The sequence below is a fragment of the Podarcis erhardii genome (genome assembly GCF_964252035.2).
Source record: "Podarcis erhardii genome assembly, chromosome: 16".
Taxonomy (NCBI): domain Eukaryota; kingdom Metazoa; phylum Chordata; class Lepidosauria; order Squamata; family Lacertidae; genus Podarcis; species Podarcis erhardii.
In genome coordinates, this window is record NC_138514.1 from 825,161 (window position 1) to 940,515 (window position 115,355).

The window sequence follows — 115,355 nt, forward strand, 5'->3', positions numbered from 1 at the left end:
CTGAACTGGTATTCAGACTGCAAGTTGCACTTTGGACTGAATTGTGCTCTTTTCTGAAATGTTGAATCAGGGTCCGAACCAAATACTGTGCTTGGTAAATAGCCCTCATGTAAACTACATACCCTGCACCCTCTTGGAGTGGTTACATAACCAGTTGTTGTCGCTGCTAAGCAGGAAAATACTAATTTATAATTTGCATGATTTTAAAAGTAATGACATCTTAAATTACTCCATACAGCCAGGGCAGGAAGAAAAACACATTAAAATGTTCGTTCTGTTTTATTAAAACAGTTATCCCCAATTACTTGTTTGGATCAAGCAATTGTACCATATAAATTTTGCTCAGAGAAAAAAAATTACCAGTACTCTTTCTACAGGAGCGCAATTCACACCTGAGAGTTATTAGTGGGAGTCCCATAGCTAAATGTACAAACAGTTCCAAAACCTTTTTCTTAATAAAACAAGAAAACACAGTTTTGATGATTGATTGGTTTGTTTTTTCCTTGAACCCACTGGGTGGATGCTTGGCAAGGAGAGAAAAATTATTACAACTTCATCCATCTGTAGCCTAAGTTAATACGAATAACTTGGATTTGCTTCAACAGGATCACATCCAAGCATTTTGATTTAGGCAGATTCTGGACCAAGTGACAGTTCCACAGATGCAAAGCAAGCAGCACCATCATGTGATTTAAAACAGGTTTACTTGGCAGTTCTGTTGAATTCAGTGGGCTTGCTCTCTTGTAAAAGTGGAGCCTAGGCCTGCAACCTTATAGACAAGGGAAATTTCTCTCCTCTAGCTCAGCCAGACACAAGAAATTACTTTTCCACACAGTATGAAAAATAATAATAGATGAGGCCCACTGCCATAAGACTGGCTTAGGGTTTTCAAAAGGAAACTGGGTAATCATGGTCTTGAGAGCTAAATGAAGTCTTCAAATACAGGAGCAGTTGGAGTTATCCATCACCTTTGTGAATCCTTCCTGGTAAGATTCCCAGAAGGATCTATCTGGCTGACCCTTTTAAGCTATAGGTGAGGCAGTTGAAAGTCAAGGGGTCCTTTGTGAAAAGGTCCCTCCGAAACAAGCTGCCCAAGTGAAAGGAGATGTTGAAGTCTTTGTGGATTCAAGCATTTCAGCAAGGCTTTCAAAGGAGAATGTTAGGGTGTGGATTGTCCTCATCATGGGTTTAGAGACACCACCTCCTATTAAGCACCTCTGCTCTGAGTCACATGCAGTAGAGCTTGCACAATAGATTCAAAACACTGAGGGGTTCAGAAACTTATTCAGGGACAGCCCCATGGAGGCCATGCTTTCCACAAAGTCACAAGCAGCCCTTTGTAAGGTTGTGTCAGAATGGATGGACCTAGCTGCCTCCTCCACAAGAGGTCCAGAGGGTGGCAATATGAGAACAGGCTTTTTCTGCAGTGGCTCCCCATTTGTGGGATGCTCTCCCCAGGGAGGTCTGCCTGGCACCTTCATTCTACATTTTCAGGCGCCAGGAAAAAACATTCCTCTCTAATCAGGCCTTTGGCTGACTGATATCTGATGCCCATTTAAAATGTGTTGTGGAAGTGGGTGATTATTGAATTCTTTTTTGTTTTTATTCAGTATTTTGTGTTTTTATACTGTGATTTTATGTTGCAGAAGCAGGCTTTTGGAGGAGCCCCAGAAGCTCTTGCCAACTCTTACAGAGCAATGCATTTCCAAGTTCCCTGCACAGCCAGTCAAGTGCATGGCATGTTAGAGCTCAGCTGCCTAAGATTAATGGCTGCCATTTCAATTTATTAACAGCAACATAGCTGGAATTTCTGAGGCTCCAATACTTTGGCCACCTCATGAGAAGAGAAGAATCCCTGGAAAAGACCCTGATGCTGGGAAAGATGGAGGGCACAAGGAGAAGGGGACGGCAGAGGATGAGATGGTTGGACAGTGTTCTTGATGCTACAAACATGAGTCTGACCAAACTGCGGGAGCCATGTTCAAATATATAAAAGGATGTCACATAGAGGAGGGAGAAAGGTTGTTTTCTGCTGCTTCAGAGAAGCGGACACGGAGCAATGGTTCCAAACTACAAGAAAGAAGATTCCACCTAAACATTAGGAAGAACTTCCTGACAGTAAGAGCTGTTCAACAGTGGAATTTGCTGCCAAGGAGTGTGGTGGAGTCTCCTTCTTTGGAGGTCTTTAAGCAGAGGCTTGACAACCATATGTCAGGAGTGCTCTAATGGTGTTTCCTGCTTGGCAGGGGGTTGGACTCGATGGCCCTTGTGGTCTCTTCCAACTCTATGATTCTATGATTCTACAGGAGTGCCTGGTGTGCTCTGGTCCATGGGGCCACGAAGAGTCGGACGCGACTAAACAACTAAACAACAACAAGCTGGAATTTCTAGCCCCAATGTTTTTGCTTCACATTAAATCTATAGATTCAAGAAAAGGCAAGGGCAAGCTGTAACACGCTGATCCTGTCCTGATCAGGTTTACTCAGGAGGTTGCATTGACTTCAATGAGGCTTCCCTGAAGGTTGTGTGCTTAGGAGTGTAGGGCGAGGGCCACCAATCCTATGCAAACTTAAGTGAGGAGTGAGCCCTATTGAAGTTGTATTTCAAAGTAAACACACAGAGGACTGAGTGTCCTGTGCTCAAGGCAGCCTTCCTCAACCTGGCACCCTCCAGGTGTTTTTTGACCAAATCTCCCATTGGCCATGCTGGTTGGGACTGGTGGGAGCCAAACAACACCTGGAGGGGGATTCTGGCTTCAGGGCTCTTCTCCCTGATGTTCCTGTCTAAGCATACCTACATGATAAGTAAAGTCCACTAAAAGAAACCAACAGGGTTTCAAATTAAGACTACAATGCTACACATACTTACTCTGTGGAATGCAGTGGAATTTGCTTCAGAGTAAAAATGCACAGAATCCCATGGCATGTGTGTTTCAAACACAATATAGGAAGCCTGTTGTATTTACACACATTTCACCTAGACCAAACAACTTTTTCTTTTAGCAAAGTTGTAGGGCAGATTGAAATGGAGCAGAGGAAGAAGTGGAGCACAATGCTTTGCAGCCACCTGACCTCTGCCTATTAAAAGCAGACAAGGATTTCCAGGAAATTATTGGCAAACTTGACAAGGTACTCACGTGTTTAAAGTACAAGTTAGTGCAAAGGAATACTTATTTTGAAAAACACAACAGAACGGTATTGGTCAAATGTACATTTTTGTAAGCAAACAAAAAGACAAATGGTCATCTGGTTCAATACTACTTCCATTCATTCAAATGAATTTTCATAGTTTCCAGCAAAGTCTACTTTTCCAGCATAAATCTCTTTTAATAATTATTTTGCATGTATTCACAAGGAAAAAGCAATGTGTAAGCCTCTTCTCTCCCTTTAAAAGAACAGGGAGTTAAGGTGCACAATCCTGAAACATCTCCCATCTTGAGCCTTGGGCTACATTTCAACATTATTAATTTGATTAATTTATTCTTTTGGGATGGGGGTCCACAGCTCAGCAGCAGAGCACATGCGGTGCATGCAGAAAGGACCAGGGCTGTGATGTGCATGCTGAGATCCTGGGGGGATGCAGAAAAAGTGCAGAACGTGGTATCAAGACGTGGTGCAATTCAGCTTCTTGAGAAATTCCACGTTTTAAATTTGGGGGCTGACAAGAGAAAAAGAGCAATATTTTGACAACTACAAAGTGTGTTGGCAATGCCTGTGTTGGCAATGCCTGCTAAAGAGCAAAACATGGCTGCAGTCTTGGGCACACGTGCTTGGGGAGTAGGCCTCACTTAGTAGGACTTACTTCCAAGCAAGCAAGCAATACTTGAGCAAGTTTTCTTCTATTCCTTGCTTTTCTTTAGCTCCCTTTGGACATTCCAAATAAATTGGCGTAGGGAGGGTCGAGCTGGCACATATTAGCTCTATCCACAATATCTCCATCCCAACAGGGGCACAGCTTCAGGCCAGGCTGGCAAGGAGAGGACAGCCTAGGGCAGCCTTTGCCCACCTGTTGCTGGACTAAAAACTTCTATCATCCCTGGCTATTGCCCATGCTGGACTGGTCTGATGGGGAGTTGCAGCCCAAGCATACCTGTCATGAATGGAATATGAAAATATAATGAGAATGCCTGGTGGCCAACATGCTTGCTGGCCTCCCCACACGCTGCTCAGAGGGTCAAAAGCAAAGCCTTTAAGCATCGCACAAAATGTCTTTAGACTTTTATGATGAGAAAAACCAGAATAAGTGATGCAGATAGTAAATAAATTATTTAAAAAATATGCAAACAGTATTCTTTTTTTGTGCAGTACACACACTTAATTCTCTGTATCCTTATTGCTTCATATATTAACCAGAATCTGTTCCAGGTTAATGTTGGCATTAAAAGGGGTGGGGGGAGTAATCTAGCTTGATACAAGTTATCACAGCCCACTCAAAAAACAAATAAATATCTTTTTGTGCTCCTGAAAAACCTGCCATATAAAAAGGGAGCATACCTGAGTATATTCTGACCACAGACGTTCACACTGTTTGAGAGTAGTCTTCGCATAGCGAAATCCTGTTTGATTTTTCCTTGCTAGATTTGCGTTTTGCTTTGCTTTCTGTTCTAGTCAGACACCCGGAACAATTTAGGGGGGGGGGGGGAAATGATCACAACCCCACCTCTTTGCAAAGGCAAACATTATTTAGATGACTACATTGTGACCTGGAAATATGGGAGAAGGAAGCGTTTAAAGAGGAGCTAGTCCTCACTCTGAGGACAGACTTTCCTTCTGTCCTGGACATTCAGAGCTAAGAAGTTCACTTAATGCAGCTATGTCACATCCAAACCATACATGTAAAGCACTGTAACCGTCATGGCACCCCTCCCCCCAGAGAATCCTGGGAGCTGTCATTTCCTAAGGGGTCTTCTAATAACTCTCAGCACCCTTGGCCAACTATAGTCCCCAGATTATCTGGAGGAAGCTATTAAAGTGTTCCAAGAGGCCTGTAAATGCATGGTGTGGCTGTGTTAGCAACCAGATTGTTTGTGTGTGACAGTCCTCATTTAGGAAGCCAGAGCCAAGGGCTGAATTTTAGAACACTAATTCTGTTGCACTGACTTTTATCACATTCTGTCTGGCCCTTTCTCTGTATTTCTCCATACTCCAGGCAACACAAGGAAGGCTGTTAAAAAATCTTAGCAATTAAATCTCCTAGGCTGCAGCGCAGTTGCACAAACGCCATGTAGGGCAGGCCTCCTGTAGCAAGTGGGTCTTGCTAGTCTTGGGCCTGATAAGCATCAGTGAGGCATTCACAGAAGGTCGGTGGTTCGAATCCCCGTGACGGGGTGAGCTCCCGTTGTTCGGTCCCAGCTCCTGCTCACCTAGCAGTTCAAAAGCACAGCAAAGTGCAAGTAGATAAATAGGTACCCCTCCGGTGGGAAGGTAAACGGTGTTTCCATGCGCCTAGTCATGCTGGCCACATGACCTGGAAAAACTGCGGACAAACGCCGGCTCCCTCGGCCAGTAAAGCGAGATAAGCGCCACAACCCCAGAGTCGTCCGTGACTGGACCAAACGGTCAGGGGTACCTTTACCTTTACCTATAGATGCATCAGAGTGCAGGGCAGGGTGGAGGAAAGAGCGGCGGCAAACATATTCTGCAGGCAATTGAAGTTCCTGGCCTTTCCAGGTAGGAGTAGAAAGATCTTGGCTGAAGTCCTGGAGATCCGCTGACAAATGATATATACATCGTTGAATTAGATGAGCTAAGACTGTTGTGGCACAAGACAGCATCCTGGTTTTAGATGCAACTGAGTTTTTGGTTGTGCCAGTTCTGGAAAAGTTCTTTATGGATTTCCTGTTGTTGTTTTTTACTATTATTATAATGGTCTCACACACCAGCTGAAAGCACACTGTGTAAATCCGCGGTGGGGAACCAGTGAACAGTCAGGTGTTGGTGAACTTCAACTCCCATCATTCTTGACCATTGACTGAATTGGCTGGGGCTGATGGGAGTTGGAATCCAACATCTACAGGGTCATAGGTTGCCTGTGCTGGTGTAAATATAGCTTTAGCCAGTTGAACACATTGCAGATCACCAGAATATCCCCATACCAGAGTTTGAAGAATCCCTGCCATAACCTTGCTTTATTTGCCCCCTGCCCCAACCTTCTGTGCAACTGCAGTTGATGCTGCTGTGTAGGAAAGGGCTATGGCTCAGTGCTGGATCAAATGCCTAGCATGCAGGAGGTCCCAGGTTCAACCCCTGGCATGTCGAGGTAGGGGTGAGAGAAATGCCCCTCTCTGAAATCCTGGATGGACAAGTTCTCTCAGGATAAGTCAGCTTCCTATGCTCCCTTCTGCAGGAAAAGCTCTCCAGGAACTCCACTTTGTTCCAACCCCTTGTACCTTGACACAAAGAGTGTTTGGCCTTCCCACATCAGCAGCATGGCTCACTGAAGATGAAGAGCATCTGTTACACACACAGGTTTCTGTGAGAGCTAGAGAGTTAGACATTCACATTGAAACTGACAGTCCAACACTGTTCCACAAGATTTCTTCAAAAGCCACAATTATAGAAAAACCCTCAAAGTCCTCTCCCACAGAAGTTAGGAGTGCTGCTTTCAACTCCTCTGCAGATCAAGCATGCAAGCCAGACCACCAGTGTGCTGCTACAAAAACAGTGGGGTGTACCTGGGCACATTGCCAGAAGAGGTCAAGATGACTCCAGTGAGTGACACACACACACACACACACACAGAGAGAGAGAGAGAGAGAGAGAGAGAGAGAGAGAACACCCATACCAGGTTTCTAGCTGATTGGCAAAGGTGGTCTCTCCTTTACTATATGGGAAGGCATCTGAGAAGGATCCACATCACACTGAAAATGTGCAAGGAATGACTCCAGGGCTGGAGGTTGCATCTCATGTGCTTCCCACATTTAAGGTCATCACATCACAGTGACTGCTCCAGCTCCTGCTTCCTAAGCATGTGCAAGCTAGCTAGCATTTGCCCCAACACATCCATGTGTCAGGACCAGGGAAGCGTCAACATGGTCTGTACATCGACAGGCGCTGCTTTGCAGTGCACAGTCACACATCCGAGGTCCGGATGCTCTCGTCATCCAGGTCAAAGGGAAATGGATGCTCTTTAAAGTTCTGGGGCTCCGACCTGTGCCGGAGACGCCCGCCCTGCGTGGCTCTAGCATTTCGCTGGGCAAACAGAGGGGAGAACTCTGAGTCCTTTGGCAGGCCAGCCTTCTGCTCTGCTGCAGGCTGCGGCTTCCCTTCCGACTGTGGCACTGGCATCCAAGGCAGCCAGCACGAGGCCGACGGGCTTTTGGCAGAGGCCTTGGGCTCCCCTCCCAGATGCTTCAGCCTCTCAATGGGAGGCATGGCTGAGCTGGGGCCTCCGCGCTTGTTCACCGAAGCAGATCTCACCAAGTCCTGCATGCGGTAGAGGGGTGTGGGGGAGAGAGGGAGAGAGAAAAGAGACACACCTTGCAGCTTATGCATGCCAAAGGGGGTGCCAGCACAGTGCCCATGGGTGCAATGGTGCCCCTGAAGTCTTCCCAGGGACCGATGAAGCCCCTGCGCTCCCTTGGTCATGTGGAATGCAGTGGTTTCCTCCCCCCCCGAAAGTGACACTGTTTCCTACTTCATCTCTATGTGCTTTTTATTTTTATTTTTTATTAAAGATTTTCTTGATTTACAAAAGTGTTTGCAATGTCTCTCTCTCATATTTTCCCCCTCCCCACGTAACATTTTTACAAATCAGTTTCATTTGTTGAGACATTAGGAAGAAAAGGGGGAAAGAGGTGGGGGGAAAGATAGGTGGGGTTGGGGTTGGGTGGCGATGTTTCTATTTTACTTACTATATATAGGGTTTGGTGTCAGTGTTGCTTGTGCAGGTTCTTTGCTGTTCGCTTGTGTTCCTTTGGTGAGAGAGGTTGGCCTAGGGTGTGGGTTATTTATTTGTGGTTGGCTGTGGTGGTCTTTGTTTTCATGTGTGAGTGGGGTGGGTGGGTGTTTTGGATCAGGTTAGCCAAATTGATTTGTATGCTGTTGGTGGATTTTTATCGTTCTCCTGTGGGGCTCTGTATGTGATAAAGGGGAGCCATACCGGGATGAAGGCGTCTTCTTCTATTTGTCCCCGTGTCAGTTTCAGTTTATTGGTTAATTTTTCTAGTACGGCTGTTTCCCATACTATCTGGTACCATTGGTCCATGTTTACTCCTGACAGGTCTCTCCAGTGTCTGGCTATGATGCTTCTGGCTGCTGAAAGTAGGTGGGTTATGAGTTCTTTGTGGTGTAAGTGGGCATTATTGTCTTGGAAGATGTTAGTAAGGCCAATTCTGGGGTGATTTCTAATACTTGCTTGATTGTTTTACTTATTTCTCATATGGTTGTTGTCCAGAATGGTTGGATTTTGGGGCACTCCTGCCACATGTGGAGGCATGTGCCTGTGGAGGTGCACCCTCTCCAGCATTTTGGTGAGGTTCCTGGGCGTATTAGCACTAGTTTTCTTGGTGTTAGGTACCACCTGTAGGTGATTTTTAGAGTGAGTTCTTTTCTTTTTGTTGATATGGATTTAAAGGGGGGTTTAGACCACATTTTGATCCACTGAGTGGGGTTAATCTCATAGCCTATGTCATCCTCCCAATCTCTATGTGCTTTTCAAGGTTCAGACTAATTCTACTGGATTCAACTTCCCCAATGACTAGTTGCTTAATATACATAATTTGTACAGGTTGAAGAATTCAACATTTCTTGGTGCAGAATATTAATATATTTCAGTGCAGAGCAAACTCATCCCAGGCCATAGTGAAGCTTTCCTGCAGTGAAATTGTTTTCCGTATGGTCAGAATGCCTGGCAGACATTTGAGTCAACCTTCTTCAGATTGCCTTAAAAATGGATCTGATCTTGTACAGATGCATTCACATGAACCCTTTGCTGCTGGTGAGGGAGATGGGAAAGGGTTTTGGTTCTGGTCAAAAATATAACCTAAACTAGGGATGGGTAGATTTCCATCTTCCCTCTTTGCTTTTTCCAACAACCCTGAGGTCCACTGCTCAGAAGCCAAAGGGAAAATAGTAGCTTAGAAAGAGGGGTGGACATTGACTTAGAATTAAAGAAAAGAGCCCCTCACAGTGCACATCATGAACTTGTTTTCAGTACCAGAACTGAGATCACAGCCCTTTCATATAAAAATCTAGTCCTGGTTCCCCACCACAACCCCTCAGCTTTCTTCATTTCAGCAACCTAATTTGGGAGGGAAATTGTTGCTATTGTTAAACAGTTGGGAGTCAGAAATCCCTGGCATCTCCAGGAAGGGCTGGGAGACACTCCCTGTCTGAAAGCCTGGAGAGCTGCTGCCAGTCAGTGTAGACCATCATGAGCTAGATGGATGAGTGGCTCTAACGAAGTATGAGACAAAAGCAGGCCTCAGCCAACTCCTACATGACAGCCAACAACATACTGTACAAGAAGCAAAAGCTAAAGCAAAAGAGAAACCACAAAGACAATAATGATCTTTTTCCTCACAGAAGAAGGAACCAGAGGCAGAACTGGAGAGCAGGATGGCTCCTCCCCCCGGAAGAGGAGGCAAAAGAGGAGGCAAAAGTCAGTCCTCAGGGAAAGTGCAGGCGACCTTGGAACGGACAGCTCACGGAAGAACCCCGACCAAACCTAAGAGGAGGCGTGTAGTGGTGATAGGGGATTCCCTACTGAGGGGAACAGAAGCAGTGATCTGTGGGCCTGACAAGATGTCTCGGGAAGTGTGCTGTCTCCCCGGGGCTAAGATCCAAGATGTAACTGAACGACTGCAAGGAATCATAAAACCCACTGACAAATACCCCTTCCTCTTGGTTCATGTGGGAACCAATGACACTGCAAGCAATAGCCTCCAGAAGATCAAAAGAGACTATGAGGCTCTGGGCAGGAAATTGAAGCAATTAAATGCACAAATTGTCATCTCATCTGTCCTCCCAGTTGAACGACGTGGCCCAGGGAGAGAGAGAAAAATAGTGGAAGTGAACAGCTGGCTTCGCAAATGGTGTAAACAGGAACGGTTTGGATTCTTAGATCACGGACTGCAGTTTCTTGAAGATGGACTTCTGGCAAGCGATGGGCTGCACCTCACAACGGTTGGGAGCAATGTTTTTGCCAAAAATCTCAGAAACCTCATTAGGAGGGCTTTAAACTGACTAATGTGGGGGAGGGAGACAGTGCTCCTGAAGGTAGGACTTTATCAAGTGATGAAGATGATCATCCAAATGTCATAGACCAAATGGAGCAAACAGCACGCAGACCTAGTGGTGGGAGGAAAAAATCCTTAAATAAGAGACACGGGGGAATGATTAATGGACTTCAATGACTGTACACTAATGCGCAAAGCATGGGAAATAAACAAGATGAGCTTGAGCTCTTGGTACAGCAAACTAAATATGACTAATAGGCATCACTGAAACCTGGTGGGATAAGTCCCATGACTGGAATGTAATAATGGAGGGATACAATCTATTTCAGAGAAACAGACCAGACAAGAAAGGAGGAGGAGTGGCGTTATATGTCAGGGATGTGTATACCTGTGAAGAGATCCAAGATTTAGAACCTCAAAGCCAAAGTGAGAGCAATTGGGTCAAAATTAAGGGAGAGAAGAATAACAGAGACCTCATTGTGGGAGTTTACTATAGATCCCCAAGCCAAACGGAGGACATAGATGATGCCTTCCTGGAACAGATGGCCAAGCATGCAAAAGGAAGGGAGATAGTAGTAATGGGGGACTTCAATTACCCAGATTTTTGCTGGATGTCAAACTCAGCCAAGAGCATAAGGTCAAACAGATTCCTCACTGGCCTTGCAGACAACTTCGTTGTCCAGAAAGTGGGAGAAGCAACAAGAGGAACAGCCATTTTAGATCTGGTCCTAACCAATGTTGATGACCTGGTTAGTGGGGTAGAAGTGGAAGGATCATTAGGCGCGAGTGATCATGCTCTTCTGAAGTTTACTATACAGCGGAAAGGAGCAGCCAAGCATACTAGGACTCAATTTCTTGACTTTAAGAAAGCCGACTTCATAAAACTTAGGGAAGTGCTGGGTGAGATCCCATGGACAGTAATATTAAAAGGAAAGGGAGTTCATGATGGCTGGGAGCTTGTTAAGAGAGAGATAGTAAAAGCACAACTTCAGGCAATACCAATGAGACGGAAACATGGAAGGTGCCTAAAGAAGCCGGGGTGGCTATCTAAAGAACTTTTAACTGAGTTAAGATTAAAAAAGGATGTGTACAAAAAATGGAAAAGGGGGGAAACCACCAAAGAGGAATTCAAACAAATAGCCAGCACGTGTAGACACAAAGTCAGAAAAGCTAAAGCACAGAATGAACTCAGGCTTGCTAGAGAGGTTAAAAGCAACAAAAACGGCTTTTATGGGTATGTTCGTAGCAAAAGGAAGAACAAAGAAACAGGGGTCACTCAGAGGAGAAGATGGTGAAATGCAAACAGGGGACACAGAAAGGGCTGAACTCCTCAATGCCTTCTTTGCCTCAGTCTTCTCTGATAAAGAAAACAATGCCCAACCTGAAGAATTTGAAGCAAATGATTCAGCAGAGGAAACACAGCCCAGAATAACTAAGGAGATAGTACAAGAATACTTGGCTAGTTTAGATGTATTCAAGTCTCCAGGGCCAGATGAACTGCATCCAAGAGTATTAAAAGAACTGGCAGATGTGATCTCAGAACCTCTGGCAGTCATCTTTGAGAATTCCTGGAGAACAGGCGAAGTCCCGGCAGACTGGAGGAGGGCAAATGTTGTCCCTATTTTCAAAAAGGGGAAAAGAGAGGACCCAAATAATTACCGCCCAGTCAGTCTGACATCAATACCAGGGAAGATTCTGGAGCAGATCATTAAGCAAACAGTTTGTGAGCACCTAGAAAGGAATGCTGTGATCACCAATAGTCAGCATGGATTTCTGAAAAATAAGTCATGTCAGACTAACCTGATCATTTTTTGACAGAATTACAAGCCTGGTAGATGAAGGGAACGCAGTGGATGTAGCCTACCTTGATTTCAGCAAGGCATTTGACAAGGTGCCCCATGATATTCTTGTAAAGAAGCTGGTAAAATGCGGACTTGACTATGCTACCACTCAGTGGATTTGTAACTGGCTGTCTGACCGAACCCAAAGGGTGCTCATCAATGGTTCCTCTTCATCCTGGAGAAGAGTGACTAGTGGGGTGCCACAGGGTTCTGTCTTGGGCCCGGTCTTATTCAACATCTTTATCAACGACTTGGATGATGGACTCAAGGGCATCCTGATGAAATTTGCAGATGACACCAAACTGGGAGGGGTGGCTAACACCCCAGAGGACAGGATCACACTTCAAAACGACCTTGACAGATTAGAGAACTGGGCCAAAACAAACAAGATGAATTTTAACAGGGAGAAATGTAAAGTATTGCACTTGGGCAAAAAAAATGAGAGGCACAAATACAAGATGGGTGACACCTGGCTTGAGAGCAGTACATGTGAAAAGGATCTAGGAGTCTTGGTTGACCACAAACTTGACATGAGCCAACAGTGTGACGCGGCAGCTAAAAAAGCCAATGCAATTCTGGGCTGCATCAATAGGAGTATAGCATCTAGATCAAGGGAAGTAATAGTGCCACTGTATTCTGCTCTGGTCAGACCTCACCTGGAGTACTGTGTCCAGTTCTGGGCACCACAGTTCAAGAAAGACACTAACAAACTGGAACGTGTCCAGAGGAGGGCAACCAAAATGGTCAAAGGCCTGGAAACGATGCCTTATGAGGAACGGCTAAGGGAGCTGGGCATGTTTAGCCTGGAGAAGAGGAGGTTAAGGTGTGATATGATAGCCATGTTCAAATATATAAAAGGATGTCACACAGAGGAGGGAGAAAGGTTGTTTTCTGCTGCTCCAGAGAAGCGGACACGGAGCAATGGTTCCAAACTACAAGAAAGAAGATTCCACCTAAACATTAGGAAGAACTTCCTGACAGTAAGAGCTGTTCGACAGTGGAATTTGCTGCCAAGGAGTGTGGTTGGCTTGACAACCATATGTCAGGAGTGCTCTGATGGTGTTTCCTGCTTGGCAGGGGGTTGGACTCGATGGCCCTTGTGGTCTCTTCCAACTCTATGATTCTATGATGAATTCTGCATATAAGTGCCACTGTATTCTGCTCTGGTCAGACCTCACCTGGAGTACTGTGTCCAGTTCTGGGCACCACAGTTCAAGAAGGACACTGGGCAACCAAAATGGTCAAAGGCCTGGAAACGATGCCTTATGAGGAACGGCTAAGGGAGCTGGGCATGTTTAGCCTGGAGAAGAGGAGGTTAAGGGGTGATATGATAGCCATGTTCAAATATATAAAAGGATGTCACATAGAGGAGGGAGAAAGGTTGTTTTCTGCTGCTCCAGAGAAGCGGACACGGAGCAATGGATCCAAACTACAAGACAGAAGATTCCACCTAAACATTAGGAAGAACTTCCTGACAGTAAGAGCTGTTTGACAGTGGAATTTGCTGACAAGGAGTGTGGTGGAGTCTCCTTCTTTGGAGGTCTTTAAGCAGAGGCTTGACCACCATATGTCAGGAGTGCTCTGATGGTGTTTCCTGCTTGGCAGGGGGTTGGACTCGATGGCCCTTGTGGTCTCTTCCAACTCTATGATTCTATGATGAATTCTGCATATAAGTGCCACTGTATTCTGCTCTGGTCAGACCTCACCTGGAGTACTGTGTCCAGTTCTGGGCACCACAGTTCAAGAAGGACACTGGGCAACCAAAATGGTCAAAGGCCTGGAAACGATGCCTTATGAGGAACGGCTAAGGGAGCTGGGCATGTTTAGCCTGGAGAAGAGGAGGTTAAGGGGTGATATGATAGCCATGTTCAAATATATAAAAGGATGTCACATAGAGGAGGGAGAAAGGTTGTTTTCTGCTGCTCCAGAGAAGCGGACACGGAGCCATGGTTCCAAACTACAAGAAAAAAGATTCCACCTAAACATTAGGAAGAACTTCCTGACAGTAAGAGCTGTTTGACAGTGGAATTTGCTGCCAAGGAGTGTGGTGGAGTCTCCTTCTTTGGAGGTCTTTAAGCAGAGGCTTGGCAACCATATGTCAGGAGTGCTCTGATGGTGTTTCCTGCTTGGCAGGGGGTTGGACTCGATGGCCCTTGTGGTCTCTTCCAACTCTATGATTCTAGGATTCTATGACTTGAAAGGCCCCGACTCTCAGGTGGGAAGAGTCAGCCTCCTCAATGCAGGTCCTCCAGTGCACTCTGGCTTCTCTGATCACAAGAGTCTCTACTTCTGCTTCTTCCCTCTGCAAAACAAGTTACTAGCCCTCATTGATTATGAAGGGCAAAATATTTGAAAGTGGTGCATCTAATAACGGAAACCAGAGGTGGATGAGGTAGAATATCTAGGACAGGGTGCAACAAGTGTGGCCACTGAGAAACAGGTTTTTTTTATTCTGTGCTTTGGATGGGCAGTGGTTATTCCCTGGTCCTTCCACCTGTGTTCTTAGCTAAAGTCTCCTTGCAGAGCCATCCCTCGAGGGGACTAAATAAAAGAAATGAGACTGAACTAAGTTATGTCAACTTGCAACTTGTTCCTATGTAAATAATAATAACCAGGTCCAAAAAACTCGGGGCCACTAGCGGCGCATTGGAAGATGGCCGACAATAACATCTCTCCGACCCACACAAGGTAATTAAGAGGCTGTAATGGGAGTATGCAGCCTCCCTGCCCCCACCAAGGGAATGGGGGGGACTGCCCTTGTCTGCTGTGCCCATAAATCACCCCCAGATTCGAGGGGGTGAGGGCACTAGGCGGAACGCCCTTGTGTGGACTTCGGCTCTCCTGGACGCTGTCTCTGATCGCGCCACTAGCTGCAACAACTTGAAAATAAACAATTAGGAAGAAGCAAATGCACATATTTCAAGTGAAGAATGGGGAGTAAAGACTGCTAATTGAAGGGACCTCTGTGAAAGAAGACGGGTCGGATAAACAGGAATATATCATGAGAAGACACATCAAGGCTCGGTATGTCGGCAGCGGGACTGGATGGGGGAGGGGAAAAAACTTTTCTTTCTTTCTTCTATGTGATTAACCAATAATCCCCCCCCCCACAAGTCAGAAATGCTGATTAAATGACCTAAGCTGGATGATTTAAGACTGTGTGAAAATAAATTCTAACCAAAAGCATGTTTTAAGGAGATCGAGAAAAGTACAAGAGCTTTGGGATGACGCAGTAAAAAACAGCGTCGCCATTTTGGCAAGTTCTGTCGAAAGATTTATGTCTGGGAGGAGGAATGGATCTGTTTTTATACTGCGGGCGAACCTCCTCAGAGGACTAAAGAAGGCGACAGATTTGTGAAGATTAATGATGGAAAGAGTGCTTTTATCTATGGAAGTGATGATATATGGAAACCATCTCGATATGGCTATTGGACGAACGGAAAAATTCACACAGGATTACAACTTGTTTTTACCTGCTTAAGGAGATTATCAGAAGAGGTTGCAAAGAGAAAGGAAAAATTATACAAAAATAACAAGATGAGATGTGGGAAACAGCAAGATAGGATTGGATAGAATTATGAACATTATTTGGACAGATTTGTGGACATTAATGCAGCAGGAAGATGATGATTGGACCCCCTTCGGAACTTGAAATATGGGTACCCCCAACAAAAATTTAAAAATTCGGCTTTGTAATTTGGAATTTATGTGATGTGATTTGATTTGATTTGTCGGTTAATAAAAATTATTTATATATTAAAAAATCAGGTCCACAAAACTGGACTGCATGGGATGGGGGTGGGTTATAAAGTTGCTCCAATTTCGACTTCCGGGTTGGCGCCATCGCCGAATGGCGGACTCCCTCCAAGCTCCGGAGGGAGCCTGCTCGGCAGGGGCTGGGTCCTACCGCGCCGGCGACGCGGGGACCCTCAAAAACCATGGGTGCTGAAACCCATGGGCATGGTGACTCGGCGGGCACCATTTGCGCCCCCCCCGACCATGCGAAGGAGCCTTTCTAAAGGCTGCGGAGCGGGTGACAGGGGGTGGTGGTGCTGTGAGTCCTCCGCTTCCCCTGCCGAGTGAAGCCGCATGCCATTTGGCGGAGAGCGCTGACTTCTTCCATTGAAAATTTGGACTTAAAAGAATAACCCGTGAGTAATTGGAACTTGGATTAAAAAGGGGAATTTTTTTAAAAAAAAAAAATTCGGAGCGAGCGGGAGAGGTGCAAAAAGGAAGTCAGCCTCCCCCCTGTTGTAGAGGAGCTAAAGCAAAGGATTTGACAACTAAGATCGAGAGCAACCTTTGTTTTTTGATAAAGTTATTAATTTCGCGATGGAAAATTATAAGCTGGGCTGGAGGAGAAAAGTGGAATGTGAATTAAAATGCAACCCCCCCCGGAAATCCCGGGAGCGATCCGTGAGAGCGCCGGGAGAGGAGAAATAGAGGTTTTGACAGCTGTCAAAGGAGCTGTCAAAGCGGAAGAACAAAAAGAGAACTTTGTTACGAGGACTTTGCTGGTTACATTTGTTATAAATTGGATACAAACTGTTTAAAACAAGGAATAATAAGTTACTTTGACTGTTGGGTGTGATCGGGAAGGAAACTGTGTTACTATAAATCCCTCTAGAGGAGCTGTGGGACACTACAAGTACTGCTGGTATGGAATTTGAATAGGACTTTTTATCTCCTGGGAAACTGCAGAAATGGAACACTATTTTGTCTACAGAGGTCTATATACTAAAGGAGACAATAGATTTATCTATTGAAGAATGGAAGGGACTTGACATAATGTTTTGTTCCTGAATAACAAAACCTCTGCAGAGGAATTTATAAGCTTTTTGGAATTAGAACATTTGTGCAGGAGAGCAGGAGAGCAGAAAAAAAAAAAAAGAGGAGGAGAGAGAACAACAAGAACAACAAGAATAATAAGAACTGGACAAAGTTGGAAGATAGACTCCTTCCAAGATTGGACATTCGAAACCAAAGATGATTAAAAGACGGCAAAGACTATTAAAAAGACGGCAAAGCGGCCCGGTGAAGGACTATGGCCTAGATGTGGGAGCTCCAGGATGACAGTAGATATTGATGGACATTGGGAACGCAACCGGGAAAGGGGGGAGGGAAATTTGGAATCCAAAGGGTGTTAAATTATATTTTATTCTTTTTTCTATTTTTTATGTTAATCTGTATTGCATACTAAAGAGGGGAACTCGTGGAAGGGAACAGGTCAATTTTACGGGATGGGAAAATATTTTTTAAATTGGGTTAATGATAATAATTTTAAAACTTGGGGTAAGAATTTGCTGAACCTATTTGAAAGAATTGGAATACAAGAGGGGGAGGGGAGGGGAAGTCCTGGGAAGATGCTAATGAAAATAAGGTTTTAAATTTGGATGTTTTCCTTTTTTTGTTGTATTTGAAAATCTTTAATAAATATTATTTAAAATAAATAAATAAAGTTGCTCCAATTTCTAGCCCCCAATTTCTGCTTAATTTCTAAGCCACAGAATTATGATTAATATCTCCCCCCCCCCAAGGAAAAGTTAAGCAAGTTTTGCCAAGTTGCTTGCAGCAGCTGTAGAGAGGCGGACAGATACATGTTCCCATTGCATAATGCTCATTAATTTCTCCGGTCTCACCCGCTTTCCATTCCCGGTTTCTGTGGGATCAAGCCAGAGACTAGTAAGCTGCCTCCAGGAAGTGAGATATTTCTCAAATGTTTGCCCAAGACATTAAAATGGATGATGTCTGCTTAAGAAAACAAGCACAAAAAACTAATTAATTCTGCATGCAAAGGATATGACCTACCCTAGGGCAGCTCTTTAGGGCATGCACAGCCCCACTGATCTCCTTGATCCAGCTGTGCATGTCCTCAGGGCTATAGGCCTGCAGAGAGAAAGAATAAAGACATCAGCCAAAAACAACACAGCCCACGAGACTCCCATCCCCAGAGCTGGATTATGCTGCACCATGACATTTCAGGCCATGAAGAGGGTCTGCGGGTGAACTGACCTAGTGATTGACAAGTGGATAGCCTCATCCCCCAGTCAGAGCTGCCTTGTGGGGCCGGTACCCCACTCCTGCCCTAGCCAAGTGGCTACCATGTTAAAGTTCCTTCCCATCGTGTTAAATGTGAAAAGAGGGGTGAAAAGCTGAATGTTCACATCATGAAGAAGAGACAGCAAGACCTAATCAGATTAGACTCTAATAGGTTCTGTGTAAGTTCCATGTTGGACCCAGGACTGCTGGAGATAAGCGCTAGACAATGGTTGATCTGTTTTGAAAAATATAAGGGCCCCTCCAATAGACCTGCTTATTGAGCATTCAATTGGACTTGCTTGCAAGAAGCTTATGTGGCAATTAGCCTGTTTCCTGTCTCTCTGGAGCAATCTTCTTATTTGTTTGCAGGGCAGTGATATGACAATGAGCATTTGCCCCACATTCATTCTGATTTGCTTGCAGCATGTTTACATTTCTTCCTGTTAGTCATTTGTTCATCCACACTTTTCAATGCATTTTCTCACCTCTCCCCAAACTACAAAATCAGTGTTTGTTTGGTTTTTAAGTGGGTTTGTTGAGCAGGGGTGACAAAGGCCTGTCTGCAAATGTAAATCCCTTCTGCAAAATAGAGAGTCTACACTACAGGCACACAAAGTTCACCTGTTGCCATGCAAACTTCCACAAGGGGACAGAAGTGAGACTTCAGAAATACATTTCTGCAAAGCACACATACACACACATCCCCCAAAAGCAACAAATCCCCAGGGCCTTTTTTTTTTAAAAAAAATAGGCTTTCTGAGAAAGGGAAGCAGTTGCCTTCCAGATGGGCAGCACAGTCTGAGAATGACAGCTCAGCTACATGACTAAGCCCCACTGAAGTCAACAGGATTTGCCCACACATAAATGACAGCTAGATCTCACCCCAAATATCAAGGGAAGGGAAAGTTCTTGTCATTGACTGCTGCTCATCACAGCAAGGGGTGAACAAACACGGAGTAGCAGGGGATGTTCTCATCCTGGCCTTGAAGAAAGACACTGGAGAAGCAGCGTGAGCTAGTGGTTATTTAATTATTTCATAAAATGTATACACCAGTTTACTGGGGGGACGACGACCTCAAAGCGGTCAGAGCGAGGGTTGCCAATGTGTCACCATGGGCAGCACAATGATACCCTTGCAATCTTCCCCTGGCACCCGCTAAGCCCCTGAGCCCCCACCTCCTGGCCTCTTGCCTGCTTTCCCTTTCCCTGAAAAATACATAGAGCTGAAAGTGGAAGTTGGAAGAATGTCACTTCCCCCCATTTCAGCTCTATATAAGAACCTCAGAAGAGACTTCTGGATCAGGCCATTGGCCCACTTGTCCACCATCCTGATCTCATAGTGGTCAACCAGATGCCTGTGGGAAACCTTCAAGCAGCACCTGAGTCGGAGAGCCCTGTCCCCTCCTGTGGTTTCCAGAAACATGATGGCCTCTGGCTGTGGAGGCGGAGCACAGACATTGTGGCGAGTTGCCCTGGATAGCCTTTTCCTCCATGCATTTGTCCAAGCCTCATTTAAAGCCCTGCAGTTGGTGGCCATCACTGCCTCCTGTGGCAGGGAGTTCCATAGTTTAACTCTTTCTTTTATCTGTCCTGAAACTTCCAACCTTCAGCTTCACTAGATGACCCTGAGCTATGAAGGAGGGAAAAATCTTTTTTCTATCCACTTTTTCCATGCATGCACCATTTTATAGTCTTGCAAACGAACCAGTTCATGCATGAGATTCACCGATACGATCATAGGTGGATGAATCACAGACAAATTACTACGTCCTTGTCTCAGCTCCTGAATTACCATTACCGAAATCTAGAAAATTTCCACTTCCTGCCTACCTTGGGAAACATCACGTGCCTATTTATGACCTTTAGGTCCTCAGCCCTATTTATGACCTTTAGGTCCTCAGCCCTCCCATCTCGACTCATGGAGATAACCACTCTATGGTGGTTCCACTCTCTCCGTCCAGTGAGGGTATTTAAGGACGAAACAAGGAGGCAATTGGTTCCTTGCATAGAGCCAAAGCTAATGCGGACAACGGAAATCAAGCTTAATACTACTAACTGTCCGAAGGAAGAAAAGAATTCTGTAAGCCTAGAATTACAAGATCCGAAGAAGAGGTTATCGAATATAAGACTGAGTTTTCTACCCAAAATATAAGGACAGTAGAGCCTAGAGAACAATATTTAAAGACGTCCAACAGCTTCTTACCTCATAGAAAGACATCAGTGCAACTCCCTGTTCCCTTTTCAAGTGACATCGAAGTAGATGAGGAATTTGGCGCCTCTGACATTTTCTATGTCAACAACACCTAAAGAATTCTATAGTCAAAACAAAAAAATTCCTTCCAGTAGCACCTTAAAGACCAACTAAGTCAGTTCTTGGTATGAGCTTTCGTGTGCATGCACACTTCTTCAGATACACGAACTGACTTAGTTGGTCTTTAAGGTGCTACTGGAAGGAATTTTTTTGTTTTGACTATGGCAGACCAACACGGCTACCTATCTGTTAAAGAATTCTATGTTGCTGACAGTCTGGAGAAATCCAGCACCCAATCTATATCTGGACCTTTGCCTAATGTTCCAAAAACTTATGAGAATGATCGACCTCTATGGTACTCCTGGCGAGACAGGATGGACAGAGCTTCCGAATTCGAAGCTGGCTCTTTGTTGGCCAGCGATTCCCATTTTATAGCACATGCCTCATTAATACTCCCACAGCCACAGATAGAATCAACAGTCCTTCAATCAACCCAGGAGGGAGAGAGGGATTGACAGCGAACTAAACACTGTGGGACCGCCCTCCCCACTTGGGGTGAGGTTGGTTGGGTTTTATCTTCTAGGGATAATTACCCTATCAAACTTTCACCTCTTCCCCATACCATTCTGACCCAGGAGTCCTGGCCCAGGGATGACTTGTTAGTGAGGGGATCTTACCCCTCTATTGGGGAGGCTAGTATGGGGTCTGGGATTCCCACTATTGAAGGGCTAGGGAAGAATGGTGGTGGTGCTAGATATCACTATTGGCGAAGGGTTTTGAGATGCAGTGATGCTCAAACCCCTTCCAATCTACGCCCCATCCCAAGGGACGAGGGTAGGGCGAGCAGGGATTACCCACCTCCGTCATTGGTGTTGTGCAATGCCAGGTCCATAGGCAATAAAACCGCTACCATGTGTGACTTTTTTGTCTCTCAGGGGATTGACCTGGCTTGTGTGACGGAGACCTGGGTACGGGAAGGTGAAGTAGTCTCCCTACATGAGATAACACCTCCAGGTTTCTCTGTCCTCCATCAATCGCGGACTGTGTGTCAGAGGGGAGGAGCATCGTTGTTAATCCGGGAGGATTGCTCTTTCAGGGCTCTGCCACCACCAGCAATCTCCGGCATTGAATGTGTTGGTCTTGTGGGGGCACCAGGGAGAGCTTGGCTGTCTGGCTGGTGTACCGACCATCCAGCGCACCAGCAGCCACCCTGTCAGACCTGCTGGAGGTGGCGGCGGGCTGGGTCTTGGAGTTCCCAAACCTATTGGTTTTGGGAGACTTCAACGTCCATGCCGATGCCGCCCCCTCCTCACAGGCTCTGGACCTAGTGACTTCCATGGCAACACTAGGGCTCTCCCAGTTTGTTTTGGGCCCCACTCATCAAGCAGGCCACATGCTGGATTTGATCTTTGGTGCTGGCATAGATGTGATCATGCTCCCCGCTGTGGAAGTGCCATGGTCTGATCACAACGCTCTGAAAGCCAAGATTGACTTCCCACTCCTCCCCTGCTCGGGTGGCGAGCCTATTTGGGCTCGCCCGCGAAGGCTGATGGATCCGGATAGATTCCGTCAGGACTTGCGGGACCCTGCTCCTCCTGGCGACTCATTAGATGACCTTGTCGAGGATTGGAATAACCGGCTCTTGGCGGCCATCGATGAGATCGTGCCTAAGCGCCCTATGCGACCCCGTTGAAACCGGGCCCCTTGGTTTACTGAGGAGCTCTGGAAAATGAAGCGGGATCTCAGACAGCTAGAGCGAGTATGGCAACGGACTCATGACGGAGCTTCAAGAGCATCTTATAGGGCGCTTATGAAAGCCTATGAGATGGCTATGAAAGCTGCTAAGAAATCTTACTTCGCAGCTTCCACTGCATCCACTAGCTCTCGCCCGGCACAACTTTTTAGAATAATTAGGTCAATAACGTACTTAGGAGGACAACCAAATTTAAGCACAAATTCGACCCACAGCTGTGAGGCACTTGCGAACTTTTTGCGGAGAACGTCCTGTTGCTCCACTGTGACCTCCCTGCCAATTTAGATACAGTGACAAAACTGGAGGCCCCTCGATTGTCTTCGGGTCCAGTGTTGGACCATTTCAATCGGATACTCCCTGCTGATGTGCATAGACTCCTCCAAGCTGGTAGGCCCACCACATGCCTCCTTGATCCGTGCCCATCTTGGCTGATTAGGGCATGTCCAGATGTCGCATGGACCCCCTGGTTGAAATTATCAATTTGTCCCTTGGCACGGGGATATTCCCAGGGGATCTGAAGGAAGCAGTGGTGTGTCCGCTCTTAAAGAAAACTTCACTAGATCCTTTAGATCTATCCAATTACTGCCCAGTTTCAAATCTTCCATATCTGGGTAAGGTAATTGAGAGAGCGGTTGCTGAATAGCTTGGTAGGTTTCTGGAGGAAACATCGGCTTTAGGTCCATTTCAGTCCGGATTCTATCCTGGTTTTGGGACCGAGACGGCTCTGGTCGCCCTAACAGATGATCTACGCAGACAACTGGATCGAGGCAGGTCGGGACTGCTGATTCTCTTAGATTTGTCAGCAGCTTTTGACATGGTCAATCATGATCTTCTGGACCACCGCCTCGCCAACGTGGGCATAGTCCGTAAATAGCTGTGCTCTTTTATAGGGGACAGAGGGTGGCACTAGGGAGGGAGATGTCGTTGTGCCACTCCTTGGTGTGTGGAGTGCCGCAGGGTGCAATCCTCTCCCCGATGCTTTTTAACATCGTTATGCACCCCCTTGCCCAGATTGTCCGGAGCTTTGGGCAGGGTTGTCACCAATATGCTGATGACACTCAGCTCTATCTGCTGATGGATGGCCATACCGACTTGACCCCGGACACACTGACCAGATGTTTGGAAGCTGTGGTTGGATGGTTTTGTGGGTGCCGATTGAAACTAAGTCCTTCGAAGACAGAGGTCCTCTGGCTGGGTCGGGATGGTATGGGGATGAGGGACCAACTCCCTTCTTTTGCGGGGCCCCAATTAGTGCCATTGCCTTCCGTTAAGAGTTTGGGTGTAATCCTTGACGCCTCCCTTTCCATGGAGGTGCAGGTTACAGCAACAGCCAAGGCGACATTTCCCCCCCTTTGCCGCATCAAGAAGTTGGTCCCTTACCTTTCACGCCCCGACCTGGCCACAGTGATCCATGTGGCGGTCACCTCCAGTCTTGACTACTGTAATTCGCTCTACGCGGGGCTGCCCTTGAAGCTGTCCCAGAAACTCCAGCGGGTGCAGAATGCTGCAGCAAGGCCCCTCACAGGGTCTCTGCCATGGGAGCATATTCACCCAGTGCTTTTTCAGCTGTACTGGCTCCCGGTGGAGTACAGGGTCAGATTTAAGGTGCTGGTTTTGACCTTTAAAGCCCTTCGCGGCCTAGGACCCTCGTACCTACGGGACCGCCTCTCCCGGTATGCCCCACGGAGGACCTTAAGGTCCATAAATAGCAACACCCTAGAGGTCCCTGGCCCTAAGGAAGTCAGATTAGCCTCAACCAGAGCCAGGGCCTGGTGGAACGCTGTGTCTCATGAGACCAGGGCCCTGTGGGATCTGATTTCTTTCCGCAGGGCCTGTAAGGCAGAGTTGTTCTGCCTGGCCTTTGGCTTGGAGTCAATTTGATTCCCTCCCCCTCTTTCTTTTTTCCTTTCTCCTCCTGTGAAAAGGCTGCATCTTAATGTTTTAATGTTGTATTTTAATCTTGGTTTTTAAATTGTATTTTAATCAACTTGTTTTTATTATTGATTGTTAGCAGCCTTGAGCCCGGTCTTGGTTGGGGAGGGTGGGGTATAAATAATAATAATAATAATAATAATAATAATAATAATAATAATAATTAGTTGCCTTCCAAGGCTCAGATTAACTCCACTAGCTCCAACTTCTGCCAATATCTCTGGGAAGAGTAAAGTGACCCAAGGGGGGCACCAAAAGTGCCTTTAGGCAGATAAAGGTTGGCAGCTCCCTGCATAAGAGTCTCAGACTCAAGGAGTCAGTCCCCGCTCAGCTAGGAAGCTCACTGGGGGTCCTTAGGCCCATCACTCTCTTGCAGCTTAAATCTAACTCACAGGGGATAAAATTAAGCAGGTGAGGAGAGAACCATGGATGCCACACTTGGAGGCACTTGGAGGAAAGGTGGGATACAGATTAAGTAAGTGTTTGTTCCTTTTACAGTACTGCTAAAGTACTACATCAGTGTAGCCGACATGCTGTCCTCTGGGTGTTATTGGACTACAATGCCCATGATCCCTGACCACCGATAATGCTGGCTGGGGCTGATGGGAGTTGTAGTCAACAGCATCCAGCAGGCACCATATTGGCTATCCCTCTACCACAGCGGCCAGCCCCACTTCCTGTTGTGAACAGGTGTCGTGGGAGATGCTATGGCAGCGGCAAAGAGGTGGAGGTACAAGACTCAGCAAGAGCAGAAGCTTCTTTGCTGTTTAGGCCGGCCAGCAAGCCAGACCTACTGCTTTACATCCTGCTTTTCCTCCAAGAAGCTCTGGGTTGTGTACTTTGAACAGAATCCAAGCATTCCTGTGGTTTGTTGGCTGCAGGAATCAACCTTTTCTTCCTGTTCCACTGAATTCCCAGAAGGCCTCTGTCCCTGGCACTTTCCCACCTTGTTGGCCCAGCTCAAGAATGGGGAACCTCAAGCATAAGCCCCAAATGTGGCCCTCCAAGGCTTTCTATCTGGCCCTTCGGACTCTCCCCAGGCCACACGCTTCCTTGCCCTGCTTCACACCCTGAGGGTCTTTACTAGGTTGGATACATCGATTGCATAGGGATTCTCCAGATTTAGGAAGGAGAAAGTGTGTGTGAACAGTAGTTGCAGGAGAATGTCACAATAAGTGGGGTTTTTAAAGGAGGCACAAGGGGTTCCATATTAAGCTGAGGTATGGATGGGCCCTGAATCAAACCGCTGGGCCCTATACTGCCTGCTCTGAATGGCAGCTGTTGTCTTGCTAACCAATATATTTTTAACTTGAGACCCCAGGGACGGAATCTGCCTACTTCTACAAACCAAACATATGATCTCTTGCTTCTGAACCAAAGTGCTGCCCAACATGATGTTGGCACGCTCTCATGCACAAGACCTTACCACACAGTTATGTGACTGATAAACAAAACTCAGCCAGGTGCAACTCCTTGACATGTGCATAGAACAGCAATCTGCTTTGCAAAAACCATTCTGAAAAACATATTTCCACCTGCCCCTATTATTCTGATCTTCTCTCATGGTTAGAGCATCTGCTTTGTATGCAGAAGGTCCTTGGCATCTCAGGTAGGGCTAGGAGAACTCTGAAGAGCTGCTGCCATTGACAGCACCGAGCAAAATGAAGCAACAGTATGACTAAGCGCAAGGTACCTTCCTATGTTCCAAATCTGAGTGAACTCTATCAAAACAAACTGAAAATATTCCACATATAGAGGCTGGTGGGGGCTGACACACAGCTCTGGTGCTGTCCAACATCTGATGCTCCTTGAGTTGTCAGAGACTTGAAGTGGCCACCTTCTCTACCCTTGGGGGCTAATCCAAATGCTAGGCTAGAACACCCCCACGACCCCTCACAAACAGCCGGGCAGAGGGGGAGCACATGTTTGCATATGGCTGGCTTCAGGCATAGACATGGCTGGGGACCCAGCAAGGGCCCACAGTCCACCAGGGACCCCCGGAGAAGAGCATGTTGGAGCCTCTCTAGACTGGCAGACTGGGAGGCTGTGGGAAGCCCTGTGCACAGAGTATCAGTCTGTTCGCAGAAGCTATGGCAGTTAAAATGTTACATAGCCAGGTTTTAGAGGGCCTTTCCAGACTGGCAGTGGTCCCTTGGCCCTTCCAGAATGGGCATGAGACAGCAACGCAATGCATGCAAAACACACACAGAGATCTGACTGGGCTGTGCTTTGATGCAGACATGTGGCTGCTGGTCACCAGTAATGGCACCCTGGAGTCATGCTGCCCATGTCCTCCTCGGAACACGCAGTTGTAGTCACCCATGGCTTTCTCCTGCTAGCAGCAGCCAATGATACATACATTGATATATTATGGGGAAAGGAGGCAGATGATGAAGTGAAGATGCCAGATTCGGGCAACATCCTGTATTTGCCTTAACATGAAGATGGATCCTGTTTGTTATTTTCCCTTGCATTACAGTTGCTTTGAGGGTGTGTCTGGAGGATAAGGCCACTAACCACAAAGCCTATGTTCTATCCCAGCAGCAGAGGAGGTGTCCCTCTGACTACCAGCTGAGGGGAATCACAAGCGGAAAGAGTGGCACTTAGGTCTTGCTGGCAAGCTTCCAATGGGCATCTGGCGGCCACTGCAGAACATAATGCTGGACTAGACAGGCCTTTGTAATGGTCTAGCAGGCTCTTCTTATGTCCATGGGACACCCATGTCCCAAGAGGAGCAGCTGGTCTCTATTTTCTCTGGAACTTGTCTCTGGAAAAACTACTGCCCACATTTCTGGACTTTGCAGGATACCTTGAGATGCTAAAATTCACCCAGAAGGATCGTAGCTCAGTGGAAGAGCATCTGTTTTGCATGCAGAAGGTTCCAGGTTCAATCCTGGCCATCTCTGGGTAGGGATGCCTGACATCCTAGAGAGCCACTGCCAATCAGTGTGGACAATAATGAGCTCCAGGGACCAATGAGTTTGACTCAGGATAAGGCTCTTATTCTATATTCCTAATGGTCTCAAAACTGAGGTGCTAAAATCTTCACTCCTGCCCTCCCCCCAAAATTTCTAAAATATCTTAATACTAATACTAAATGAGGTTAACATTGTTAATTATATTTGTGGTGGCAGGTATGGGATTATGCCCCAAGATCTGGTGATGGCCAATCAACCTTAAAAGGAAATCAAATTCACAGAGGATAAAGTTACAAATTGCTTTGAGTTGTGATGGCCATATGCCACAACATGCCAATGAATACCAGCCACCGGAGAACACAAGTGGAAGAGGGCTGCTGGTGGGCTTCCTTCCCATAAGCTACTTTAGGAAACAGGATGCCGATTGAGCATTGGCTTTGAGCTCTTCCTATGTTCGTAGGGCGGCATACAGGATTCTCCGCTATTTTATCCTCACAAATCTGTGAGACAAGTTAGGCCGAAAGAGAGCATCAGCCCAACCAACATCATCCCATGAGCCTCTTGGTTGAGTGGGGCTTTCAGCCCAGTCTCCTTGGCTAGTCTGACTCTCTTAACATGACTCCACAGGTGCACATACAGGGAGCAGCCTGCCCATGAATAGCAAGGAATAGTGCACTGCACAGCTTGAGGTATATGCTGGACTCTTGAGCACCCTGTGCAAAACCCCAACTCTGTCCACTTTCCTTGTTGCTGAAGGCTCTAAGCCAGGAAACAGGGAAGCTGTTGCCCTCTGGGTGTCATTGGACCACGAATCTCATAAGCCTTAGGCATTGTGGCCAAAGGGCAGAGATGGTGGGAGGGCCAGTTGTTCCCTATCTCTACTAGAAATGGCTGACCTGTGCAGTTCTCCAATGTACAGTTCTCCCATTCACGTCCGTGGGGATTGCACAAAGTAGCTTTCAGGTGGATTGTGTATTTAGGAAGCTTCCTCCCCAACGGTGCATAACACAGGAAACATAAATGGAGAAGTCTTCTTCAAAGAAGACCTAGACCAGCTCTACCACACACTGTACATGTGAACAATCCCCATCTTTATGGTTCTCTTTTGCACCTGCACAAATAACTTTCTCTATAAATATGATGGAATGGAGAAGTGAAATAGCTGCAAAAGCAGGCTGCCCTTGGTATGGAGGGCCCCAGAGGCCAAAAAGGAACTGTGTATAAAGTCTCAGCTCACTCAACCCTTTCTGCTTGAAAGGTTGTCAGCAAAGCATCCTGTTTGGCAGGGCAAGACCAGAGTTAACTGTTAAGGGCTAAATTTACTGTAGAGAAAAATAAACTTAAAAACAAACAGTCCTCCCAACTGGGAACCAATTCTGAAATTGCATAATGTGTGCTGATCACTTGAGGACCAGTATACACTGATGTAGGGACATGGGTGGCGCTGTGGGTTAAACCACAGAACCTAGGACTTGTTGATTGGAAGGTCGGTGGTTCGAATCCCCGTGAAAGGGTGAGCTTCCGTTGCTCGGTCCCTGCTCCTGCCAACCTAGCACTTCAAAAGCACGTCAAAGTGCAAGTAGATAAATAGGTACTGCTCTGGCGGGAAGGTAAATGGCGTTTCTGTGCGCTGCTCTGGTTCGCCAGAAGCGGCTTAGTCATGCTGGCCACATGACCCGGAAGCTGTACACCAGCTCCCTCGGCCAATAAAGCGAGATGAGCGCCGCAACCCCAGAGTCGGTCACAAGTGGACCTAATGGTCAGGGGTCCCTTTACCTTTACCTTTACACACTGATGTATATTTATCACTATAGAAATATTCTGGTTAGATAGTAGGCATGGATGGAATTGCCAATTTTGGCTTCTCTCAATTTTCTCATTTCCACATTGGTTTGTGGTATTTTTTAACCAGTCATGAAAATTCATCAGCATTTTAGTGCAAATTTATTCTAATATACACATTTATGTATGGAATTTCATTGAGTCAGTCTATCTATCATCTATCTATCTATCTATCATCTATCTATCTATCTATCTATCTATCTATCTATCTATCTATCTATCTATCGTATATATTCGTAACACAGACTTTCCAAATATGTATGTTATTTGTTGTATGTTATTTTCCCCAATACATGTATCTTTACGCAGAGGCAGTTTTAGGGGAGCGTGACCAGTACAGTACTGGGTGCTACATTGCAGGGACAAGACAACAATGCTCTAGAACAGAGTGCAAGAGGTAGGGGGGGCACTAAATTTTAGCACTGAACAGGGTGCTGCTGAAATTTGAGAGCCTAAAGTCCGTCACTGCTTTATGCACACTTTACTGTATTATATGAATTTTCCTACATGCTACTTGGCTGTAGAACTGCAATGCAAAATTTGAAGAAGTGTAAATTTTGAAGAATGCCTGTGTTTCAGTTCTCATACTGTTTTAGAAAAATGTAAATTTGCTAGGTTTACTTTTAAACATTAACTGAATCTAATTTCTCCCCCATCTCTACACAGAGGAGTCTTCTGAGGACTATGACTCATCAAATGCAGCACAGAGATGTTCTGGGGATGTTCTGGGGTGCAGGTAGACCCTGGTGTGATGGACAGACCATTGGGTCATCCTCCTGGAGGCTCTTCGCCAATCACAGCAGGGAGGAGAAACGGCCCATCAGGAGAGAGTGAGGAGGGTAAAGAGAGAAGCTGGCATTCTAACTGGCAGGGCCTGGTCCAGGGAAGTAGCTAAGGGTGTGTGGGGCAGAATTAACTGGTTTAATTTCCTCATGTGGAGCGAAGAGGGCTAGAGATGTTTTACAGGCAGAGTAAAAGCAGATAGCCATTCTAGGAAGAAATAGACTTAATAGAAGCAGTTCTGTTGTGGAGGTAAGAGTTCTTGTTTAAACCTGAAACAGTATTTCGGACAGAAAATAAGTATTATGCCTTTAACAGCAAAACCGTCAAGGTTTATCCTTCACGCTGTGTTTATTAATAATAATTAAAAGATCAATTCCATTGTGCCGCAACTTCAAGGATAAAGTTGTCACAGGAGCCTCTATAGCTGCAGATTTACATTATATGCTACCACATAAAGTTAAAACATGAATTATCGGTTGTTATAGACAGGGAGAGACCAAGGCTAAAAAACCCTAGACTTGGTCGTGTTTCCCCTTTCCCATTTGCTACATCTGTCGGTGCCTGAACAGCAGTCGGCCACATGTCAGCCAGGCTCTTTGGGCTGCTGGTACCGTATTTTTCGCTCCATAAGACGCACCTTTTCCCTCCTAAAAAGTAAGGGGAAATGTGTGTGCGTCTTATGGTGTGAATGCAGGGGGGGAGGCAGGCAGGAAAAGCCCCCAAGAGCTGCACACAAGCTCCGTACGGCTCTTGCGGGCTTTTCCCCAGGAGGGAGAAAGGACTCACGCGGCCAGTCAGTCCCTTCTCCCTCCTCATAGAAAAGCCCGCAGGAGCAGCGCACCCTTTAAAGAGCGCGCCGCTCTTGGGGGCTTTTCCCCGAGGAGAAAAGCCCCCAGGAGCTGCACGCTCCTGAAAGGGTGCTGCTTTAGCCGCGTGCAGCCTCTCCGGCCGGGAGAGGCTGCACGCGGCTAAAGCAGCCAGGACAGCGAGCGGAACCATCCCGCTGGTTGTCTTGGCTTCTGCCATAGCTGCGCACAGCTTCTTCCGGCCGGAGAGGCTGTGCACAGCTAAAGCAGCCAGGACAGAAGCTAAGCCAGCCAGCGGGATGGTTCCGCTCGCTGTCTTGGCTTCTGTCATAGCCACGCACAGCCTCTCCCGGAAGCCAGAGGAAGCCAGGACAGTGAGCGGGATCCTGTTGGCTTTGCTCTTTGGGGCTGGGGGGGAAACCCGGGCTTCCCCCGGCAGCCCGAGAAGCTCTGGGAGAAGCGGACAGGTTGCGCGCAGCCTGTCCGCTGCTCTTTGGGGCTGGGGAAATAATATTTTTTCTTGATTTCCCCCTCTAAAAACTAGGTGCGCCTTATGGTAAGGTGCATCTTATGGAGTGAAAAATACGGTAATTCTTAAGTCTCCCTGAAGAGGAAGTCAAAGAAAGCTGAGGAGATTCCAGAGCTCCTGGCCATCTTCCCCCATCCCAGCTTTATGCCAGCATTCTCCAACCTGGTGCCCTGCAGATGGTTTTGGACTGCAACTCCCATCAGGCCCAGTCAATGCAGCGGTCTGACCTGGAAGAAGGCAAAGGAGTCTTAAAGGGTCCCTGATGCCAGACTTCGTAAAGGATTTTCTCTCCAAGAAACCCCTAGGATGCTTCCCCAAAACTGCCCTACCTGCCAAGTCTCCACTGGTCAGTAAGGAGGGTATTTTACCTGGATATAGAAGGTCCTGTAGCTCGTTGTGATTTCAAAGAGATTGTCCCGCATTAGAAGATCACTAGAAAACACAGAAGGAAAAGCCGACCTGTTGACACCACACTTTTCTTCTTTAAGTCAGTTATTTTACAAAAGTGTTGCAGTATTCCTTTGGCAAGACATTAAATGGCTAATGCACCATGTCATGAGACAAAGGTTCTTAAGAGCAGGAGCAGTAAGGCAAGGACTACAAGGCCTACACAATCATTCATTAACTGCTACCTGTTAACAGCAAACTGCTGAATCATTATGACTCATTACAACCCTGGTAGATGAAGGGAATGCAGTGGATGTAGCCTACCTTGATTTCAGCAAGGCATTTGACAAGGTGCCCCATGATATTCTTCTAAAGAAGCTGGTAAAATGCGGTCTTGACTATGCTACCACTCAGTGGATTTGTAACTGGCTGACTGACCGAACCCAAAGGGTGCTCATCAATGGTTCCTCTTCATCCTGGAGAAGAGCGACTAGTGGGGTGCCACAGGGTTCTGTCTTGGGCCTGGTCTTATTCAACATCTTTATCAACGACTTGGATGATGGACTCAAGGGCATCCTGATCAAATTTGCAGATGACACCAAACTGGGAGGGGTGGCTAACACCCCAGAGGACAGGATCACACTTCAAAACGACCTTGACAGATTAGAGAACTGGGCCAAAACAAACAAGATGAATTTTAACAGGGAGAAAGGTAAAGTATTGCACTTGGGCAAAAAAAAATGAGAGGCACAAATACAAGATGGGTGACACCTGGCTTGAGAGCAGTACATGTGAAAAGGATCTAGGAGTCTTGGTTGACCGCAAACTTGACATGAGCCAACAGTGTGACGCGGCAGCTAAAAAAGCCAATGCAATTCTGGGCTGCATCAATAGGAGCGCACCTAGTTTTTAGAGGGGGAAATCAAGAAAAAATATTATTGCCCCAGCCCCAAAGAGCAGCGGACATGGCAAGCGATGGGCTGCACCTCACAACGGTTGGGCGGAATGTTTTTGCCAAAAATCTCAGAAACCTCATCAGGAGGGCTTTAAACTGACTAATGTGGGGGAGGGAGACAGTGCTCCTTAAGGTAGGAGTCTATCAATTGATGAAGATGATCATCCAAATGTCATAGACCGAATGGAGCAAACAGCACGCAGACCTAGTGATGGGAGGAAAAAATTCTTAAATAAGAGACACGGGGGAATGATTAATGGACTTCAATGTCTGTACACTAATGCACAAAGCATGGGAAATAAACAAATGAGCTTGAGCTCTTGGTACAGCAAACTAAATATGACATAATAGGCATCACTGAAACCTGGTGGGATAAGTCCCACGACTGGAATGTAATAATGGAGGGATACAATCTATTTCAGAGAAACAGACCAGACAAGAAAGGAGGAGGAGTGGCGTTATATGTCAGGGATGTGTATACCTGTGAAGAGATCCAAGATTTAGAACCTCAAAGCCAAAGTGAGAGCATTTGGGTCAAAATTAAGGGAGAGAAGAATAACAGGGACCTCATTGTGGGAGTTTACTATAGATCCCCAAGCCAAACGGAGGACATAGATGATGCCTTCCTAGAACAGATGGCCAAGCATGCAAAAGGAAGGGAGATAGTAGTAATGGGGGACTTCAATTACCCAGATATTTGCTGGATGTCAAACTCAGCCAAGAGCATAAGGTCAAACAGATTCCTCACTGGCCTTGCAGACAATTTCATTGTCCAGAAAGTGGGAGAAGCAACAAGAGGAACAGCCATTTTAGATCTGGTCCTAACTAATGTTGATGACCTGGTTAGTGGGGTAGAAGTGGAAGGATCATTAGGCGCGAGTGATCATGCTCTTCTGAAGTTTACTATACAGCGGAAAGGAGCAGCCAAGCATACTAGGACTCAATTTCTTGACTTTAAGAAAGCCGACTTCATAAAACTTAGGGAAGTGCTGGGTGAGATCCCATGGACAGTAATACTAAAAGGAAAGGGAGTTCATGATGGCTGGGAGTTTGTTAAGAGGGAGATAGTAAAAGCACAACTTCAGGCAATACCAATGAGATGGAAACATGGAAGGTGCCTAAAGAAGCCAGGATGGCTATCTAAAGAACTTTTAACTGAGTTAAGATTAAAAAAGGATGTGTACAAAAAATGGAAAAGGGGGGAAACCACCAAAGAGGAATTCAAACAAACAGCCAGCACGTGTAGACACAAAGTCAGAAAAGCTAAAGCACAGAATGAACTCAGGCTTGCTAGAGAGGTTAAAAGCAACAAAAAGGCTTTTATGGGTATGTTCGTAGCAAAAGGAAGAAGAAAGAAACAGTGGGGTCACTCAGAGGAGAAGATAGTGAAATGCAAACAGGGGACACAGAAAGGGCTGAACTCCTCAATGCCTTCTTTGCCTCAGTCTTCTCCAATAAAGAAAACAATGCCCGACCTGAAGAATTTGGAGCAAATGATTCAACAGAGGAAACACGGCCCAGAATAACTAAGGAGTTATGTATGCAACAACGGCAGCAAGGATACTCATCGCAAAAAACTGGAAAACTCAAGATCTACCCACACTGGAAGAGTGGCAGATGCAGCTGATGGACTATATGCAACTGGCCGAGATGACTGGCAGAATCCGTGATCTGGGAGAAGAGAAGATGGAGGAAGACTGGGAGAAATTCAAGATGTATCTACAAAAACATTGTAATTTGGTTGAATGTTAAGAAGGATGCTAGATTATAAAAAATCGGCCACCACTAAATTAGATTTAAATTTGATGATAAGTGAGACTAAAAGAAAATATAAATTTTTTTTAGAAGAAGTGCTAGATTATATTTGAATGAGTGGACATGAGATTGTAAACAAGTTGATAATTTGTTTGGAAAAAACTTTTAACGATGTAAATGGGAGCGGGAGACGCGAGGGAGTCCAAAGAAGTGATGAAATTATGTTTGTGACAGAAGTAAGATTGTTTATTGTTTGTGCATTTATATTTAAAAACTTTAATAAATATTTATAAAAAAAAAAAAGAATAACTAAGGAGTTAGTACAAGAATACTTGGCTAGTTTAGATGTATTCAAGTCTCCAGGGCCAGATGAACTGCATCCAAGAGTATTAAAAGAACTGGCAGATGTGATCTCAGAACCACTGGCAGTCATCTTTGAGAATTCCTGGAGAACAGGCGAAATCCCGGCAGACTGGAAGAGGGCAAATGTTGTCCCTATTTTCAAAAAGGGGAAAAGAGAGGACCCAAATAATTACCGCCCAGTCAGTCTGACATCAATACCAGGGAAGATTCTGGAGCAGATCATTAAGCAGTCTGTGGGCACCTAGAAAGGAATGCTGTGATCACCAATAGTCAGCATGGATTTCTGAAAAATAAGTCATGTCAGACTAACCTGATCTCGTTTTTTGACAGAATTACAAGCCTGGTAGATGAAGGGAACGCAGTGGATGTAGCCTACCTTGATTTCAGCAAGGCATTTGACAAGGTGCCCCATGATATTCTTGTAAAGAAGCTGGTAAAATGCGGTCTTGACTATGCTACCACTCAGTGGATTTGTAACTGGCTGACTGACCGAACAGAAAGGGTGCTCATCAATGGTTCCTCTTCATCCTGGAGAAGAGTGACTAGTGGGGTGCCACAGGGTTCTGTCTTGGGCCCAGTCTTATTCAACATCTTTATCAACGACTTGGATGATGGACTCAAGGGCATCCTGATCAAATTTGCAGATAACACCAAACTGGGAGGGGTGGCTAACACCCCAGAGGACAGGATCACACTTCAAAACGACCTTGACAGATTAGAGAACTGGGCCAAAACAAACAAGATGAATTTTAACAGGGAGAAATGTAAAGTATTGCACTTGGGCAAAAAAAATGAGAGGCACAAATACAAGATGGGTGACACCTGGCTTGAGAGCAGTACATGTGAAAAGGATCTAGGAGTCTTGGTTGACCACAAACTTGACATGAGCCAACAGTGTGACGCGGCAGCTAAAAAAGCCAATGCAATTCTGGGCTGCATCAATAGGAGTATTGCATCTAGATCAAGGGAAGTAATAGTGCCACTGTATTCTGCTCTGGTCAGACCTCACCTGGAGTACTGTGTCCAGTTCTGGGCACCACAGTTCAAGAAGGACACTGACAAACTGGAACGTGTCCAGAGGAGGGCAACCAAAATGGTCAAAGGCCTGGAAACGATGCCTTATGAGGAACAGCTAAGGGAGCTGGGCATGTTTAGCCTGGAGAAGAGGAGGTTAAGGGGTGATATGATAGCCATGTTCAAAGATATAAAAGGATGTCACATAGAGGAGGGAGAAAGGTTGTTTTCTGCTGCTCCAGAGAAGCGGACACGGAGCAATGGCTCCAAACCACCAGAAAGAAGATTCCACCTAAACATTAGGAAGAACTTCCTGACAGTAAGAGCTGTTCAACAGTGGAATTTGCTGCCAAGGAGTGTGGTGGAGTCTCCTTCTTTGGAGGTCTTTAAGCAGAGGCTTGACAACCGTATGTCAGGAGTGCTCTGATGGTGTTTCCTGCTTGGCAGGGGGTTGGACTCGATGGCCCTTGTGGTCTCTTCCAACTCTATGATTCTATGATTCTATGATCTACAGGATGACTCATTCTCTCTATAGATTTGCATCCTGTTTGCAGGCAGGCCCAGTGTAGTGCCTGTGCCTATGTGTCTTGTTGCAGACGGAGTGGCTCCAGGACTCCGGTTAATCAGTGACTATGACTGTGGCTCTGTGAAGAGGCAGATAGCTGCTATGAGCACTCTGTGTATGCTCTTTATCTATGCTGTTTCTGAACAAGTTTATTTTCTTAAGTAAAAGTTTTATTCGGTTTATGAAGAAGATTCTGTGTTGATTAATTTACCGCTGCGTGACACACCATGTAATAGGAATACACACATGCACACACATGCCAGCAAAAAACAACAGTTCTCCCACACTATTAAGTTATCTTCTGGAACACAAAATAAACCTGCAACCACCAGTGAGAGAACGGCTGCTTTGCCTGCAGAAATTCCAAGTTTCCCTTCCCAGCATGACCTACCCGGACCCTGAGATCATCTTCTGAGCCTCTTCATCATGTGCCTCCTCCTTGAGAGGTCTGGAGGGCGGCAACACAAGAACAGGCCTTTTCTGCAGTGGCTCCCATTTGTGGAATGCTCTTATACATCTTTAGGCACCAGTCAAAAACAACATTTAAATGTATTGGGGGCTTATTGGTTTGTTTTTTGTTCTTATTTTTATTATGTATCTTATGTTTTTATATTGTAATTTTATTTTGTGAACTGTATACAAATTTGAAGAAGACGGAATGAGAGAGACTTGGTTTAGGTCCATGGTGTGTGAGAGAGGGTTTAAACTTCTATTCCCCTCTGAATCAAATCACTCCCCCCACTTTAAGCCTTTTCCTTAACTATTCCATGATGAGGCACCTGACTAGACAAGCTGAAGTTTCATTTGTGTCGGGCAAGAGAGGAACTGCAAAGGGATGACAGAGCTCTTCCTACCAATCTTAGCAGTGATATTTTCTTTTTAAAGTCCCATATTTACAGGGTATATACCGCTTTTCACCCCTGTGCAATTGCCAAGTAATTGGGGCTGCCGCTATCTCTATCTCTCCAGTAAGGTGCTGGGGACCCCAAAACCTTGGGTCTCACTGGTCCTCACAGAGAGAACCTGCAGAAGTTGGCTCCAAGTGCCAATGCCAAATATAAAACCCAGCTGGAAACAAAAGCCATACCCGGATTTCACTAGACATTCATGAGTCTTCAGCACATCCTTCAGGAGGATTGATCGCAACGGCTCTTTGTCCTGAGGAGACAAGCAAAACAGATGCCAGGTAGTTGAACTGTCAGCAATGAGAGCAGAAAATCTAGGCAAGAGCAGTTAATGGAGCCATTGAGTTGGCAGATGAGCTTCTGGGGAGCTGGTGGCAAGAGTAACAAGGTTACAACTTTTGAGCATTTTAGTAGGAAAAAAGTTAAGTTATGGGGCTTGTGTATACATGATAGAACTGTACAAAGCTGTACAAAGAGGCAACAGAAGCTTTTCTAGACCATGGGCTAGAAGCCAAGTATTGGAAGATTCAGGATAGACAAAAGGAAAAACTCCTTTGCACAGCGCTGAGTTGAACGAAGGAATTCACTACCACATGATGTAGTGATAGTTGCCCAACTGGATGTCTTGAAAAGGAAGTTCGAAACATTTACCGAGTGTAAGGCTTCTCCATGGTGGCTAGTCATGACGTGGCTGCATGCAGCCCCCAGGAATAGTTACTGGGAGCACAGTTTGTAAAGCATGGCTGTGCTTATGTCCTGCCTGCTTGCATCTGGCTGCCCATAGTGAGAAAAGGATCTTAACTGGATGTACCTTTAGCCTGAAACAGCAGCATTCCTCTTTGGTGCTTATGACCATAAAGCAACTTCCCTTTTAGTCACCTTAATCTTCAATTGTCCAAACCTGACTCCCTCACAGCAGTCACACAGCATGGGTGGAGAATGAGATCCAGCTTGCCGACCAGACCCTTCTCTCTCCCACCCACCCTCCTTGGGCTCTTTGGCAGGTGGACGGGGGGGCGGGGCAGCCGCTGAGGTCACAGTGTCATCAGGGGAACTGCTCTGGCCCGCGCGATTTCTAAACAAACTGTGTGCAGAGCTTTGCAGGCACCTCTGGTCAGATGACGGGCAGCACAAACCCACTTTCAGCCCAGTTGCAGCTTTACTACACCTGCACCTGATGCCACCATGCACAGGAGTTGTGGCCGGCAGTTTCCCACCACAGACATAGCAGATTCACACCAGCCTCCCTTTTTTGCTTAATGGAAAACAGGCATTTGTCCTGAAGGAACTGGGGCCCCTTGCACCAGTTACGAGAGCAGCCAAGAGCAAATGGCAATTCTCAAAAGGCACAGCAGCCTGGCTTCCCTCAGGGGTCACCACTCTGGCTCCTGCAGCAGCCGGAACACAATGCCTGCAAAGCTTTTCAATGATGCACTCTGACTCTAAGCTTTTTTAAAAAATTAAACTTAAAAATCAATTCTCTATCCCAGGGGTTGTCAACCTGGTCCCTACCGCCCACTAGCGGGCATTTCAGGATTCTAGGTGGGTGGTAGGGGGTTCTATGGCACAAGCTGAATCCTTCTTTCATCGAGCACTGGTGGGCAGTAAGGAAATTTTACCATCAAGAAAGATGCATTAGTGGGTGGTAGGTATAAAAAGGTTGACTACCCCTGCTCTAGCCCTTCTAGAAAGAAAGTTACAGAGCAAAATGTGCAGTTACGTTTTAAGCAATTTCTGAAAAATGAAGGCGAATGTGGAGTAGCCAACCAGTACATTCTTCTTAGTAGGAACGTTCCCTGTTGCTGTCTTTAGGAGGAAGGGCAGGATGCCAAGGGTGGCTGTTTCTCTAGTTTTGCGCTGTGCCATGTTCCTTGTGGCAGCCCATTTGTGTGGTGCACCTGCCCCATCACAGCCATTTTGTGACTGGCACCTGAAGCACTCTCTCAAAATGCAAAATGTGCCCACTGGTCCAAAAAGGTTGGTGCCCTCGGCTTACCTGCTCACACTTGAAGTAACTGATGGAAAAGTCATCCAGGGTGAAATACCGCCGTTTCCAGCTCTTCCTCTAAAAGACAGAAACAACCCCTTTTGATATATTCTATCAAAGTCTTCCACAGCTGTCCCAAACACTCCACATCACAAGAGCCTGTGATCTTGCTCTCTGCACCATACAGACTTAACCTGTGTGATTTGCTGCCACCAGGTTAGATAGGTTTTCAAAACAACGTACAAGAATGGATAGTTTCGGGGTGGGATTCCTCACCCACAGGCATAATAACGAAGTAGAGCCCTTGTGTACAGAGGCTCTGAATGGTCAGTGTTGGGGACAAGCAGAGGACAGCATGGGAACCAGACCCTTGGCCTGACACCTATCAGGACTGGGGGAATCCCTGAAGATGTTGTTGGACTACAACTCTGAGCATTCCTGATGGTTGGCTGTTCTGGCTGGGGCTGATGGGAATTGGAGGCCAGCGTATCCACTCAAAAGGGTCTCTCACAGGTCCAGCCCTACCATTAGACAGGATGTGGCAGCTGTCCCAGGTGGAATGTTTTTGTCTTGAAATGACAGAAAACTGGTAGCTATTTTAAATTTACTATTGATGTATTTTTACTGCCAGATGAGGAGAGGAGGTGCTTATGAAATGTGCTGTCTCAGGTGCCAAGATAACTTAGGTACCATGACTATAACTTGAGGGGGTGGGGTGGGGGATACAGATAGGTGAATTTCTCAGTTTCACTTTCTCTCAGTCTTCACTTCAGTTCTCCACATTTCCTCATGAGTTTGTAAAAAGCATTTTTAAAAGTCCTCATAAAGATTTATCAGCATTTTAGTGCAAATCTCTCCTAATATACACTGTTTGTATTTAACTTTGCCAAATATACACTTTCACATTTCCCCCCACTAACGTATGTGCATTTCTCTGCACACTTTACCTGTGTATATGCATTTTTGTGCACACTGCCTGGCTAGAGAGTGTCATTGCAAGACTCAGAGAATTTCAAAATTTCAAAAGAAACACTGTGTTTTGGTATGCAATATTTCAGATAGTGCAAATTAAGTGGGCTCAGCTTCAGATGTGAACCAAAACGGATTTCTTCCCCATCCCTAGAGACCTGACACTGTTTGCTACTCCATCTCAGGCAGCAAAATGCTGTGGGCCTACCTGGAATTCTCTCCAGGAGTCACCACAACCACCTTCATATTCAGTCCCCCCCCTCCCCCGCCCCGAGCCTCACTGGACGATTTCATCACCCACAACGGAAGCAACAGGTTTTAAAACCCATCACCACTTCATCACCAAGGCCGGCCAGGGCATAGACCTACCACATTCCCCTGCTTGACACAGTAGCCGCTCTTGAGGACGGGTGGCCCAGGTGGCGTTTTGGTACTGGGGATGTAACTCTGAGACCGTTTCAGAAGAGGATGCACTGTTGGCTCGCCGCTTTCGGAGCCATCCCCTCCATTCTAGGAGAGAAGGGGAGCAGGAGAAAACACACACACCAAGAATCAGGCTGCCACTGAGGCTGGACAGGAAAGGAACACTGGACATCTGTTTTGCCAAAGTCCCATAACTGCCACACAAGACCCCAAGAGTCAAACTATATACAACACTTGTATGCAATTCGTCATTAGTAAACTGCAGGCATAAGGGCCTTGGTCAGGATTGGGACCGTGGTTTGTGGGGGCAGGAGATTAATAGGTGCCTTACTCCTTACCTACTATAAATGAGAGCTCCATCTTCCCCACAATTCAAACAGTAGCCGATTCCTACTTCAACATAGGAACTTTGTACCAAGCCAGATGACTGGTCTATTTAATCCGGTACTGTCTACACTGATGGGCAGCAGCTCTCTGGGGTTGCAGACAGGGGTCTCTCCCAGTCCTTCTTGGAGCAGAGCAGATGGCCTAACTGAGCTCCTTCCCGAAATAGGTGGAAGCAGGAAGCTAACTCCAGGGTCCCAGTTTGCATCAGTCTGCAAAATCCACTCATGTAATGGCACCACTGCTTCCTGAATAAATGGCATCTGGCCCAGTTTGCCCCTTCTTTATGGTCATTTATGTGGATAAAATTAATTGAGAGCCAAGCCAAGGCGGTGCAGAAGGGAGCGCTGGGAGCAGTTTGCAGTCCATCAGACAAGGGCTTCTGACTCCCAGATTATTAACAATACAACAACTGAAAGATTTTCCTCTTCCAAATTAGGCTGCGGAATCAAACCAAGTTTAGGTGGAAACCAGGAGTTGATTTTTGTGCAGAAGGACTGATACTGAAAAACAAATTGCTGGGTGTGCATGTGCTCAGAGACTCCCTGCTGCTTTCAAGTGAGCACGCCCCACCTGCACCACTATTTTGAACATGGGTCTGGTGGGTGGACCTGTGGAGTTTGTAGATCCTGCAAGCCTGATGTCTGCCACCACTACCCCCAGCGCAGTGGTGAGATCGCTGGCCTTGGGGACAAGGAAGCGGAGTGCCCAATCCATGCACAACCACAATGCTCCCTGGGTGACTCAGGGCCAGGCATTCTCGGTCAGCCTAACTCAGACATGAGAATGGTATGAGACCTTGGACTGAGTGACGTCAATTGGGATTATATCAAGGCCTGTAATTCTGTATCGAGGAGATTTCAAAACTAGCATTAGAGGCTGCTGAGCCAGTCAGATCCGTTCCTTTGTAAGATAGTGTCCTCAGCTGACCAGCTAATTGCCACCATTTACAGGTCCAGAGAGGTTGCCCTGTTGCCTTAGAGACAAATGGGTGCAACCTTCCTCTCCCACCTCACCCAACTGGAAGCAATACCACCTTGTAAGGTAGAAGAGCAATAGCTTGTGCTTTGTGCGTGAGCTTTGGCCAGTGCTGGAAGCTGGCGGCACAGAGGCTTGTCTTGCTCCATGCTGGACCCAAAGCTCATGGTTCAGAGATCTCCCTGGGAACCGAAATGGGAGGCAAGCTCTTTGGCAGTACTAATGCTGTGAGCCCTTCCATCTTATGGTCAGGTTGTAAACAAAACCATAAATCCTAAGGATACCACAGTCTCCGTTGATCTTCATTCCAAGGAAACCAAACCCTGCAAAAGCACTGGAACCCCTGAAGTCTTTCGCTGTTTGGAGACTGGGTGCATGCAACAATAGGTGATACCCAGCATTTTCCTAGCTTAATAAATTGCCTATGGCTGGGCATGAACGGGAATGCAAGTGTGTAACTCCAGCTCCCACTGGTAGCAGAACAAAGTTCCTGGAATGACTGGGCCTTGTATGAATAATCCGGTCATTTGCCTTTTCCTGGGACAGGGATGGACACAGCATCCAGTTGTTAAAATAAAACTTTTAAAATTTATTTTTTAAAAAACAACAACATAAAATTCGGATTAAATTTTAAAATGTAACTTAATAATTGCACAAAAAAATCATCTTTAAATGATGTATTCTCTCCCAAAAATCAATTTTTTGAAAAGATCTAATATAAATATTTTTTTAATTGTAACTTTATAATAAGAATTGCAGGAAGACTCAAATTAGAATATGTATTCTCTCTCAAACATTTCTAAACATTACTTTTATCTTAAAATAAACATTTTTATAAGCAGTTTGGGGTTTTGTGTGTGAGGCTATAATTGCATTGCAAAATTTTGAGGAGTGTGAAATCCAGATATGCATTATTGTGTGCATATTAGTCTGGAATTACAGATCAGATTAGTTTGAGTGGAATTTGCAAACAAATAAATTCCTCTAGCATCTGAACCTGGTGAATAAAGCAGTCCTTTCCAAATAAAGCCACTGGTCCTGGAAACCATCAGGGCAAGGTCTGCTTGTAATTTCCCAGAGTCCTGGCCCAATCTTGTTATTGTGTACTGGCTAAAATTGGGATTCTGGGGTCCCTTTCAGGACAACACCACTTAAGGATGCCACAAAGCACAAAACCGACCTGAGAAAACAGCTTCCTTGCCACATGGAGTGGGAGGGAAAGGAAGGGAAGAGAAAGAGAGAAGTGGTGTGTGACATGGGAAATGAATTTTTTCACCCGCAATTAACAGAAATGCAGAAAAATAAGCCAGTGACAAAACACTAGGCTTTCACAAGCTCCCCTTGGCTAAAGAGAGAGTGAATAAAGCAAACTGTTCTTCTGATGCAGCTTTGACTTCTACAGAATGGGAGCCAAAGGCTTCGCTCTTCAAAGAAGAAAGTGGGCTTTTGCTGGCTGCATAAATTTCATGGGTGAGTGCCTGCTTATTGCTTCTGAATAAATGCAGTCCCCAAAGGAAAAAGGGGGCAGACACTGGGCGCCATTGTGTGGCACATTTTAGGTGGCCAACGTGCTCCACTGGGGCACCAGGCTCCCCTGGCCTGAAGGGCCCACAACAAAGCACCCCTCCCCAGTGTCTGTGCCATGTTGGGGAAGAGCCAGGAGTGGGATTGTGGAGTGGGATTCTCCACAATCCCACTCAAGCTGGCCAGACCTTGACAGCAGCGCAGAGCATTGGACGTGGGGAGGAGGAAACATCTGTTTACAACAATACAAAGCAACAGCAGCAGTTAATAAAACAGTTTCCATCCTAAAACTAAAAGCCTGGGGAAATAAAAGGTCTCTGTCTGTCACCGGAAGGACAGCAAAGCAGGCAACAGGCATGCTTTTTTGAAGAGCATGTGGTAGGAATTATTTTTGAATGCTCCCTTGTGTAAAACATTCCCCACAAGTGGAAATCTAGCAGTGGGCTGGAAGCTCTCTCATGGATGTGGTGGTTTTATTGTTGTTATTATTTTCTTGCAAGGGATTACCTTAGGGTGACAGTGGCCATGCCGCATGGGCCTGTTTCCTTGCCTGTTTCCTACTTCTTCCCACAGCTCAGAGAGGGAAGAAGTAGAATTGCACTATGTTTGAAAAGCTAGATGCTCAACTCATTTGGCTCTGCTGAGAAGCCAGCTCCATCAGGCTTTTCCTCTGTCCTTCTCAGCTGCCGCCTTGCTGCAGCCATTCCACCAGGCTGCAGAAGAGGAAGAGCTTGAAAGCTGGGCTCCTGTCAGCTCAGCTAAGAAGCCCATTCTATCGAGGCTTCTTCCATCAAAGGTCACCTGGCAGCACCTATTCCATCAGGCTTCAGCATGGGCATGAGAAGAAGCAACTCAGCTCAGCGACATTTGGCTCCTCCACTTCATTCCATCGGGACATGACAAAGAACTAGGGCCTGAGTTTGATTTCCACCTCACAGTCTCACAGTTCCTCTTCCTTTTTGTGTCCTGTCTTTTAGATTGTGGGCCTGAGGGCAGGGACTGTCTTATATACTCATCTTTTAAAAGTGACCTGGGACTGAAGAGAGGGGTAAAAACACTTTCAATAAACTAAGAAATGCTTTAAAAAATGGCATCTCCTGGCAGTCTAAAGTGGCACTGTCTTCTCTACCATCTCATTCTACTTTTGTGCAAAGCAGTCCCAGGTCAGCAATTAAACTGGGTCTGCTAATTGGACACAGAAACTATGGATACCTGCTGTTTGTTCTCAGCAGAATGGAGCAGAGCGTCTAGAGGTTGAGTGAGTGTGTGATATGCACAGCCAAGCCATTTAATTTAAACATGTGGGGCCAAGCCTTAATTAAGGGAGACATGCAACTGGCAACAGCTGTAATGAAAAGCTGGAAAGACTTCCTCTTGTAGTTCAAGTACTCTGTACCTATTGGGTTGGCTGGCACTGTTTCTTTCATGCCCTATCCTGCCCTGTCCTGAGGGCTCAGGGTGGATAGCAGCCCGAGAACCACAGGCCAGCAAAGCCAGTAATTAGGATACTGGGATATAGAACCAGAAGTCAATCTACATGTTCAGCAAAAGTACACAGGATAGTCCTTCCTGGCACTGAACCACTTGTTTGAATGCTAAGATGGCCAGGTAAAAGACAGACACAGAGAGAAAGGACACAGAATCTGCATCTTCAACAACTGCATAGATGATCCCTACAGTGTGTGTAATTTTGTATTGCGCTTTAATTGTACTATAATAATAATTTAATAATTTCTTATTTATACCCCACCCATCTGGCTGGGTTACTGCATTTGCTATTGCAAGGGGCGACAATCTTTTGGGACCTATGGGGACGTTTGCAAACTGTTGTGTGCGCCACAGGTGTGCTGCAACTCTTGGCTACTGTAAAGACGGCTTCTGTTGGCTAAAGAAGGCTTCTTTCAAGCCTAATTTCAGCTGGAGGATGTGACTCTCTGGTGCCAGGGAAGGTCTCTGCAAGATGCACATGCCTGTGCCTCCAGGAGTGGCCCCCAGGTAACCCCTGTTTCACTGTATCAATACGCAGTTCCAAAAGCAGCATATAAGTAAACCACAATAGGAGAGGAATAGAACAGCGTATTTGCTTGTCATGCAAACTACACCTGCTAAAATTCCATCTTCTCCACAACTACTCCACTCAGTGGATTTGTAACTGGCTGACTGACCAAACCCAAAGGGTGCTCATCAATGGTTCCTCTTCATCCTGGAGAAGAGTGACTAGTGGGGTGCCACAGGGTTCTGTCTTGGGCCCCGTCTTATTCAACATCTTTATCAACCACTTGGATGATGGACTCAAGGGCATCCTGATCAAATTTGCAGATGACACCAAACTGGGAGGGGTGGCTAACACCCCAGAGGACAGGATCACACTTCAAAACGACCTTGACAGATTAGAGAACTGGGCCAAAACAAACAAGATGAATTTTAATAGGGAGAAATGTAAAGTATTGCACTTGGGCAAAAAAAAAATGAGAGGCACAAATACAAGATGGGTGACACCTGGCTTGAGAGCAGTACATGTGAAAAGGATCTAGGAGTCTTGGTTGACCGCAAACTTGACATGAGCCAACAGTGTGACGCGGCAGCTAAAAAAGCCAATGCAATTCTGGGCTGCATCAATAGGAGTATTGCATCTAGATCAAGGGAAGTAATAGTGCCACTGTATTCTGCTCTGGTCAGACCTCACCTGGAGTACTGTGTCCAGTTCTGGGCACCACAGTTCAAGAAGGACACTGACAAACTGGAACGTGTCCAGAGGAGGGCAACCAAAATGGTCAAAGGCCTGGAAACGATGCCTTATGAGGAACGGCTAAGGGAGCTGGGCATGTTTAGCCTGGAGAAGAGGAGGTTAAGGGGTGATATGATAGCCATGTTCAAATATATAAAAGGATGTCACATAGAGGAGGGAGAAAGGTTGTTTTCTGCTGCTCCAGAGAAGCGGACACGGAGCAATGGTTCCAAACTACAAGAAAGAAGATTCCACCTAAACATTAGGAAGAACTTCCTGACAGTAAGAGCTGTTGTGTTTGCAGAGTCCTGAGCACAGCGGAAGGATGAGCAGTACGTGCCACATACTTTACATTATTTTATTTACACTTCAAAGCTGGTAGATTACCGAAAAGCATCTTGCTTCTCTGAGAGCAGAGAAAGCATCCTATCTCCTCTGAAACACGGAGAGAACTGAGAAAAACAGGAAACCAGTGTACGTCACATCCAGTCTCCTTTCCCGTGGGAAAACCCAACAGCACAGACTGTGGAATGTAAACACCTGTCTCATGACAAGCACTTCGCTGCACAGTGAAGAAAGCAGAAACCAACAAGAGCTGTTCAACAGTGGAATTTGCTGCCAAGGAGTGTGGTGGAGTCTCCTTCTTTGGAGGTCTTTAAGCAGAGGCTTGACAACCATATGTCAGGAGTGCTCTGATGGTGTTTCCTGCTTGGCAGGGAGTTGGACTCGATGGCCCTTGTGGTCTCTTCCAACTCTATGATTCTATGATTCTATGATTCTAGTAAAGGTGAAGGCATTCTGCACCTGCCCAGTAGGCATGGGGGGGATGGAAAACTAGGGGGAACAGGAAGGAAAAGTGCTTTCGAGAGGAAGACATGGCTGCTGGCTTCCTGGAGAGAAGCACTCTGCATGGCAACATTATTTGGCAGGTACCACTGTGTTCTTTTTGCTTCTTAGCCACATTTCAAGTCATGGCTCAAAGGAAAACGCTCCTGCTCCTCCAGTCTCTTCCCTAACCTTCTGAATCCTGCATCACAGGATGAGCAGCTTCCTCTTAAAAAAAGGCACACATTGCTAAAAAGAGGAGGGTGGCACACTTTTCTCCGGCAAGTTAATGAGGCATGACAGGCCATTTGGCAAGGAGGCAAAGCAGCTGCTACGCCCCAGATTTTGTGTTGCCCAAGGGTTGGGCAGGGTGGTATTATTGCTGGGATGTCTCATTTTCATCTTAGTTTTGCTTATGCCTAAGTACCAGCAGGCGGTGGGGAAGCTGCAGCCCTGCAGATGCTGCGAGACTCCAGCTCCCATCAGTCACATCCGCCAGCACCATCCATCACCTGGAACTTGCCAGAAACACCTGGCTGACCACTTTGGGAAATAAGATGATGCACTGGGAGGCTCTTTGCACTTATTTTCCTGGGCTTTGTTTAGGTCCTCATGGCAGCCGTAGCTAACCTTTGGCCCTCCAGTTGTTGCTGAACTCCAAGTCCCATCATCCCTGACTGCTGGCTGATGGGAGTTGGGAGGGGCAACATCTGAAGGACCACAGCTTCCCCACTCTTGAGTCAGATCAGGACTCACTGCCATGCTGTTCACTTTATCACCCTTCACTGCTACTACAAGAGGTTGTTGTGCTTTTTTGGCATGCATCCCAGCTAACCGGGTCATTGCCTGAATTTTTGCATTGCACTGCCCTCACTGCTTACGTTTCCACCCAAAGCAATGTGCACATTGTTGCACGCAAGCCCCAATCTCTGAGTGGTGAGAGACTCCAGGGGTGCTTCCCCAGGGTTCAGTTTCTTTAGAATGCAAGTCAGCACAGACTGTGGTGTCTTTTAGGACGTATTGTTTTGTGTACACATGCACGCAATGCAAGCACAGGATGGAAGGGATTGCAGCATCACCACTCCAACAGATCTTGCTTCCCCATTAGCCCCAAGCCCAGCACGGAACAAGACATGTCTCTGTGTCTCCAGCTTCCAGCACTGACCCCCGCCCCATGCACAGTGGCCCCTTGACCTATTGCTCTCCATCCTAGGTGAGGCAACCATTTGTCTCTAGGGCAACCTCTGCAGACTCATAAATCATAATAATTTTATATTATTATTATTAATCACAGTATTAACTGGCCAGCCAAAGCCATTCACTTAACTAAGGGACTGGTTGGGTCAGTTTCCTCTTATCGATTCTACCCCACATAAACAGGACCACAACTTTGGGATGTAGGGTATCATCCTGACTGACCCCCCCCCAACTCATAATAGAATATATCTGCACCTGAAGACAAAGAAGACTCCAGTCCATTGAAGCATATGCCAGAATAAATGTGTTAAAATTTAAAGTGACACAAGACTTACTTTTGCCACAAGACTGACTAATGCAGTGTCAGGGACGTGACTGAATCGAACGCCTGGGAAGAGTCAAACTCTGAAGATGAAAGAATGCAGACAGAGCAGGAGTGGGTTAGCTCGCGCCCCCCCGCCCCTTCACCAAGAGTTTCCAGACTCAGATAGAGCAGCAGACTCGGAGAGCTCGCAGGCAGAGGGATGGGAAGAGATAGACGGCATTGAGGAGGTTGCTATGCAACCAAGTGAGAAACAGCGTTCAGAAGGCTCTTCTTTTAAGAGCGGGGTGAGGTGGGGGTGGAATTCCACCCACCTTCTCCCCGAACCAGAAGAGCTGAATGGGTTAAAATGCAACAGAAGTGCAAGAGAGAAAGGACTGGACTCTGGTGCACTTCGTGCTGTGACAGGGGCGGAGACTCAGAGTGACCAACTTGCATCCAAGTGCGGCAGGCTGGGAGCCACGCTCTGGATGTAATTTATAAATAAACGTACCATAAAACTGCCAGAGACTTGTTAATTCTTATCAGGGCTTGCTTGCCTGCCTGAGATCATTACATGCAACTACCCTTCTGGAAACAAAACCATGGCTCCATGGGATCTTTGATCAGGGTCAAGGGACCAACCCATTATTAGAAGGACTCATGCCTACGTATTATATGTACACCAGGCCTCCACAAGCCCTGTCTGGGCCCAAGTTTGCTTATGTTCTCCTTCCCTCCTCATACCTTTTTCCTTTTGTGCTATGTATTTAGATTGTAAGGCTGCAGGCACCGGCTGTGTGTTTTTAAACTGGTCTTATGTGGGGGCCTTATCTGGGGGCCTTTTTGGCTGCAGAGTGGGGTATAAATGCTGTAAAGAAATGCTGTAAACTTCTCCATCTCCATCCCTTCTCCAAAGCAACAGATTTGGCTGACCAGCCATTCCCTTCTCACCTGGTTGACTGAGATTGGCGTCTGCACAACCACCCCACCAATGATCTCAGTCCTGTAGGGACGCTTGACAACTTCTGCAGTTGGAGGGAAACTTTCACCCTTTGGGACCTAAGAGAGAGAAAAGGACAAGTTATGTCTCGTGCTCAAAACCAAACAACTGCCTTCTCAAAATCTGCCAGGCTCTCGCTACAAGAGACAGCATCCTTCTAAATCCCTCCAAATGTACCCTTTTTTGAAGTGCTTTTATCAATTGCTAGAGTGACACCTGAGAATGTATATGAAATCCCATTCAGCAAGGATTTCATAGAATCATAGAGTTGAAAAAGACCATGAGGGTCATCTAGTCCAGCCCCTGCAATGCTGGAATCTTTTGCTCAATGTGGGACTCAAACCCATGACCCTGAGATTAAGAGTCTCATGCTCTATCCAATACCAGCAAAGAGTCCAGCTGATTTGTAGAATTCCTGCAATACTCCACTTTGAAATAGGGAGGCATACTGGAAATAATGGGCTGCATTTATTTGCATGATATAACTGTACTAAAGAAAAAAGTTGGTGCTTTAAGATCAAATTATTTTGCTCGAATATTTTTTGACAGATGGACTAGCTGGATTTGAATGACACAAGAGCCCCTACCCCAGCACAAAATCTGATTTGTGGAATCTTGCATATGTGTTGCACATTCTTGACAGTATTTTTAAAGTGTACATTTTTAAAGACCCAGAACTCTTTAATGGGATCTATATATCATCTTTCCAGCACTAGCAAAGATGTCTTTGTACTTCAGCCCTGGTCCAACTTTTCATACCACAGCCTTGTCACACAGGCAGTGGGGAGCGAGGTCAAAATTTGATGCTCCCTCCAGTCCCCACACTGGCTGGCTGGGCTTTGGAAAGGTGTTGTGAGGCTCTAACAGGGTCCTAGAGCCCTCCCAACTCTTTCCCATCGGCTGGGTGAGGACTGCAGGGCCTGCTCCCTTCCAGGGCCTTTTCCAACTGGCCCAGGGGGCGTGGCCCAGGAACAAACTTTTGGGGAAGGGTGGGAAGTGTTCTGCCATTGCTTCCCTGTTCCAGGTCGTTAATGTGCTTTAAAATGTCCTCAAACAGTCGGTGGCAATTTAAATTTTTATTTCTTTATTTCTTTTTTTCCATTGTCGGGGGTGGGTGGGATGGATATTTGGTTGGGGATTAATTTTAATATAATTGTTCTGTTCCTTTTTGTTGTTGTTGTTGTTGTTGTTCTATTGGTTCTGTATAGTTTGTGTTTTGTTTTGAAGGGGCTAGATCAGGGCTGCCTGGGAGTGGGGCCCCAGCCAACACGATGGCTGGGACAAGTTCCACAGGGGGGGAAGCACTGGGACACCCGATCTTGGTGATCATGGGCAGGAGGCGGAGTTACGCTAAGACCAGACCATGTCATTACCGAGGAGGCAGGTTTAGTCGTTGTTTGAAGACTATCCCTGCCTCCGGGTCTGGCCTTGACCGGAGGGATGCTGGAATCAACAGGGGAAACCTACATGACCTGAAGGTGTTGCTGTGTAATGCCAGGTCAATGATGAATAAAACCACTGCCATCCACGACCTGATTGTGGATGGAGGACTTGACCTGGCATGTGTGACAGAGACCTGGTTGGAGGGAGCAGATGGGCCTGTGCTTGCTGCTGCTTGCCCACCAGGTTTCTCGTACGCACAGCAACCCAGGTCATGTGGGCGGGGAGGGGGGGTTGCAGTGATTTTTAGGAAGTCACTAGCTTGCACCAGGCGTCCTACTGGGAAGATCCAGTTTTCTGAGTGCATGTTCTGGAAGTTGGGCAATAGGGGCAGTACAGGATTCCTTTTGGTGTACCGACCTCCCCGCTGCACCAAGGATTCCCTGTCTGAGCTGCTTCAGGTCGTGGCGGATTTTCTCCTGGAGACACCTAGTTTGGTTGTCCTAGGGGATTTTAACATCCATGCCGACACGACCTTACAAGGGGCTGCTCGGGACTTCGTGGAAAGCATGGCCTCCATGGGGCTGTCCCTGAATAAGTTTGGCCCAACTCATAGTCACGGACATGCCTTAGACCTGGTGTTCACCTCTAGTGACGTGGGTGATCTGACACTAAGTAAAAGTGAAACGAAAGAAGTGCCATGGTCAGATCACTTCCTGGTGCAACTGGACTTCTCCGCGACCCATCCCCTCTGCAGGGAGGTGGGACCAATTCGGATGGTCTGCCCCCGCCACTTAATGGATCCAAATGGTTTCCAGAGAGTGGTAGGGGATGCTTTATCCCATGTTGATGGCCTTTCAGCTGATTCCCTGGTGGCCCGCTGGAATGCGGAGTTAACCAGGGCTATCGACTGTCTGGCTCCGAAGCGCCCTCTCCGATTGCATGGAGCCCGGACAGCTCCGTGGTTTTCTTCGGAGCTGAGGGCGATGAAACAATCGCTGAGACGGCTAGAGCGTCGGTGGCAAAAAACTCACTCCGAATCTGACCGGACACAGGTTAGAGCTCAACGTCGAGCCTACCAAGTGGCGATAGTGACGGCGAAGAAGACTTTCTTCACCGCCTCTATTGCATCTGCAGAAAATAGTAGCAGGAGACTTTTTCAGGTGGTTCGTAATTTAACAGAACCACCTTTACCACCGGGGCTTTGTAAAGACCCCAAGATCTCCTGCAACGATTTTGCAAAGTTTTTTGCAGATAAAACAAAATAAAAAAATTCCTTCCAGTAGCACCTTAAAGACCAACTAAGTTAGTTCTAGGTATGAGCTTTCGTGTGCATGCACGAAGTGACTATGGCAGACCAACACGGCTACCTATCTGTTTTTGCAGATAAAATCACTCATATTCGGAAGGAGCTAGACACCACCGTGGGAGCAGGGCTGTGGCGGGAGAGTGCTAGAGCTCTGTCTGGTCAAGTTGCATGGAATCGATTTCAATCCATTACCCCCGAGGATGTGGACAGGCTGCTTGGACGCGTGAAACCAACCACCTGTCTCCTGGATCCTTGCCCATCCTGGCTAATAAAAGCAAGCCAGGAAGGGCTGGGTAATGGGCTCTGCGGGGTGGTGAATGCTTCCCTCTGTGAGGGAACATTCCCAGATCCGCTGAAAGAGGCGGTCATTAAACCGCTTCTTAAAAAAACATCTTTAGACCCGACCAGTATGGCCAACTATCGCCCAGTCTCAAATCTTCCATTCTTGGGCAAGGTGATTGAGCGTGTGGTTGCACGGCTGGAGGATGCGGACCATTTGGATCCCTTCCAATCGGGATTCAGGCCTCATCATGGGACTGAAACTGTCTTGGTCGCACTGGTTGATGATCTCCGGCGAGCTAGGGACAAAGGTGAGAGTTGTTTCCTAGTTCTGCTGGATCTCTCAGCGGCCTTTGATACAATCAACCATAACATCCTTCTGGACCGTCTAGAGGGGCTGGGAGCTGGGGGCACTGTTATACAGTGGTTTCGCTCCTTCCCCCTGGGCCGTGTTCAGAAAGTGGTGGTGGGGGATGAGTTTTCAGACCCCTGGGCCCTCACTTGTGGGGTGCCTCAGGGTTCCGTCCTCTCCCCCATGCTTTTTAACATCTATATGAAGCCGCTGGGAGAGATCATCAGGGGGTTTGGACTGGGTGTCCATCAATATGCAGATGATACCCAGCTCTACCTCTCTTTCAAATCAGAACCAGTGAAGGCGGTGAAGGTCCTGTGTGAGTGCCTGGAGGCGGTTGGAGGATGGATGGCGGCTAATGGATTGAGGTTGAATCCTGACAAGACAGAAGTACTGTTTTTGGGGGACAGGGGGCGGGCTGGTGTGGAGGACTCCCTGGTCCTGAATAGGGTAACTGTGCCCCTGAAGGACCATGTGCGCAGCCTGGGAGTCATTTTGGACTCACAGCTGTCCATGGAGGCGCAGGTCAATTCTGTATCCAGGGCAGCTGTCTACCAACTCCACCTGGTACGCAGGCTGAGACCCTACCTGCCCGCGGACTGTCTCGCCAGAGTGGTGCATGCTCTAGTTATCTCCCGCTTGGACTACTGCAATGCGCTCTACGTGGGGCTATCTTTGAAGGTGACTCGGAAACTACAACTAATCCAGAATGCGGCAGCTAGACTGGTGACTGGGGGCGGCCGCCGAGACCACATAACACCGGTCTTGAAAGACCTACATTGGCTCCCAGTACGTTTCCAAGCACAATTCAAAGTGCTGGTGTTGACCTTTAAAGCCCTAAACGGCCTCGGACCAGTATACCTGAAGGAGCGTCTCCACCCCCATCGTTCTGCCCGGACGCTGAGGTTCAGCGCCGAGGGCCTTCTGGCGGTTCCCTCATTACGAGAAGCAAAGCTACAGGGAACCAGGCAGAGGGCCTTCTCGGTAGTGGCACCCGCCCTGTTGAACGCCCTCCCATCAGATGTCAAAGTGATAAATAACTACCTGACATTCAGAAGACATCTTAAGGCAGCCCTGTTCAGGGAAGTTTTTAATCTGTGATATTTTAGTGTATTTCTGGTTTTTATGGAAGCCGCCCAGAGTGGCTGGGGAAACCCAACCAGATGGGCGGGGTACAAATAATAAATTATTATTATTATTATTATATTTCCCAAAGCTGGGAATGCACAAACTAGCATTTGGGAAGGAGGAAGGAGGACTCTCAGACCCTGTCAGAGCCTCACGCCTCCTTCCCAAAGTGCCTTGCTTTCACTTCTGCTTGACCCACACTTTCTAGGCATGGGTCCTAGTGGTTTTCCCCTTCCCTGGCTCCTTTCCTAGTGCTATTTTTCTAGCAAAAGAGGTGCTAGAACTCACCATGAGCACCTCCCTCTTTCTCGTAGAATGGCACCTGACAGGGCCAGAAATGAGTTCCGGTGAGTTCCCCCTGAAAAAAAGCCACAGGAAAACCTACCCTTTTGCTTTAAATTGGGGCAAATGTCAATCTGGAGAAAACCTGATTGACGTTTACTCTGAGTGCTAAAGATTGGGTTTCCCTGGGGGAAAGTGGTGGGAAGTCTGGATGAGCCCCAAGTCTTGTTTAATTGCACCACCTTCAATAGGCTTCACTATGCCTAATTCTAAAATGCATTGAAGTAACCGTTATATAAATTAATAATAAAATTCCCTTGTATTAAATTAGACAGAATTGCCTATGATTTCTACAGCCATTCTTCTTAAATTAGTATCTTACTCTGTTTCCAACGTTGTGCTCACACCAAGCTTGCTACAACTTCCATATTTAAAAAAAACTTCTTTCTCTGAGGGATTAGTACCTTTGATTTGCAAAGCACAATACCCAGTTTTCCTCTGGTGGTTCTACAGTATATGGAGCCACTCATGTATCTATTTCCTGAACTTTCCTCTCAGGTGCCTCCCTCTGCTCCTTCCCAATGCCTGCCTTGCAAAGGTACTCAGGTGTCCTTCCAGACAGGGGGGTGGCGGTGGCAGCAGCAGCAGCAGCAGCAGCAGCATCATGGCCCTTCAGGTGCCAAGCAGACAGAGATATCTAGCAGCTCTCAGCAGCTCCTTGGCCAGAGTACAAAACTAAATGTGGGTCTATATCAGATTCAGGAGGAGTCTGTGGCTTTCAGCATGCATTTCCCCTGCCTAATAGCAGAAATTCTTATCTACAATCTGGTAGCAAATGCTGGGAGGATTCACTTTCCAACCTTCCATCAAAGAGGTGAAGGTACTCTGTGGGCTGGGCAGGTAAAACTGGCTTTTACTAGGCTAACACCTACGTGACCCAGATCTCCGCCTCAGCTGGATCTCAAACAGCCAATACGTGGAAGGAATTTCAGAGGCTGTCTGCATGCAGGTTCCCCATAAGATGGTTAAAAGGGCTCTGCTGGAACAAAGGCAAGCTTCCATCTAATCCCAGGCACTCTTTTTCCCATGGTGACCAACCAGACACATCACAGCATGAAGGCAACTGCCTTCTTCTGCTTCTCAGCAAAGCCACTAGTTTAGGTGTCTCTTGAAGAGGATTAGACAAACTCACATGAGAAAGGGGCATCAATGGCTCATTTCATCAGATTTTGACCTTCCTGGAGCTATATGCTGCTGGGGGTTGGGGCTGGGGCCAGTAGAGGGAAAGGACAGGGCTGGAAGTGGCTGGAGAGCACTGTTGATTTCTGTCAACTTCTTCCCCCGTCCCCTACCTGCCCACTGCCACTTGCACGAAATTAGAGTGAGGGTCTCACGTGGCCCTCAGGCCATAGAGTAATGCAGGAATGGGCAAAGAGCAATTACCTTCACCCTGTACTTGGCGTGGGAAGAAGCTATTGGCAATTTTGACCCTAGCAAATGCCTGTCAGGGTCATATTCCCACATGGGCGACCTTCCAGGGCCCACATGGTGACAAAAGTCAGAGGTTTCTACACACATTTCCCTCTCCTGGCATTATCACACTTCAAGAATGCATTTGAGCAGTCAAAGGCCTTTGAGGAAGGGATGAGCAGGCCAGAGAGAAGCCTAACTGGCCACGTTTGGCTCCCAGGCCTGAGGTTGCTCCCCTCTGGTGTTTTAACGATACACATATGCTATGTACTGAATTGAATAGGATCCAAAACGCAGCAGTCTGATTGGTCCTAGAACAATAGGATTCAGAATGCAGCAGTCTGATTGGTCCGCAGGAGCCACCCAATCCAGCTCCAGGTGGAAGTGAATCCACAACCTGATTGGCCTGCAGGAGAATCCCGGAATTAGCCAATCACATGGGGCCCATTATGTAAATAATGTATATAAAGCAGACATTCTTGGGGAACTTCCATTCCTCCTCACCACTATGAGCTGAATAAAGAGCATGAAATCCACTCTTGACTCCGAGTTATTTCACCATATTTGCAAACACAACTTTGCCCCCACTTGGTGCTCACATTTAATACATCTTAGATGTATGCCTAACCATAACACAGCGTGCAAAGGAAGCCACTGTTGCCTAGATTTAGGAATCTAAAAAGGCTTCCTTTCATATTCATTTCTCAGTTCTTAAGATAATAATCCATGTTCCAGCAACCAGTTTTCGAGAGTCAAGTTTGGCCAGCTGAAGGGGAAGTAGCCAGCCCTCATGGACAGGGAAACAGGAAACAAGCGTGTAATAGGAGCACATCTTCCTGTTTCAGAAGCAGCACAGCGATTTTACAGGGTGAGTGGATATGGGGAATTTAGTCAAGTTGCTGTCAAGTCATCCCTGTATTTAAGGCACCAGTGGCCAACCATTCTGGCAAGTGGGGCATAAGCCATGCCCACAGAGCTCTACCAAAAAACACTTCCTGCCCCTTCTCCTTGCAGGATGGCAGAGTTGACAGGAGACCTCTATCGCCCTCACAGAGCGGCAGTTCTCAGCATTCCCTGTGAAGAGGGATTGGTTCCTAAACCACTGTGGGCATTGTTGCTCTTTGAGGGGTATAAGGGTCCCCTAACAACCCTCAGCACCTTTAACAAACTTCAGACGCCAGGATTCCTTGGGGAAGCCATGACTGCTTAAACAGCTATGATACTGCTTTAAATGTATAGTGCAATTGGGACCCAAGATAGAGGGGGGGGGCATTGATTTTCTTTGCCTTTCAATGGGAAGCCACTTAATTTGCATGTCTTGAACCAATATGCAAACTTCATACTACTCTAAATTACTCCAACCAAACAGTGAGTACAAAATGTATCATATTAGGGGAAAGTGTGCAAAAAACCCCCCACAAAACCAACCCACCCTATTTTAGTGTAAACAACATGCAAAAATGAATTTTATTATGGGAAATTACTTTCAAAGATATGTGTGTGAGTCAAAATTGCACACAACAATATGTTTAATAGGAAAAATTCACACAAAAATGCTGATGGATTTTCAAGAGTGGTTTTTTAAAAAAGACACACAAATTGCTTCAAAAATGTGGAAGCCTGATTCTAAGACAAGAAAAATGAGACACCGAAACTGACCAACTTCTCCTTTGCTACACAGCCCATGTGCATCTCCCCAATGCTCTTAGAAGATGCCTCTAGGCCTCCAAACGCAACCAATGGCAGAGAGTAACTGCTATATGGCACACAAGCTGCCTTTCAGGAAAACTTTCCGTCCCTATTGATCAGTGGGGAGCCACTGGCCCGTCTCCAAGGAAGCTGGACAAAAAAACCACAGGCTTAGATCCCTGCAGCTGCAGTTTGGCAACAGGTCTAATGTAAGCTATGCAGGAGGAGAGTCAAAAGGCAGCAGGCAGGGGGAATTTGATATTCCAACTGCAGGTGTTGGTAGTGATACAAGATGCACCACACACACTTCCCCAATGCCAGAGCCATCAACACACCGAGCATGGCATCCTCAACCCAAGGTTCCATATGAAGTGGCAAACACCTGCCATCATGGAGAGAAGGAAACATCCCTCTAAGCTGGCCCCTAAAGCAAGGGGCTTCCTAGGTTCGGCTAGAGAAGTTTCGGGTTCCATATACATGTCACCACTAAAGCAAAAGAGAGTGTCTTCCCCCTCCATCAGGGAGTTAAATTTACACAATACACCGCTTCCAGGTGATCACACCAAAAATGTGGGTAGTTCTTTTACAGGTTGTTGTTGTTTTTAGAACAACTCTTACAAAAGAAATGGGAAACCAGTGGCCCTCCAGAGATGGTTAGACTCCAACTGCCATCAACTTGAGCCAGCATGGTCAATGGTCAGGGCATGATGGGAGTTGTAGTCCAACAACATTTGGAGGACCCCAGGTTCCCTATCTTTGCTAACTGGGAACAAATGTTTGCTTTTCTCATGTCATGAATTACAGGGCCAAGCTTGTTCAAATTCTGTAAACAACAACAACAATAAATTAGATGTATATGCCGCCTTTCATCCAAAGATCACAGTTTACAGTATAAATCAATATATGCACCATGGAAAGGAGGGTATATTAACAGCAGCCCATTTTTTCATGGCATATAGAACACATGTAGATGGGTAAAATGCCCTGGGGAGGATTATCACATGCCAGGGTATCTCAGATTGGTTTGGCATTGGTCTGGCAAGTGGTAAGGACAACTTTTACTACATGTTGGGCACAGCTGGGGGGGGGCAAGTTGGGGAAGGCTACTCTAATGTCTAACCCTCTTTTTTCTTACTGGACTCCAGTTCCTGTTTTCTGCTAGGTGAGTGAGAATGGCAATTAAACCAACTCAAGTTCTTCAAAACCTGCAAATTCACCCCACCTATCAGAATTACTCTGAATAAATTCTAAATCCATGCAATTTGTAAAATTGCTCAGCCTTGCTGGTCTGCAGGTGCCCAATTGCAGTTGCTTTTGCAATTCTCCTGTAGTAACTTTAGCTAGAATAAATGGCTGGGGAAGCGTAACAAAGTGCTGTGGGTGCCCCCCTCCCTGCCTGTGGCAGTACAGGACTTTTCAGGCTATAAAATACTGACAGCTTATAGGGCCTTTTTCCTATTTGTGTCCCGGGTGTTCTATCTATTTTGCATTTCCTGGGGTGAGTTGTTAAGGAAAAAGTGGAGGAGGAACCTGTTTGTTATTACTTCTTCTTTAAAGACTTTCTACACTGCCTTTTTACATTGGGCACTTCCAGATAATCAGTGTTTTCAGATGGGATTCAGTCATATAACAGCAAAAATTGGTTCAACAATTATGACTGGGAGGTCTTGTACAACAAACCACTTCCTCAAAGGCCACATTTTTTGCAATAAGGTAAATGACAGCAAAGTATAGTGTGGAATAACATTTGCTTTGATGCAATGTTGTTTAACTTCCCCATAAGCAAATCAGAATGAATGCTCATTTAATAGCTAACAATTGTCTGATCTACCTGCAAACTAATCAGGATGAATAAAAGAATAATGGGGGGGGGGAGAGAAAGATAAGACATACTCCCTGTAGGAGAGTGCAGACCCCTCTCCTTCCCCTTCCCCCAAATTAATGAACTCCACCTGTTCAATTATGTTTTAGGATTCTGGCCAAGATGCCCACATAATTCAGCTGAAAGGAAAGAAATCCCTACATTCCAACCAGATTAAAGCCTGAATAAAAGGAAACCAACATGACCCCTTCTTTCCACTGAACACCAAAAAGATACCCAAAGCACTGGGCAAACCTACCGTGATCTTGCTGGCCCGATTTAGTGCCTCCACCCAGTCCTGCAGGTCCTTTTGGTCATTGGCTTGCAAAACATAGCGCTGAGACAATGCATTAATAACTGTGGACACAGAGATCAGTGTCAGTGTTTGGCATAGCATATTTCTCCCCCACCCCAAATTCTGGAAATTGTAGTTAAGGCTATTGGTAAATTTAGCTCTATGAAGAGTAAACAACAGTTCCCAGGATTCTTTGGGAGATGCCATGTGCTTCAATCGTATAGACTGGATTTGACATTGAGGCTCACCTGAACAGCTCTCTCCACCCCCGCTCCTTTCAGATGGAGAAAATAATTCTGTTCTGGAAGGCATTTGCCCTCACAGAATCCAATCTGATCTAGTTGCTGGTCTTAGCACTTAGATTTAAATGGGTGTCTACGTTAGGGAATCTAAAACCAAATGTCACTCTAAAGTTCTTGGCTTTGGTTTTTATGGCTGGGTTTCGAACCTAGCAGTTCGAAAGCACGTCAAAGTGCAAGTAGATAAATAGGTACCGCTCCGGTGGGAAGGTAAACGGCGTTTCCTCTGGTTTGCCAGAAGCGGCTTAGTCATGCTGGGCACATGACCCAGAAGCTGTACACCGGCTCCCTCGACCAGTAAAGCAAGATGAGCACCCCAACCCCAGAGTCGTCCGCGACTGGACCTAATGGTCAGGGTCCCTTTACCTCCCTTTACCTTTATAAATTCTGCAAGTGGGACCTGTAACAAAATGCCACACTGTATGCTCCCCTTCCAACAGGAGATCTCTTGTTCAGGGTTCTGGCCAGCTGGCCAGACCCACTCTCCTCCAAGGTAGTATAAATGGTTAGGGCAGGAGTGGGGAATCTGTACCCCTTGAAGTAATGTTGTGGACTACAATCTCACCAGACCCACTCAGCCAGCATGGCCAATGGCCAGAGATTATGGGTCCCTACAATTGGCAGCTGAGGCCTTGTTGGTGGTGCCACCTCTGGGGGCTGCCTGGTTTGCACTGACCTATGATGGGGCCTTTTCAATGGTGGGTCCCTGTTTGTCTGCCTTCCTTAATACTGACATTCAGGAAGCATCTACAAACATTCTTGCTTAGGCAGGTATTTGATGGCTGTTCCTGGCAAAACCAAAACCAAAACCAAAACCAAAAGAGAATGCTTTTAACTGTTTTTAGAATGGTTTTAATCGTGTTTAGTAATGATGTGCTTGCCTCCTTTGGGAGGAATGCCAGGCTCTAAGTGAAATCATCATCATCATCCAACAACATCTGAAGCGTCACAAATTTCCTACTTTTCTGTTAGGGTCCCAAACAGACCAATGCCTCCTCCTCCTGACCCCTCGTTTTCTGTTTTATTTTTCCAAATGACACTCAATATTCTGTGGTTTTGGAGAATACTCCATTCTCATTGGCTTGTTTTGGAATTTTAGAAGGGGTGGGATTTGTTTGTTTGTTTGTTTTGGTACTTCTGCCAGCTTCAGGATTCTCTGAGGCAGACCAATACCATCCTCTGTATTCTGGGTGGTCTCATTTTCTCTCCATTTCCTTTGGGACAAGAGTTTGCTATTAGGGGAGTGAGATTGATATTTCATTGAATATATTTTTATTGTTCACAACTCTGATAACTGCATTAAAAAAAGCAAAATAAAAAATATGTTGTGCTGGGGAAGGTCGGCGGGAAGTTGAAATGCAAGAAAACCTTTTTTTAGAGCAAATATTACTCACTGCTTGTACACAACCACATTTTGGATGGGGGTTCGGTTATAAAGACCATCGTGCATTTTGCAGATGGGCAGAAGGAGTGCAGCATATGGTTCACAGAATTCAGCTCTCTAAACATCTCTGTTTTAAAGTCAGATATTAGCTCCTTAAACATCTTCTGGCTTCTATGGTTGCAAGGGTTTGCATGGACAAAATCCTCTCAAAAACCAGGATAGCCAAGTCAGTTTCCCGAGGGTTGAAAGTGTGGCTGAGAAAGGAGGGAATCAAATTCACAGAATAAGCTTGTGGTGGGGTGGGAGGAATCTGAATCCACTTCAAAGGTGCATTAAGGCACTCCTTGAAATATAAACTATGGTCTGAAGCATCCTTCACTAACCTGGTGCCTTCCAGATGTTTTGGACTACAACTCCCATCAGCCTCAGCCAGCACATGGCAGCTGGAACTGATGGGGTTGTGTTACAACACATCTGGAGGGCAGCAGGTTGACAACCGATGAGCTCTGTTCTCCTGCCTCCCCCCTTACATGTCATGCACAACAACAACAACAATTTATTTATACCCCACCCATCTGGCTGTGTTTCCCCAGCCACTTTGGGAGGCTCCCAACAGAATATTAAAAATAGAATCAAACATTAAAAACTTCCCCAAACAGGGCTGCCTTCAGATGTCTTCTAAAAGTCAAAACAAAATAAAAAAATTCCTTCCAGTAGCACCTTAAAGACCAACTAAGTTAGTTCTTGGTATGAGCTTTCGTGTGCATGCACACTTCTTCAGATACACTGAAACAGAAGTCACCAGACCCTTCTATATAGTGAGAAGGTGGGGAGGGGTATTACTCAGAAGGGTGGTGGGAATGGATGATTGGCAGATAGCTGTGATGAGCCTGTTGACGACTCTTAACGACTGCAATAGGTCTTACAGGAAAAAGCAAGGGGTGAGAAGGTGAAAAATGGCTTTGTCATGTATAATGAGATAAGAATCCAATGTCTTTGTTCAGACCAGGTCTCTCCATGGTTTTAAGTTTGGTAATAAGTTGCAATTCAGCAGCTTCTCTTTCCAGTCTATTTCTGAAATTCCTTTGTAATAGAACAGCTACTTTGAGATCTAGTATAGAATGTCCTGGGAGATTGAAGTGTTCTCCTACTGGTTTCTCTGTCTTGTGATTCCTGATGTCAGATTTATGTCCGTTTATCCTTTGGCGTAAGGTTTGGCCTGTTTGTCCAATATAGAGAGCTGAAGGACACTGTTGGCATTTGATGGCATACACAATGTTAGACGATGAGCAATTAAATAGTCCCGAGATGGTATGTGTGATGTTGTTGGGGCCAGTAATGGTGTTGTCTGGGTGTATGTGGCAGCAAAGTTGGCATCTGGGTTTATTGCAGGCTCTGGTGCCAGTGTCCATGTTAAGTCTGGTTGTAGTATTATTGTGGGTTAGGAGTTGTTTAAGATTGGGTGGCTGTCTGTAGGCAATGAAAGGTCTTCCTCCCAGAGCTTGAGAAAGAGAACTGTCATTGTCCAGGAGAGGTTGTAGATCTCTGATGATGCGTTGTACTGTTTTAACTTGGGAGCTGTATGTGATGACTAGAGGTGTTCTGTTATTTTCTTTTTTGGGTCAACAGTGCCAACAGTGTCCTTCAGCTCTCTATATTGGACAAACAGGCCAAACCTTACGCCAAAGGATAAACGAACATAAATCTGACATCAGGAATCACAAGACAGAGAAACCAGTAGGAGAACACTTCAATCTCCCAGGACATTCTATACAAGATCTCAAAGTAGCTGTTCTATTACAAAGGAATTTCAGAAATAGACTGGAAAGAGAAGCTGCTGAATTGCATTACCAAACTTAAAACCATGGAGAGACCTGGTCTGAACAAAGACATTGGATTCTTATCTCATTATACATGACAAAGCCATTTTTCACCTTCTCACCCCTTGCTTTTTCCTGTAAGACCTATTGCAGTCGTTAAGAGTCGTCAACAGGCTCATCACAGCTATCTGCCAATCACCCATTCCCACCACCCTTCTGAGTAATACCCCTCCCCACCTTCTCACTATATAGAAGGGTCTGGTGACTTCTGTTTCAGTGTATCTGAAGAAGTGTGCATGCACACGAAAGCTCATACCTAGAACTAACTTAGTTGGTCTTTAAGGTGCTACTGGAAGGAATTTTTTTATTTTGTTTTGACTATGGCAGACCAACAAGGCTACCTATCTGTTTCTAAAAGTCAGTTGTTTATTTCCTTGACATCTGATGGGAGGGCGTTCCACAGGGCGGGCGCTGCTACCGAGAAGCCCCTCTGCCTGGTTCCCTGTAACCTCACTTCTTGCAGCGAGGGAACCACCAGAAGGCCCATGGGGCTGGACCTCAGTGTCCAGGCTGAATGATGGGGATGGAGACACTCTTTTGGGTATAATGGGCTTAAATCATTAAGTTATGTTTTGGAGGTAAACTTAACCATGGATTGCTGGTTCAAATGTAATGGCAAATTATGCTTTGATGAAAACAGGAAGTGACAAAAGTCTGAATGCAGCCCAACATTCAGCCAATGCCATCTAACTGGCATAGTGTTAGCTTTCCTCTGCAACCACGAAATGAAATTAGAGCCCTTTTGGGGAGACTTGAACTAAATAACCATATTACAGAATCACTGGTGTCCATCTTCTCTTTGATGGACAACTTATGCATCGGCGTCCCCTAATTGATGGCTGAAAGTGACATTGAGTGATGATTTGTGTACATAAACATAAGTCGTAAAGGTTAAAAAGCCACAGGTAACATTAAGTGTTGCAAGTGCAGCTGCTTGTTTTCAAGTGTACTGTGCTTTGAAGACTTACATGCATGTGTGAACCAGCCCTTTCCCTTCCCCACTTCCTTGGAATGCCTTCTACTTACCAAAGCAGAGGGGTGTTTTTGGCTTTTGTTTGGGGGGAGCCACACTGACCTGCAAGGAAAAAGGGAGGCGAGACAGCTGATTACACAGCCCTGAGTAATTTTGTCCTAGTTATTGGGTAAGTTGCAAAGGTTTTTTCCAGGGTGCCTTTAGCATAGCAGGCAAACACTCAGCATCCTAAACCTTTCTCAGCACAGTTAAGGCAGGCAGGATTGAGCAGGTGAAGCCTTTCCTACCATGCAGCATTTAAAGGAGGGGAAATCTTTTGCAAGGCCAAGGGCCACATTCCCTTGCAGACAAATCTTTGGTGGCTGCATGCTGATGGTGGGCATGGCCAGAGGCAAAACTGGGTGGGTCAACAGCTGTGACTTTTTCCTTTGCATAGCAGGCTACATTCCAGCCATATCAAAAACAGAGGTTCCTCTGCATCCCCCATCCAGGCAAGGGGCAGCCTTTGTCACAGGTCCAGGATACTTAACCAGGGGCGTCTTGCCCATAGAGGCAAGTGGCGTGGGGTGCTAGGGCGCCATGTTCTGGAGGGTGCCAGGGAAGAGGCAGAGGATGGGTGCGGCGCCTCCCAGCATCCACTTGCCACCCTCGCCCGCCTTGCTGAAACAGCAGCACACCCGGAGCCTTCGCCTCTTCCCTGCCAGAGGAGCCGCCCTGCAGCCGCTGCCCGCCTCCTCCAGCCCCACAAAGCTGCTGGCAGCGCGGTAAAAAGGTTGGCAACTCTGGGAAACAGGGGTGGGGGTGGGGGTGGCTGCCGGAGGATCTTTGCAGCACGATGCCGGATATACTTAAGACGGCCCTGTACTTAAGTGAGTGTTCACCGACAACAACACACGGCTCTGCAGCCAAAGGACCAGAACAGGAATGAATGGGGAAGACTGCGCCCCTCCTGATGTAGGGCAACAACTGCCATAATCCCTGAGCACCGGCCATGCTGGCGGGGGCTGTGGGGAGTTAGGCTCCAACAACAGTTGGAGGGTCACAATTGCCCCCGCCCGTGGACTAGAAACTTGGCTGTTAATAAATGGGTAAAGCTAACATTTTAGAAATGGAACACTTTGCAATTGGCCCCCTGACCCCTGGGTTGCTCTCTGCCCCAGCAGCAGCATCATAGTTCTGCCTTCTTCCTCCACATTAGGCAAAGGCTTCCTCTTTCCCCTGAGAAATTATACTTTCCTCAACTGAGGATTTGTGAATCACTGGGTTATGCTGGGCAATGAGAAACAGGTTTGTCCCCAGTGGAAGTGGTGGCATTTTGTGTCCAGCTATGGATACGATGCTATTGCAGCTGAATGCTTACTCAGCAGCACTGGGGCATGCAAACCAATATAAAGAATGCAGGAATGGTGCCATCCTTGACCAGGGATCTGAAAATAGCCCATCCAACCAAACCAAATCCAACCAGATTTTGCCTATGCTGTCACAAGCTCAAATGGTTATAAGAGTAAGTGCACCCATAGTTATAAGCACAGAACTGGTGGGCTTAAAACAATAGCAACAAAACCTTGAGGGCTAGAAGAGTGGGGAGGAGCAATAGGCTCTGCCAGGTTCCTGCCAATCGTATCTCCACCTTGTTCTTACCTTCGAGATGTAGGTCAGCTGCAAAGATCCCACAGCTTTGGCCCCCACAGCCAAGTTCTGAAATGGGTTAAGAAGTCAATCAGTCAAGTGGCAATGAACAACCAAACCCTCAGATTGCTTATTTAGAATTAGTGATGATCAATGGCAAGGATGCTAAAATTGAGCGACTGGAGCAGCCTTCTTCAAGCAGCCTAGCGTCCTCTAAACCCCTAACCCCTGGCCATGCTGGCTGGGGCTGATGAGAGATGGAGACAACTGGAAGGTACCATGTTGGAGAAGGCAGCTGTGGAAGATCTGGCCCACTGCCTGCCTGCCCTGGAGTATGGCTGCCCAAATCTCTTTTCTGATGAGAGCAGCTTTTGCATCTCATTTGGAAACCAAGGACCCAGAGTCTGGAGAAACAATGGGGAGGCACATAATGCCAGATGCTTGAAGTCCAGTGTGAAGTTTCCACAGTCTGTGTTGATTTCGGGAGCCATGTCATCAGCTGGTGTTGGTCCACTGTGCTTCATTAAGTCCAGGGTCAACGCAGCCGTCTACCAGGAGATTTTGGAGTGCAGACGAGCTTTATGGGGATGCTGACTTCATTTTCCAGCAGGACTTTGGCACCTGCCCACACTGCCAAAAGTACCAAAACCTGGTTCAATGCCCATGGGATTACTGTGCTTGATTGGCCAGCAAACTCACCTGACCTGAACCCCATAGAGAATCTATGGGGTATTGCCAAGAGAAAGATCAAAGACATGAGACCGAGCAATGCAGAAGAGCTGAAGGCTGCTATTGAAGCATCCTGGTCTTCCGTAACACCTCAGCAGTGCCACAGGCTGATAGCATCCATGCCACGCCGCATTGAGGGAGTAATTGATGCAAAAGGGGCCCAAACCAAGTACTGAGTACATATGCATGCTTCTACTTCTCAGAGGTCCAATATTGCTCTATTTGCAGTCCTTGTTTTGATGATTTCATTTAATATTCTAATTTTCTGAGATTGTTAATTTGGGGTTTTCATCAACTGTACGCCATGATCATCACAATTATAGCAAATAAAGGCTTGACATATCTCACTTTGCATGTCATGAGTCTATCTCATATATTAGTTTCACCTTTTAAGTTGAATTACTGAAATAAATGAACTTTTCCATTATATTCTAATTTTCCGAGTTTCACCTGTATTTGTGCACCTGGTTCTTCCTGCCTAAGTGCAGAACCTTACATTTGTCCCTATTGAGATTATTTTTATTAGCCTGGGCCCAGTTCTCCAATCTGTTAATGTCATTTTGAATTCTGATTCTGTTTTTTGCAGCATTAGCTACCCCTCCCAGTTTGGTGTCATCTGTAAATTTGCTGAGCATCAGGCCAAGAGAAAATACCTGGCCAAGCATCACACATTATGTTTCATGGCTGAACAGAGCCCATGAGGACAATCCCATCAACTGTTCATGGACAACTGTTCTTGTCTAAATCTTCTGCCCACATGTGTTATAGCACACTGAGCCCTTGTTCTACTGTTCCTTTTAAAATACTAAATGGATAGATACTGAATAAAATCTGTGGTAGTTACTTCAAATGGATGAGTGCAAAGGAAGGGGTGCAGATCCCATACCAGCTTCTAAACTGACTTTGTTCAGTTCTCAGCTTGCAAAGTCCAGTTGTCCAGGGAGGTTTCCCAGACAAGACTTTTTGTTGTGGCTTCCTTGCAAAGATGCTCAGACAGTTCAAGGCATGATATGAGTCACAGCAAACCGCTGGGTCAGATTTCCTCTTTGAGCTCATGAAGCTGAGCTTCACAAGAGCTGCTGTGTGTGAGTGTCTATTTTGATGTCTGGTGGCAGCATCCAGACTTGAGATCCTGTTTGCAGGGTTCTGTCTGGTGTTCTGGAGTGTGAGACAGGAGCTGGGTCTGAGTTACCATAGAAGGTAAGTGCTGTGGCCTTAGGAGAACGGAAAGGAGCAGAGGTGCAAAACATCAACTATGCTGACTGACAGCTTGAACTGAGCCTTTGGACTGGCCAGCCCTGCTATAAATATGAGAAGCCTCGCTTTCTGCCCCCGCCCCATCATCAGAGAAACATCTCCCTGCTGCCCAAGCAACTGCTCTAGCATAGGACCCTCTTTGCAGCTATAGCAATGGACAGCAGGGCTGGCATTAAGCGGTGGCATGGTCAGGCATCTGCCAGGGGCCCACACTGCAAAAGGGAGCCACCAGGACTTGCTGCAATGGGGACATGCTCGTAAAACTAGAACACATGGACTTCCAATGAAGCTGAATATTAGACAATTCTGGACAGAAAAAAGAAAGTCCTTTGAATAGCATATGGTTAAACGATGGAACTTGCTCCCAAAGGATACAGTGATGGCCATCAACTTGCATGGCTTTAAAAGAGGATTAGACAAATTCATGGAGCTATGTTTTACAATGCTTCTGAATTCTAGTCGCTGGAAAGCACAGGAGCGAGAGGGATCTTGTGCTCAAATCCTGCTTGTGGATTTTTCACAGGCATCTGGTCAGCCACTTTGAGAACAGGAGGGTAGACGGGATGAGCCATTGGCCAGATGCAGCAGGCTCTTCCTATACTCTTAGGTTCTTAGCCTCACACTGGAAATTATCTGAAACATCATCGAGTCCAACCCACCTTCTCCACACATGCCCATGATAGAAATCTGCCCACATAACTGGCAGAACCAGAAAGCGGGGAGACCTGCAGCATCACTCCAATAAGAGCCAAGCAGCCTGAGGCTACGAGGTACCAGGATCACATCTCATGAGCAGCTTAAGCTCCATTGTCAGTAATATTATTTTGCCCACCCCTCATCGTGTGATCACAGGGCAGGTTGTAGGACAATAAAAAAACATAAAACAATTTCCATAACATTAAAATACAACCAAGTTCAGCAGAACCAAGAGTGGGTGAGGATAGAAGACCACCCATAGGTCATCACGGTAGCAGCAGTCAAACATCCCATGGAGATTACTACCCCACAAAATCCTGGGCAAAAGAGGTAGGTCTTTATTTGGCGCCCACTGAAATGTGTACATGTGAATCAAGAATGTGCAGCACAGCTTTCTCCAACCTGGTGCCCTCCAGACATGTTGGACTACTATTGTCCCACCGTCCCTGACCATTCATGGAAATTAATGGGAGAAAACATTTAACAGCTCACCTCCACTGGTGGTGCTCATCCTGCTGTACTGCAAGGGCCACAGCAACCTGACTTAAATATAGTTCAGAGATTTATACAGTCACAGTTTGTGGGGAAGGAGGTCAGTCTGGATTATATCTTGGGCCCTTCCCAAGCCTGCTTAGAACTTAGTGGAAGAGGTTACTGAACCAGCCAAATTGGTTCCTTTGTCAAGGCAATGACTTTGGCTGGCCACTTCAGTATGCTATTTACCATATTCAAAGAGGTTGCCCTGTTGCCATAGATACAAATGGATGGGCCCTTTCCCACCTCACCTGACAGGATGCCACAACGTTATATGGATGGGAAACAACAGGCCAGGCATTGTGTCTGGGAGAGTTGGATGCAAGAGTTTGGCCCTGATGGTGTTTCCTGCTTGGCAGGGGGTTGGACTCGATGGCCCTTGTGGTCTCTTCCAACTCTATGATTCTATGATTCTATCCCAGTTCCCACTGTCCTTCATTCCAAGGAAATGGTGCCTTGGATAAGCACAAGGGAGCAAACAACAGCTTTTGCATGCTGCACACATCCCAGACCCAATGGTCGGTATTTAAATCCTTACACATGCACATCAACTGCTTTCAACTGCTGAGTCTCAGTGATAAAGAAGTAGCACCTCAACATCCATCTCAGTTGCTTTACCAAATGGGGCACTGAGACACTGGAATGTGCTGCTTCTTTTTATCACATGATTTCTATATAAATCTAACAGAACTGGGGGAGGGGGGACTCTACAAAGGACCTGAAGAATGTCACAGAAAGGCTGCTGCTTTCAGGTGGGCCACTGGTGTCTACTTCTGAGGACAGGCATTACCTGGGGATTGTCCATGTACCACAGAAGGCTATTGGCCTGGGTATCCAGGATGAAATATCTTCGCAGGAACTTCCCACAGGACTCATTGTCCTCAATGTCCAGGAACCCACAGATTCGGTTCTGACGATCCACATAAGGCATTCCGGGCTCCTTCTAGCATCACCCTGTGAAGCACAGATACAGAGAGATGTGAACCAGGCCTTTTGCAAGCATAGGTGCCCTGTACAATGCCCCACCACCCTTTCTTATTCTTGCTACAGAGGTCTCTACATCTCATGACTCAGTCGAGTGACAAAACCCACCCATGCTGGTCAGTGCTGCTGACATCATTATTTGACAGAACATTGCGTGAACTTTCCTGGGCTCCAAGACTGGTCAGAAGAGGCCTCACTTAAGTGTCCACTATTCAAATAATATCATTCCAGAAGCCACAAAGGACAGGGCCTTTTTAGTGGTGGCCTGTGGAATTTCCTTAAGTGGGATGTGCTGTTTCTAAAATGACCTTAAAGCAGAGGTTTTCAACCTTTTTGAGTCCCTGGCTCCCTTGACCAACTACATTCTTTCTGCAGCTTCCCAAAGGGGCTCAGGAGCCCAGCTATGTTTCCCCCCTGCCTGCAGAGCCGGCAGCCCCTCACCCCTTTTTAATAATAATAATAATAATAATAATTTATTTATACCCCGCCCATCTGAATGAGTTTCCCCAGGCACTCTGGGCGGCTTCCAATCAAGTGTTAAAAACAATACAGCATTAAATATTAAAAACTTCCCTAAACAGGGCTGCCTTCAGATGTCTTTTAAAGAGAAGTTAGCTGCTTATTTCCTTCACATGACAAGGTGCCCCATGATATTCTTGTAAAGAAGCTGGTAAAATGCGGACTTGACTATGCTACCACTCAGTGGATTTGTAACTGGCTGACTGACCGAACCCAAAGGGTGCTCATCAATGGTTCCTCTTCATCCTGGAGAAGAGTGACTAGTGGGGTGCCACAGGGTTCTGTCTTGGGCCCGGTCTTATTCAACATCTTTATCAACGACTTGGATGATGGACTCAAGGGCATCCTGATCAAATTTGCAGATGACACCAAACTAGGAGGGGTGGCTAACACCCCAGAGGACAGGATCACACTTCAAAACGACCTTGACAGATTAGAGAACTGGGCCAAAACAAACAAGATGAATTTTAACAGGGAGAAATGTAAAGTATTGCACTTGGGCAAAAAAAAATGAGAGGCACAAATACAAGATGGGTGACACCTGGCTTGAGAGCAGTACATGTGAAAAGGATCTAGGAGTCTTGGTTGACCACAAACTTGACATGAGCCAACAGTGTGACGCGGCAGCTAAAAAAGCCAATGTAATTCTGGGCTGCATCAATAGGAGTATAGCATCTAGATCAAGGGAAGTAATAGTGCCACTGTATTCTGCTCTGGTCAGACCTCACCTGGAGTACTGTGTCCAGTACAAACTGGACACTGACAAACAAAGGACACTGACAAACTGGAACGTGTCCAGAGGAGGGCAACCAAAATGGTCAAAGGCCTGGAAACGATGCCTTATGAGGAACGGCTAAGGGAGCTGGGCATGTTTAGCCTGGAGAAGAGGAGGTTAAGGGGTGATATGATAGCTATGTTCAAATATATAAAAGGATGTCACATAGAGGAGGGAGAAAGATTGTTTTCTGCTGCTCCAGAGAAGCGGACACGGAGCAATGGTTCCAAACTACCAGAAAGAAGATTCCACCTAAACATTAGGAAGAACTTCCTGACAGTAAGAGCTGTTCGACAGTGGAATTTGCTGCCAAGGAGTGTGGTGGAGTCTCCTTCTTTGGAGGTCTTTAAGCAGAGGCTTGACAACCATATTTCAGGAGTGCTCTGATGGTGTTTCCTGCTTGGCAGGGGGTTGGACTCGATGGCCCTTGTGGTCTCTTCCAACTCTATGATTCTATGATTCTATGATTCTATGATTCTATGATTCTATGATTCTATTCTATGATTCTACATCTGAAGGGAGGGCGTTCCACAGGGTGGGCGCTACTACCGAGAAGGCCCTCTGTCTGGTTCCCTGTAACCTCACTTCTTGCAATGAGGGAACCGCCAGAATGCCCTCGGTGCTGGATCTCAGTGTCCGGGCTGAATAATTCGGGTGGAGACGCTCCTTCAGGTATACAGGACTGAGGCCATTTAGGGTTTTAAAGGTCAGCACCAACACTTTGTTTTTTTTATATATAATAATATTTATTAAATTTTTAACAAGAAAAGGGTTACAAAACAGTAAAAAAAAAGATACAATAAAAAATACAAAAACCAAAATTAAGCATAAAAATAAAAAATAAAAAATAAAAATCCCTCTTTCTGATATCTTACCACTCATTTATCTAACGCTTTCTTTATGTACGCTACAGCGGGAGCAAGAATACTCATTGAAAGAAGTTATAAGAAAATAAGATTATGAATTTATTTATGTTTGATTTGTTTATGTTTGTTTGTATGTTGTGATGTGTTTATTCTTTAATTATGTGTTTTAAAAACTGAATAAAAATTATTATTATAAAAAAAAGAAGACTCATTGCAAAGCATTGGAAGACACAAGACCTACCCACCTTGGAAGAGTAATGGACTACATGGAATTGGCGGAAATGACTGGCAGAATCAGAGACCAGGGAGAAGAGTTGGTGGAAGAAGACTGGAAGAAATTTAAAATCTATCTACAGAAACACTGTAAAATTATTGAATGTTAATGACATTGGAATGAAACGAAGTGGTTCTAGTAAATAAGGTAAAATAAGAATATGCAAGAGTGGATTGATATTATATGAAAATTTGAAGTTATAATATGTGAGGTTAAATAATTAAGGGTAAACTAAGAGGTTATGAATTTGCTGAACAAATTTTTAAATCGAATACAAAAAAGGGAGGTGTGAGGAAGTCATGAAAACAGGTCAGCACCAACACTTTGAATTGTGCTCAGAAACGTACTGGGAGCCAATGCAGATCTCTCAGGACCTGTGTTATGTGGTCCCGGCAGCCACTCCCAGTCACCAATCTAGCTGCCGCATTCTGGATTAATTGCAGTTTCCGGGTCACCTTCCCAGTCACCTTCAAAGGTAGCCCCACATAGAGTGCATTGCAGTAGTCCAAGTGGGAGATAACTAGAGCATGCACCACTCTGGCAAGACAGTCAGCAGGCAGGTAGGGTCTCAGCCTGCGTACCAGATGTTGCTGGTAGACAGCCTCCCTGGGCACAGAATTAACCTGCGCTTCCATGGACAGCTGTGAGTCCAAAATGACTCCCAGGCTGTGCACCTGGTCCTTCAGGGGCCCCGTTACCCCATTCAGGACCAGGGAAAGAAAGAAAGAAAGAAAGAAAGAAAGAAAGAAAGAAAGACGGACAGAGGCCAGTGTTGCCCATGGCACCTCTGACCATCATTCAAGGCTGCCATGGTACACTGGTTGAAAACCACTGCCTTAAAGGATTGGCTATTCCAACCTGCTGAAATGAGTTTGCTTATATATGATTTTAACTGCTGCTGATTCATCTGGAAATGCCTTCTCATTAAGAACTGCGTAGCAGGTGAAAGAGTTCGTCATTGTGTGCAACAGTTGAAGAAGTAGCATCTGAAGGATGGCACATTTTGGCTGCCTAACAGAAGGCAGGTGGATCTGGCTTATGGGCACATTGGTAACTTTTCCTACACACACTTCCTTGAGTGTGCTCTTGCTCAGCTCTTGACCACTTCAAGGTTTGTGCAGGAGCAGGGCCAACACAAGACATAGTGCTGCCTGACATGACATTCCCCTCTTCAAACCAAGGCACCTGAGGCAGAATATCTCACAAGCACCTCTCCCTGTCACTCTCTGAATCAACTGCCTGAGGCACCCATCCCACACTCCAATGATAGGGTCGGCCTTATGCTGGAAAACACAACCAGAGCTGCAATCTTATAGCCAAAATATAAGCAGGAAAATGGTTTATAAATTGGTTTATATTACAAGAGGAGGAGTCTATTCCAAGGAATGCCTAAGAGATATCATTTTCTTTAATTTTTTTTAATTTTTTTTTTTTTAGTATTTTGGTTGTAAACTACCTGGATGCCCTTGAACACAGCATATAAATACACATTTAGAGCCATAAATAAGAGCAACACCATTAGAGCAACCAAATTATTTCAATTTTATAACCCACACTTCTTCCCCTTTTACTTTTTTTTGCCCTTGTGCGATGAGCAAGAGAAACCCTATGTATTATTTTTGTATGTATAAGTGATTATTTACTTCTGTCTTACTAAAACACCCAGGAAGGGCTGACTTACTTATTGGCAAATCCATACAAAAACAGTAATGGAAACTGTTGCTAAATTTATCTTTTCTGCTGCAAAGATTCATAAAAGGATTTGTCTGTGCAGTTTGGGTTGTTTTTCTCCTTCTTATTTTATATATGTACTATATATTTTAACTCATGTTATGTTAGAAATGGTATTATTTTGTTTTTTTTACAAGTCTGTGACTGTACAACAGAATCTGATTAATTGACTGGGTTTTTAAATGCCATGTATTAAATATTGTGATGGAGGAGAACCAGACGCATATTCCACTTACAGAACCATGCATACCTCCTGTGAATTTCAAAGAAGGACTTCCCAATGGATTATGTCTCATGTTCATTAGTGTGAGGAATGATGCCTGGTTTTTCTGCTGCCAGCCCCGAAACATCTTGGGTCAGTCTATAAGCTCACTTAGATCATCTAGGGAAATTCAATTCATGGCAAGGCACCCCACAGAGCTTTAGTCTCTCAGCCATGCCAACCTTTCAATTGGCAAGCCCAAGGGGCTCAGTGATTTACACCACAGCGCCACCCGTGTGTCCCCCCGAATTCGAATTTGCACAATGGGGTGTTGCTTTGTCCCAGCTCCTGGCAATCTAGTAGTTCGGAAGCACACTAGTGCAAGTAGATAAATAGGTACTGCTGTGGCAGGAAGGTAAATGGAATTTTCGTGCCCTACGGCACTCATAATGGTGTTTTGTTGCTCCAGAAGCAGTTTAATCATGCTGGCCACATGACCCGGAAAGCTGTCTGCGGACAAATGCCGGCTCCCTCAGACTGAAGCAAGATGAGCTTTTAACTGGACTTAACTGTCCAGGGGTTCTTGACCTTTACCCTAGTCTCTCAGCCACACCAATGCTTTGAAAAGTCTCATATTCTTATTCACCACAGATGACCAGGTAGGTAGATATTCACAAACACGATTTATTTCCATGGGCATCAAGTAGACCCTAGGCCTAGTGACATGGGCTTCTTCCAACAACTATACTAGAAAAAGAGGAATAGTCCCTGCGTCCACCAAGAGTGCTCTGCCTGCTTAGCTTTCAGACCCTGTCCCAACCCAAGACAGCGTCTTCCTCTCCGATTTCCTTCCTCACTCACTGTGATTGGAGGGCAAGTCCCAAAGCAAAGTCCCAAAGAATCCCCCTGCTAAAGGGAAACTTTGAAGAGCTTATTATGAAGTCACCACAAAGTTCAGGGCAACTGTGAATTTGTCACATTTGCTTTCCCAAACAATGCGACATGGAATTTCTACCCTGGTGAGACAGTTTTCGAATTCTCTGGCCGAACTACCCAGTGTGGTTCCTATGGACCTTCATGGGCTGACAGAGGATTGTGGGAGCAAATTATTGAGCGCACATGAGAATTCCCTCCCCTTCTGCCAGGGCTGGCTGCACCACCAGGCAGAGGAAGATGGCTGCCTCAGGTGTTGCTTCTTCCTCCTCAAAAAGGACAGCAGACACAGCTAGGTGGGCCTTGTGCCCCATCCTCAGAGCCAGCTGGTTGCCCGTAAAGTGGGGAGAGCACTTGCACTGGGCAGCAGAAGAGCAAGTGAGGGAGGCATTCTGGCACGTGAAGAAGAGAAGAAGAAGAGTTTGGACTTGATACCCCGCGTTTCACTCCCCTTAAGGAGTCTCAAAGCGGCTCACAATCTCCTTTCCCTTCCTCCCCTACAACAAACACTTTGTGAGGCAATTGAGGCTGAGAGACTTCAAAGAAGTGTGACTGGCCCAAGGTCACCCAGCAGCTGCAGGTGGAGGAGCAGAGACGCGAACTCGGTTCACCAGATTATGAGTCCATTGCTCTTAACCACTACACCATGCTGGGGTTGCGACTCATGCCCACTAGCAAGACGTGAGGAGCACAGCTCTCTCCCGCTCCTGTTCCCAGTGACTGGCACTCAGAGGCTTACCATGTCTGATACAGGAGGTCATATACAAGCATCATGATTAGCAGCTATTGGCAGCCTTGCCCTCCATTAATTAGTCAACCCCCTTTCAAAGTCATCCAAGCCAATGGCTGTCACCATTTCCTGAGGGACATAGGCACTGGGGGAGGGGGCTGGGTGCCCCAGGCCCCACAACTTTCCCCAAGAAGGGGATAGGCACCCACATTTTTTCCCGCTGGGGCCGCGTGTGCTGATATCAAATGCACATGTGCATAAGGTCCTGGGGCCAAGCTGGTGGGCCTGCTGAGGGAGGGGACTGCATGCTTTCATTATGCACTATATGTGTGTGTGTGTGTGTGTGAGAGAGAGAGAGAGAGAGAGAACTTATTCCTATCTACTTTCTCCATCCCAGCTATATACATTTTCACATCTCTACTATTTCTCTCCCACTCCCCTACTCCCCCCCACAAACAAAAAAACCTCAAAACTAAACAATAAAAAACTAAAAACCCGACCCAACCACACTATCCAGTAAAATAAACAACAAAAGAAAAAAGGCAACGTATATAATCCATTGAATGTAGAACAGGGTTATGTAGAAGGTAAGTTTCTACCCTCATTAGACTTCGCCACCCGCAATATTTGCTTGGGAGAACTCTGATCTTGAGACGGGCAACAACAACGTGTATCTAGCTTAGAACTTAAGACTCTAAGAAGAGCCTGGAGGGTCAAGCCAAAGGGCCATCTAGTCCAACATCCTGTTCTTTCAGGGGTCAATCGGATGCCCAAGGGAAGCCCAGAAGCAGGACTTGAGCACAGCAGCACTTTGCCCACTTGTATTTCTCCAAAACTCGCTTTCAGAGGCTTACCGTCTCCAACAGAGGAGGTAATACATAACTGTTGTGGCTGGAAGTCATTGACATCCTTCTCTGTGAATTTGTCTAATACTCTTTTAAAGCTATCAGAGTTGATGGCTGTCACTGCCTCTTGTGGGAGCGTCCTGACTGGTGTCTCCTCCAAGCTGGCAAGATCCCTTCTCACTTAGCAATGCTGATATTTATCAGGGACTTTGACCAAGAGCAGCTGCCATACAGCCAGAATCGCAATTGGGGTATCCCAAGGGCATTTGCAACCATGGAGACAGAATGCTTGCTTAAACAGAAAAGAAAAGAAATCTGATAACTTCCGGAGGCGGCGCCAACGGCAATGGCGGTCTCCTTCTACCTTTGAAGGGGAAGCTCCGCAGAAATGGGTCGCCCACTACGGCGAAGTGGAGACCCTCATCGGGAAACCACAGGCAGCGGAAGCCTGTGGCCGTGGGACTCAGCGGGCACCATCAGCGCCCCCCGAATTTGCAAAGGGACCTCGTAGGGGGTCCCGGAGCGTGACGGGTCGGCGCGGTGCTGTGAGTCGATCGCTCTTTCTGTGGGGTGAAGCCGCAAAGCTGTTGTCGGTGAGCGCTGACCTTTTTCCTGGGACTATTCGGCTAAGAAAACAACTACCCATGAGTAGGTGAAGTTTAACGAACCTGTGATCAATCGGAAAATAGAGTCTGAATTTGGCACTGAAGCGGGAGGCGCAACCAGGAAGTCCGTCTCCCGGCTCTGTTTAAGGTTTTAAAGCAACGACGATTAAGTCTAATGCTTTGGAGATTGTGATTGTAAAGACTTAAATCTCAACATCAAACAGAAGATCCCCCCTCAAGTAAATTGAGGGGGAAAGGGATAAATTTGATCTTTGCCTCTTCATTTGTGGATTTACAAAAACTTCTGAACTCCCGGCAATCGGGCTGCCAAGTTGTCAGAACTGTCAGGCTGCTTTGAACTGTTATATTGTAACTCGCACTCCTTGGAGACATTGTAACTTTATTAGGACTAACTCTGCAAACGTTAAAGGTTTTGGAAGGTTTTCTGGAGATTCGCTACTGTGTAAATATCTAAGGGACACTTTGAAAATTGAGAAAGACTTTATAAATTGTGACTTTAAAGATAAACATAGTGTCCCTCTAGTGGAGTATTGAAACTGTTCAACTACTGGGGGATTTTTCCATCTCTGGACTTGGGGATTTTCCATGGGAAGAGCTGACCGTGGGACTGACCTTGACTCATAGACAGAAGTGGGATGAGTAGGGTAACAAGATCAACTAAAACCAAAACACAGCAGTCTAGCATAATTTCTCAGTTACGCAGATCACCTGTTCCCAGTTTCCCTGTGGCACAAGAGGAAGACTTAGATCAAAGTAGGCCTGAAGGAATGGCCTCAGGAGGGGACTTTACTTCTGTGTTAAATAAAATTTATGAAAAATTGGATGGCCTAAGTAAGCAAGTGACTGAACAATCAACCAAAATTGATCAAAATACAGCTAGTATTAATAATTTGGGCCAGCAAGTTAATTTAAATGCTCAATCTATTGGGAAATTATTGGAAGACACTACATTAAACCGTAAAACGGCTGAGGAGGCCAAACAGAAAGTAGAGGCTGTGCAAGAAGAAATAAAACCAATGTGTAAACAGACTGGTGAACATCAGGCACTTCTGTCTATGATAGAATTGAAAAATAAAGAGAATAATCTGAGGATTAGGTCAGTACCAGAACTTGAAAAAGAGGATTTAATTGAGTATTTGACACAGGAATTTGCAGAATTTTGGTCTCTGGAAGAGGATAAACACTTTAAGATTGTAAGTGCATTCAGACTTGGAAAGGGAGGGAGGAAAATTAAGTCGAGAGACTGTCTGATCTCCCTCAGAACGAAGGAAGAAAGAGATAAGATACTGAGTGCGCACTTTCAGAAGACCTTAGAGATCAAAGATTCAAGAGTGGAAATTTACAAGGATATCCTGAAACATCTACTTGAACTCAGAACTAACTACGGAGATTTAGTGGCACTAATGAGAAGCAACAAAATTGTCTTTAGATGGGAGTTCCCCCAGGGGCTATCCTTTACCTTTAAAGGGAAAAAGGTTAAAATTAAATCAGTTGAAGATAAGGAAAATTTTTTGAGTGACTACGGAGAAGACCTTCAGAAAGGGATCGAGGAAGAATTAAGAGCCTTAAGATCTGGACCATTAAGCTCTGCACTTACTCCTTTGGGACTTGACAAGTCTGGGAAAGCGATACCACTGTCAAAGGAGGAAGAGGAAGAACTTTTGGGAGCAGTAGGAGGAAAATAGAACTACTTCAACATGTCCCTGCAACTACTAAGCTGGAACATTCATGGTTTTAATTCCCCTGAGAAGAGGAGGAAAGTTTTTCATTTATTAAAAAAGGAACAATTGGACTTAATTTGTCTACAGGAAACACATGTGATTAGGCTTCACAGGAAAGTTTTAATTAATAAAAGACTAGGCCAAGAGTTTATCTCATCGCATAAGGTAAAGAAGAGAGGAGTTGTTATTTACGCAAAAGAAAGCCTATCACCAAAATTTCTTTTTAAAGATGAACAAGGAAGAATTTTGGCAATTGAAATTCAAACCCAAGGAGAAAAATTTTTGATTTTAGGAATTTACGCACCAAATGAGGGGAAATCAGAATTTTATAAGAAGTTGCATGAGACAATGTTGGACTACATGGACTACAACAACATCATTATGATGGGAGATATGAATGGAGTGGTATCTACGAACATGGATAAAGCACAAAAACAGATTGTAACAAAAGAGGGCAGACTACCGAAAACTTTTTTTGAATTGACTGACAATATGGATTTGATTGACATATGGAGAACTAAAAATCCCCTAGGTAGAGAAGGGACATTCTTTTCTGAAGCCAAAATGACATGGACTAGAATTGACCAAATATGGATAACTAGAGGACTGGCACCTAAGATAAGAAAGGTGGAAATCTGCCCCAAAACTTGCTCCGACCATAATGCTGTAAAGATGGAAATGAAACTAACACCAATCGGTTCCTTCAGATGGAAGATGAATGACACCTTATTAAGAGATCAAGAGATTGTTAAGAAGGCCCAAAAGACCTTGAGAGACTATTTTGAAGTAAATTTGAAAACCACGGTTGAAAAAAGAGTAATCTGGGACGCAAGTAAAGCGGTGATGAGAAGTTTTTTGATACAACAGAATGCAATAAAAAAGAGAACTCAAAATGAGAAAAAAGACAAAATTTTGGAGAAAATAAAAGAAGGAGAGAAGAAATTAAGATCGAAACCAAAATCACAAGAGATTTTGAGAAATTAAGTTATATCAAGTACAATATATGAAACTGATAAATCAGGAAGTAGAGTGGAAAATTAAACAAATGAGACAGAAGACTTTTGAGTCGGCTAATAAATGTGGAAAACTACTAGCGTGGCAGTTGAAAAAAAGACAGAAGTTAAACACGATTATAAATCTTGAGATTGAAGGGGAAAATATCCAGAATCCTGTGGAGATTAGAAAGTGCTTCCAGAGATACTTCAAACAACTTTATACACAAGGGCCACAGAAAGAGACTGATATAGACAAATTTTTAATAACTAATGGATTACAAAAAATATCTCAAGAAAATAAGATAATGTTGAACTATAAAATTACAGAACAGGAGATTGAAGGTGCCATTCAGAATATGCAACTGGGCAAGTCTCCAGGGCCGGACGGGCTAACCTCTAAGTATTACAGGACTTTGAAAGACTATTTAATCCAACCACTAAAGGAGGTTTGTAACGAAATCATGGAGGGGAAGAAGGCGCTGGAGTCGTGGAAAGAAGCTTTCATCACACTTATACCGAAATCTGAATATGAAAAGACACAACTTAAGAACTACCGTCCCATATCCCTTTTAAATGTGGATTACAAAATTTTCGCAGATATTTTAGCCAATAGATTAAAAAGAGTGTTAACTGAAGTGATACATAAGGATCAGGCAGGCTTTCTCCCAGGCAGACACTTGTCTGACAATACAAGGAACATAATTGACATTTTGGAGTTATTGCAAATGAATATTAACACAAAAGCAGTTTTAATTTTTATTGATGCGGAGAAGGCCTTTGATAATATCTCTTGGAACTTTATGAAGAAAAACCTGAAGGGAATGGGAGTGGGACAAGGGTTTGAAAATGGTATAGATGCAATCTATTCAGAACACAAAGCAAAACTGATAGTTAACAATGTGGTGACAGAAGAATTTAAGATAGAAAAAGGAACACGACAGGGCTGCCCTATCTCTCCGTTATTATTTATTTCGGTCCTGGAAGTGCTGTTGAACATGATTAGAAGGGACCGTTTGATTAAAGGAATTCAGGTTGGAGCTAAACAATACAAACTGAAGGCCTTTGCAGATGACCTGGTTTTGACATTACAGGAGCCAGAATCTAGTACGAAAAGGGTTTTAGAACTGACTCAAGAATTTCGTCATGTGGCAGGATTTAAACTAAATAAGCTTAAAACTAAAGTTTTAGAGAAAAACTTAACACCAACGGAAAAAGAAAGGTTTCAGAACGAAACAGGTTTAACTGTGGTTAAGAAAGTGAAATACCTGGGGATTAATATGACAGCAAAAAAATTGAATTTATTTAAAGACAATTTTGAGAAATGTTGGCTAGAAGTTAAAAAAGATTTAGAAATTTGGTCAAAATTGAAGCTTTCCTTGTTGGGTCGAATTACAGCTATAAAGATGAATGTATTGCCAAAAATGTTATTTTTGTTTCAAACTTTACAGATTGTGGACAAGATGGACTGTTTCAAGAAGTGGCAGAGAGATATTTCAAAATTTGTCTGGCAGGGCAAAAAGCCCAGAATAAAATTTAAAATATTAACCGATGCAAAGGAAAGAGGGGGGGTTGCCCTGCCAGACATCAAGCTGTACTATGAATCAGCAGCATTCTGCTGGTTGAAAGACTGGCTTGCTTCTTGAGAATACTGACATTTTGGATTTGGAAGGTTTTAATAATGCTTTTGGGTGGCATGCATATTTGTGGTACGACAAGGTTAAAGCTCATAGAGTATTTAAAAACCATATTGTCAGAAAAGCGTTGTTTAATGTCTGGACAAGATACAAAGATTTATTGGAGAACAAAACTCCAAGGTGGTTGTCACCTATGGAAGCTAAGGCTCTGAAAAGACTCAATATGGAGGCCAAGTGGCCGAAATATTGGGAGATATTAGAACAAGAAGGAGACATATTGAAATTGCAGAGTTTTGAGAAATTAAAAGATAAAGTGCGAGATTGGCTGCATTACCATCAAATTAGAGAAGCCTATAATTTGGATAAGAAAATGGGCTTCCAGGTGGAAAAATCAAAACTGGAAACGGAATTGTTAGAACCGAAAACTAAGATACTTTCAAGAATGTATAACTTGCTGTTAAAATGGAATACACAGGATGAAACGGTCAAATCAGCTATGATTAAATGGGCGCAAGACATTGGTCATAACATTATGTTTGCTGACTGGGAACAATTGTGGACAACAGGTATGAAATTTACGGCATGTAATGCCGTAAGAGAGAATATTATGAAAATGATTTATAGGTGGTACATGACCCCGGTCAAGCTTGCAAAAATCTATCATTTGCCTGATAATAAATGTTGGAAATGTAAAGAAACTGAGGGAACATTCTTTCACCTTTGGTGGACGTGCCCAAAGATTAAGGCTTTCTGGGAAATGATCTATAATGAACTGAAAAAGGTATTTAAATATACCTTCCTTAAGAAACCAGAGGCCTTTCTCCTGGGCATTGTCGGCCAATTGGTGTCAAAGAAAGACAGAACATTTTTTATGTACGCAACAACAGCAGCAAGAATACTCATTGAAAAACACTGGAAGTCGCAAGATTTGCCCACCCTGGAAGAATGGCAGATGCAAGTGATAGACTATATGGAGTTGGCAGAAATGACTGGCAGAATCCGAGACCTGGGAGAAGAGTCGGTGGAAGAGGACTGGAAGAAGTTTAAAGATTATTTGCAGAAGCATTGTAAAATGTTTGAATGTTAAAATGATGTTGGATTTAAAGATAATATGGCAGTAGTGATATAGTTAAAAGGAATATGCAAAAATGATTAAAAAGAAAAGGGGGAAAAGACCAGAGTAATATTATGTCAAATGTATATAAAATGGCACAAGGAGCTAAGTTATTAAGAATAGTTGAAAATTGATTTGAAAAGAGAAGAAAAATTGGAGACATAATAGGGTGAAACATATAATTATAAATGAGATCTGAAAGAGGGTAAGGATTTGCTGAACTCGATTGTGTAAAAGGGAACACAAAAAAGGGAGATGTGAGGAAGTCAAGAAAGAGGGTTATAGAATTATGAAGTTAAAAATTGGGGGGTTTTTTGTTTGTTTTTTATCTTTCTTATGCCTCTATGGCCAGTTTTTTCTCTCTCTTTTGATGTATTTTTGTTGTTGTTGTATGTCTGCTTTATTTTCTATTATTTATGTATCTTTTTTGTAAAATCTTAATAAATATCTTAAAAAAATAAAATAAAAAAAGAAAAGAAATCTGATAGCCTCCATTTTTTGAAGGCAGAACTAAAAAGCTATAAATAAAAAGGTTTTCTTTTTTTATAAAAAGTGTTGAATTGATAAACATGCACAAGAAAGGAAGGATGTGGTCACACTCTGACAGACACAACCAGCAAGAGTTAAAATTACTGCCTATGCCCCTGATGGGCACCAGACTCTTTTTTTAAAAAATAAATAATTATTAACATTTTAAAGACTACAAAAGAAAGAAAGAGTTAAAGAATACAATACAATACAATACAATACAATACGAAAACACCACACAACACCAACACCATAATATTAAATTAACAAAACAAAACCAAAACAATTTAAAACACATCAACCTATTTCAGTATCTTATCTTTCATTCACTTATTTCAGTGACCTCCTCACACCTCCCTTTTTGTATTCCACCTCTATTAATTGTTTCAGCAATTCCTTTCCATCTTCCTCTGTTTTCTGTCCTGTAATTTATCTTAACATACAGTGGTGCCCCGCAAGACGAATGCCTCGCAAGACGAAAAACCCGCTAGACGAAAGGGTTTTCCGTTTTTCGAGGCGCTTCGCAAGACGAATTTCCCTATGGGCTTGCTTCGCAAGACGAAAATGTCTTGCGAGTCTTGCGATTTTTCGCTTTTTTCTCCCTTTTTCTAAGCCGCTAAGCCGCTAATAGCCGCTAAGCCGCTAATAGCGCTAATCCACTAAGCCGCTAATAGGGTTGCTTCGCAAGACGAAAAAACCGCAAGACGAAGAGACTCGCGGAACGGATTCTTTTCGTCTTGCGAGGCACCACTGTATTCTAACCTTTTTTTCCCCCTTTAATATATAATTGTCTTAACATATTTTAACCTTATTTTCCCTTTAATACTCTAATAATCTATTTGTACTTAATTCCTTATAACATCTCTACTAAAGCCATATAACTCCTTTCCAACATTTTTCTAACACTCATTAATTTTACAATATTTTTATAAATAGTCTTTAAACTTTTTCCAATCTTCTTCCACCGACTCTTCTCCCTGGTCTCGGATTCTGCCAGTCATACCCGCCAATTCCATATAGTCCATCAACCGGGTGATCTTCTGTCCGATGCTCTTAACTCTTTTCCAAGTCCCTTCTGCGAGTCTTCTTCATATTTTTTTTCCCCCAAGTGTAATCTTATTTCAACTTTATTAGGACACAATCATATACATTACTAGGAGGGTTTAGTTTGTGCTTCCACATGGATGGATCTAACACTGGATCAAAGAATTACATGGATTATATCAGAAGAAACCATATACATACTTCTAAGTGGAAGCTGATGGTTGAAAACTAACCCAGGACATCCCCAGTTCAAATCTTACCTCCACTTATACATGAACCCTTCCTTTGAAGCTAAAGAGTAAATCTCGGGGAAACTCCCACCTAAAGATGATTTTATTCCTTCTCGACAGGGCAACCAAATCTCCGTAGTTAAATCTAAAATCCAAAAGGTATTTCAAAACGTCTTTCAAAATTTCCACTCTTAACTGTTGTTCTTCTAAGTTCTTCTGGTAGTTCCAACAGTCTCTTATTTTGATCTTCTCTTATTTCCCTCCTCTTCCAAGTCCAAAGGCCCTCACAGTTTTAATCTCTTCTTGACCCAAGTCCCGGTCCCAAAAATCATCAAATTCCTGTGTGGGGAAATCTATCAAACTTTCCTTCTCGAGTTCAGGTAGGGCTCTGATCCTCAAAATCTGATTTTCTTTAGATTCAATCATAGCAGGCATCAACTTATGGTCATCAAATTGCATCTGTAAGGTTGGGACTCTCTCTCTCTCCAATTGTGTTACTTTAGGTTCAACGGCAGTAACTTTCTCCCTAGCCTTCTCCGCAGTTTGCCATGTCAAAGTAGATTCCTGTATCAATTTCTGAATAGTGTCTGTATTGGTGTTCACTTTTTGTCCCAAATTATCGATTTTGATAGTTACCACATCCACCTTTTTGTGAAGCTGTTCCAGTAAATCACTTATCTTACATAATAAAACCACTAAGGCCTCTTCTGTCGACATTCTCAACCGATTCAAGGTCCCCAGAATCTCACAGCTTTTTATCTTGCAGCTGGAAATTCCCCCAGCTCAACTCTTGTAACAGTTTCAAGGGCTTCCTCTAGAGGGAAACAGTTTCTATTTGTATTAGTCCTTTTAAACTCAATTCAAACAATAAAGTTAGTTTCAATTTTCTGTTACTTTTACTCCTTTTTAAACGCAGACGGAGACAGTGGAAACAATGTATTCCTTATTTAACTAACTGTCAGTGAACGTTCTAATCATGATCAATAAGCATTCCAGAACACGTCAGTCCTGTTGGCAGCCCGTTTCCAGGATCGGAGCGGTGGAATTTTTTTTAAAAAAATAATATTTATTCAAATTTTAAAGATTACAAAAAGAGAAAAGAGAAAAAATAAAAATAAAAAATACAGAAAAAATACAAACAATTAAAAAAAGAACAGATCAAACCTTTACATAGCTTTCTTTCCTTTGCTTATTTCCTTGACCTCCTCACACCTCCCATTTTTGTATTCTAATTCAATTTGTTATTTCAGCAAATCCTTCCAACCTTGTTTTTATCTTAATAATTTGTCTTAATATACTATAATTTTACATTCTCTTTCACCAATTCATTTTTACTTAATCCTTTATGTCATTTCTACTAAAACCACATAATTTTCTTTTCCCAACATCTTTCTAACAATCCTTAATTTTACAATATTTTTGAAGATAAACTTTAAATTTTTTCCAATCTTCTTCCACTGACTCTTCTCCTTGGTCCCGGATTCTGCCAGTCATCTCGGCCAGTTCCATGTATTCCATCACCTTCATCTGCCATCCTTCCTGGGTGGGTAGATCTTGTGTTTTCCAATACTTTGCAATGAGTATTCTTGCTGCTGTTGTGGCGTACATAAAAAAAGTTCTATCCTCCTTTTGCACCAATTGGCCGACCATGCCCAAGAGAAAGGCCTCTGGTTTCTTCTGGAAGGTATATTTAAATACCTTTTTCATTTCATTATAGATCATCTCCCAGAAGGTCTTAATCTTTGGGCATGTCCACCAAAGGTGAAAGAATGTACCTTCAATCTCTTTACATTTCCAACATTTATTATCGGGCAAATGATAAATTTTTGCAAGCTTGACTGGTGTCAAGTACCACCTGTAAATCATTTTCATTATGTTCTCTGTTAAGGCATTACATGCCGTAAACTTCATACCTGTGGTCCATAACTTTTCCCAGTCAGCCATCATAATGTTATGTCCAACATCTTGTGCCCATTTAATCATAACAGATTTAACCATTTCATCCTGTGTATTCCATTTCAACAGCAAGTTATACATTCTTGACAAATTCTTAGTTTTAGGATCTAACAATCCTGTTTCCAATTTTGATTTTTCCACCTGAAAACCAATTTTCTTGTCCAAGTTATAAACCTCCCTTATTTGATAATAATGAAGCCAATCTCGTACTTTATTTTTTAGTTTGTCAAAGCTCTGCAGTTTAAATCTATCTCCTTCTTGTTCCAAAATTTCACAATATTTCGGCCAATTTGCCTCCATATTGAGTTTTTTCAGAGCCTTAGCCTCCATTGGTGACAACCACCTTGGCGTTTTACTTTCAAGCAAGTCCTTATATCTTATCCAAACATTGAACAGTGCTTTCCTGACAATATGGTTTTTAAAAGCTTTGTGTGCTTTGACCTTATCATACCACAAATATGCATGCCACCTGAAAACCGGAGCGGTGGTATTTTAACACTCAGTCCAAAACTTTCCCCCCTCTTCTCCTGCCACCAAGGGGCGTTTAGTATTTTTTACCGATGGAAATTTAGTCCTTTACAATAAGCTTTCCAAGGCTTCAGCTTGCATCCTCATTGCTTCAATCTATTTACAAAAGGGGAAGGTGGACTTCCTGTTTTAGACCTCCCCGTTTCAACACCAAATTAAGACGTTTAAAAATCCAATTCTCCGCTCTACTCACGGGTAGTTGCTTTAAGATCAAATTGTCCACAGGAAAAAGTCAGCGCTCTTCGGCAACAGCTATACGGCTTCGCTCCGTGGAAGAAGCAGTCAATTCGAAGCACCACGCCGCTCACCCCACGTCGCTCCGGATCCCCGAAACTGGGTTTCCCCACAAGTAGGGGAAGCGCAAAAGGTGCCAGCCGAATCCCACGTTCACAGGCTTCACCCGCCTGTGATTTTTGGTGGGTCTCCGCCTTCGCCGTGGTGGCCAGACCCAGATTTCCATGAGGCAAATTCCTCCCGATCAGAGGAATTCAGCCATTGCCGGAGGCGCCAACCCGGAAGTCCCGATGGGCACCAGACTCTTCTCAGCTTTACATGCAACAGCAAGAGGACAAAAGGTGACAGGAGCAACACAGGGCAGCTCTGGCCAGGGCCCTACAACTGGCAAAGCAGCCCCAGCCCCAACAGTATTCCCACCCCCATCCCAGGAATCACTTTATGCAGAGAGCATCCTTAAAGTTCACCTGCGCAAGATCCTGAGGGGGAGGGAAACAACATTACATTACAGATGACAGAAGAACACCTGATAACATAGCACCTAGATGCACAGGAAACTGAGGTGGTGCTCCAGAAACCTGCTAAAGGGCAAGAAACTACCAGAAGGAAGCAGCTGGATAGAACAACTTGCTGTTTCAGTTGTCTGTGCACAAATGCACAGAGTATGGGAAACAAGCAAGACGAATTGAAGCTTTTAATACAAGATGGCAAATATGACCTGGTAGGCATTACTGAAACCTGGTGGGACCCATGACTGGAATGTAGGGATTGAGGGGTATAACCTGTTCAAAAGAAACAGACAAAACAGGGAGGGAGGAGAAGTAGCAATATATGTAAAGAATGTGTACACTTGTGAAGAGATCCATGACCTGGAACATGGAAAGCAGATTGAGAGTACAGTGGTACCTCAGGTTAAGTACTTAATTCATTCTGGAGGTCCATTCTTAACCTAAAACTGTTCTTAACCTGAAACACCACTTTACCTAATGGGACCTCCTGCTGCTGCTGCACTGCCAGAGCACGATTTCTGTTCTCATTCTGAAGCAAAGTTCTTAACCTGAGGTATTATTTTTGGGTTAGGAGAGTCTGTAACCTGAAGTGTATGTAACCTGAAGCATATGTAACCCAAGGTATATGGGTAAAAACTTGGAAACCAAATCTCAAAAAATGGAAAAAGTGACTGAAGAATTGAAGGAAGAACAAAAGGTAATAAAGTGAAACATAAGAGGACTATCTGGCAGGCAGGACCAATTTGAGGACCAGCTTGCCCTTTTAGAAATGAGACAAAAATCTAATGTTCTCCGAATAAGAGGTCTCCCAGAAAATGAGGGGGATCAGGACTTAATGACATAGATAGCTAAGACATTTGCTGAGTGGCTGGAGGAGGATCAGGCATAAGTGGAAGGAATTATACAGAGCTGCTACCAGGTGTGGTCAGTCAGCTAAAGCTAGAAAGCAACCTGGAAACGGTTTGGTAATGTTTGTTTCAAAATAAAAAATAAAAAAATTAAGGACGCTATGGTCCAAAAAAATTATAAAAACAGACTCCAGGTGGACGGTAACCTGGTCGCCATGTTTAAAGAGATCCCTTCCAGATTGCTTCAAAAATGCCAGAAATTCCATTACATAACAAATGGATTGCTCAAAGCCAACATCAAATTCAGACGGGAATTCCCAGAGGGACTTTCCTTCAAGTACAAAAGTAAGAACTACAGATTGGCAAATGAAGATCAAGCTTGGGAATTCTGGCAAAAATGTGGTAAAGATTTTGACTTTGACAATCCATATAATGTACCAGAACCACTTGGAGCAGGGGAAGGACCAATAGTAGGAGCAACAGGAGGGGTGATAGATAAATTAAATAATCAACACAAGGGGAAAGCATAGATAAGACTTAGAGAAAAAGACACAGTAAAAACATAATGGCATATTTAAAGGTTGTGCGTTGGAATGTAAACAGCTTAAACAATAATGCAAAAGGAACAAAATTCAACATGTAATTTTAAAACAAAATTTAGATGTAACTTGTCTTCAAGAAACACATATTGCGAGTAAACATAAAAGAATCCTAATTAATAAAAAATTAGGAATGGAATTCATAACAGCAGATAAATCCAAAAAAATGTGGAGTGGTCCTTAATATTAAACCAAAATTTGAGCCCAAACAAATGTTTAAAGCTGATCAAGGAAGAGTTATGGCGGTACAGATTGTAGTGCATGGTGAAAAAAATCTTATTAATAGGAATTTATGCCCCTAATGAGAAAAAAGCAGAATTTTATAAGAAATTAGAAACAGATTTAATGGAATTTGCAGATCAAAAAATTATACTGATGGGTGATCTGAATGGGGTCTGGTCATTGGAAGTGGATAGAACAATTAGGAAGAAAGACACCAAAGAAAGCAGACTCCCAAAAACTTTTTCCGAAATGGTAGATAATTTGATAGATACTTGGAGAAGCAAACATCTATTAGATAGGGAATTCACTTTCCATTCACATGTGCATGAAAGCAGTGCAAGAACAGATGTGATCTGGATGTCTAAAGAGTTAGAATTAAAGGTGAGGAAAATAGAAATCAGGCCAAGAAAAATTTCAGATCACAATCCCTTATTTTTAGAATTGCAAAATGAAAATCAATCCACCTTAAGATGGAGACTGAATGAAGATTTATTAGATGATCAGAACTTTTTAGAAAAAGCAGAAAAAGTATTAGGAGACTATTTTGAGTTAAATCTTAATAAAGAGACCAATGTACAGACAGTATGGGATGCCAGAAAAGAGAAATCTTAGAGGCCCAAATGAAGAAAGAAAGAGAATTAATAAGTAAGAGAAAGGGACACGACAAGTTTGCCCAATTTTCCCATTGCTTTTTATATCGGTCTTGGAGGTCCTTTTAAATATGATTAGAAGGGACCAATTGGTTAAGGGTATACAAGTCGGAGCCAAACAGTACAAATTGAAAGCATTTGCAGATGACTTAGTATTGACATTACAGGAGCCAGAATCTAGTACTAAAAGAGTATTGGAACTGATTCAAGAATTTGGTCAGGTTGCAGGATTTAAGTTGAATAAGTTAAAAACTAAGTTACAGATAGGTAGCCGTGTTGGTCTGCCATAGTCAAAACAAAACAAATTCCTTCCAGTAGCACCTTAAAGACCAACTAAGTCAGTTCTTGGTATGAGCTTTCGTGTGCATGCACACTGTCGTGTGCGTGTATCTGAAGAAGTGTGCATGCACACGAAAGCTCATACCAAGAACTGACTTAGTTGGTCTTTAAGGTGCTACTGGAAGGAATTTGTTTTGTTTTAAAAACTAAGGTTTTAGAGAAAAACCTAACAATGATCGAGAGAGAGAGGTTTCAGAAGGAGACAGGTTTAACATTGGTCAAGAAAGTGAAATACTTGGGCGTTAATATGACAGCTAAGAATGCAAATTTATTTAAGGATAATTATGAAAAATGCTGGACGGAAGTGAAAAAATATTTAGAAATATGGTCAAATTTGAAGCTTTCATTGCTAGGCCGTATTGCTGCGATAAAAATGAATGTATTGCCAAGAATGTTGTTTTTGTTTCAAACACTGCAAATTTTGGATAAAATGGATTGTTTCAAGAAGTGGCAGAGAGATATTTCTAGATTTGTCTGGCAGGGCAAGAAGCCCAGAATAAAATTTAAAAGAGAAAGAGGTGGATTTGCCCTGCCAGACCTTAAACTTTATTATGAATCAGCCGCATTTTGCTGGCTGAGAGAATGGCTGCTTCTTGAAAACACAGACATTTTGGACTTAGAAGGTTTCAATAATGTATTTGGGTGGCATGCATATCTGTGGTATGACAAGGTCAAAGCACATAAAGCGTTTAAAAACCATATTGTCAGGAAAGCATTGTTTAATGTCTGGATAAGATATAAAGACCTACTTGAAAATAAAACCCCAAGGTGGTTGTCACCGATGGAAGCGAAGGCTCTGAAAAAACTCAATATGGAGGCCAAATGGCCGAAATATTGGGAAATTTTGGAACAAGAGGGAGATAAATTGAAATTGCAGAGCTTTGAAAAACTAAAAGACAAAGTGCGAGATTGGCTTCACTATTATCAAATAATGGAGGCATACAAATTGGACAAGAAAATTGGCTTCCAGGTGGAAAAATCAAAATTGGAAACAGAACTGTTAGATCCCAAAACTAAGACTCTGTCGAGAATGTATAACTTGCTGTTGAAATGGAACACTCAGGGCGAAATGGTGAAATCTGCTATGATAAAATGGGCACAAGATGTGGGACACAACATTATGCTGGCTGACTGGGAACAGTTATGGACCACAGGTATGAAGTTTACGGCATGTAATGCCTTAAGAGAGAATATTATGAAAATGATATACAGGTGGTACATGACACCAGTCAAGCTCGCAAAAATATATCATTTGCCCGATAATAAATGTTGGAAATGTAAAGAGACTGAAGGTACATTCTTTCACCTTTGGTGGACGTGCCCAAGGATTAAGGCTTTCTGGGAGATGATCTATAATGAAATGAAAAAGGTATTTACATATACTTTCCTGAAGAAACCAGAGGCCTTTCTCCTGGGCATGGTCGGCCAATTGGTGTTAAAGAAGGATAGAACTTTTTTTATGTATGCCACAACAGCAGCAAGAATACTCATCGCAAAGTATTGGAAGACACAAGATCTACCCACCCGGGAAGAATGGCAGATGAAGGTGATGGAGTACATGGAGCTGGCGGAAATGACTGGCAGAATCCGAGACCAGGGAGAAGAGTCAGTAGAAGAAGATTGGAAGAAATTTAAAGACTATCTACAGAAATATTGTAAAATTAAGGAATGTTAGAAGGATGTTGGAATGAAGTTATGTGGTTTTAGCAGTAATGTTATAAAGGAGTATTTAAAGATGGATTATTAACAGGTGAGAATGTAAAGTTATAATATATTAAGATAAATTATTAAGATAAAAGCAAAAATGGAAAGGATTTGCTGAAATAACTAATTGAACTAGAATACAAAAAAGGGAGGTGTGAGGAGGTCAGGGAAACGAGTAAATGAAAGTCAAGATATGGAAATGTTGATTTGTTTTTAATTGTTTTTACTTTTTTGTATTTTGTATTGTTTCTTTTTCTTTTCTTTTTTTATTCTCGTAACTTTTTGAAACTTTAATAAATATTTCTTTTTTAAAAAAGAAAGAGAATTAATAAGTAAACCAAATAAAGAATCCATGAAGCAAGCAATAAAATTATTACAAACACAATATTCAATGATCATCAGTTATGAAATTAAGTAGAAGGTTAAAAGAATGAAACAAAAATATTTTGAACATGTGAATAAACCAGGGAAATTATTAGCATGGCAAATGAATAAAAATTAGCAAAAAACAAACAAACCATAAATACCATATATGAAAATACCATAAATGAAAAATACCATAAATGAAATGAAAAAATAATAGATAATCTAAAAGAAATCAGGAAAACATTTGTTAAACATTTTACAGATTTATATAGGAAAGGATGTGAAAAGGGGATAGAGATAGATGAATATTTGAAGGTAAGTAATTTACCATAAAGAAGGCTGAAGGCTGATCGCCGAAGAATTGATGCTTTTGAATCAATGTTGAATCAGTGTTGGAGGAGACTCTTGAGAGTCCCATGGACTGCAAGAAGATCAAACCTATCCATTCTGAAGGAAATCAGCCCTGAGTGCTCACTGGAAGGACAGATCCTGAAGCTGAGGCTCCAATACTTTGGCCACCTCATGAGAAGAGAAGACTCCCTGGAAAAGACCCTGATGTTCGGAAAGATTCAGGGCACAAGAAGAAGGGGATGGCAGAGGACGAGATGGTTGGACAGTGTTATAGACACTACCAGTATGAGTTTGACCAAACTGTGGGAGGCAGTGGAAGACAGGAGTGCCTGGTGTGCTCTGGTCCATGGGGTCACGAAGAGTCGGACATGACTAAACGACTAAACAACAAACAACAACAATTTACCAAAAATTAAAGAAGATAAATTGATAATTTTAAATGCCCAAATAACAGCTCAGGAAGTACCGTATTTTTTGCACCATAACACTCCTCCTAGAAAGTAAGGGGAAATGTCTGTGCGTGTTATGGAGGAAATGCCTACGGGTAGCATGCCTACGGATTTTCCTCTTCTAAAAACTATGTGCGTGTTATGGTCGGGTGCGTGTTACTAGATGCAATCAAGCAAGCAAAGACAGGAAAATCGCCAGGACCAGATGGACTATCAGCAAAATATTATAAGAAATTAAACAAACAACTTTTAATACCATTACAGGATATACGTAATGAATGAGATTTTAAAATTAGGGAAAGTCCCAGAGAGATGGAAGGAAGCATATATAACATTAATTCCAAAACAAGAGCAGATTTGACTTCAATAAAAAATTATAGATCAATCTCGCTATTAAATAATGATTGTTTGCTAATATAATGGCCAACAGAATGAAAATAGTACTGAATGAATATATACATTATGACCAGGCAGGATTTCTTCCAGGGAGACAAATGAAGAATAACATACTATAGATGTTATAGAATACCTGGAAGTGAAAAATGAAAAGTAAGAAGCATTGATGTTTACAGATGCAGAGAAGGCATTTGATAATGTCTCTTGGGAATTTATGAAAAAAGTATTACAAGAAATGAATTTTGGAGATAATTTTAGAAAAGGAATTCAAGCTATTTACTCAGATCAAAAAGCAAAACTAATTGACAATCAGGTGGCTGTGGTTCGAGGACCCGACCCCCGCAATGTGAAATGAATACACAAGGACACGAGATATAAGGTTAATGGGCAAGAAAAGGCCACAACTTTATTGATTACAGCAGTGAAAAGGTATTGGCTTAGGCATTGGAAGTCTAAAACAAGGGGGGTTTATTCACCAGTAGGTGGAGCCTGTTGATGCTCATCCAACTATAGGCTCACCCCTGATGTCACCAAGGGTCGTGCCATGGCCTCCCGCCAAGCAGGCATCGGACAGAATACACGACCGCCAGATTCCTTTAATGGAATACCCAAAATATTGAAGGCATAGGCGATGGCCACACCTAGCTCTTCGACACCACAACACATTTTTTCCAATGCCTAACCTACCCACCAATACCACGAAAGTTGTGACGATTGCTACGAAGTAGGCGAAAAACCACAAAGCCTAGTGCCAAATGGAAAAATTCCTACCAGGCCCCCCAGACAACCAGGGCGACCAACCTAAGGTCCACAGCAAGGCCAAAGGAAAATTTCAGACCCTGAGCTCAAAGGGAGTGGAGGGTGGGTGACTCGCGATGGGACGAAGGAGAATGAGGCCAAGGAGGGGCTGGCGCTGCAGCATATAGGCTGCTAAACACGCCCCCTCGGAAGCACCTGGTTGGGTGCCTGTCGATGGGGGTGGGCGCCAGCCAGGTGAGTGGAGGAGGCGGAGCTCGGGCTCCCGCCCACAACCACTCCCCTCTCTTTCAGGGAGGAGAGTCTTAACAGATGAGTGTAAAATACATAAAGGAACAAGGCAAGGATGTCCGTTATCACCTTTATTATTTATTTTGGTTCTAGAAGTCCTGACGAGAAATATAAGGGCAGATGAAAGGATTACAGGAATTAATGTAGGAAAAAATATAAATTGAAAGCATATGCCAACGACCTGGTAATTACAGATCAAAAAAATTCTCTTCCGATAGCGTTAGAAAAGATTCAGAAGTTTGGGCAAGTTGCAGGGTTTAAATTAAATAAAAACAAGACAATACAGATTTGTTAGATCTGGAAGAACATGACAACAGATTTGGATGACATGCATATTTATGGTATAATAAATGGAAGGTACATAAAGGCTTCCATAATCATATAATTAGGAAATCATAAAGTATGGGAAAATATAAAGAACTATTAGAACAAAAAATGCCATGGTGGGTATCCCCAACAGAAGCAACTTCAGTTAAAAGAATAAATATGGAAGGCAGATGGCCTATATATAGAGAGCTGTTGATAGAGAAGGAAAGTTAAAGCTTAAGGATTTTGATGAGATAAGAGAGTATGTTTATGATTGGTTACAACATCGTCAATTAAATGAGGTTTTTAAAGAAGATAATAATAAAGGATTTGGCTATAGTATATCTAGATTTCAAAGAGAAATAATAGATGATAATATTAAACTTTTGAAGAAAGCATATAATATATTATTAGAATGGGAAACCAAAGATGAAGAGGTCAAAGGGGTAATGATTAAGTGGGCACAAGATTTAGGACATAATATTCAAATGGAAGACTGGGAAAAACTATGGAAAGTAAATTAAAAATTTACCGATTGTATATTGTTAAGAGAGAATTATATGAAGATGATGTATCAATGGTATATTACACCTGCTAAAATGGCAAAAGTGTACAGAACATGCTCCAATAAGTGTTGGAAGTGTAAAGAAAAAGAAAGCATGTTATTTCATATGTGGTGGAATTGTAAAATAATTAAAAGTATTGGGAAATGATTATAACAAATTGAAAAGAATGTCAAAAAAAGAGAGAGAGAAGGAAAAACTGTTCATGTATACTACAACAGCGGCTAGAATTTTACTAGCCCAAAGATGGAAAAGTGATGAAATACCAACCAAAGAACAATGGCAAGAAAAACTGATGGAATATGCTGAAATGGCGAAGCTAAGTGAAAGACTCGGAGACAAAGAAAATAGAGATTGTAAAGAAGATTGGGAACCATTTATGCTGCATCTACGGAATCAATGTAAAAAAATGGACTCACTAGCAGGGTTTGAGTAAACACTTACAATTAATAATATAAACATAGAAGTTGTAAAAATTAGGCTTAAATGATAAGAATATAATCACATTTAATTTAAGGATATAATACTGAAGTATAGTATTGTGAGTCTGACCAAACTGCGGGAGGCAGTGGAAGACAGGAGTGCCTGGCGTGCTCTGGTCCAGGGGGTCACGAAGAGTCGGACACGACTAAACGACTAAACAACAACATTGTAAGCAGGACAAGTTCATATGCAAAAAACCAGAAAGGGAAGTCGGGGGGGGGGGCGGAGCGGGGAAATCAGTTTGTTATTATTTGTTATGATGTACTTGTGATAAAAAAAAAATGTAAAATTCAATAAAAATATTATTTAAAAAAGAGTAAGAGAGAGAAACAACAGTAGACCTACAGTTACAGATAGGTAGCCGTGTTGGTCTGCCATGGTCAAAACAAAATAAAAAAATTCCTTCCAGTAGCACCTTAAAGACCAACTGAGTTAGTTCTAGGTATGAGCTTTCGTGTGCATGCACACGAAAGCTCATACCTAGAACTAACTCAGTTGGTCTTTAAGGTGCTACTGGAAGGAATTTTTTTATTTTGAGTAGACCTACAGACCTCCAAGCCAGACTGGAGACTTGGATGATGCCTTACTAGAGCAGATTACCAAACATTCAAAAAGGAGAGATATATTAGTCATCTCCATCTTCAATCTCCACGATATCTGTTGGAACTCAAACTCTGCCAGGAATGTAAGGTCCAACAAATTCCTCCATTGCCTTGCTGACAATTTCATTTCCCAGAAGGTGGAAGAAGCAACAAGGGGATCATCTATCTTTGACCTCTCCTCACCAACAGGAAGGAACTGATCGATAAAGTGGAAATACTTGGAAACTTGGGAGGAAGTGATCTGTTCTCCTGGGTTTCATGATACACAGGCAAGGGGAAGCTGAGTGTAGTTGGACATGCACTCTGGACTTTTAAAAGGCCAATTTCAAAAGGTTTAAGGAGCTACTGGGTGAGATCCCGTGGTCAGAAATACTTGAAGTGAAGGGAGTCCAAGATGGAAGGGAGTTTATAAAAGGAGAAATATTGAAGGCCCAAATGGAGACAATACCAACAAGAAAGAAAAGTGGGAGGCATCTAAGGAAACCAGTGTGGCTGCATTAGGAACTCACAGATGAGCTGAGAGTTAAGAGGGGCATGTATGAGAAATGGAAGAAAGGGGAAATCACAAAGGAGGAGTATAGACGAGTAGCCAACAGTTGCAGGGGGAAAGTCAGACTGGCTAAAACTCAGAATGAGTTATTTTTAACCAAACAAGAGAGGTTAAAAATAATTTTAAAAGGTGCCTCCAGCTATGTCTGAAGCAAGAGGAAGAACAAGCAAGTGTTAGGTCCTCTGCGTGGAGAAGATGGAGAAATGCTATTGGGTGACAGAGAGAAGGCGGAACTACTCAAATATACTTTGCCTCTGTCTTCTCCCCAAAGAAAAGTGATGCCCAACGTGGCGATAACAGAATAAATGATATTAGGAAGGAGCTGCAGCCCAAGACCAGAAAAGAGGTGCTAAGAGAACACCCAGCTACTTTAAATGAATTCAAATCTCCAGGACCTGATGAGCTGCTTCCAAGGGTACTAAATGAGCTTGCAGATGTAATCTCAGAGCCTTTGTCTACGATTTTGAGAATTCTTGGAGAACAGGTGAGGTCCCTGCAGATGTTATCCCCCATCTTCAAAAGGGGGGGGGGAGAAAACCTAGGTAACTGCCAACCAGTGAACTTGACATCAATATCAGGACAATAATAATAATACCAGCACAGATAATTAAACTGTTGGTCTGTGAACACTTAGAAAAGGATGCTGTGATTACCAAGACCAGCATGAGTTTATCAAAAACAAGTCACACCAGACAAATCTCATTTCTTTTTTTGATGAAGTTACAAGCTTGGTGGATCAGCTGAAAGGTCATCAACATAGAATAAAACATCCCCTACCACTTTCTGGAAACCATTTGGATCCATTTGGATCAATTAAGTGATGGGGGCAGACCATCCAAATCCGTCCCACCTCCCTGCAGAAGAGAAAGGTCACAGAGAAGTCCAGTTGCACCAGGATGTAATCCGACCATGGCACTTCTTTTGTTTCACTTTTACTTAGTGTCAGATTACCCACATCTATAGAGGTGAACTCCAGGTCTAAGGCGACTGTGAGTTGGGCCAAGCTTATTCAGGGACAGCCTCATGGAGGCCATGCTTTCCACCAAGTCCCAAGCGGCCCCTTGTAAGGTCGTGTCAGCATGGATGTTTAAATCCCCATGGACAATCAAACTAGGTGTCAAACTAGGAGAACATCTGCCATGACTTGAAGCAGCTCGGGCAGGGAATCCTTGGTGCGGCGGGGAGCTCAGTACATCAAAAGGAATCCTGCACTGTCCCGATTGCCCAACTTCCAGAACATACACTCAAAAAACTGGGTCTTCCCAATAGGACGCCCAGTGTAAACTAATGACTTCCTAAAAATCACTGCAACCCCCACTCCCCTGCCCATATGACCTGGGTTGCTGTGCATAAGAGAAACCTGGTAGACAAGCAGTGGCAAGGACAGGCCCATCTGCTTCATCCAACCAAGTCTCTGTCACAAGCCTCCATCCACAATCAGGTCGTGGAGGGCAGTGGTCTTATGAATCATTGACCTGGCATTGCGCAGCAGCACCTTCAGGTCATGTGTGTCTCCCTTGCTGATTCCAGTATCATTCCAGTCAAGACCAGACCTGAAGGCAGGGATAGTCCTCAAACAACGACTAAGCCTGTCTCCTTGGTGATGCCATGGTCTGGTCTTAGCGGGACCCCTCTACCTGCCCGTGATCCCTGAGATCAGGTATACCAGTGCATTCCGCCTTGTGGAACCTGCCCCAGCCATTCTGTTGTCTGGGGCCCACTCCCAGGCAGCCCTGACCCTCTCCCCTTAAGAGCGAAGTATAAATGATACAATAGCCAATAAAACAGTAGGGGGGGAATAAAAAATACAATTATACCAAAACTAAACCAATCCAGAGCCCCAACCAAATACCCACCCCACCCCAACACAGCAAAAAACAAACAAACGCCCCCCCCAACTTAAAACTTAAAACACCACTGACTGCGTAAGAACTTTTCAAAACGCATGGACACTTGGAGCAGGGAAGCAACAGCAGAACACCTGCGTCGTTGTGCGCCCCCCCCCCAGCACTTCCCCAGGAGTTCACTCCAGTGAGTCCAGCCCTGCCCAATGGGCGCTGCAGTCCTCACTGCAGCCCCTCCATGACCGTAGTCTTAGGTCTACGGACGCAATGCCATTCCAGAAAGCTTGCACAACCCAGGCATGTTATCACATGCATGACAAATCTTCCAGAGGTTGTACATGGGGCACCAGGAGGCAATTAGCCTGCATGTTTTAGTTCACCACAGTCTTAATTTCTTTGGCCAAAATTAAACTCCAGCACATTGCATTCTGGAATGCACACAAAGGCTTTGGGTGCAACTGTTAGCTCCTCGGCTCACCAGATCTCTGAGCACCACCTGAGGTAGCACCGCCTTTTCCTGGACAGGAGGAGCTTGGTTAAGCGTGAACGATTTTCTTCCATCTCTCTCAGCAAAGTCCAGAAAGGAAGGAGCCTTAGCACTGCAGCAGCAGCAGCAGCAGCACCCTGGCTCCATTAGAGCTTGTGAGCACCTCTTCATTACCACAGCCATTGTGTCACACTGTGGAAAGAGAACCCACTGAACAAGACGCTGCACACAAGCGCAGAGGAGCACAGGCCTTGCCTTGGGAGCACTGAGCATCAGGAATGCGAGGTCTTGAACTACAGGCTTGGGAGTGGAGGCCAAGATCTGGTCTAAGGGATACATTACGCACTGTGTATCTTGCATCTCAGTGTGTGTGAGTCTGTAAAAAAACAGCAGATGCAAAGGGGCAGGGGTAGGATCAAGATCATGCCACACGTAGAGGGGAGCTAACCAGGGCTTGCTCCAGGTTTGAGGGGGTCCCTAACATGGGGTTTTCCAATGCTGAACCCTGCTGGTGGCAAGTGGTTCCATCCCTCCCATAGTTCAGTGGCAGAACATCTGCTTGGCATGCAGAAGGTCCCAGGTTCAATCCCTGGCATCTGCGAGGGGGTGGGGTGAGAATGTCCCCTATCTGAAACCTTGGAGAGCCACTGCCTGTTGGTGTGGACAATGTTGAGCTAGATGGATCCATGATCTTCCTTGGCATGAGGCAGCCTCCTCTGTTCCACAGGCAGGAAGATGGCAGGCAGGCATTGCAAAGGAGTAAGAGCAGCAGCACTCTTTTGATGAGTGCCCGGTAGAAGCCACTGTAAAGGCGCATCATGCCCAGAGTGACCGGCAGTGCACTGCAGGCATTTGCTTGGGGCTCAAAGAAATGCTAGAGAAGTGGCCCAGGGCAGCAGCACTCACAGCAGGAGGTCACTGGCAGGTGCACAAGGATGCCACTGCAGAGCAACCCTTTTGCCCTCCAGGAACTGAGTTATGAAGGGGGCACCCACCTTCCTTTCTGGTTTGTTTAGCCAGTGGCGTAGCGTGGGTTGTCAGCACCCGGGGCAAGGCAGAGGTTAAAAGCAACAAAAAAGGCTTTTATGGGTATGTTCGTAGCAAAAGGAAGAACAAAGAAACAGTGGGGTCGCTCAGAGGAGAAGATGGTGAAATGCAAACAGGGGACACAGAAAGGACTGAACTCCTCAATGCCTTCTTTGCCTCAGTCTTCTCTGATAAAGAAAACAATGCCCGACCTGAAGAATTTGGAGCAAATGATTCAGCAGAGGAAACACAGCCCAGAATAACTAAGGAGATAGTACAAGAATACTTGGCTAGTTTAGATGTATTCAAGTCTCCAGGGCCAGATGAACTGCATCCAAGAGTATTAAAAGAACTGGCAGATGTGATCTCAGAACCACTGGCAGTCATCTTTGAGAATTCCTGGAGAACAGGCGAAGTCCCGGCAGACTGGAGGAGGGCAAATGTTGTCCCTATTTTCAAAAAGGGGAAAAGAGAGGACCCAAATAATTACCGCCCAGTCAGTCTGACATCAATACCAGGGAAGATTCTGGAGCAGATCATTAAGCAAGCAGTCTGTGATCACCTAGAAAGGAATACTGTGATTACCAATAGTCAGCATGGATTTCTGAAAAATAAGTCATGTCAGACTAACCTGATCTCGTTTTTTGACAGAATTACAAGCCTGGTAGATGAAGGGAACGCAGTGGATGTAGTCTACCTTGATTTCAGCAAGGCATTTGACAAGGTGCCCCATGATATTCTTGTAAAGAAGCTGGTAAAATGCGGACTTGACTATGCTATCACTCAGTGGATTTGTAACTGGCTGACTGACCGAACCCAAAGGGTGCTCATCAATGGTTCCTCTTCATCCTGGAGAAGAGTGACTAGTGGGGTGCCACAGGGTTCTGTCTTGGGCCCGGTCTTATTCAACATCTTTATCAACGACTTGGATGATGGACTCAAGGGCATCCTGATCAAATTTGCAGATGACACCAAACTGGGAGGGGTGGCTAACACCCCACAGGACAGGATCACACTTCAAAATGACCTTGACAGATTAGAGAACTGGGCCAAAACAAACAAGATGAATTTTAACAGGGAGAAATGTAAAGTATTGCACTTGGGCAAAAAAAATGAGAGGCACAAATACAAGATGGGTGACACCTGGCTTGAGAGCAGTACATGTGAAAAGGATCTAGGAGTCTTGGTTGACCACAAACTTGACATGAGCCAACAGTGTGACGGGGCAGCTAAAAAAGCCAATGCAATTCTGGGCTGCATCAATAGGAGTATAGCATCTAGATCAAGGGAAGTAATAGTGCCACTGTATTCTGCTCTGGTCAGACCTCACCTGGAGTACTGTGTCCAGTTCTGGGCACCACAGTTCAAGAAGGACACTGACAAACTGGAACGTGTCCGGAGGAGGGCAACCAAAATGGTCAAAGGCCTGGAAATGATGCCTTATGAGGAACGGCTAAAGGAGCTGGGCATGTTTAGCCTGGAGAAGAGGAGGTTAAGGGGTGATATGATAGCCATGTTCAAATATATAAAAGGATGTCACATAGAGGAGGGAGAAAGGTTGTTTTCTGCTGCTCCAGAGAAGCAGACACGGAGCAATGGTTCCAAACTACAAGAAAGAAGATTCCACCTAAACATTAGGAAGAACTTCCTGACAGTAAGAGCTGTTCGACAGTGGAATTTGCTGCCAAGGAGTGTGGTGGAGTCTCCTTCTTTGGAGGTCTTTAAGCAGAGGCTTGACGACCATATGTCAGGAGTACTCTGATGGCGTTTCCTGCTTGGCAGGGGGTTGGACTCGATGGCCCTTGTGGTCTCTTCCAACTCTATGATTCTATGATTCTATGATTCTAAGGCAAGTAATTTGCGCCCCCTAACCCGTGGATTTGCGCCCCCTAACCCATGGATTTGCGCCCCCAACCCTAACCCCCAGATGTTGCGCCAGGTGCGGCCAGCCCCCCCTGCACCCCCCACGCTACGCCACTGTGTTTAGCTGCTTGTGCCAGATAGGATGGACACTATGCTTTACTGAGATAAGGTTTTTGGCTTACCTGTACGTGTGACTGTGGGCAGAGTGAAGCCTTTGGATACCCTCAGCTTAAATATTAGGAATTCCACTGTCTGCCTGACCAACAATGCTTGGTTTCCTTCTGCTTGCTGCATTTCAGCTTCCAGCTCAAGCCAGTGACTGCAGAGAACCTGAGTTCATACTTCAGCCGACAGCCTGCTCCACAAGTGTACATAGACCTTGGCTGGTCTGGTCCCGACCTGCAGCCTTCTGCCTTAAAGCTGGACTATGAGTTCCAAAACTGAACAGGGCACAGTCCTCCTGAGATGGTACAACTTCACTGCAGGCAACAAAACCATAGACTGCCCCTTATAGACAAAGCTCCATCCCCCCAGAGGAAAAGGAACAAGCCCTTCTAGAGCACCTGGTACCGCCTCTCAGCACACCTTCCCCGAGGACAGACCAGAATAGATGGGGAGAAAGGCTGAGGCTAATAAGGAAGGAGCAGACAGACTTCTCACCCTGCTGCCGACTACCCAAATTTTGGACCCGAGAGAATTCAAGTGATTTGCGTAATCTCTCCAGACACAAAAGCAGGCTTCTGTTTTTAACATCATAAGACTGTCTTCACGCTGCAAGATTTGCCGTTTCCAATTTTATTTTGCCACCTGGCTTACTAAGGGGCCAACTGAAGACATGATTCAGTCAACCAGAGACACTGACTGTGGCAGACTCCCAAAGGAATTTTGTCAGCACCGTGTTTGTGTTTGTGTGTGTGTGTGTGTGTGTGTGTGTGCTCAGATTAAAATTCTGCCTTAAGAGTTCAATTCTACAACCAATGTGTGTTATGCAAATTAAGAGAATTTGCATGCATCCTTTTATTTTGCATAAGGATTAGGTGTGGTTTTGTGTGTGCCAGTCAGGGACCTACAGAGGCACCTTGACTCCCCACCCCACCCCCGCACGCACGCTTTGCCAGGTCATGCATTGCTAACACACTTTCACTGCCTGGAGGGCTACAAACTTGTACTGAAAGATTAGATTCTCAATATGCTAATTTTTTGTACAATAACAAACTACATTCCTGATCATTGAGCTGCAGAACATGCAGTGCCCTGTATAAAGTCTGGCTGCCGGAAGACCTAGAGGTAGTAACTTCTAGCTAAATTGATAGTGGCAATTCCATTCATTTTGTTTAATTTACTGGATTTGTACCCTCCCTCTTAAAACAAAAGGGTTCACAAGACAAGAGAACTGGAGGGGATTGATTACAAGGAGGCAATATTTCCTGACTTCTGACTTTGCAAACATTTTCAGACCCTTCTCTCTTCCATTTCCTCAGCTCTTGTACAATTAAAAGCAGCTGTAATATATTCCATCCTGGAAGTCACATGAAATAAGCAGATATATGCAAACACATCCTCCATTTCTAGATTCGGTTCTGGTTGCAGATTTGCAATTACATGTGTTGCTGCAGAATCTGGATCCAAAGCTCATGTGATCCGCACCTACTGTCTGAAGGCAGGTCCAGGGCCACCATGCACAAGCCTGACAAGAGGAAGGTGTTCCCCAAGGTCACTTCCCCATTGGAACTTGGGTCTTGAGTGGAGGACTGGCAAACAGGGGCCCAAACTGCTAAAGGCAGGAGACCACCAGCCTCCCAGCTGAAGCCTCCCATTCATTCCCTTGAAGACTCCTGCTAGAGGAACTGCCAGTAATAACATCTTACCTAAAAGACAAGCCCCCTGGTGCCCCAGCCATTCACTCCTGAAAGCTTTTGCACAGCGGATAGGCTTTCTGAGTTCATAGCGAAAGTGACTACAGAGCTTGACATTTTGTAAAAAGGAGGAACCATATATTGTGTAAACCGGTTGCAGTAAATGATTTGTCATGCTTGTTGTGGGACCACTTTTTCACTTTGCATATTGAAGACAGAGGGGGGAAAGTTGGGAAACAAATGCACCATATCCTGAAATGCCTCTACAACTCCCAACATTCATAGTTATTGTCCACACTGCATGGGACCGATGGGAACTGTAGCCCACAAAATCTGAAGGGCACTACGCAGACTTTACCAACCACCACTCTTAGGTCACATCCGCAGCATCCATTCAAAGAACAGGCCTTCCACCAAAGAATCCTGAGAAGTGAAGTTTACCGTCACAGTACTACAATTCCTGGAACCTTTTGCAAACTACAGTTCCCATGATTCTTTGGGGTTCAGTCACGTGCTTTGAACGTATGTTGTAGATGTGAACTATAGGCGGAGGAGATCTTAGGGATGGAAGCTGGGACCTTTGACACATAAAGCTCTACCAACAAGCTATAGTCCCGCTTGAAAAACAGCGCTTTTGCATGGGACCCATTCACACATTCATGCTGCTGGTCCCCATGTACATGAGGGGTGGAGCACCTCAGGCTCAGGGCTCTATGTGGCCCTCCAAGGTTCCCTTTCTGGCCCTCAGGATTCCTCCAAGACAAATGCCCCCCCCCCCGCCTCACTCTGTACTTTCCTCAGTGCTATTGGAAAATGTCTTTTAAGTCTGATAGCGTCTCTTTTACTTACTTACATATATATACACATATACTGCTATTTATAAAAAAATCAGAGTGGTTAACAACAAACGTACACAAAAGAATACCATGAAGCCCATATAAAAAAGTTTAAATCAGAAATCAGCTAACAGTTATGGGAAAAGGTATTCTTAATTTCCTGCAAAAACCTGATGGAAGAGTAAAGGGTCTTTCACCAGGCATTCAGAAGTTGAAGCGGAAGGCACTTGCGATGGGCTCAGAGAGCTGAAGGAACTCAAGCCCAACCAAATTTGCACTGGTATGCTAAACCTGTTTCTGGTCTCTGTCACTTCAGAATGCAGGAAAAGGTTCACTGCAAGAAAAGGGAGTCTCAGCTTTGCCCTTGTAGAACACAGCAGGGAGAGCACTGGGATGAAACTAGAGCAGCTTGGCTCTCCCTATGGTTGGCTCTGGCGCCACCTACTGTTGGCCTCCCTGCCTTCTGACCCACCCGTCCCAAAGGGCACCACAGCCCCAGGAAACCACTAGCCATGAAGTTCACCTTGGGTCATGCTCAGTCTAACCTACCTCACAGGGGTGCTGTGAAGGAAAAACAGAGGGGGAGAACCATGCACTGCCTTAAGCTCCCTGGAGAAAGGTGGGAAATAAATGTTGTAAATAAATAAAACAATTTAAAAAAATATTCCCCATTCTCCCCACAACACTAATTTTCCAGAGGAAGTGGGTTGGGGGTTTTTCATACAGAGGAATATTCAAATCATGGAACAGCCTGGAAATAAGACAATCCTCAGAAGAGGACAGGTTTGTAGCCTTTGCCTGTCAGCAACTTGGGGTATTACACCAGACTGCCTTTCCTTCAGGTGGCTGAAGGGGCCAGCCCTAGATGTGCAGGCCCTGCCACAAGTACCACAACCTTTGGGTGATTAAATTGTGGCCGAGATGATGCTTCTTGTAGTCGACTAGTCACTGACTGTAGCCCTTGGGATCAGCTGAGAAGACAAGTCCAACCTCCCGGTCTGACCTGGGAGAATTATCTCCCTCCCTCCCTCCCCCTCTGCCCCTCTCCTTCTCTCTCTCTGGCATAAGCTTCTCCCATCTATGGATTCAGGACGGAATAAAACGAAGCACAAACTCAGCACTTTCCAGCCTTCTCACAACAACTTTGCAAGGCAAGTCGGTCTTCTTATCCCCTCTAGTGAGGAGAGACACATGGGTTTGAGAGAGTGGGACTCACTTCAAGGTATCCAGCTAGTTATGGCAAGAAATGAGATTCAAGAAGTCTTCCCATTTTGAAGGCTGTGCCAGCTTCGTATATATTATCTCAGTAATTTTCTACAGCAACCTGAGTATTAAGGACCTCATGTTGCTATGTGGGACTGCTGGAATTGGGAGAGCAGAGCAGAGGAAACCTCGCAATTGTTCATGAATCAAAACCCAAAGGCACACTGTGGCCCAAATTGCCTCATCCCCCACTTTGGTGAGACTGTGTCTTAACTGCTCATTTGCTTAATACAAATTTCGAGGGACTAGAGTGCTGAATATTAAAGTTGAGCAAGGATAAATTTATTGAGGGGGGGCGAGAGGAAAACACACTTAATTTAAAATAATTACAAGGCTAAAATTAATAGGTCCTCAATTATTTCTGGCAGAACACAAATGCAGATGCTGAGGCACCATAACTAAAACTATTATTAGGACAACCATCTGAGAGGGATGTTGGTTTTGAATATTGTGGTATTACTGCATTTGCAAACTCCCCCCCCCCCCATTTTTTCCAGAAGATTTAACTTGCAGCATGCCAAGCTGGGTAGCCCATCAGCTAGGTTATAGCAGCCTACCAAGGGCTCAATAGACCACCCAATTCTCCTGCCTGCCTGTGAATGCAGGAACGGGGCGGGGGAGGCAGGGGGCAGGAGGAAGTGTTACAACCAGCCACAAGTGATAGCTGGTCAGCTGTGTTTAGCTTGCTTGGTGCGGTATTAAAAAGAGCCTGGATCAGGCCATGGCAGCCAAGAGCTCTCTCCCCCTCTTTGGCAGACATGGCATTCAAAGGCATCTCACAGGGGAGGGAGAACAGGGTCATATCCTGACCAGTGGCCATAGACAGCCTTATCCTCCAGGAATTGGTCTAGTTCTTTTACAGACTTCCAAGGTGGTAACTATCACCATATTCCATAAGAGCAATTTACATAGTTCAACTATGCATGGTGAATAGAAGTTCTTTCTTTTGTTTGTCTTGAATCTCCCAATATTCTGCTTCGCAGGCTGGCCGTGTTAGGTCCTAGTATGATGAGAGGGAGAAAAACTTCTCTCTATCCAAAGTGGGGCCAAAGAGCAGTGCCAGATTTATGTATAAGCTAAACAAGCTATAGCTTAGGGCCCCACTCTCTTGGGGGCCCCCAAAAAAATTAAAGGAAAAAAACCTAGATGTACAGTTCCAAAATATAAGATAAAAAACAAATAAAATAAAACCTACATACAGCAAGAGTGTTTTGTGTTGTGTAGGCTCCTATGATGTAAGTCATGGGCCCCACCTGCTTGCCTGCTCCCTAAAATATCACTGGTTTGCTCCTTTCTATATATAGGTTGCCTACATTCTGCATGTGCAAATGGCTTTAGATACCTATTAGGTCCATAAATTACCATACAGCATATATTCAACACAAAAAACAGTGACAATTTGTTGTTGACAAAGGGCAGCTGGACATATAAAGGGCCCCATTACCTTCAGTAGCAGAGGGCCTCATCAAACCTAGATCCGGCCCTGCCAAAGAGCCAGCGTTTTCCTTCTCCTTTGGCAGCGGCTTGAAGATGGCTGCAGGGCCTCTTTAGTCACTCCGCAGAACACCAGCCACATATGGCTGCTCCTTTCCTTGCGCTCTTCCACTGCAGCTGGGCATTACAAGAATGCCGTTACAAAGGGGGTTAATGCCTACTTTTCTCCTCCCTCCCCATCTCTTTTCCTTTTGTGTCATGTCTTTTACATTTTAAGTCTGATGGCAGTGTTTGTCTGTCAGCCAGTACAGACCATGCTGAGCTACATGGGAGCAATGATCTGGAGTCTGTATATGACAGCTGCTTACATCCTATTTTTGATATTTGCGTGCTGAGATCCCCCAAAACACCCCTACCCCAATAACTCACACATCACACATAATTTTTGTTTAAGGTTTTTGGCATAATTTTGGCCACAACTTTATTAACATACATAGATGTGAGTGGTTGCTTAGGCATTGGTTATGACTATCTGTTCCCCCACCTTGGGAACAGAACTGACTCCCGGATTCCAGCGAAAGCCAGTGTGGGGAAACAAGATCGGGGATAACTGGAGCTGCGACACAGACCCTCAGCTTCTCCCCGCAAGCTCCCAGGGGCTTACGCGGCCCAAACCCGATACCAGGGGTTTGGACGAAAGGATGGTAAGCCCCTGAATTCCTTTAACGGAATCCCCTTGCAGCAGCAGCATTGAAGGGGCAGGCCCAGCCAATCCATACCCCTCCTCCAACCAATTTTAACCAATGCCTAACCGCCAACCTTACAAGTTGTGACGATTTGCTACGCAATAGGCAAAAAACCAAATGGCACCCACTAATCAGCCAGATGGCAAAATTCCTACCAGGCCCCTGCCCCAAAGCAGACGACCCCATGACAGGCATAGCAAGGTCAAAGCACAAGCCCAAAACAAGGGAGGGCGGGCGGGTGATCCGGTGCCCACAGCGAAAGAGAAAGCAGATCGCTGTGAGCACTGCTTAAATAATCTCTGTTCCCACCCCCAAATTGACAACATCAATTTTACCCAACACCAACAACCAATCCTTGCCAGGCCCCTCTATCCTATCCTGCCTGGCAACTACGGGGTGTCTTGCTTGGCCCCATCTGCAACACGTGCTCTCTTTTAATAAGAACAGCTTTGTCAGCCACTCTGGGAGCCTTTTTCAGCTAAAGAGCTGCTAAAAATTCTTTCTTCCTACACACATCAACCTTTAAGGTGCTGTAATGCTCTGCAGTTCAAATGGCCACCAACTGGCAGAGCTGCTTAGCGTAGGGGAAGACCCTTCACACAGTGGTTTAGCAAGCCATGGTGTGGAGTGATAGAACAACCGGGACCCCAAGGACCATGCAGTCCAACTCCCTGCAATGCAGAAATATGCACCCATATGGGGATCAAGCCCGGGACCTCGGTATGATCAGCACCTTGCCCTAACCAACTGGGCTCACTGGCAACTGCATGGCCACTCCTTAAAAAGGGCTTGGGCTTTTGGGCTTGGGGGGAGCAGGTGAAGGGATAGGCAAGAAGGTAGGTGAGCTGGAAGGGAGGGGCTTTGGTTGGGGTGGGGGAAAGACAAAAGGGTGGGCAGGGCTGGCAGGCAGAGACCTCAGCCCCTATACAATGATATATAAAATTATCCACAATGCCCTTCAGGACAGTGTGAGAAATTAAAATGGCAGCCTACAGTTGGAGTCTCAGAGCCAGCATTTAAGTCTCTCTCCCCAGGACATTGCAAGTAAATAAAACAGTGACTGTTTATGTCCCAGCACCCCCCCCCCATGTGTCCTGCTCTCATCTGAGTGTTGCTGCCTGCTACTACCACAACCACCAGGTTAGCCTGCCAGAGATCCCTGCAATGTAAGAGGGGGCCCACCAGCAGGTATTTTGCTAACAGCCCCCTAAAACCTGGAGCAACACCTGAGTACAGACACATATATGCACTCTCAGTGAGAACAAGGACAAAAATGAGCCATTCCTGCAGCACACACAGCCTGGCAATGCTAAGCTGCATAGATGCGACACCTTGAACACACCTCTGAAGCAAATTCTTTCCCTCCAAGAATTCTGAGCAGTTTGGTTTACCTCTCACTGAGCTACCATTCCCAAACTACATTCCCAAACCCTTAAACAAACTACAGTGCCTGTAATTCCTTGAGGGGGCAAATGCACAAGTAAACAAGCACACCCTAAGAAAGAAAAAAAATATTGTTTCCCTGTTCTGGTAAGGCATTCAACCCTCCAGCGATAGAAAGGCTGTTTTGTATGAAGCCAAGCAGCTCGACCGACCCTTATTTTTCAGAACCTCATCCCCTGGGAAGGCTGCCAAGTTCCTCTGTGCTTGCAGTCTACATAGCTTCCTCTTTGGGTGTTCACAAAGCACATGCTGACTTACATTGTGTGTAAGAGGAAGGCACACCAGAAAAATCCCTTTTCAATAAAGCGGGGAAGGGACAAGGACCACTGATGCAGAAGAGATCCAGACAATGGACATTACAGAGTATCTTGTGAATCAAAATACGTATCTGAAGAGGAAAAGCCAACTTTGGCTGTGCACACACCATACATTAGAACGCATTTAAAGCACATTTTCACCTCCAAAGAATCCTGGGAACTGTTAGTTTGTTAAGGGTGCTGGGAACTGCAGCTCTGTGAAGGGTAAACTATAATTTCCAGGATTGTTTTTTGGACGGGAGAGGAAAATGTGCTTTAAATCCAGGGCACCTTTGCAGCCCTCATCACTGCCGCTCCTCAACCTCAACTCATGCCAAGACATGTTTCCAAATCTGAGGAACAGCCAAAGAGGTGATGATCCATGCTGAGGTTTTCTGATGTTCCTGTATAAGAGCTTCTGGAGAACTTATGGTTGCCAAGGCTCTTCTTACGGCAGGCTTCTGAAACATTTGTAAGGTAGGCAGAATTTTAACAAGGGAAGCTTTTGTCTGGCATGGAGATGAAAAAGAGACGAGCTTCAGCTATGGAGTATTCTGCCTCTAGTGTAGGGGCAGACGAGCCTTTCCATGAAGGAATGTGGTAACATTAACAGTGCTCAATAAGTAGCCAAAGAAAAAAGCATCCACTCTGTTTTTGTTTGTTTGCAACCATTTTAAGAGCTGATGCAGCGTAATAGTTCCAGTTAAAATATCTTCTCACAGGATTGCTTTAGGCAAACCAGCAGCTTCCTTCCCCATCTGCAATACAAGGATAACACCAAAACTAGCCGGACGATATAGGGGAGGCGCTTTGAATATTTGAAGCAAACTAACAGAAAAGCTAAGTATCCTGAATCCAATCATATGTTCTCCAATTATTCCAAGGCATAATGCATATAGGTTTCTAACTTAAATATAATGAAGAATACTTGAGCCTGGGAAATAATGGGTAGGTGGGGGATACAGTTTGCACGATTTTATTGACCATAAGCACAAAGATGCAGAACCCCATCCCCAGATTGGGTAACCTCTGTCCCACAGCTAATACCTTTCACTCAAACACCCAGTGCACAGAGGATTCTGCAATTACCCACAGAGAGACCTGTTTGCAACATGCTCTAGTGAATGTCCAAATTACATTTCACTCCAGCCCAATACACACCAAGCAGTCATAAAAAGAAGAAGCAAGCCTTATTTCCTCTGGTTCTGGTTAAGCCCCACCCAATCGCACCCTAGGGAAAAGTCAAGGGTTGGCTTCCCCAAGCTGGGCTCTCCATAATTTCTCCACAACAGCTCCAATACGCATGTCTGCGCTGGCTGAGCTGAGGGGAACCTGGAGGGCACCAGGTTTGGCAGGGCTGATGTCTGGCCTGCATGGTGGTCCTTTCACATTATCCAAGTTCACAAATACTTTGTGGTGGGAGAATAAAAAGCCACAAGGATGCATCCCAATACATCTGGCAGCAAACTCAAGAGGATCTGCTTGGAGGCTTCCCATAGGCATCTGGCTGGCCACCGAGAGAGCAGATGATGAGCCAAATGAGCTTCTGGCCTGATCCAGCAGGACTTAAGAGGGCAGAGTTCAAATCTCTATGCAGCTCAATGGATGACCTTAGACCAGCCACCTTCCTCTTTCTCTTTCCTTTCTCTGGTTGATGATAACATGGGACAGTGTGTGGGTGCCCCAAGTGTCCTAGAGCAGGGGTGGCCAACTCCTAAGAGACTGCCATCTACTCACAGAGTTAAAGACTGGCAGTAATCTACCCCCTTTTGGGGGGCTCAGGTCAAACTTGTTGAACTGCTTTTAGGGAGGAGAGGGGTGAAGGGCCAAAACATGTTGAGCTTTTTTTAGGGGAGCCAAAGTTGTTCAGCTTCTTTGCGGGAGCCACTGATCTACCAGTGATCTACCACAGACGTCAGACGTCCAGTGATCTACCAGCAGATCACAATCTACCTGTTGGATGTGCCTGTCCTAGAGGATGAGTGGAATACAAATGCAATAGAGAAACTGTTTCTGGGAGGTTTCAAGGCACAGACTTTCTATTTTGCCGCAATCAGCATCCAGGGCAGCAACTTTTATTTCAGATGAACAGCAGTAACAAAGCTAAAGAGATACCAATGGGAACAGAGAATGTATTTTATTGAGTAGAAAAATAGAGATTGCAATGGATTTTTAATACTAGTAGAGCTAATGAAGAGGTGGAGAGGTCCTCATTTAGAATCATAGAATCATAGAGTTGGAAGAGACCACAAGGGCCATTGAGTCCAACCCCCTGCCAAGCAGGAAACACCATCAGAGCACTCCTGACATATGGTTGTCAATAGAATTTGAAGAGTCTACTTTCTCTTGTTCTTTATATAAAACTCTCCATGGACCATAGATGCAATAGCAAAACACTTCTATGGTGCCTTCTTTCTGTGGGGGCCTCCCGATGTAGGCTTACTGGTGCAAATGGGTTTTTAAGATACCACAAACAGGCCATTTGTGACAGGTTTTGCTTTGTTTTTACTTATTACATTTCCAGCACAAAGTGTAAATCTGGATTGGGTGGGGTGGGGTGGCCAGGCTAGCATTTTAATGCAAAATCATGTGGCACTGCAAAAAAACTTAAACAGATGAGGAGCACCAACCCCCACAATAAACATGCATCCTGAAGCATCCCCAGGCTGTGTGTGCCCTTTTAAACTCCATGACTGTGATGTCTATTATGGTGTGGATGTACTTATCCAAGCAGAGAAAGACTGGGGCTCAGTGACAGAACACCTGCTTGGCATGCAGAAGGCACCCTCTTCAATTCCCAGGAAGGGCTGAGAAAGACTCCTGTAGGAAACCCTTCACAGTCCATGCAAAAGGTTTGGAGTTTTAAGACCTGGGACCCACCTTGAGCTGAAACAGGCTTTTCTCCCCTATTGGTCTGACTCAATACAAGGTAACATCCTATGTTCTTCAGGATGGAACACACACATTTTGACATACTTTGTGTGAATCATCTTTACAACAACCCTGGAAAGTAGGCCAGCATTATCATGTGCCTATTGCAAATGAAGCAACCTAGTTGGCTTGCAGTCAAGTTAAAATTCTGACCTGGCACCTCCCACTCCTCTCAGCCATCACCAAATCCCAGCACCTATCTTGAGCTGCCCCACAAAGTGAAACAGGACAATGTTTGGATAGGCAGTGTGTGACTTTGAGCTTCTTAAGGTGAGATCCCCTGGGAGCACCACCCTTGCTTCTCAACTGCAGACTGGGCTCAGAACTCTTCCTAGAAGTAAGGTAGAAGAGCCCTGGTGGATCAGGCCGGTGGCCCATCAGGTCCAGCATCTTGTTCTCACTGTGGCCACCCAGATGCCCCTGGGATGAACGCAAGCAGACCAAAGTCCAACAGCCCTCGCCCTCCCACCCTGGGATGTCCAGCAACTGGTATCCAGAAGCACTTCTGCCTCCCAGAGTGAGGGAGAGCATATTTCACCAGGGTTAACAGCCACTGAGATCCTCCACAAATTGGTCTAATCCTCTTTGAACCCAGTTAAAGGTCTGGAGAGGAGACAGAACTCCGTTGCTGTTTTAAAGGATGCCTTGGCCCGGCGCAAAGGGCAGCCGAAAGGGACACACCCCCTGCCTCGGCCTGTGCCAAAGCGCAGCGCAGCCGCTCTTCCTGGGACTTCCAGAGACGCTGCATGGAAAGGAATGATCCGTCTGCACGCGGCCGTGGGAGGAAAGTCGCATTGAACTCGCGGGGTGTGGGTGTTTACTTCCGAGGCTGCAAAAACTCCGACTGCAAGTTTCTTACATTTTCTTAGCCCACTAAGAAATGCACGCGGGGAGCATGGATCAGCAACGGGAGTTCCCATGATGTCGCATTCATACGCGCCGACTGGAGTCGGGACCACTGGCGTTCCCAGGGCTTACCTCAGAGTAAAGACGCAAAGAGCCCCGCCACGCGTGCTTGGGTTTCTTTTCATAAAGCTTTTCCCGTCCCTTTGACCTAGACACTTCTTCTAGCTAGCAGCTTGGTGCCCTCGTTCTCCCGGGGATCCCAGCACATGCCCAGAGGCCCTCTCGCTTCCTGGCCCGGCCTTCCGGACAGGTTCCGGGCTGAGCCCCAGCGGGCGGCTGCTTCTGGCAGCATCGGGCCCTCCCAAGCGCCCCGTCCTCCCAGCGCAGCGCATCCGCCCCCCGCTCCCGCCCCGGCCCCCCTCGGCTGTGCGCGTCTCTCGCGCCTGTTGCGCGCCTGTTGCGCGCCCGCGCCCGGCACTCACCCAGCTGCGTCTCTGGCCGGCGCGCCCCGGACATGGCCCGCCCGCGACACTCGGAGGCGGCGCGGCCGCGAGCAGCTCCCGTCGCGCCTCGGCAGCGCCTCTTTTTTCCGGGTTGCTGCTGGTTCCCGGAGCCAAAGCCAGCCCCGGATGTGAGTGCCGGGTGCGCCGAGAGCGCCCGCAGAGGCTTGCCGTCGCCTGCGCGCCCGCCCGCCCATCCTCCGGGGTGCGGCGGGCGAGAGCGAGCGCCCGTCGGAGCGGGAGCCCTGGGGAGGGGGGGGGTCACCTGGGCATCCTCGGCGGGGCGCGAAGAAGACCGGGCGGCCGCCGACAACAAGCGGACCCTGCTCAAGTTGCAAAGTTGCGAACCAAGCAGAAACCCAAAGTTCCTCTGCCTTTAACCGTAGCCTGGGAGCAAGAAAGGCGTGCGTGTTCGGTAGAGCAAAAGCCCCTGCCATTAGCAGGGCCGACTTCTGAAGAAACGCGCAGATGATCGGGCTAAACAAAGTGCCCGATCCTGCTGGCAGAGCTTTCCCGGGTTTTACTGGCCTTTTGCAGGCTGGCCCAAAGGAGGTGATAGAACCAACGGCAGCTCACTGTGACTTGTTTGCAAGGCATTTTGAGGATAAAATCACTTGCATCCACCATGACCTTGACTCTGCTGTGAGAGGTGTAGGAAGGGGAGTGTGGTGGGTGTGCTCCACCCCGGGTGCCATCTCAGGGGTGACAAAATCCTCCCTGGGCGGGGATCACCGCGGATCTCCATACTGATGGCCACAGTGGGCGGGGATCGCTGCGGATCGCCTTTCCGATCACCCTTTTGGGCGGGGATCACTGCCCCGCCCCGCCCCGTGGGGTGCTTGCCTTGGGTGCATGGCATGTGTGCCACTCTGGGTGCCCGAGTGGCTAGCTACGCTGCTGTCTGCTGTTAAAGCAGATGAATCTCATGGGATGTCCAGAATGCAGTCTAGTCCTGTTGAGTTGGATGAGTT

The 115,355-nt window shown here is 45.2% G+C and overlaps 1 protein-coding gene across 2 annotated transcripts; it reads right to left on the bottom strand.

Annotated features, from left to right (window-relative positions):
• Positions 1-3,244: 3,244 nt before the first annotated feature.
• Positions 3,245-114,514, bottom strand: PLEKHA2 (pleckstrin homology domain containing A2). Of its 2 annotated transcripts, XM_081843934.1 has the most exons (12): positions 114,367-114,513; positions 69,351-69,514; positions 65,357-65,413; positions 63,769-63,817; positions 59,144-59,241; positions 49,086-49,193; positions 40,141-40,281; positions 38,812-38,880; positions 36,998-37,068; positions 31,240-31,303; positions 17,827-17,904; positions 3,245-7,424 (listed from the first exon to the last, which is right to left on the bottom strand). In XM_081843934.1, the coding sequence occupies exons 2-12, from the start codon at positions 69,489-69,491 to the stop codon at positions 7,071-7,073; spliced, it is 1,230 nt and encodes a 409-aa protein (XP_081700060.1). In that variant the 5' UTR covers positions 69,492-69,514; positions 114,367-114,513; the 3' UTR covers positions 3,245-7,070. The 2 variants fall into 2 exon arrangements, with proteins under 2 accessions (XP_081700060.1, XP_081700061.1); XM_081843935.1 differs by lacking the exon at positions 40,141-40,281 and having other exon boundaries at positions 114,367-114,514.
• Between the last annotated feature and the right edge of the window lie 841 nt (positions 114,515-115,355).

Bases quoted from the DNA above. Each gene is read 5' to 3' on its own strand.
- PLEKHA2 (XM_081843934.1), bottom strand. From the start codon at position 69,491: ATGCCTTATGTGGATCGTCAGAACCGAATCTGTGGGTTCCTGGACATT. The intron at 49,194-59,143 runs GTAGGTTTGCCC...TCTCTCTCTTAG, and splicing joins ATCGGGCCAGCAAGATCACG to GTCCCAAAGGGTGAAAGTTT. The intron at 38,881-40,140 runs GTAGGTCTATGC...TCTGTCTTTTAG, and splicing joins GTGTCAAGCAGGGGAATGTG to AGGAAGAGCTGGAAACGGCG.